Raw genomic sequence first — 144,179 nt, 5'->3', positions numbered from 1 at the left:
TCCTAACCCTACACTAACCTAAAATATAACCCTAATTTGAGCCATCACCAAAATCTTGTGTTGTAACATAAAAGTTTCTGGTATTGACATGGGCAAATTCTTCCCACAACACTTGACCCCCTACCTTTAATCCTCCTCTAGATTGGCTCCCTGGGCTCTGAAGAATCACAGAGAGCAGATCCTTAAGTGCCTAGAGACTGGTGCTCACCTCCCATCTCCTCCTCATGAATCTTCTGGCAGCAGGAGGGCCCTTTGAAGTCTGAGGGAGAACTGGGCTGGGCCTCCATCCAGAGGCTGCTGAACTCTTTTTCCTAATTAAGCTCCCAGGTTCCTTGAGGAAGAGTATGATAGCAAATTGAGGTGATTCACACATGCTTATACTTCCGAAAATATGAAAGCAGGGAAGGCAGTGGAAATGGAAATTCCCTCGTTTGTCTAATGAAACTGGAGATCATTGAAAAACCCAGTGGCTTTACATTTCAACTTGGCTTCTTCATAATTTAGATGTAGATTTAAAGTGTTTTTAATTATTCTGATTAAAAAGATATGACTAAACAAAAATTAAAATGATTGATGATGGAATAATTCTCTTTTTCTCTCATATTTTCTCTCATGTGGCACTTAAAAAAAAAAGCAAAGAAAAGAAAAACACCCAGCAACACTCAGCCAGAATTATAATAGATATTTAATGTTTTAGTGCTTCTGCTGCTTCCAAAATGTATGTTATAGATAAATTGTGGAAACATAATAAACCACTTGTCAGGAAGAATAAAAATATGATAGTCTTTTACCTAAACAATCTCAGGAGAATTTGAATTCAATTGAACTAAATTAAATCATGACACAATTTTTAAGGTGATAATAAACAGACATTAGTAAAGCATCCACCAAAATATATAGATGTTATTTTGAACAGTGGGAAAATCTTAAGGAATTGTATAAATACATTAAAAATGTACAGAGGATGAATGTGAAAAATTAAATAGCATAAAAAGCCTAGCAAAATAATTTCTCTACTCAAAAGCAGTTTTTATTTTCTAAATTTACAAAGGTTACATCTGATTGTCTGCTACACATAGGAAAAAGAATAGAGAGAATTGTGAAAGAATTTTCAGAAGGCAGATTCAAATGAGAAATTTGGTTCACTTAAACTTGCAAGGGATACATAGTGAATATTGTGTGAACTGCCCACCCATAATAGCCTCCCCAAGAATTTGAAATTCCCTGGAGTTAATTACTGAGTAAATGTCACATCATGTATTCAACACAAAAATGTTATTTAATAGACAAGTTATAACCAAAATTGGCATGTGCTTCATTCACAGAGACTCTCATTCTGGTTGAGCCCTGGGTATCATTAAGTCCAAGGACACTGAGGTCAGTTGGACTTTGTTCTTTGCTTTCAAAACTTGGAGGAAGTAAACTGGGTTCTCTGAGTCAAGAAAATGGGGTGTCTACAGCTTTTTTAATAGGTGATAGTTCTGGTCCAAGAGTTACTTCAGGGTGAAAAAGAGGATCTGGCCAGGGTTGGGGTGAGGAAAGTCAAGTCTTGTTACTGCTATGGTTTTAGCATCAACAGAGGGAAGAGAGACATAGCTTTAGGTTCCTGAATCTTGTGTTGCACTTGAATCCTGAAAATAATCTTGTTGATAATAAAAATTAGTTGAAGCCCTGGAGCTGGCTGGTAGACCAAAGTGTTGTTGCCCAGTCATCAGTGCGGATAGTTATGCTTCCAACGGTGTTGAAAACATCAGTATAAAGACCTATAAGAGATGAGGAATGTGAAAACGACACATGATCTTCACTCAGAAACACTGTCAATAACCATGCAGCTAGCTGCTAATCAGAGTTCCCTGGGGTATCAGGGTAGAACTTTCTACTCTTGGCCATCCATGAAAGGGCATGGCAAATCTTAAAATGGGATCTGTCTATGGTTGTGCTTTTCAAAGATGTACATAAGTCAGGTAAAACCAATGAGTGAAATAAACTTGTATTTTGAGACTTTAAAAACAAAAATTGAGGTGCATAACTTAGCTTGTTGTTCTGACAACACATTGTAAGAAATCATTGAAGGTTCCCACACCATAGAATTTTATTGACATAAGTTCACCATAAAAAAACCTTGTGTAGTGTTCATTTTTTGTTATAGTAATAAAAACTGTTATGTGTCCAAAGTGAATATATTCAAATATATATTGTTGGAAAAGACTCAAATGAACAAAATTCAATACCTTGTGGCATCCTACCCATCATCTAAATGTGATAAACAACAATGATAGCAACTTTCTTGCAGAGTAATGGTTAAATGATAGGATCAAAGTTGTTAGATTAACTCAATAAATACTTGCCATTCCAAAAATACTTTTATTCCTATACAGATCTTTTTACCCTAATAAATTTTAAAATCTCCTGACTAATGGTTTCCTGAATAGATGACATTTTAGAGTGATTTATTTACTAATAATGCCTCATAGTTAAATATATACAGACATATGTGAGTATCTATATACCTACCTACTTATTCAGAGTCAGATGTATTAAATATCTATATGAAGTGCAGAAAGTGTAAGTGCAGAAAGAGAAAGGGCCTTTTTCTTTGTTAAAAGTGGATAACCCATTCTTCTATATGTGCCTCTTCTTTCCTTTTCAAATAAATCATTTCTAGTTATTCATTCAGTTGATGTCCCCAACATTCTACTAGTATTCATATAAACAACTTGGAAAATACTCTCCTTCTTAATGGCCTGGAACTATAATCTCCAAGGAATATCTCTAAAATTAGAGATGGAAGTTGCCACCCTCACTCCTTGATCAAAATAAAAAAACAATATATCAGAATGTGTTTTAAGGTCAAAATACAGCTATTCTGCATGTTGTAGAACCATAATAGATGAGCACACTGATTAGACAGACAGGTGTGGTAAAGGCCAGCTCCTTTGCCCCAAGAAACAATATAGTTACTAAAGGAAAGCAGCTTTATCCATAATGGAAAATAAGATCAGTCAGGGTTTATTTACACATGAAAATTAAATATGGTAAGAAGAGAATTAACATTACATGCAATGAATGAAAGTATCATAATGCGGCCAAGCACACAGCTAGTCACAACAAAGTGGTTTATGTAATGAGTACTGATACTAAGTAATGAGACTATATTCCTAGGATCAGAGTTAAGATATGTACCAGGCCCTACAGAAATTATATTTCTGAAGAACTAATAGTATGCCATTATTTGTCTACTTAGATCCTCCGGGGAACCACTTGAATTATAACTTATTAGGACACACACAAAAAAGGAGAGGCACTTCCAGGAAGAACTGGTGACTTTCTGTTGGGAAAAAGGATACAGCTATAGAAGATGGTCCAGTCAATAATGATTCCTGAGTGTGCATGAACAAAAAGCTTTCATCTTAATTCTTAAATTAGTGTTATCACACATAAACTTTGTATTAAGCAAACGACTCCTGTGAACACAGAACAAATCAGGACAAACATTTGGTCTACAGGGAAAAATCAAGAGAACTTGGGTAATATCAGGATCTGGGTCTGATATTTGAAAGTTCCCATGTGTATGTAGAACACTGCAGGTATATTTTTCTAGTCAATTTTCTGAAACCTCTACAATTCTTATTTCTGATCATAGCAAGAAGCAGATGCCAAATCTTATGAGAAAGGCTGTTCACAGGGTATTTCTAGCCTGTCTGAAAATAGGAAGTGCTAGAAATTTCATAGGAAAGTCAGTTCTTGTTAGCTTTCAAATTCAATTTCTGCAGACCAACGTGATCTGGATAATTAAAACCTGAGAAAAACAATAATATCATAATTATTTTTAAAAATGGTAATAATCAAAGTGAGGAAGCAGTAAAATATAATGAAATGCCACTAGAAAGTAGGTCAGAAAACCAGAAATTTCTTTCTAATCCTTAAATTTACTGTGAGACCTTGGACAAATTATTTAACTTCCTTTAGTCTCAGATTTGTAATCTTTAAGATGAGAAGGTTATGCTAAATCAGTAGTTCATATATTTAACTGCCTAATAGTTTCTTCAAAATAAATATTCTGTGGATGTTAAATAGCAAAACCATAAAAATGGAGATGCTATTTTTGAAGAGGGTGGTTGTCACATAGCACATGTTCAATGAACACTTGTTGAATGATAGACTCTCAAACTCTGTAAGAGGCAGCTGAAGAACTCCACAGTGTATTTGCCTAAATTATTTTTAAAAATTTGAATAAAGAGTAAAGACCTTTTCTGACATAGAAAGATCCAAAGAGAGCTTTAGGAAAACTACAACTAAAATGAAATAGATGTATGACTCTTCCTTAGATATCTGGGAGGTTGCATTCATTAGCATGCTTTGGTTGCCAAAAGCAGAAAGCATGATGCAAGCTGGTATGAGCAAACCTGGTAATATATTGTATAATGTAATAAATCATGGTAGAGCCCTGGCCGGTGTGATTCAGTAGAGTGTTGGCCCACACACTGAAGGGTTGTGGGTTTGATTCCTGGTCAAGGGTATGTACCTGAGTTGCAGGTTCCATCCCCAGCCTCAGTCAGGGTGTGTGTGGTGGTAAACAATTGATGTGTCTCTGTCACATTGATGTTTCTCTCTCTCTCTCTCTCTCTCTCTCTCTCTCTCTCTCTCTCTCTCTTTCTCTTTCTCCCTTCCTCCCTCTCTCCCTTCCTCTCTGTAAAAAATCAATAAAATATATTTAAAAAAATAAAATAAAATAAAATAAAATCATAATAGACCTAGCTTCAGGAGAGGCTTGATCCAGAGGTACCAGGTTGCTAAACTCAGGCTTTCTTTGAAGTTCTCTCAGCATTGGCTTCCTCTCTGTGTGTTCATCATCTCCAGGCCCACGCCCCTCCTGATAGTATCGAAGCTGCAGCAGTTCAGACCTTAAACCCATAGCATGCTATGCAGAGAAAGAAACTTCTCTTTTCTGATAGCTCCCCAAAAGAAAGAGGCTGCTTCTTTTCCAGAGGCCCCTCAGTGAGCATCGCAGTCTCATTGGCCCAAATTGCAACACGTGTTCATCCATAACCAATCCTGGATGAATGGAGCATGATTGAGCCAGCCAAGGCTGACTTCTTCCCTGGGGCATGAGGGCAATCCTATTCAAATGACACAGCTGAGAATTTATGGAAAGAAGAGGAGAGGCCTCCCAACAAATGTCCAGTTCAGCTATTAACATTACTAATGTAATGCATTGCTCTATTTATCTACATAGATATAGTAAAGAATTTTTGGAGAAAAAAAAGTGTGTGCACAGATGGTTGTTACTCATCTCATCTTATTAAAAGCTACATGGATGATCAGCTTCTAGGTATAAGGACAAAGTCTTAGATAAAAAGGTTAAGTATGCGCTAGCTTGAGTTTATCAAAAATATACACAGACAACAAACTCACAGCGTGACTCTCCATTTGTTCTTTACTTACACATCAGTCTAGTAAAGTACTTAATATTGCCCAGGAATGGATTACATATTAAAGAGCTTTAAACTCTACCATGTTATTAATGTGTTGTTTTGACATTCTTCATAAATAATTATGATACCCTTATAATTCACATGAAGAATCTGGGAAATAAAATGAGAATTTACTTTAAAAAAAAGAGAAGCACACGGAGAATAAGTGCGGACAAAATAAAAGCAGATTCGCTGGTAGAGCTTCATAACAAGGAAGCGTCATACTCCATTAATCATCTGTGTGGGGGAGAAAAAAATCCAAACGTGCTTGCCTTGGGTATAGCCCAACGGATTCAAGAGGCAGTTAGCAAATATGCTCACTAATTGCAAGAATGAATCCCCACTTCACCTGAAACCCAACCATCCTGCTCATGCCCTGAAGATGAACTAAATTGCTATTTCTGGTATTCATCCTGCACACCAGGAAAAACATCATTGCCTGCTGTCCATGACTTTCTCCAAGCCACACAGGCAATAGATACCCCCTGAAAACCCGCTTTTTGCTCCCAGCTGTATTAGCTGTCATGAGAAGAGAAGGGAAAGATTTAGGATTCTTGTGGAGAAGTTTTAAATTTAATTTTATTTTATACAAATAGTTGTTTGGTCTAAAATTCTACAGCAGGCATAAATATCTGGCTCTTTGAAGATATCAGTTGGCTTGTGAATGGCAGGTACTAACTGAGGAATAATGAAAATAGCTGTTAAAAATGCAGGGAAAATATACACTTTCTTTGAAATGTAGTTCAGAATAGTGAGAAAGGAAGCTGAGGTTTGAACTGCATGGCTGCAGAATGGCCGATGTACATGCAAAAGCATTCTGCCAAGGACAGGGAAAGGGGCCCCTAGCTGGAGAATGTTAGGGTCCCTGAAGGTGCCAAAATGTGCTCACAAGGGTTGAGTACACCTCAGTGATACCTAGGGCTGAAGCAGTGGGCCTGGTGAAGTTCCCACAACAATCTCGTTCCATTCATTTTTGTAATTGATATCAAGGGGGAAGGGAGAGGGGGAGAGAGGTGGAAACATCAATGATGAGAGAGAATCATTGATTAGCTGCCTCCTGCACGTCCCTACTGGGGATCCAGCCAGTATCTTGGGCATATGTCCTGGCCAGAATTGAACCGTGGTTCATAGGTCAACTCTCAACCACAGAGCCACACTGGCTGGCTCTATTTTTATGTGAGTATGTTGGCGTTCTGACCTGCGAGGAAATTTAAAGCTTTGCTAAGGCTTGTTAAGGGTCAAGCTATTTCAGGTGACTAAAATCCTGCAGATTTCAATGTTATGGTTTGTGGGGAGCAGTAAGGGTAACATCTATGCTGACACATGAGACCCTGGCTTCTCAGTGGGCTCTGTGACTTACCAGTGAGTGAGTTCTGACAATCCATTGAATCTCTCTGAGCCTCAGTTTTCCCATCTGTGTAGTAGAGATATTTACACAGTCTCAAGGGCTTTTGTCGCTTTTCAAGAAAATGTGTATCAAGTGTCTGATGCACTATCTGGTGCAAGGGAGTTTGAAAAATGCTCAGTCCCTTCCCTTTCCTCCTGTATGTCATTCAAATACAGATTATTTTCTGATTTTGAGCAAGTTGTGCCAGGATGAGATGAAGATAAAAGCAAAGCAAAGAGCCCAGGTGTGAGATTCATTTCGTTGTTTGGATGGATTATGTGGACATTTCAGGACAAGAGAAAACCCCTGCTTTATGTTTCCTATAAATGAGCTAGTTCTTGAACTATTGGCTTTCTTCCCAGTTCATAAACCTCTTGGACGGCAGTTGAGAGAGGTAGTCAGTGAGGATTTGAGGGCCACACTGAGCAAGGAGAAGAGCTGAAGAGGAACATTTGGGGTTTGAACGGCACTTTAAGTTTTGTTCATGTAGCAAGCACTACTAGAAAAAATAAAATTACGCAACACTATTAATAAGATCCCCTTCAGTGTTGGAGTCTCAACTTATTCCCAACTCTGCCTTCTTAAGTGCCCGGTTCTTCTGAAGGTCACAATTCAGGAAGTTCACAGACACTTATCAGGCAGGCCATCTTCCTAAAGACAATCATTCTAATCTTTATATTAATTGTTTCTTATTTTATTTGGATTGGCCTGTGTTAAGGACTGAATGTTTGTGTTTTTGCAAAATTCATGTCAATATGTCCATCCCAGAGCCCCCAGTGTGACAATATTTGAAGATGGGGTTTTGGGAGGTAATTAGGGTTAGATGAGCTCATGAGGGTAGGGTCCTGGTTTAGTGCCCTTATAAGAAGAGACACCAGATCTCTCTCTCTCTCTCTCTCTCTCTCTCTCTCTCTCTCTCTCTCTCTCTCTTCTTCCCCTCTTTCCATGCACAGGGATTGAAGAAAGACCATGTGAGAACACAGTGAGAGGGCATCCATCTACAAACCTGAAGAAAGCCCTCATCTGTAATTACATCAGCTAGCCCCCAATCTTAGGCTTCCCAGCCTCCAGAACTGTGAAAAATAAATGTCTCTTGCTTAAACCAATAGTTTGTGATATTTTGTTATAGCAGCTCAAGAAGACCGATACAGCCTATATATTTTAAGATGTTAAAGTAATAGAAACTCTCACTTTCTAAAATGTGTGTTACAAATTTGAATCTTTCTGCTTCTTGGAAATTTATTACCACATGAGGTGTATTGTATCCAAAGTCCTCAGCCTGACACTAGAGGCCCTCCATGATCTTATTTCCAATGAATTTCCAGCCCCATTTCTTCCTCTTTGTCCCTGTGTTCCAGGCAAGCCAGGCTGCTCCCTCTTGCCTTCCTGTTGTGTATCCATTTGCTCACAGTATTCCCTCTACCAGCAATGCCTTTTTCTCATGCTTGGTAATCCCAAGGCTACCTTCTCTCAAATGCTCTTTCCCCATATCCCTTTCCACTCTAAAGTAAAACCATCTCAAATGCAAAATAACAAGAACACAGACAATAGTGCAGTGATAGCCTGAGGAAAGGGGGGTTAGGTGGAGGTGGACAAAGGGGGGAAAAATGGGGAAGGAAAGAGACTGCTTGGGGTGATGGGTGCGTGATGCAGTGCAGGTGATGTTTTCTTGAGTTGCACACTTGAAACCTGTATTTTGCTAACCAATGTCACCCCAATAAATTGAATAAGAAAGAATTTGTTATAAGAAAAGCAATATGTATGCCAATACCTCCTCTCCCCACTTATATCTATTGCCCCACTTCAGAGATAATATATATAAGCCTCGCATTCTCTTTTCAGCACAATATTATTTGATGAAATGAATGACTGAAAGCTATATAACATTTTTTTTTCTCTCATTTATATTCTCTGGGTTTTGCCTGTGTACGTAGGGAAGAGGATGACTAAAAATCAAAAAAAAAACTAATAAATTTTTAAAAGAGCTCAGATGACAGGTTTGTGATTTCCTCTCATAGATGTAGCTGTTGACATTTTTCAAAGCTCAGGTGTGTACTGTATGTCTCATCTATATGTCTTTTCTGTTCTCTTCAAGAGATTGTCAAGACATTCCCTAAAAGAAGATAGGAATATCAGAAAACTACGAGAATTCAAAATTTGGGTTTAGAGTAATAATTAAGAATTAAATCCTGGTGTCAATATTGAATAAAGAATGTTTTATAAGGTGAAATTGTGAGTAATAAGATCTATAAGTTAAAATTTAGGGATTTTGTATGGGAATGGGGATAAACTAAATAACAGTAAATGAAATTATCAAAATAAATTTGAATTTATAGGAATCCCTAAGAATATCATTTTCTGAAGTTTAAAAATATGAAATATTCAGAGAGAAAACTTAATTCAAGTTGCTCTTAAAATGACATTATCACTTCTCCTTTCTTAGACTTTCTAACTAATCATTGTTGTCTTTGGGCAAGAATAAATTATTTTCTTTCATCAGAAGGTGGAATAAGCTTAATCAGGTAGACTTTAGTTGTCCTCACCCAACCTTCATCCTTTTCTTTCTTTCACTCAGCTTCTCTTCTTTTTTCAAAACAAAACAAAAAAAACACAAGTTTCTCTCCTCTTTTCTCTCCAACAGGTCACAGCTTGCCAGCTATTATCACCTTCCGAGACAATCCCTGGCAAAATGTTAAAAATCTTGGTGAGCTAATGAGAATTCTCAGGGTCTCCTCAGGCCACTGTTCTTACCCATTATGCCATCTGATTAGCAAGGCCATACTGAGGCACATGCTGGGTTCTCAGAAAAATAGGTCTTATAATTAATAGAGAACAGAACCTGGACTCGAAAACCTACATCTGAATCCCATCTCTGTGACGACCAGTTGTGTCACCTGATACAATCACAATCCCATTGACCTTCATCTTCCTCGCCGGAAAACTGGGTATTGACAACCTCCACTCAGAGGGGGCTCTGAAGACTAAATGAGAAAATACAAAGCTCTGTATGAGAGAGCGTTGTGTGCTTATACAACCATGTATACACCAATGTAACATTGGGCTCTTGATTCAAGAGGCTTCCACGTTCCAAATTGCTACAGGTCATTCACAGCTTGAGAAGTGAGGTAGGAAAATAACAGCAACGAAAACAATATCCTTGATAATAATGCTGACTGCTGCTTATTAAAAGCTTACTTATCAACACTTTTATTCACATGCTTTACGGGTATCATTTCAATAAATCTTCACAGTAACCCAATGAGTAGAAACTGAGGCTCAGGAAAGTCCAGGTCACAAAGTCACTGAATTGTCAAGCTGGGATTTGAACCTTTATCTTCTCTCTCTCTCTCTCTCTCTCTATATATATATATATATGTATAATTTTATTGATTTTTTTACAGAGAGGAAGGGAGAGGGATAGAGAGTTAGAAACATCCATCAGCTGCTTTCTGCACACCCCCTACTGGGGATGTGCCCACAACCAGGGTACATGCCCTTGACCAAAATCAAACCTGGGACCCTTCAGTCCACAGGCCGACGCCCTATCCAAGGAGCCAAACCAGTTAGGGCCTTTATCTTCTCTTACACCAAAGCCTGTGCTCTAGTAACGATGTGATCTGTTTATTGATAGCCATTCTGTCTTATCCACACCCCAGAGGTCTACTTCTGTCCCTGGGCAGGAAAGCTGGACCCACCCTTACTCATGGCGGAGAGGAAGGCTCATGCAAAGGACAATGGCTACGAACACCCCTGAGGCTGCAGAAGTGGTGGTATTTTCTCAGTCATCAGGAGGACCAAATCATGCCTTTTTGAGTCATGTGTCTTGCCTTTAAATTATCCCTGCTGAAAAGCTAAAGCCAAGCATGACAAACCATCGAGGCTATCATTTTGGGCTTGACTAGCATATTCTCCCATCCCCTTTCCTTCTGTTTATAGCACCCCCTCTGTTTGCTGAACTCCTTCCCATTCCTCAAGGTTCTGATGGAGCTATCATATACTGTGTCCCAATCTCAATCTCTAGCTGAAGGGTGGGCATGTGACCCGGGCTGGGCCTACAACAGTAACCCATCTCTTAGGCAACAGTTATTAATCTTCGGTTAGGGAGCTGACTCAGGAAGGTCAATGAGAGTCCATTCCCTGGACCGGGAAGAGATGAAGTCTCTTTATTCAAATGATGCTAAGTAGAGATGTTGGAAGATTGTAAACCTAAGGTTCTGTCTTGCCTTCTACGCTGGCAAAATAGAGAAAGCACATCTTCAATAGGAAATAATCAGAAGAAATTATGAGAAAGCTGAGAGAGGGAGAGAGGGAGAAAGAGAGAAAACCTGATCATACTACTTTTATTCCTAGATCCAGCCTTGCCCAAAGCCAAATCCACCTCTAGGTTGCCTAGGAACCCAAACAAAAATATTTCCTTTTTTGAGTTTTGAGTTGAGCTCATTTTAATTGAGAGTCTATCTCTTGCAATCAAAAGAATCTTTAGCGTAGTGAAGAAAACTAGAAAGCTTAGAGGTTGAGATGGAAATATATCAATAGATGGAATATTTTATGAGCTATTTCCACTATTATAAACAATTTACAAGGTAGTTCCACTCCAAGACAAAATACAAATTTGTGTACAGACCTATTGCAAAGATGGAGCTGTGTTTTCTCCCTGAACATTCCTCTAATTTCTACTTTAAAAAAGAAAACAGTCATAAGCTATTGGGGAAAAATACTCAAGTGACAAAACATTTTGATATGCTAAACATTCAGATATAAAGATTCTCTGTGTTTTTATTCTTACTGCTGGCCTGAGGCTTGTAGAGAAACACTGCTGGGGAGGTATTTATTACTATCTCCATACCCTGCACCAAAAACCATAACATAAAGCTTTCAAGTCATTTTAGAAAGTTATTCATAGGTGATAGTGGGCATCTTGAGGACAATTCTCAAAACTCTAAAGGTGAGTTTTGATCTCAGTTAAAGCACAGTCTAAACAGCACTTTACTGAATCCCACTAAATTAACAACATGAAGCAATAGAAGACCAATTTCTACATTTTAGTTTTTGCTTCTTCTCCCAGTGTGAAATGCTATTAAAGAATGTTTCTATAACCTAATGATATAGATCTTGATGCTCTGGCTAGGTAAACAGGCAGTCATGTGAGATTTTATGTTTTTCTGAAAAAACAAAAAACCCAAAAACAAAAAACAGATTTCTGAGTAAATCAGACTTAATGAAGATAATTTACTTCATCATTTTTAGGCTTAGGACTGTATTTACTCACTGAATATATTAGAGATTTTGGAAAATACATACCAGTACCAGATTTCAATTTTGAATCCTTCGAACTAGTTATTTGAGGGCTACTTTCTGACTTAAGCCATGCAATGTGAAGGTCAGTGAACTGGGTCAAAAGCTTTGTAATCTTCACCTCTTTGAATGTTAGGTACTTTATAGATAAAATTATAAGATTGTTGTAAGTGGTCTATGCAGCCCTTCTAATCTATAACTTCCTATGAATATAAACACCAATACTAATCCCCAAAAATAGTGTTGTAGCATTTCTTTCGCTTGTACAAAATCAGCTCATTCTTATTTATTTCAGAGTTCTGGCATTTAATAAACATGAGTGTTGTTGTTTTTTGTGTGTGTTTTTTTGTCTAAGTGATCATAACAGTCTAATTGATTTATGTTCATAAAATATAAGGAACATACTTTTCTACCACCATTCCAAGGAGAAATGCTGACATGTAATTCATTAATTTGACTTATGACAAAGCACACGAAGAAAATAGTAGACTCAAGCATATTTAAAAATGCTCACGGAAATTTGATTAAAATGTATGGCTTTCTGCATGCTAGTATTTTAGTAAAGACTATTGTACTATAGAAACTAGTTCCAAAAGTTAGACAGTCTGCCTCTAATAATTTAAATAATTGGTAGAAGGGGAGGCCTAAATATTCTACATATTTTGTCCCATGACCTTTAAATTGCCAAAGAAAGATAAGGCTTTCAAATCCTTATTATGATCGCAAGAAAGAAGAGAGGATCATAAAAAACTGTCTAAACAATTCATTTGTCTACTCTCCAGTGATGGCAAGATCCTGGCCAATTAAAACATTCTATAAACTATGGATTTCATCGATTTTATAGATTTTATAAGTGATACACAAAATTGTTTATATGAATGAGAATTTCCCATAGCTTCATTAACTTACATATGTCAGTATAGTTAGCACATATAGAAAATCATTTATTTGTCATAGCAACCCTATGATGTAACTACTACTATTACCCTTAACTTACATATGTTAGTACAGTTTGCACACATAGGAAATCATTTATTTGTCATAGCAACCCTATGATGTAACTACTACTATTACCCTGATTGTACAGATAATTTAATTGAAGATGAGAGAAGGTGCATCGCTTCCACAGGACACAAGCTCACAAGGGGCAAAGCCCAGTGAGGAAGTCCAGCACCATGCCTCTCACCATGAGGAGAAGAACCAAGATTGACTTTGGAGGATCTTGTGTGTCCCCATCAGCTAGACCTTGGACAGTTTATAAACTATATAATGGTTTCTACTGAATCCTGTTTAGAGGGAAATATTAGAGAGTTCTTATTTTACCTGAGGATGTCTCTGATAGATGAGAAGAACATTGAAGCTGTATGTGAAGGTCACAGCAGGGAGCAGTTGAGCTGCCTAACTAATGGGTAATGGACTCCAATGAACAAAGCACTGTAGTGATACAGGAGGACCTGGTGGGTAGGAGTATATGGCCTTTAATGTCAATGAATGTAGGCCAGAGGCATAAATGTCTAGGGCCTGGAGGATTTTGCAAGACATTGCATTCTGTTGATCACTCATGCAATAAGGGAGAGTAACCTGATGGGAAATAGATGTTATGTGTCCGTCTACATCAGCGGTTCTCAACCTGTGGGTCGTGACCCCTTTGGCGGTCGAACGACCCTTTCACAGGGGTCGCCTAAGACCATCCTGCATATCAGATATTTACATTACGATTCATAACAGTAGCAACATTACAGTTATGAAGTAGCAACGAAAATAATTTTATGGTTGGGTCACAACATGAGGAACTGTATTTAAAGGGCCAGAGGGTTGAGAACCACTGATCTACATAAAGTCAGAGATTTCCTTCACCAATTAAGATCCCGAAGGAGTATTCAGACTGTGTTCCTGGGAGTCAAGACGTGCAATAAGCAGATGACCGACACCAATAAAGATGGTGGCCATGCGGGCGGAGGGGCTGTGATGACGTGAGGAGTTAAGCAGCAGAAGGTCTAAGTACTGACAGGTGCCGGGGTTTAAATCCCTGCGGCTGAGAGGTTTGCATCCACTTCAGACTTCACATGCATCATTTAGGGCGGCTTCACCAGTGTTGCCCAGGAGCCAATACCCATTAATAAACTGCTAGATGGGAACAAAAAAATCAAAAACAAAAATGAAGCCTTGGAATTCAGCCAGTGAACCTGCACTCCTGAAACACTGTTTGCAACTTCTTTGCTGCTGTACGTGTGATGCTAATGTGCAACTGTGGATTCCATAAGCAGCAACTGCAAAAGACTGGACTGAAAATAGGGAACAGAAAACATAGGAGTATCGGCTGAGTACAGTTCAAGCCCAGGGAAGGTGCACAGAGAGCAGCTAGACATGAGGGTTACCAGAGATGGTGTGACTTTTCCTTCTTTTTTTTTTCTTTCCTTTTTGAAGAAGCAGAATCAAAAATAGCAACAAGCTCAGCAAACAGCCTCTACAGCTGCTAGGGAAAGAACAGCCTTCATTCAAATGCACTGCAGAAAATACAGCTGGTCACATTGGTCTTTTCAGCCTTCCTCGTGCACATATTTAGCAACATAGTCAGTGGCGGTATCTTGAATATAAAAGGCACTGATAGCTATCTGGGATAACTCCAACTCAGTTAAGTTCTTCTTAAAGAGAACTTAACCAGTTCTTTTCCATTACGCCCAAATTCAGTCCTCTCTGCCTGTCCCAGATTCTTTGTTTTAAAATGGCATGTCTCCACCTTTAAAATAGAAAGGTGTGGGGTCAAAGTAGGTTTACAGTTGTGAGTACATGAAACAGAGTTCATTTTTGTATTATTATTTATTAATTATTGTATCATTTTCCATACAAACAATAGTAACCCTTTTGTCCTACTCTGTATAGAGAAGTCAGAGTATTAGAAGGTGAGATTTGGGCTGGTCCAGGTTTGTGACTGTACCAAGGAGATGAATAACAGGATGTTTCCTGCATTTGTTCAGGGTCAATATTCTCTTTTTTAAATGTACTTTTCAAGTTATCAACTGACAATTCTTAATTTTGAAGTGAAGTACATAGAAGGATGAGGTCCCCATTCTGTTACAATTTGAGAAATGGACTCAGCAGATAGGCATTTAGTGTCACCAAAGCTGAGCAGCCTACAGTAGTGGGGCCTGCTGAGGATACCAGATAATGAAGATGCCTGCCTTTCCTCTGGGAAAATGTTTACACTCAGACATAGGCAGAGCTGGTGCACAAATAATTTACAATACAAGGCAGAACAATTACATAGAAGAAAACATAGGCACTAAACTCCTGGGCCTGGTCTTAGAAAAGATTTTATGAATTTGATCCCAAAGGTAAGGGAAGTAAAGGCAAAAATAAATGAATGGGATTATATCACACTAAAAAAACTTCTGCACAGCCAACGAAACCACCAACAAAACAAAAAGGCAACCTACCGAATGGGAGATGGTATTTGCAAAGAACAGCTTTGACAAAGGGCCTGCAACTGAGGTATGTACCCTTGGCAGGAATCAAACCCAGGACCCTTCAGTCTGAGGTCTGATGCTCAATCCACTGAGCCAAACCAGCTAAGGCTAAAAATAATTTTTAAGGTAAAATGAATGAAATGCATGCACACACACAGACACACACACACACACACACACACACACACACACACACACACCTGCACATTTTCTAAGCAGATAGAAAGAGGGAGAGTTTACACCAAGGAGAAGGAATCAAGAAGTGTGTAGGGATGGACTGGACAGAGTTAACAGATGTTGACAGATGACTTTGAAATAGGTTGGTGGGAGGAGTAAACTTGAGAAACCATGAAGTCACTTAGTTCAGATATAAAAGAAAAAGCCAGAAGGGAAAGCTGAGCCATCTGGAAGGTTTTTGAGCAGGAGAGTGGCATGGTTAGGGCTGCTGTTTCAGAAACTATCCTACATACTCAGATATTTTACTTTTTATTATTGCTGCCCTCTGAGTGCAGGAAGACCAGTGAGAGAATTATACAGAATAAGTTTGGAAATGTAAGATTATTTCTCATAACCTCTTAGTAAAAAGATGGAATAAATTTCAAATTAAAATATTTATTCTAGACAGACAAGAAACATACAGACCAAAAAAAGGATTATGATTGCAAAGACTAATAATGGTCCCAATGCATTCAATGGTTCATCTAATCATTAGAATATTATTAATGCATTCTGACAAAATGGGGAAGGTTTCTATTATCGTCATTTTCAGAATGGGAAGCTCAGGATTCGCCTTCGGTGTCAGATCCTGGTCCTGTACCACCACGGTCATGATCCTCTGTGGCCTCCCACTAAGCCCCCTCATATTTCTTCCTGGCTTCCTTCTCTAGCAGTGTGTCCCTTGTGTTTTGACATTTAAAAATATCTTCAGTAAAAGCATCAAACAGCCCATCAATCCTTAGAGGGAAGGCAGGGGAGGGTTGGGGTGGGGGGTAAAAGATCAACCAAAGGACTTGTATGCATGCATATACTAGTAAGCATAGCCAATGGACACAGACACTAGGTCGGGGGGGGGGGGGGGAAGCATGTGCTGGGGTTAGGGGTAGCCAATGGGGAGGAAAGGAGCATATGTAATACTGTATGTAATACTTTAAACAATAAAGAATTAAAAATAAATTAAATAAAATATCTTCAGCTGGGTAAGAAGTCCTTCGCTACCCTTTATCTTTCTGTTTTTCTTCTTCATAAATCTATTTTGGGAGACATAGCCTGCAAATGTAGTTGTCAAGGTAAACATTTCTTGTTAGGGAAGAAAAATCTTGAAGGATTTTGGAACTGATTAGCAATATAATGTGGAAGGGAGACCAAGAAAACAGCACAGAAAACTCCCACAGATCTGTGTGACTATCAGAGCAACAGCACAGGAATTATGGACAGAACTAGGCTGGTGCAACTACAGCAGATATTAAAAGAGAGTTTAGCCCAGCCGGCATGGCTCAATGGTTGAGCCTCGACCTAAGAACCAGGAGGTCACAGTTCGATTCCCAATCAGGGCACAGGCCTGGGTTGTGGGCTGGATCCCCAGAGTGGGGCATGCAGGAGGCAGCCAATCAATGATTCTCTCTCATCATTGATGTTTCTATCTTTTTCTCCCTCTTCCTTCCTCTCTGAAATCAATAAAAATATATTCTTTTAAAGAGAGAGAGTGAGTTTAACTCTGAGGAACCCAGAAAAACACTCACCAATCAGCACAATATCCTTACCTGACAGTCAAAGCCTCGCAGTTGTTACCCAGGCTACTCCTTTGCCTACACTCACAGAGGTTAATTCAGTGGCCAATCCTCTGAGTTTTAAAATAGGAAAAATGTAGCTGACATACATATCAGGTTTTACAAAGATTTCCTTTACATCAGAAAATGTAGAGAATAATAATGGTGTCTGTGTGAGGTATGCTCATTTATTTAATAGGACAGACTTATCAAAAACTCACCTTTCCTCTTCCAAAAGGTCTGAATGGTCCTGAGATTAAGGAGTTGCAGAGTTTCAGGCGAGGTCTTTTTTTCCCAGCCTGCCATGTGGACATCTGCACTGCTTCCTGTACCCTTAGTATCATCTCTACTCATCTTAATCAGATACTCAGTCATACTGTGGCCAGGCCTTTTGCTTTCAGGAATTAAGAATAATTTCAGCCCCAGTAAGTGCTGGTATTTTTTTAAAATCAATAATGGAAGAGACATTCCTGGCCAGCACGGCTCAGTGGTTGAGCGTCAACTTATGAACCAGGAGGTTACAGTTCGATTCCGGGTCAGGGCACATGCCTGGGCTATGGTCTCAATCCCCAGTGTGGGGCTACCAGTAGCCAATCAACGATTCTTCTCATCATTGATGTTTCTATCTCTCTCTCTCCCTCTCCTTTCCTCTCTGAAAGCAATAAAAATATACTTTAAAAATAATGAAAGAGATTTTTTTCTTGAACTTCAAGCTTATCAGGGTTAATAATGAACTTCTTGCCAAGTAAATCAATATGAAAATAAGATTTGTTAGCACTTTAGTTGGAAAGCATCATAAAAAAAGATTAAACTTGGGGAATAAGCTTGGAAATTTGCCTTTTGAAGTCCCTTGTTTTTCTAGAACTAAGCACTCCCCATCAGGAGGAAGGCGAGCTCAAACCTAGGCCTAGACTGAGAGAACCAGGAGTCATCTTTACCTTATGCTGATCCAGCTTCATCTAAGAAAGGAATAGGTGCTTGTTCCTGGGTGTGAGGGGGACTCTGTGCCCAGCGGTAAAGTCCACCTTTCTTCTACCTCCTTAGGAGACACTCTCCTTTCCAAGCAGGTAGCTTGTGACCTCTTCAAGCTGAGGTCACTTGCGCCAGAGAAAATCACCTGCCAGACAGGACAATGTTAAGGTAGGAGTGAGAGAGGAAGCTTGTTCTTTTCTGGGAGATGTTGATTTTAAAAATGCCCAGTGAAGTAATGATTTCTCCAAAACCATGAATCTTTGATTGCAGAGTTCCAAGCACCTGGGTATTGGGGTAGAGTTGAGTGGGTGTGATGGAAGGGTCCCCCGGGAGCCCCAAGCTGCAGAGACAGCAGCATAACTAATTGACACGCTTTTAGTCAAGAGAGGCAAGCATTGGGAGAGAGGCTGGTTCACAGGTAGGTCCTGGCAGGTACCTCAAGCTGCAAACACAGCTACAGCTTGGTGGACCATGGCAATCTACATCCCATCTGACTAGGGGAGGGAGAGCGGCCCCTCTGGGCCAAGCGTGCTTGCCTTGGAATAAGCAGAGATCCCGAGGAGTGGCTTCGGTTGGGCCTTTTGGACACCAGTGAATGGAACATTTGCTTTTCCTTTCTCCCTCTTTTCCCAGGAAATGCAAAGCCATGGGCGTAGCTTGCAGAGCTTTCTGTTATAAAAGTTCACAGGGAGAAAGACTGTGCTAGACCAGCAGTCTTATGCAATTCAGGATTAAGGTATCAGGAGTACCTTATAGGAATGCAGACACTAAAGAGAAAGGTTTAAAAAAAGGTGTTGTTTAAATATTTATTAAGTATGCTAAAGAAAATAAGAAGGCCCTGGGAAGACCCGAGGGCTAGAGTTGCCTGCAGCTAAAGTTTCTAAAGTGAGTCAGAAAAAATAGTGTTTCTGGAGACATTCTGCTTGGAGAAGGCAGTTGCATAGTTTGGGTAATATTTTTATAGTTAACCTACTTATAGGAAACTTCCCCCAAAAGCATTTTAAATTCACTGTTGATAGAGTTTTGATAATTGGTGTGAACCTAAATTAAAATGCCTTTCCCCCTTTTTCTCCTCCCTTTTCTCTATCTATGTCTTTCTTCCTATAGGCACTATCTCTGTTCTTCTCTACAGATAATAATAGCATCCAGGTCTAGAGGGCAGCATGGTTTGGCTTCTGCTTGCTGGGGAGACAATTATTGTATAAAGTTCTTTTATGCACTGTGGTGTTAGCCTCTGGAATTTAACACTTTTAACATCTTATAGATGTGGGATGGTGGCTGTAATTCACTGCATTGTTCACTTAGCTCCTGAAATGGAAACAATGGAAATATAATAATGTTAGTGATACCATTGTAATTAGTCCTTGTCCAGAACCTTTTATAATAGAGGCCTTATCTAATCCAACACTTTTGACCATGAAATTTAACAGGTGACTGATCTGGATCTCTACTGCATGAGAAGTGAGATTTATTTGATTGAGATTTCTAAAGCTCTTGGACTCCTGATATTTCACCAGGAAATCTTGGTAAAATAGCACTAGAGTAGGAGTCAGACCTGGCTACTAAGAGCTGTATGGTCTTGGGCAAGTTATTTCCTTCCTGGGTTTCATTACCTTTAAAAAAGAAGGTTGAATTAGATGATTTGTCATGTCTAGTTATTAATAGAAAAGAAGCAAAGGGAAGGCCAGACATTATAGGCATGTCACTTGGGCAGCTTCACCAGGAAGCTGCAACTTTGCACTCCCCTGGGAACCACTGGCCTATTCCCTACAAAACACTGGGGGAAGGGACCCAACAAAGGGAAGATAGATGCATTACCTGTGAAGCTGTGGTGACATTGGGAAGGTACTTGCCTATCAGTAAAGCCTGGGGAGCCATGGACTGGCCAGAGTAGGCATGAAAGTGCGCAAAAATTGGAGAATACATAATCTTCTGAACAAAGAAATTTTCTCTCTTGTTGCTCTTGGTGTGCCTGGCTCATGACTCTTGGCTGTCTTACATTTGCCCATATGGTGCTCAGACATGTGGACCCCACAAGCAATGGACTAATAATGGGTTTCAGTGAGGACACACAAGCTAAACTAGTCTGATGCTGGACTGGACCTGGCTTCTACATGGAAAGGAAACTCTGGAACCTGCCTCTGATTTTAGCTCTACTAAAGCCCCGGCTATACTTCTTTGATGACTGGACTAAGGGAAATGGGACATTGGAAACTCAGGGATTTAAAGCCACACAAATAAAAATCACTCAATCTCCAGTGCAAGTCTCAGAAAATTCTTTTTTCTCAGGATATTGCAAGAAATCCACCCCAACTAGCTGCCAGGGGAGACAAGGCCCTCTCCCCTCTGTTAACATTAGCATTGACTTATTTCATCTTTGAAGGTATATAAGGAACTGAATTATTTCCAGTGGAAGGTGACTCAAACTTCAGCCATTGAGCTAGATACCCCAGACCACATCAGGAATTAGGGTGGGACCCATTGGCCAGAGCTGAGCAAAAGGAAAATATGAGAGGGGAAAAGCTTTGTATGTATCTTGCAAGTTTTATTTCTCTAAATTATCAGATAATAGAAAATTTAAGCAATACTAATATTATTCTAGTTTATGGAGAGTGTTCAGTTGGACTTTGTTGGTTGAAGCAATTGAACATAACTTAAGGTAATAAGATAAGGGTGATTTTCTGTCCTAGTGATTAAAGGGTATTTTTTTTCTTTTTCCTTAATTTTAGTACAATCTGCTGCACAGTGAAATATAAAGATTTCAATTTTATAGTTCCATGAGTTTTGACAAATGTATGTAATGCACATCCTGATTGAGATATAGATCATTGTGAGATTATAGAAAATACAAATATATTGATCTCTGCCCTTGTTTTTTGTTTTGTTCTGTTTTGGCACAGGACCCCTAAAACCCTTATAAATTCCTAAGTGATAAGAGACCTAGGAGCATCTTTTGTTCTAATGTAGCAACTCTGGTGGCTCCTGGATGAGGGCTGGTCAGCAGAAAGACCAAGCCATGATTAGAAGCTTTGAATTTTCAGTCCCACCCCAACCCCCATTCTCCAGAGAAGGGATGGGGGCTGGAAGTGGAGTTAATAATTGATCATGCATATGTAAGGAAGCCTCCATAAAAATCTCCAAAGTAAGAGGTTTGGAAAGCTTCCAAGTGGGTAAATAAACCCACACACAGAGGGTGGTACACCCAGCTCCACAGGGACAGATGCTCTGGGGCTTGGATGTGTGTCCCCCTGAATTCCATGAGCTGCTCTAGCAAATTAATCAAACCTGAGGCGGTGTGGGGGGAATCTTCATTCCATAGCAGGCCGGTCAGAAGCACAGGTGATTACCCGGGCTTGTGACTGGTGTCTGGAATGTGTACCTGCGTCAGCAGGTGGGGCAGTCTTGTGGGACTGAGCCCTTGGGATCTGACACTATCTCCAGGTAGGTAAATCCCTAGGTAGATAGTGTCCGAATTTAATTAAATTGTAGGACACCCAGCTGGTGTCACAGAGAATTGCTTAGTGTGGGAAAAATCTCCGCACATTTAATGATCAGAAGTGAACTATTTTATGTGAGCAGTAAAAGGCACTCGTAGGAGAAAAACACACAAGTGGAACTGGGTTTTTCCCTATGTAGAATTCCATTCATGATACAAACTTTTAACAAACTAAATAGAAGAGATTTCCTCGGTTAGATAATGGGCATGATAAAAGTCCACAGCTAACATTATACCCAATGGTAAAAATTGCAACTTGCTCTTTTTGGGTGGAGTGTTCCATATATGTCAACTAGGTTAAAATAATTGATGGTTTTGCTCAAACCTATATTCTCACAGGTGTTAGTCTAATGGTTCTATCAATTATTGAAAGAGAAGTGTTAAAATATTTAACTATAATTGAATTCAACTATATTTCTCCTTTTATTTGTCTCAACTATTAATACATTTATTTTGAAGCTCTGTTTTACTTAAAAACACAGTTAAGATAACTATGTCTTCCTAGTGAATTGACCTTTTTATCTTTATGAAATGTCTCTCTTATCTCTGATAATATTCTTTGTCTTGAATTATACTTTGTATGATTTTAATATGATCACATTAATTTCTTATGCTCAGTACTTTCTATTTTATATCATCTCCATGTTTTCACTTTCAGCTTCTCTTTATATTTAAAACTTATAAACAATATGTAGTTTGTCTGCTATGTTTTTATTTAGTCTGAAAAATCTCTGATCTTTAATGAGAGCATTTAGTTTACTTACATTTATTTTTAAAAAGGTTTTGTTTATGTCTATCTTTTCATTGTTTTCTAATTATCCACTCTACTCTTTGTTCCTTTGTTTCACTTTTCCTGACTTTAAAAAATATTATTTGAGTAATTTTAATCTACCTTGAGATAATATTTTACTACTTCTTATAAAATATGTAGTGGTATACTTTGAGCCACACTCTTTCTGTTTTTGTATTGCTATAATTATATTTTTCCACACATGTTATAAACTCACTGATACAGCATTTTTGTTTATTTTGATTTTAAAATATCAAGTCATTTAATGTAAATATAAGAAAAGAAAAGTCGTCTTGTTTTATATACACACATTACATGCATATATTTCTTCCCATAGAGTCAAGATTGTTTACGGTATCATTTATTTCCATCCAAAATACTTTCTTTAGCCTTTCTTAAAGTGCAAGTATGCTGGTGAAAAATTCTCAGAGCTTTCATTTATTTAAAAATGTTGTTATTGTACTTTAATATTTAAAGAATATTTTTCCTGAATGATAAGAATAGAATTATATTGTTAATTACTTTTTTCTTTAACACTTTAAAGATGTTGTTTTAGCCCTGGCTGGTGTTTCTCAGTGGTTAGAGCATCAGCTTGCACACGGAAGGGTTGCAGGTTCAATACCCTGCCCGGTCAGGGCACATGGGAGGCAACCAATCAATGGGTCTCTTTCACATCAATCTCTCTCTCTCTCTCTCTCTCTCTTTCTCCTCCTCCTCCTCCTCCTCCTCCTCCTCCTCCTCCTCCTTTCCTCCCTTCCACTCTCTCTAAAAAAAACCAATGGAAAAAATGTCCTCAGGTAAGGATTAACCAAAAACAATTTTTTAAAAAGATGTCATTTTATTACCCTCTGATATACATTATTTCTGATTAGAAATCTGCTATAATTTTATTGGGTTTTTTTTTCTATGTAATGTGTCATTTCTTCTTGTTACTTTAAAGTGTTGGATTTTTTTTGTCTGTATTTCAGCAAACTGTATAGATCTGTCTCTTATAATTATTCTACTTATTTATTTTAATTTCTTGGGTCTATGGGTCTAGAATTCTTATCAAAAATTGGAAAATGTCTTTTTTTTTAGTTCTGTGTGACATCTAACTGGGTTGCAGTTTTTTCTTTTATTGAGACTTAATTCACATGTAACATTAGTTTCAGGTGCACAACATAATGATTTGATATTTGTATATATTGTGAAATGATCAGGATAAGTCTATTTAACATCTATCACCATACGTACTTGCTATTATTGTTGCCACTGTGGTCTAAAGCTCAGCTAATTTTTCCTCATTTCTGAAATGCATCTCTATCTACAGTTAACCAACTTCTCTGGTCTGACTATACCTATATTTGATACCTGGCCTCATTTATGTAAGTTGCTACTGTTTCTGGATCTATAATTTCTTCCTGTGATTCAGTGCCTCAGGGTTCACTTGTATCCACCATTCCTTGCTAGCCCTGTAGAAAACATGCTCAGCATTTTATCTGGGTTTTGCTTATTGCTTTTGAGAATAGAAAGATTTCTTATCTTTTTCAAAATCCTAAATATAGCACACCTTTCAGAGGTGGACTGGGGCAATGTCAAATTGGTACAACATCAATATAAACAAAGCTAAGACAAATTTGGAAAACTGGTCTCAGAAGGATACAGAGAAGATTTTTTCTGATAATTTGGTTCCTCTTTCTTGGGTGGGACATTGGCATGATTAAGATTCTCCATGGGTATGAAGGGCAAAATCACCTTCCTCTTCCCACTTGTGTTGGGGATAATTGGTGAGAGAGATCACCAGCAATGACTAGGGGGCAGAGATGGTAGAGGTGAGGTAGAGATTTGGGACAGCTCTTGCCTTTTGTGGTACTGCTGACTCTGGATTATTTTTTTCTTTCTTGGTCTTGTTTAGACTCTGTATTACCATTTTGGAATGTTTTTGCCTCTTATAACTCCTCTTCCTTGCATTTGGTGACCTAAGATTTATCCGTGGCCTCCTCACACTTAGAAACAGATGACTCTACCTTTACATGATCAAGTGAGAATAAGGATTAGGTCAGGGAAAAGGGGTTAAGAAAAAAGACAGTAGGTTTATCTTTGGTCCACTCTTATTCACCAGATTAAGAGATCACAAGCTTTGCATAGGCTTAGAGTCTTTCTTTGCCTGGAGAGTTCTGTGAGGTCATCACCTTTAAAATATGTGGTGACTATAGACAGCTAAGCAAAAAGTCCTTGATTTGGGAGTTTAGCCAAATGCTTCTCTCTTACAATGCTTGATATTTATTCCCTAGTATTGTGAGAAGCAGATGAGCTTCTATAGAAGAGGACTTCTCAATCTATAAAGTCCTCTATGAATAATAATAACTACTTATTTTTATTATTATAACCTATATTTTTGTAAAGAGAGAGGTTGGCTGGGTCAACCCATTTGGAGATGGACTTCCAAGTCATAATAAACTATAGTTGGGCATCCAACATCTCTCTTAGGTGTGAAAAACAACAACACAGAACTGAACCTCCAGGCAGGAGATGACTTGCAGCTCCGATTCTTTTTATCACAAACAATGGTTTGCTTTGGGCTGCACTGTCTTTCCATTTCAGAGCTGGGTGATGCTGCCTGCCACTAGGTGACTCTTGCCTGGGCTGGGAGAGGGGGGTATGTCTTTTTCCTGAAGAGTGTAAACTAGGCGCTGTGGGCCCCAAATAGCAGAGTTGAGTCCCATTATGGTAATCGGCTTTCTATTCCATTGTATGCAAGTAAAACCTTATTCAGGGACTGCAGGATTTGCAGGGTCTATAATCACTAAAACGTCTGCCTATGTCCTGACAATGTGCTCTATGAGAGCAGTCACAGGGGGCGTTGAAGACAACCCATAGTTAGGAGGCTGGAGGTGAGCATTTTTATAAGTCTTACTCTTTGTTATGCCCACGTAGTGTGGGAAATAGCTGTTCGGAAACATCTGACCCCTTCATGTGATGGTGTGCTTTCCTCACATGTGGGGGAGACTTAGAAGTCTGAATCTTCGCTAAAAGTGCTTCCCCCAAGCTCCCTACACACCAGGTTGCCTGGTGAGTTTTAAGGATCAAACTTATTTACTCACTTCAAAAACATAAATGAGCTCTCTTCTATGAGTTTCTTCAGATGCAGTCCTTTAATATCTAATTTACAGCCAAGAAAAAGAAAGTAAAGTGGCATTTACTTGGAAAGGTTATCCACGTTCCTTCTCTGAATGCTGGCTTTCAGCAGATACTTAGTGTTCCCAGGCCATCTCAGTATAATGCAAGGGTCTGCTTATCCATGTTCTGACTATTTTACGCTCCCCAAAACAAACTATTATTAGTGATACCGTTGTAATAACCAGGTGATTAATAACTGGAAAGAAGCAAAGGGAAGCTGCCATTTAGATGCATGCCCAGTAAGGTCTGGGTGACGTGGGAAGATGCTTACCTGTCAGTCATACTTACGAACAAGTCAGTGGCCAGAATAGACGTGGCCACTGCAAGGGCCTGAAATCTGAGATACTTAACTCCTGAACAAAGGAAGTTCTTTCTCTTGCTACTCAGGCCTGACTCCTGGCTTGCAGGGCTCTTAGGCTCGGCACTGCTCCATGTGGCTCACAGCCACGTGGACTCCACACGGTGGACTAATGGACTTTAACTAGCTGGTGCTACATCAGACCCAGCTCCGCCATGGAACAGCAACTCTGGACACTGGCTTGGCTTCTAGCTCCACTAAAGACCCAGCCGCATCTTTCCTATGACTGGCTTAAGGGACATAGGACTTTGCAAACTGAGGGATGTAACTCTCCACAAATAAAAACCACTTGTTCTCCTGTGGGAGTCTTAGAAAATTCTTTTTCTCAAGATATCACAAGTACCCCACACTCACTAGGACTCCACCAGTGCAATTCTCTGGCAACATTGTTAGTCCTCTGAATACTATGAGAAATACACTTCATTGTCCCCATTTGATGAAGTATCGATTAAAGTGGGACAACTTCCCCAAGATTACATGACTGCTAAGCGATAGAGATGAAATTCAAAATTCAAATCATTTAACCACTATGCGTGCTGTCTCCCAGCCTCCCAGGAAGTAATTTTCCAGACATTACCCAGCACATGAGTAATGGAACCAGGATTCAAATTAAGGTCTTTCTAATTCTCCAGCCTCACTCTTTCCACTTCTGACTCACCCTTTTTCATATATATATATATTAGGAGCCCAGGGTGCAATTCGAAATCACATGACGCCGCCCACCCTCCCGACCGGCTCTGCCTCCCTCTCCGGCCCTTGAAGCAGCTTCGGCCACTGCTGATCAGGCCCTCCCCCAGCGCAGGCACACGGAGGCCCCTGCCACCCCGCCCAGGACGCTGGGTGCTCAACCTCCTATCCTATCGACCCATTATGGCGTCCCGGTTAATTAGCATATTTCTCTCTCTCTCTTTCTCTCTCTCTCTCTCTCTCTCTCTCTCTATATATATATATATATATATTTGTATTTATTTTAGAGAGGAAAGAAGAGGGAGAGAGAATCACTGATCAGCTGCCTCCTGCACGTCCCCCACTGGGAATTGAGCCTGCAACCTGGGCATGTGCCCTTGACCAGAATCGAACCCTGGACTCTTCAATCCACAGACCAACACTCTATCCACTAAGCCAAACCAGGTAGGGCTGCCTCATTCTTTTTCATGATCCACTGAGGAGATAACAGGCAGCCTTCAAGTGCTAAGAGGCAGAAAACTCTGCATAAATTAACTCCTCTCCCAGAAAGTGGAAGATAAGATAGTTAACATTTGTTTCACACTTTACATGTACAAAACACTTTAAAATGTTCAAGGCTTTCAATGCTCACAATAACCCTGAGAAATAAGAATTCTTATTTCCATTTCCATTTGAGGAAGCCATAGCCAAAGACACAGGCATTTGCTCAAAGTCATAGTATTCAACTCTAAGCCCCGCATCGGGCTTCAGACTCTTTGGTGTTCCCAGTGTACAATTTTGCATAAACATCTCACCCTTTAGGAAGTTGAATTCTTATTTTCCTTTGAAATGAATCAGAGAGTTATGGTACCTTTTGTGAATGTAAAATTTGCATGAGATAAGCAGTTTTTCAACTTCAGCATGGGCATTTGGATGTTCTTGCCAAAGTAGAACTTAGAACCTTACCTAGGGTTACCTCATTATATTCAACATAGCAGGGGCTATGTAATGATATATATGACATAGTATCTGCTAATAATAACTAGTTTCCTTCCTTTTCTTATCCGAATTCTCCTTTTGCTAGGACTGCTGTACACTCTGCTTCCCAAGGCCTTTCACTGATGGTGGAGAAATGAATCCAGCAAGTGTGTCCTTCTGTGGCCAGTAGTTAGACAGATGTGAGATAGCAAGAAGGTTAGGCCAGGTACAGGAGGTCACCAGGACAGAAAGTAAATCCCAGGTGCCTAGCAATGGGCAAAACTGGGAAAACAAGGCCCTCGCCCCCAGGGTAACCTTCCCTCCCCAGCACATCGCTGGGCAGGCGGTATAGACCCCCTGACACTTCATATCGCTGGTCGTTTAGTTCGGACCCTCCCCTGACCTTTTCTCCCCTATCCTTTCTCCCCTGGCATGTTGCTAGTCATGTGGGAAACAAACAAGGGGGCCTGAGAATAGCCCTTAAGCATTAAGCCCCCAGGACAATGAGATTCTGACCTGCCTCAGTTGTGTTTCGGTTCCAGGCCCAGTAAAGCAGCAAAACCGGACAAGTGACACCAAGGCTGTCCTCAGGACCAGCTGCATTGACTAATGACTACCTGCCCTGGTGCCTACTAATCAGTGGAGCCACAACCCTGAAAGAACACACCTGAAAAGCTGATGAATATTCTATTGAGATCCTCCTCCTGGGACCGCCCCTAAAATCCCTTAGGAAAGAGTACCCTCTATGCCTGCGCCTTTCCTCTCTCCACCCCCACCCCAGCACATTTTGCTTACCTCTCTTTCTTCTAGGCTCCAAGGGCCCTCCTTTTGCCTCTATAATTTGTTTCCTACGCCCATTTCTTTTGTGGGTCACTTCTTCTATCTCTGTGACTTTTTTGTTTTGTTTTGTTAATCTTCATCCCAGGCTATTTTTCCATTGATTTTTAGGGAGAGTGCAAGAGAGAGGGAAAGACAAAGAGAAACGTCGATTTGAGAGAAACACATTGACTGGTTGCCTCCTGCACGAGCCCGCCCAGGCTGGGGAGGAGCCTGCAACCAAGGTACATGCCCTTGATCTGAATCGAATCCCGGACCCTTTGGTCCACAGGCTGATACTCTCTCCAACAAGACAAACTGGCTTAGGCTATCTCTGTGACTTTTGAAATAAACTTTCTCTTATAGTTTGAGTCTTGGCTCTGAAGTCTTTTCTATCCAGAATTCAAGTACCGAGGTTGCTCAACTGAGGTCAGGTCAGACCCCACGGGTGTAACACCTGGTGTATTTTTCACGAGACAATGCCTCCTGCCACAGGGATGAACAGTAGTGAGGGCCTACTCCCATTGTACCCTGGGCTTTCTGGGGTGAGCAGAAGTAGAATCCTGGTATACTTCAGCCTCCTGCCTGAGTTCCGATTTTCCTGCCTGACATAATGTCTGCTCATGTCCCCAAGCGATCTGTGTTGGATACATTTGCTTTCAACTTTTCTAGCTTACTTAAAGGATACATTTGACTTGCTAATATGGAAGGTAATGTGATGCAGTTTTCTCAGTTCAACACAGGACAAAAAACCCTGGCAAGAACAGCAGCAAAAAACATCCAGGACTGTGATTAAGCCATTGAAATGAGAGTAGAGAAAACAGAAAATGAAAAGTAGAACATCTTTTTGCCTTTTTGAGGACATGCTTCTGATTAGAGAGAAGGTCTCTGTTTCTACTACTTCTGAAGATGAAAATTTTAAGGTGAACTCAATTTCCCGAGTCAGGAGCAGGAGTAGAAGTCAGTGTCACCTGCCACATGCTGCCCTGTGGTAAGAAAACAACATTCTAAAAAAGGCCATGCTCTAAATATAACCTAGAAACGTGCTTTTAAATGATGGCATCATCTTTTCATTTAAAAGGAACATACCCAAATAAAAGTTAAAACACCAGGGGGTAGGGGAGGCCGGGGGAAGGTCAATGGGGGGAAAAAAAGGAGACATATGTACTACTATCTGTAGTACTTTAAACAATAAAATAAAATTTAAAAAACAGTTAAAACAATTTTCATTAAAAACTTACATTGAGCTCCAAATTTTTACTACAACTATAATGGTTGTAATAACAATGACAAACTAAATGTTTTATTTCAAAGATCTATAACATGGCTTCATATATACCATCAGTAATGTGTGTGTATAAAAAAATCTGTATAATTAAAATCTGTATAATATATTAGATTCTATAAGTATATGGATAACTTTTTTCAGTAAAATATATATTGATTTGAAGCTTTTCCGAACAACACATTTAAGAGAAGGTAAACTCTGAGAAATAATACCAGCTAAAAGTTTGCAAACACTATTCAACAAGTCTATGGTATAGATATTATGTGTATTGCTTCAGTTATTAAGTATTTACTGACCTTAAACATTATGCCATATACTATATGTGGTGCTAAGAATACAGAGATAGTAGGTTAAACCATAATTGCTGTTTTTATAAATTAAAAACAGTTAATAGCAACTTAAACAGCAATTTAACGTGACATAAACTAAGTCAAACATGATCCTTGTCCTTTTGGGCTTAGTCTGGTAAGGAAGATAGGCTTATAAACTGATATGTGCAAGTGTAGGGTGAATAATTAGAGCAGATTTTAAAGGGTAAGTTATATTTTTTAAAAAGTAGGAGCAGAATGGGTGGTACAGCAACAGATGGACTCGGCTACAGTGCATTAGAACACTGAGGACGAGTTGAAGACTGGAGAAAGGAAATGCAATACATCATTTCTAAAAGCTTGGCTGAGAAGCTGAGCGCATCATTGTGTCAGGATATGGGTGTGGTTTGGGACATACATGTTTGCTTTTCTTTTAAGAGGGGAGAAGGATGTTTATGTGCTGAAGGGGGCAAGGGGTCAGGAGGAAGGTTGTGGAGAGTGACCCTGAAGAGGCCAGAGGAGAGAGCTTCTGGCATGGAATGTTTGAGTCCTGGGATAACATGGACTGTGTGCCCAAGATTTAGCAAGCAGGAAGCATGCAACAAATGTTTCTTGAACTAAAATAAAAGCAATGCTAGATTTTTCTATCTAATTTTTGATAGTACATTGTTCTTCTCCCAGGAAAATAGTGACTGAGAATCAATTCTGGGGAAGTCTTGAGATTTTATTTCTAATTTTTTTAAAGTAAATAATGTCATGAGGAAAGAAAAAGAAAAAAGAAGGGAAACAAATATTTATTTAAAAGATTTTTGAACAGAGCCCAAAGCTTAGTAAAAAAACAGTTTGGGGTAGAAGCAAGAAAGAGAGCAACCTCCAATGCAAAGAGGATGAGCCATGCAGTGGAAAGATGAATGAATGAAGACTGATAAGATAAAGGTGTTAAAGATGAAAAAAATCATGAAAATGATGGGTTTTTGAGGCTTAGAGTATATAGTATTCTAGAAGAGGCAGCAAGAAAACTGTTAGTCCCATTTGATAGAAAGAATGTTGTTATTAATTACTTTGTGTGATATAATGGCTGTCCCTTTGACTGAAAGCTAATCCATAGAGTGTGTGAGTCAGTGAATGGACAATTAAAAGAGGGTTACAGTGCTCTGTGATCCACTGAGGAGGCATCAGAATCAGATGACTGCTAGAGTAAAATAATCCCACTTTCTAAATTAACGGGAGGGGGAGGGGGAGCTAAACAGTTAAGGAATATAAATCTAAAATTCTGAAGTTAAAGTAAAATAAATGAGAAAATTTTCAAATATTTCAGGCCAACTCAACTCCTATTTCAGAGCTCTTGCCCCACGGAGTACTTTCTTGAAAGGACAAAGCTTATATATCACCTCCATGATATAAAGACGAACAGGGCTGCTCTGCTGGCGGCTGGTGGGGACCCAGAGCACCATCATTTCAATTCTCCCTCCTCCTCGGCCTGTCCCTTTTTCAACCTGCCCCTTTTCCCAGCCTCCTGTCTGTAAAGACATCTCCATGGATCTCAATGTGAAAACTATTCTGTAATCTATTTAGTCTTTTAAAAACGATCCTTGTTTTTGGAAATTTTATTCAAGTGACCTCAACATAACTCTCTGAATCCCAAGTCCCACCCCCACCCTCTTCCTCCCACCTCCCAGAACTCACTACTGCCAGCTTCCCTGGAGGCGGGCACTAGATCAGTGATGGCGAACCTATGACACGCGTGTCAGAGGTGACACGCGAACTCATTTTTTTGGTTGATTTTTCTTTGTTAAATGGCATTTAAATATATAAAATAAATATCAAAAATATGTCTTTGTTTTACTATGGTTGCAAATATCAAAAAATTTCTATATGTGACACGGCACCAGAGTTAAGTTAGGGTTTTTCCAAATGCTGACATGCCGACCTCAAAAGGTCCGCCATCACTGCACTAGACCATAAGTGGCCCGGAATCACCAGTTAGTGGGCTGGGTTCCAGGTGGTGCCAAGTGTGTGTCTGGATTATGTATGTTTGTTACTACTTCACAGAGGGGCTGTGCTATGTGGCACCCACTCCTCCCCCATGTCCTTCACCTTGTCACCAAGGGGAGGACAACTGATATTACTAAGAGTTGGAAGCCTCAGACTGCTAACTCTTTGTCTGATACCCCAGGGGTCAAAGAGAGAGAGAGAGAGCAGATCAAGTAAATTGGAGATATTCTTTAAGCAAAGTACCGACGTTTTTAAGAGCATGGACTTCACCTCAGATGGATCTAGCTTCGACTCCTGATAATAGGCATTACCTGCCAAGAGAGTCTAGCTGAATGACTTTACCTTTCTGAGTCTCAGTTTCACCAAATGTACAAAGAAGACAGTAGTCTCTATGAATAGTTTTGATTTTTAGAAAGGATATAGATAAAATTCCTAGCACCATTCCTGGCTCAGGGAAACCACTCAATAAGTAATAATTATTAGTATTGTTTTTTTGTTTTGTTTTTTGTTTTTTTTTAATATTTTATTGATTTTTCACAGAGAGGAAGGGAGAGAGACAGAGAGTCAGAAACATCGATGAGAGAGAAACATCCATCAGCTGCCTCCTGCACATCTCCCACTGGGGATGTGCCCGCAACCCAGGTACATGCCCCCGACCGGAATCGAACCTGAGACCTTTCGGTCCGCAGGCCGACGCTCTGGAAACCACTCAATAAGTAATAATTATTAGTATTGTTTTTATATGGTCTATTTTTTTCTCAACTTTTCTAGAACCTTATGATGAAATGGCTTCTTACATACAATGCATCAGGGTTGGGATAATGTATACACCAGAGCCGCCTGCTTAAGGTGGATCGATACTGCTAGCACCAATACTTCCCCGTCATAACATTCTACTTAAACAATCAATAGACAAATAGAAAGACCTTAATGATTTAGCATATCATTAGCATAATGCAGTGTCTGCTTGGAAGGCAACCTGAGCTACAATGGGAAATTTGAAGTAAGTGATTTTTTAAAAGGCCATTCTGCTTTTTTGGCAACTCTCCATTGACAGCATGTTACTTTTGCTTTCTTTGTCAAGCACAGAAAAACAGGAAGCACAAAATCAATTCGGACGGGGGTGGGGAGGGAGAGCTGGCAGAGACACAAGCTGTTTTGCGCAGTAGGGTCTGATCCAGATTTTGCAACAAGAGATGGCTATGAACTTGGCCAGGGTCTCCCGCTAGGCTGCTAGCACCTTTGAGCATTTTTGGACACACAGAGAAATTCTTCTGTACATGTGGGGTTTGTGATTCTCTCCCCAGGACCTGGCTTTTTATTTTATTTTTTATTTTTTATGCCTGCTGGGTGTGCAGGGCCGTGGAGTAAGTGGGGGATGAGAAGACTGAGACATGGACGTAGACAAAGCTTTGCAATGTATTAGCTATGGGACCTCGATAAAATATCTTAAAAACTTATGACATCTGTTTTTTTCTTCTATGAGAGCACTAGACAAAGAGGACGAGTTTCACACTCAAATCCCAAGTAAGGCAGGTTCTGTGGGAAAGCAGTGGAGGTGACCTGGAGAGGCTGGTCTGGGCTGTGGGCAACCAGATATCTGGTGCCCAACCTAAGGCATTAAAATTAATAAAAAATAGTTATGTTTCAAGAGAGAACACTTGTTGGCTGTCCTTTTGAGCCCTCTGGACCAGGTTATGTGTAAGGTCCTTTTCGGTTCTATGATCCGGGCTATGCTGGTACCAGAAGTAGCGCCAAAGGATCTTGAAGAATGTGAAACTAGAGCCACTTACCAAATAACACTTAGCTACTCATTGTAAGAAAAGTTTCATAATGAACAACATAAACTGATGAACAAAAACAGATCCAGAGACAGAGAAGCATCGATCAGACAGTCAAACCTCAGAGGGAAGGTGGGGGGGGGGTAAGGGAGAGAGATCATGCAACCAAAGGACTTGTATGCATGCATATAAGCCTAACCAATGAACACAGACACCAGGGGGTGAAGGCATGAGTTGGGGTGGCGGCGGGGGGCGGGGGGGGGGACACACAATGGGAGGATAAGGACACATATGTAATACCTTAATCAATAAAGAAAAAAGAAATTAATTAAAAATAAATAAATTTTAAAAATTTTAAAAAGAGAAAAGTTTCAAGTGTGTAAAAAATAAGCTTGCTCTAGTTATACTAATTCTAAAACTAAATGAATTCCAGTTTAATGAGAATGAAATCTAGGATTCATAGCTAGCTTCTCAGGAATATGTAAGCATACCAAAAATGTAGTACTTTGAGGAAGATCTACTAGATGATATTAGCTCCAGAATCAATTATCATCTTTCATGCAACTAGATACATACCTAGCAGACCGAGCTTCCCTTAATGGCCACTCAGCAGGGACTCAATCCATCTGTCTCCAGTAAAAGAAAGAGGAAGTGTTTTATTTATAGAACCACTAAAATATCCACTGTTGCTTTATTCTGCGTTTTAAAATAATGAAGAAAACTCTTCAGCCCAAATAGGACTTTATTGATCAACTCCCAAGTCCAAAGAGTAAGAACCTAGAAGGCAATGACCCAAACTATCACGTGATAGACAAGCATCTCAATTTATATAATTTAAAGAGCTCCTGGTTCTGCAACACACCACGTCTTATAGGTAGTGAGCTCCATGGAACATCAGCGCCAAATTAGGATTAAAAAACACACACATGCTTTGTTTTGAAATAATTACTCTGTAGGGCAGCGGTCCTCAAACTACAGCCCGCGGGCCACATGCAAATACAAATATTGTATTTGTTCCCGTTTTGTTTTTTTACTTCAAAATAAGATATGTGCAGTGTGCATAGAAATTTGTTCATAGTTTTTTTTTAAACTATAGTCCGGCCCTCCAATGGTCTGAGGGACAGTGAACTGGCTCCCTGTTTAAAAAGTTTGAGGACACCTGCTGTATGGGTTCATAGGAAATTGCAATGACAGCACAGAAAAGACCAGAGTACCTTCACCCAGTTTCCTTCTGCTGGTTACTCTTGAGTACACTCTCAAAACTAGGAAACTTGACATTGGGATAAAGCACATGGATGGTTCTGTCATTGCATGGGCAGATTTGTGTACCCACCACCAGAATCGAGATACACAACTATTTCATTGCCACAAAGTTCTCCATGTGGTAGCCTTTTGCAGTTGCCCTCATCTTCCTACTCCCACCATCCCTGATCCCTGGCATTAACTTGCTCTCCATTTCTATAATTGTGTCATTGTGAGAATGTTATACAATGGATCATATGGGAAATTATACAGTGACTTTTTTTATATTGGATTTTTTTCACCTGGCATAATGTCCTAGAAATGTATGCAAGTTGTCCCATTCCTTCCTATTTTTGTGCATTCTTTTTATTACAGAACTAGGGACCTGGTGCACGAATTCATGCACATTGAAAAGAACCGTGGGCCACAAGGCTGCGGTGGGCACAGGGGCGGATCTTGACCCATCCTCCGTGCCCCCACCCGGCCCCTTCCCACTGCGAACCCCGGTCCCCTGTCTGCCAGCAGTGGGTGCAAGGAGGGGGAGGTGGAGAAGCCCTGAGGGGTGATCAAGGCCCGCTGGCAGCCCCCACCCTGCTCCCTCAGCACCTGGGAGCGGCGGCCCTACCCTTGCTGCCACAACTGCCGGTCGCTGTCTTTGGGGTGATTGGGGTGCGCCAGCAGCGGGTGTGAACACCGGGTAGGACCACGGTACATGGGGCCAACACCCACCATGTTCCGCACGTGCCCCCTAGTGGTCAGCACACATCATAGCGAGCAGCCAAACTCCTAGTCAAGCATCTGCCTGACAGGACAATTTGCATATTTGGCTTTTATATAGTATATAGATAATATTCTATGCCATGGGTTTGTTTAACTGTTCACCTATTATAGGACAGTTGTTTCTAGTTTAGGGCTTCTTAAAACAAAGTTGCTATAAACAATCACATATGCTTTTTTTGTAGACATAGATTTTTTTAAAAAAATGTATTGTTGACAATATTACAGAAGTTCCCCCATTTTCACCCTGTTTGTACCCATCTACCCATCCCTTACCCTAACCCAGGTCTTTACCTCACAATTGGCTGTGTCAATGGGCTATGCATATATGCATATGTGTTCTTTGCTTACTCTCTTCCCATCCACCCAACCAACCCCCTCTGAGATCTGTGGGTCTGTTCCATGAATACATGCCTCTGGACCTATTTATTTCATCAGTTTATTTGAAAATGAATTGTATTTTAATAAACACTGCCTTTATAATTATTCAAAGTGTATGTATACATTTTGGGGGGAACTCCCTATATATGTTATGTTTTCTTATCCATTCAGCTATCCTATGTCTTTTGATTGAAGCATTTGATCCATTTACATTTAAGGTTAATGTTACATACTTATTTATTGCCCTTTTTATTTCTTTATACATATGTTTCTCTTCTTAAAGCTGTCCTTTTAATAATTTCTTGCAATGCTGGTGGTGGTAATGTACTCCTTTAGCCTTTTTTTTTTTTTTTTTTGGTCCAGGAAGCTCTATATTTTGTCTTAAATTTTAAATGATAGCTTTGCTGGATAGAGCAGTCATAGGTTCGGGTCCTTGCTTTTCATTACTTTCAATGCTTCATGCCAATCCCTTCTGGCCTGGCATGTTTCTGTTGAGAAATCAGCTGACAGCCTAATGGGAACTCCCTTGTAGGTAACTCTCTGTCTCTCTCTTGCTGCCTTTACTATTCTTTCTTTGTCTTTCAGGTTTGTCATTTTAATTATGATGTGTCTTGGTATGAGGTTCCTTGGGTTCATCTTGACTAGGACTCTGTGCTTCCTGAACTTGTGTGGCTTTTTTCTTCACCAGGTTAGGGAAGTTTTCTGTCATTATTTCTTTAAGAGGTTGCCAACCCCTGTCCTTCATTTGATGCTTTTATACCATTTACATTTAGAAGTCCAATGTGCTACCTATTGTACCAGGAAGCCACCTATTAGATTATTTACATTTAATGTGGTATTGACATCATAGGGCTTACATGCCATTTTACTTTTTGTCTTGTTTATTCTGTTATATGTTTTTCTGTTGCCTTTTCCTACCTTCTTTTAGGTTAGTTAAACATTTTATTTCAGAATTCTAGTTTTGATTTATCAGTAGCATTTTTTAGTATATTTCTTTATATAGCTTCTGATACAAAGATTTTTAGTGGTTTATTTAGGCATTCTATTATATATGCATCACTTACACAAGCCTTTTGATTCTTCTAGCTTAAGTAAAGTTTAGAAGCCTTTCCTTTTTTTACCAGACCCACTTATAATTATATGTGTATATATATTTCCTCTCCATACTTTGAGAATCACATCAGTAAATGTTATAATATTTGTTTCAACTTAGAAAATTTAGAAAATTCAAGAGAAGAAAATGGATATTTAGTCATATTTTACCCCTTTAACTTGGTCTTTCATCTGCCCTAATGTTTTGAGGATCCTTCTCTTATCATTTTCTTTCTTTTTAGACAACCTCTTTTCGTCATTCTTCTAAGGTAGGTCAGCCGACAACAAATTATCTTATTTTTTCCTCATCTCAGAATGTCTTGCTTGATTTTTCCTGTATTTCTAAAAGATATAGAATTCTGGTTGGCACTTTTAAAATTTTAGCACTTGAGAACATTGTGCCACTTCTTTCTGGCCTCTTAAGGTTTCTGATGAGAATTCCACTGTCATTCAAGTTGTTTTCATCTATGAGTAAGATTTTCTTTCTTACTGCTTTCAAGATATTTGTTTCCTTTTTGTTTTTATTTTATTTTTTGTGTGAATCCTCACCTGAGGACATTTTTTCCATTGTATTTCAGAGAGAGGGAGGAGGAGCAAGAAAGAGGACAGAAAGAAACACTGATGTGAGAGAGACACATCGATTGGTTGCCTCCTGCTTGCACCCCAACTGGGGCCAGGAATGGAGCTTGCAACCCAGGTACATGCCCTTGACTGGGAATTAAACCTTCAGTGTGCAGGCTGATGCTCTAACTACTGAGAAACACCAGCCAGGACTGTTTTGTGTTTGTTTGTTTGTTTTGTTTTTAAATAAGTTTGACAGTGATGTGTCTTTGCATGCATTTCTTTGGATTTATCCTGTTTGGAATTTAGTTTCTTGAGTCTTTAGTTTTAAATCTTTTACCAAATTTCAGGAAATTTTATCCATTATTTCTTGAAATACTTTTAGCTTCTTTATTCTAGTGACTCTAATAACATAAATATTATATCTTAATTCTTATAGTACCCCATATCCCTCAGGTTGTATTGATCCCCACCCTGTCCACCCATCTATTTTCTGTCTGTTGTTAAGATGGGCAATCTCTCCTGTTATATCTTCAGGTTCACTGATTCTTTTCTCTGCCACCTCCATTTTGTTCTTACATTTTGATCCTACCCATTGAGTTTTTACTTTGGCTACTATATTTTGTCAGTGATTTTTAAAATTGAAATCTAAACACTTTGGATATTTTTTTAATAAGACTCTGGATCCTACTTGAACCTTTTGTTTTATGTGGTTTATTCTAACACCACTCTAGCAAAAGGAGAGCTTACTATCTCATTACTGCCCAGTAGGAGGCAAAAGTACCTTTTCTCCTCTTGTCCTGCACTTACACTAGAGCTGATGTGTTCCTTGTTATAGCTGGGTGGGTGGAATATTGTACCACTTCTTCCTGGCCTCTTAAGCTTTCTGATGTGCATTCCCCCCACTAGACCTTCACTGATACCATCCTGGCTAAGAGTGGCAGGAGTGTCTTATTACTGCTCCCCAAGTGACCTCCACTCACATGATGGGGCTGGGGTGACTATGTTATTCCTGTGTGGTGGTGAAAATTCTGACTCTGTATGAATGCTCTGATATCACTTCACGGAGGAGGTGAAAGAGCAATTGGTAGCTACCAGATCAAATGGAAATTCAGGTCTTAATTGACATCTCATGAAAGCAGGGGGCTCAGTACCATCCAGCAGGGTGAAACTTTTGTACTTCCTACACAGTCTTTGATATCACCCTGTCCAGGGGGTTGGGGCACCTTATTCTAGTCCAGTGATGGCAAACCTATGACACGTGTGTCAGAGGTGACACGCGAACTCATTTTTTTGGTTGATTTTTCTTTGTTAAATGGCATTTAAATATATAAAATAAATATCAAAAATATAAATCTTTGTTTTACTATGGTTACAAATATCAAAAAATTTCTATATGTGACACAGCACCAGAGTTAAGTTAGGGTTTTTCAAAATGCTGACATGCCGAGCTCAAAACGTTCGCCATCACTGTCTAAGACTAGTCGTAAGAGGGTAAGCATCTGGGCTCTCTACTCAGTCTCTGGCGGCAGGGGTGGAAAAGCAGCCACAATTTTCTGTCGTGTTTGGCTAGAGCAGAGTGATTATTGCCTAAAAGATTTTCTGTGTTTCTAGACTGCTCCTTCCCTGGTCATTAGACTACAGAGAGAAACATTTTATTGGGGCTTTGTGGTTGGTTTGTTTTTGTGTGTGCCCATTGACATTTCCGGGTTGCAAACTTGTTTAGTATTCAGTCTGAGATATAAAAAACAAGGAGAAAACTCAGGAGATGCATCGCCATTGTGTTCTGTGGGGCCTGAGGTCCCTAGTCTGTCTTCCTTCTTCTCTCCCTTAGAGTCTCCTTATGTTTGTTATACATGTAATGTCCAGGGCTTTTAGTTGTACTGAGTGGCAACTAAATATAAGAAGGTATTTCTACTCCATTCATCCAGAAGCAGATATTCCCCCAAATCAAATGTATTTGGCCCAGATTATTTCCATTCTTGTACTGGTTTTTTATTAAACCTTTAGCTATATTTTCCATGTACTTTCTGACCCAGTTATAGAAGGATATAATAAATGTAAGATAAAATTGTTTTAATTTTAAAAAATGGGATAGCCAAAAAAAAAAACCATCAGGAAAAGGAAATGCATTTTCACTTTTTTCAACCAAGCATTCATTTATCTGAGCAGAACAGAACCCAACAATGTGTTCTTTCCGCGGCTTATATTGCTTCTACTTTAAAGCAGAAAGCAAGGCATTTAGGAGAACTGAGCTGTTTTAGAAATTGTATATGTTTCTTTGGGGGATAAATTTATACCAGACAGTAATTTAAGAACCAAAAAGAAATTGCTCTAGTAAATAAAAATGTGTATTATGACTGGATAGTATACTCTAAACATAACTCTATTTTTGAGTACCACAATGAAAATGTAAAAAGACTTTTCTGCAAAGGTAATCCTCACATAGGTATTAGCAGCTGACGTTTGACTAGATTTAAGCTGACTGGCACAATATTGGTGGCAGTGGCATATGTCTTACCTGATTTCCAATATTGGTGTCTTACTGGCAAAGGCATTACTTTTCTGCTTTCCTGGATTCCAATTGAAAAGGAAATTGAAATTCAAATTAATGTTTTGGCAAAACAGTATGTAAATGATAATGAGCATATGTATTTATTTGTGATGAGGCAGTTGAGTATCATTTAGATTAAGATTAAACTGGGAAGTCTACAATGTGATTTTCTACTTAACTTTATCCTACTAGACACTGTTCTGCATAATGAACTGGTTCTTAAACACATACAGTATTTTTATTTTTAACCCTCACCCGATTAAAAATGAGAATATGTTTTCATTGATTTTAGAGAGAGTGGAAGGGAGCGGGAAAGAAAAAGAGAAACATTGATGGGAGAAAGAAACATCAATCGGTTGCCTCCTGCATGCACCCCAACCAGGAATTGAACATGCAACCTGGGTATGTGCCCGAACCCATGACATTTTGGTGTATGGGATGATGCTCTAAACAACAGAGTCATATTGGCCAGGGTACACACACAGTATTTTGAAAAACTTTAGAACTACCAGCATACACAATTTTTCATTTTTTTAAGCTTCATTGACATACTCAGTACTTTCACTGGTTTGGATATATCTGAATTAATCAGATACTTCTAATACCAAATTAATTACTTAAAACCCAATACAATACAAAAGTAAACAATAAAATGCAACTTTTCTTCTGATTTTGTAATAAAGTCAGTGAAAGCCCTTTATATTCCTGAAATTCGCAAAATACTTTATAACAATGTTTTCAATATCTATTGTTCTTCAGAAATATTTGTTAAATTACCAGAAGTTATTCAAGATTTTTAATAGCACATTGTCTATAACTTAATTTTCTAAAAGCAGATAACAATGATTCACTTTCTTTAAAAAAGATAATAAAATTAAGGCTAGGTTATTAAAAATTAGATAACCTGTGGAAATAATGCAGAGTTAAGTAACAAAATATTTTCTTTTTTCTCTTGTAATAGAAATAAATTATAAAATACATGAAAGATAAGCATTTTGCTGTTTGCAATTGTATCACACCAGGACCTTTTGAGAACAGTATTAAATGAATCTAATACATTTCCAGACTTCACCTTGTAATTGCATTTCCTAATTTAATAACACAAGATACAAGAATGGTCAGTACTACTCATGATGTTGGGTTTTGTGATAACTTTTACATGCCCGGATCATCCAATTAAGTATCACAATCCCTCTCAGTTACTGTAATTCAGAGACTTTAAGTTTTGTTGTTGTAGGAGTGAATTTATTATTATCTTTTTCAAGTTCTACCAATAAGTGAGCTAAAAATGGGAATAAAATCAAGTTCTGCTGACTTCAGCATTGCCTATTATTCTGAATCTAATCCAAACTCTTATATTTGCCATAAAATAGAAACAGTTTTAATGCTCCCTAACAACATCAACAAAAACGCTTGGCTATATCAATTCTCTTCCAATACTATTTTAGAAAGTTATTAGCAGGATGTCCAAAGACACTTTATCAATTTGAAACATTTTTACTGTGATGATTCCTCATTTCATTAAAAAACTTCTAAACTAAGTGTGGGTCCTTGAGCAGCTACGTTTATCCCAAGGGGCTTGCCTGTGCTGAGACAGCTACCAGGTGAATCAGAGGTCTCTTCATGACAATCAAGCCTAATGGCAGTTTATCCTTGAGCACAGAAAACTAAACAGTAGATATAAGAAGTAATGGCTAAATAGAAGAGTATGCACATGTATATATTACATGTAATTATTTAGGCCTCATAAAATACAAATTAATAAATGTCTTCTATACATATTATTTTAATTGAATTTATTGGGGTGTCATTGGTGAATAAAATTATATATGTTTCAGGTGTACAATTCTATAATACATCATCTATATATTGTATTGTCTGTTCACCACCCAAGGTCAAGTGTCCTTCCATCACCATTTATTGTCCCTTTACCACCCTCTTCTACCTCCCCCAACCCCTTTTCCTCTTGTAATCACCATACTCTTGTCAGTGTCTATGTTTGTTTTTTTCCCCTTTGCTTAATCCCTCAAAGCAAGCAGGAGAGAAATAAAGAGAGTGGTCATGGTACCTGCCCAGGTTGCAGCTCCATCCCCAGTGTGGGGCGTGGAGGAGACAGCCGATCTATGATTCTCTCTCATCACTGATGTTTCTATCTCTCTCTCTCCCTCTCCCTTCCTGTCTGAAATCAATAAAAATATATTTTAAAGAGAGAGAGAGGGGGAGAGAGAGAGAGAGAGAGAGAGAGAGAGAGAGAGAGAGAGAGAGAGAGAAGAGAGAAGAGAAGAGAAGAGAAGAGAAGAGAAGAGAAGAGAAGAGAAGAGAAGAGAAAAGGGAAGAGAAAAGAGAAGAGAAAAGAGAAGAGAAAAGAGAAGAGAAAAGAGAATAGAAGAGATGGGTGCCACAGACGCAGCCCAGAGCTCACTCTGGGTCTCAGAGAGGGGAGGAATCAGGTTGCCACTGCACTCTCTGCAGCCTGGTAAAGTAAATAAATACAGGGAGCATTCCTGCCTGAGTGTTTGATATGCACTGTGGCTGAGCCCAGTGACCAGGTGGACACAGAGCACAGAGGTGTAGCTGTGACTGTCTAGCAGCTGCCATTGCCAGGCAGAAAACAAGGCATGGAGCCTGCCCCCCACTTCCCCCTCCCAGAGCTAGTAGCAGGCTCCAGAAGAAGCTGTAACAGTGAGTGCTGGGCTACAGATTACATTATCTGCAGCACTGAGAACTGAAGAGGCAGAATCATTTTCCCCTGAGTGGCATACGCACGCATGCTGCAGCTTAATCCCAGTGATAGGGGTGGAGATACAGAGGTGAGGCAGCTGTATCTCCCAGATCACCCTGACCCCACCCATTGTGGCTGAGCCCAGCCAGGGCGCCTGGCACTCCTGTGGCAGTGAGGGCAGCATCTGGTTGCAGGGGACAGAGATGGGATTTCACAGGCTCAGAAGCCGTTACCCACCACATTCCCCCATGAGGATGGTGCCCTGAAATGAAGGCGACCTGGTCACAGAGGAGATGCCCCCTACTCAGGAAATACAGGGCATTTCCCACTGACCTGAAGAGATGCTGGAAGCCAGAGCATTGCAAGAGAAACTGAAAGACTGCACTTCAGCACCACCTACTGGAAACCAAAAGAAAGACTTATCAACCTACGAAACAGAGAAGTGCTTGCTATTCTTAAATAAAAAGCAGATGTCATTCCCATAGATACCTAGACAGAGAGGAATTCATCAAACAAGGCAGCTCAGAAATAAAGATGAAAAATCTCCAGGTACTGAAATATGCGATTTAAATGATAGAGAATTCAAAATTGCACTTCTGATAAAACTCAACAAGAAAACTCAGATAGGCAGTTTAATGAACTCAGAAATAAAATTAATGAGCAAAAGGAGTACTTTACCAAAGACATTGAAACTTTAAAAATGAACCAATTGAAATTCTGGGAATGAAGAACTCCATAAAGGAAATGAAGAATGAACTAGCACATTTAGGAAATAGAGCTGATAAATGGAGGAAAGAGTTAGTAATATTGAAGATAGAAATCTAGAAATGATGCAGATGGAAGAAAAAAGAGACTTGAGGAAAGGAAGGAAGGAAGGAAGGAAGGAAGGGAGGAAGGAAGGAAGGAAGGAAGGAAGAAAGAAAGAAAGAAAGAAAGAAAGAAAGAAAGAAAGAAAGAAAGAAAGAAAGAAAGAACTCTACAAGAATTATCTGACTTCATCGGAGAGAACAATAAAGAATGATGGGTATACCGGAAAAAGGAAGGGAGAAGGGAACAGAGAACGTAATCAAACAAATAGCTGACTAGAACTTCCTAAACACATGGAAAGAAGTAGATCTTCAGATCCAAGAAGCAAACCGAACACCCAATTATCTTAATCCAAATAGGTCTATTTAAGGCACATTGTATTAAAGTTGTCAAAAATGAATAACAAAGAAAAATTCTAAAGGCAGCCAGGGAAAAGAAGACAGTAAACTACAAAGGAAATCCCATTAGATTATAATCAGATTTTTTAGCAGAAATCCACAAGCTAGGAGGAAACTATTGAAAGGGAAAAATTACCAGCTGAGAATAATATATCCAGCAAAGTTATCCTTTAGATATGAAGGAGAAATAAAGACTTTTTCAGATATACAGAAGCTGAGAGAATTTACCACCACCAGACCTCCAAAACAGAAAATACTGTAGGGGGTTATTCTACTTGAAACAAAAGACAAAATAATACAAAAGTATAAGTAAGGTGACTAACAGATAGACATAAGCAGGATATTGCAACCCTTTTCCAGAATAGGGTATTTATATACTTAGATATAACTTAAAGGTTAAAGGAGGTAAAAACATTAAAAATAGAAGAAGATCATATCCACTGCAATTTGGAAATGAACTCACAGCATAAATGGGGATAATTGTGACAACAAAAACATAAAAGGGGAGGAAGTAAAGGTCTGAATTTGCAAAGGGAAATGGAGATAAGTTGCATTCAGAAGAAAAAAGACTACTGTATATATAAAACTTTTTTTTGCATAAGCATAATAGTAACCACACCAAAAAAGAAAAATCCAAACCTGAGATATAACTTTTAAAAAGAGAAAACAGCCCTGGCCCATGTGGCTTGGTTGGTTATAGTCTTATCCTGTGCACTAAAGAGTCATGGGTTCGATTCCCAGTCAGGGCATATACCCAGGTTGCAGGTTTGATCCACAGTTGGGGCACATATGGGAGACAACCGATTGAAATTTCTCTCTCACATCGATGTTTCTCTCTCTCTCTCTCTCTCTCTCTCTCTCTCTCTCTCTCTCTCTCTCTCTCTCCCTCCCATCCTCTCTTTCTATTATCAATGAAAAACATATCCTCAAGTGAGGATTAAAAAAAAAGAGGAAACAGAGGACTAAATCATAGACTATGACCATTAAAACAACAGACAGAAACACAAGAGGAAAGAAACAATGGATACACGGAGCTACCAGAAAACAAACATAAAACACCTATAGGAGATCTTCATATAGCAATAATCACGCTAAATGTGAATTAACTGAACTCACCAATAAAAAAGGCACAGAAGAGCAGATTTGATCAAAAACAAAACCCAACCATATGCTGCCTTCAGGAGACACATCTCTTAGCAGCAAGGACAAATACAGACTAAAAATGAAAGAGGAGAAAATGATCCTCCAAGCAATGGCATCCAGAGAAAAGTGGGTGTGGCCACACTTATATCTGACAAAATAGACTTCAAGATAAAAAAGGTAACAGGGGACAAAGATGGTCATTTTATAGTGACAAAGGGGACAATGTACCTAGAAGACATAACCTTCCTCAATTTATATGCACCCAATCAGGGAGCACCAAACTATATAAAGCAACCACTAATGGAACAAAACGGAGAAACTGACAAAAACACAATTATAGTAGGGGACCTATGTACCCTATTGTACAGGCTCTGGTCTACTTCCAATTCATTCTACACACTTCAGCCAGAGTGACTTTATTCAAAACTTTGACGTACGTTTTACCAATCCTCTAAGTCCCTACACTCTCCCCAGCCTCAGCACGCGCTCTCAAACCATTCTTCTCCATGATGACTGCTCTCCAATCACAGTGGACTTCTTATATTCTCCTAAGTGCTCCAGGCAGCTTCTCTGTGTGATATGTTCCTCTGTCTGGAAGACTGTGCCCCTCTCCCCTCCTCTCTTTACCTTCTCATCTTCCTTGTCCACTGATCAGTGTTATGACATCTTGACAGACGCTCTTCCTGATACTAGGCCAGAAGCTACTGTCTAATGCTCCCCAAATACCAGAGTACTGATCTCACTTTGTAATTATACACTCATTTGTGTAATTTTTTAAAAATCAGTATTTGAGAAAATGAGCTATATTTGAGAAAATGGGCTATATTTGTATACCTATCATAATGTTTGGCACATAGTAGGCTATTATTTTTTCATGTAGGCTAGAGATGGTAGCTTGGGAATGTGGGGGCTGAAAAGGGGAAGAGAGGTCATTAATCAGAGTAGGATAGGAGGTTCAACAACATGGTGTGGAGAAGTTGGTACTTAGGGATGGTCTATAATGGACCAGGCCAATAATCTTTTGGAGCAGTGATACCTGGGCGATTTTTTGTTGTTGTTCTTTTGAAATTCCCTTATGACACAGATTTCCAGCAAGTTAGTTAAGTAGTACAGTCAAGTTTTCCTTATTTTCTGAGAAATAAAGGTAAGATTTCACATAGGGGACTAACTAGATCAGCAAGAGATAAAACAACATATTGAGACAGTAGTTAGATGGCAAGAAGTTATTAGAAAGGGAGTCCTAATAGCAGTAGTTTGAAGTGAGAGATGATAAATGACAACTTGGAGAAGAAACCCTCAGAAATCTTTGAGAAATGACAGAATGTCTTATACTCACACCTTATGGAAGCCATAAAGTATTTTATTTGGATATTAAAAGAAAATTATGATCCAAGAAGATCTTAAAAGAACAGGATAAACAGTTTACACAAAGAGAAATAATAGTTCAAGATTCAAACACTGATAGTGCTGGTTTGCTTAGGCAAAAGACTCAGGAAATTATTCCATTGGCAAAATAATCACACTATGAAGATAAATTCATCAAGCTACCTTAGTCTGATGCCATTAAATATTCAAATCACTTATTGATTTCCCCTTGATATGAATCTATGCTTACCCAGCAAACTTCTGGTTTTATCCAGCTTCTCACATAAAACTAACCAAGAGACATCGCCCTTCAGGGTTTATGACGGTTCATTTCTCACTGTGAGTTAATAAATTGATGTTCTGATTTTATTCATCGACCTCATGCATGTGTTTATCTTAAAAATGAGACCACTCTCCATTTGCTGTTGGCGTCAATTTTCAAAGTTAACAAGGCTAAGTGCTAGCCTCTGGACTGAAATTCTGCCCTCCTTCGGGGTCCTGAGGGGGATCCTTTTCCAAATGATTCCCCTCATTCTCACTTGAGCATTTTCTCTGTTCGTCTACCCTACATACAAGGATGTGTGTGAAAAAATATTCATTATGAAAATAAGTATAAATCTGATCCCTAAAAATTTTGAGAGTTTATAGCCTATTTAGGAAGAAGAAACATCTTTATAAATACCTTAATTTATTCAAATTATTTATTGATTGAATAGTACTATATGTCAATGATATAGAAAATAAGTACCAGCATAAAATTATTTTAAAGACAAATTAAAATAACTGCATTTAAGATTTTTTAAATTAAGTCAACTCCAGCTAGAGAAATTAAAGAAAAGCTACAGATAGGTGGGGAGCATTGAATTAGACTTGAAGGATGAGAGAGATTTGGGTAGGAAGAGATTTTAGGAAAGAAGAAAGAACAAAATAGTAGAGGGATTAAGGTGTGTTCAAATGTTACAAGTAAAACAATACCATTTGTTGAGTTGATTTCCCCCTTCCCACCCTCCCCCCAATTCATATGTTGAAGTTCTACCTTCAGGACCTCAAAATATAACCTTATTTGGAAATAGTGTTGTTGAAGACATAAGTACTTAAGATGATATCATTAGGATGGATTCTAATGCAATATAATTGGTTTCCTTATTTTTAAAATAAAAAAGGAGACATTTGGACATAGGGATACACATGGGAGAATGTTATGTGAATATGAGAGCAGCCTGCAACTAACCAAGGCAAGAGGACTGGAGCAGATTGTTTCCTCACAGCTCTTAGAAAGAGCCAGCAGACACCTTGACCTGGGACATTTGGCCTCCGGAACCATGGGTCCAAAAAATTTAGCTGTTTAAACTCCCCCTTCCCTGGTGTGTGATATGAGAAAATTATACCATTGTTGTAATAGGAGTTTCAGACATGAAAGTCATAGGAAATAAACTAGATAGGTGCTTGAAAGGTGTATTTCTTCAAGAGTCATAAACAATTCAATGTTTTATCTTAAAGAGGATAGAAAGAGGCAGGACAATGATTATTTACCAATCCTCTACCAGTTAACAAGTATCATTAAGCAACTTTATCTCACTTATTTCTCACAGAAAACCCTAGGGAATGTGCTATTAACAAGCTATAAACTGGACGCCAGCGATCAGAACCAATCTACTCTGGCACTCAATGTGTTGAGTGAATGAACAAATAATGGGGCTGCCTTGCTTGGGCTCAGCCACTCAAAAGTGTTCGTGCAGTGATTTCTGCTTGGTAGGATTTTCATAACATGTCTTGAGTATGTTCCCAAATGTCCTGGCTCTCTCCACAGTGCCTACTAAATGTAAGACATAATAAATTTCATCTCTATTTTAAGGGTCAGTACCTCACAGAGGAAGAGTAATTTTCTTCTTTTTAATAGCAAGATCATATGAAACAAAAAACGAATTACATTTTAACCTGAAAATGTATTTTCACAACTATAACTTCATATGTTCACTACCTACATACCATACCCTCTTTTTAAAGAAAATTTATTCTCTGGTTTCTAGTTCATGGTCATCACTAGGACATGGAGAATATGCCAGCATGACTGGTCCAGGGAAATGCTTGTCTTTGGTCGCTTCTTCCTGTTTCTATGCATCCTGCTCCTTTCTTCCTTCAAGCATTTGTGACCAGATTAAGTAAAAATTAGAAGGGTCAAAAAAGACCCTTTATTTTCCCAGTAAAATCATATTTTCTAAGACTCCTTTATGCTTCATAAGCCTGATCAACTAGAGAGAGTAATAATGTCGAACTGCCCAGATCATTATAAATTCTGCTATAATGAAACAAGAGAAAGTCCTCACACCCAGGAAATAAAAACTACTGATTTTCTTTCCCTTTTCCGAAAGCATTATATAACGCTGTGGCTCAGTCCACATGGCTCACCCAAATCATGTGCACTTCTGAATACTGTTGGTGTTCAAAATGGATTAACATGTAAATTCTCCTAAATAAAAAACAGACTCAGACCCAAGCTGAGTTCCTTCTCATACTGAGGCCTATCTGTACCTGTGAAGACTGGTAGGGAGACCACACATGGGAAACTGAGAGCCTCATGGAAAAGAAAGAAAGAATTCACCTCAAGGGACTGGAAAGTTGATGTGCTCCAAGCTAAGGATTATGGAGAATGAAGGATAATTTTAAGCCAGACATGCTGCTTATTAATCGGGTTGACTTCAGGTGTGGTCTCCAAATGTCCTAAGTCCTAGGAAAAGAAGACCACCATACAATAAAGAATAAAGAGCTTTTCTATAATCATCGTGGCAGCCCCAAAGAGACTGAGGGCAGTCTGGGTGCCTGTGGACAGGAGATAAAAGCCACATGGGAAGCAGTGGCCGTCACGGGAGGGTCTCTAAAGCCGCAATGCAATTCTCGACCAACCAGTGCTTCCCTGTTACTCAGCAGGGGACACGACTCTTGAGCTGGACATTGAAGGACATAGTGCCTCACTGGGCTTCTGCCCCAGCGCCGGTGAGCTGGAGCTCTCAAGAATGAAGGAAAACAATGTTCCTTGCTGGTAGACATGAGCTCTTCCTTTTGGCTCCCAGGAGACATGGCTTCCTGGGGTCTCCCAGACCCGTTTGAGGGTGCCTGAAGACGTGAATGCTTCCGCAAGGTGTGCAGGTGATAGATTAGACAAACACAGTTTTGATGTTGCCTGGCGCTCTTTACTCTCCCGCCACACTGGACTTCTATTTGATTCTGGAATATGGCAGGGTCATTCTCTTTGCTGTGCCCTTGCTCTGCTGACTGCTGAAAATGCTTTCTCTTCTTGGGTGGCTAGCCTTCCCTCACTGAAGTCTCAACTCAAATGTCAGCCTTTCAAAGCAGCCCTCCCTGAGTTCTCCATCCATCTTGAAACCAGCCTCAAAGTGTGAAACCTGCCTGGTTGGTAGTTTTCACATCACTTAAAAGTACAGCATTTAAAAATAAATGTCTAGCCCTAACCTGTTTGGCTCAGTGGATAGAGCGTCGGCCTGTGGACTGAAGGGTCCCAGGTTCAATTCTGGTCAAGAGCATATACCTTGGTTGTGGGCACATCCCCGGTAGGGGGTGTGCAGGAGGCGGCTGATCAATGTTTCTCTCTCATTGATGTTTCTAACTCTCTATCCCTCTTCCTTCCTCTCTGTAAAAAAATCAATAAAATATATTTTTAAAAAATGTCTACTATATATGCACTATTGTTACGTACTATTTTATTTTATTGTGTGTCTCTCCTAGTGAATTGAAGGTCTGAGAAGATAAGGACCCTACCTGGCATTTCCCTTTTCCATTTCTAGTGTCTAAAATAGTACGGGGCAAAAGGCAAGTTCTTAATAGGAACTTGTTAACTGCATGAGCCCTAACCATGCAATAAGTATGCAGGAAGAGGTTGGGATACAAAGGAATAACCTTATGTTATCCACATCTTACTATAAAGTGAGCATCTAGAATAATCTGGGACTCAAGGTGAATAGGATTTTTTTAAGGTAAAGGCATCATTATGGGGGCCCAGAGAGTGGCCTGGATTCAGGTGAGGGTCCCAAAGCTCATTTGCATGCCTCCTTCAGCCACCTCTTGGACTTCAGAGATATGGGGTGACAGTGGTGCTCAGATGGCCTGCTTCCCCTGTTGCAAGAGTGAAGAACAGCCAGGCATGCAGCCTTGGCCAGGCAGTATCTTTAATCTCGCTGGAGTGGCACTAAGTAAGTACCTCCTGAGAGCATGCATGAGCCTCTCTTGCTCACATTTCTTTGTTCAGCAGTTGCCATGGCACCGACCTGCCTGGTTGACGTCTAAATATAGTGATAAAAGATTTCATCTGCTTTCAACAACTAAAAGACAAATTTGAGGAGCAAAGAAAAATAAATGTTCTTGTACCATTTTTTGAGGGGGGGGGCAGGATACTTTTTAATCTATTATTTTTCAGATGTAAGAAAGAGAGTGATTTATAGCTTTTATTTATATTTCAGAAGTTATTTTTGCATTATCATATTGATGCTGTATTGAAGTTTGATTTTTTTAAAGATCATAAGCTTTTTTGGTGGTGGGGTGGTGAAGAACAAATAACTATGTTTTAGAATGGTCATTTTAGTAATTCTCAAGTAGGTGTTACATGCATGAAAATAACCCAGAAGAAATTCCCTGAGATCACTCAGAATAATCTAGGTTAAAAAGAGAAAATATATATTGAGAGAAAAAGGGGGGAGGGGTAGAATTTGTCTATCCAAAACCATAACCCAAAGAGAAATGAGACCCTGCATTGTTTTGTGGCCACATATTGCAGAACACTTCAGTTTAGGAACAGCCAAGCTGACAACTCATTACTATGTTCAAATTTATTAAAAGGGCAATAAAAGAATTTGTTCCTTCTCATTTCCAAAATATTGAGCAACAACTTGAACTATGATAGAACTCACAACATGTGAGGCACTGAGAAACAAAAGATAGTGTATTAAATCTCTTGAACCCTCACCTTTGCTCAATATGGGGACCACAGCACAGGTATGATGAGGTAAAGATGTACACAAATCCTGAACCCCATTAACTCCTCCTTCGAGTACTTCACTTAAGGTGTGGCACCCTCACAGGAAGTTCTCCTTGTTACTTTGAACCATTGCCTATCTATGCCATTTCCTCATCTAAACCACCTCACCCCACCAGTTTTGTTATATCTATTCAGGCTTAATTCCACCCAAAACCTTCCCCTAAAAACTCCACTTCAGATCACTCATTTTCCTTAACTGCCACAATGTTTACAACATAGTCAGAGAATGTTATATAATTGATATTTCTTCTTCTATATAATTCCCTGGTTTATGTTTATAGTTTTGTCTCTACTCCCCCCTCTGCCCCATGCCTTCCAATGTCTTTGAAGTCAGTGGTCATTTCTTCATTCAACAAGCACACACCCTAAATTGGTCATTGCCCTGATCAAGTGGGAAAAAAGGCACTGAACAAAAAATGTACATACAAATATGATAAATCATGACAAGTGAAAAGAAAAAGAACCAAATATTATGAGCAAAAAAACACTGACTGAAGCTTAGTGATAGAGGAGGAGATTGAAAGCAGATGATGTAGCACAACTTGTCAGAAGGGCAGTTATGGGGGGTCTCACAAGTCACTATGGAGGGTCCAAGATGTTAATCTGAGAAAAAAGGAGGCCAATGAAAGGATTTAAGCAAGAGAGTGACATAATATGTTATATATTCCATCACATAATTCTATCAAGCAACCAGCCTAACTTTAGGCATAAAGTTTATTATTCAGTCCATGAAGAAAAGAACAGAGAGTAATGGTAAATTAATGGACTCAGCACTGAAATACCTTTAGCTAGACATGCTCAGTAGTGACCCTGTACTATTATAAGGGAACAAACTGAGAGAGACTACAACATGCTGTATATTGTTCTTTCTTCCCTTTCTATTGGAAATTTTATCAAGTTAAATAAATCGATCAGTTTACATAGATGGCTAGAGTTACCAAATTTAGAGTTCAATCACTATTCCTAAACAAATTTTACTTTGAAGAGAAATTTTTTTTATCAAAAAGACATTTTAACATGTTTATACTCTTTATTGAGGTGAAATAACTTATTTCTCTGTCAGTTGAGAAAAAACAAACATTTAAAAAGTGTATTATCCTCTCCATGTGCTCTGAAAAGGGCAGCTTAGCTAAAATGATATGATATAGTTCATCAATATCTTGAAGTCTCTCTCCAGACCTATTCAGACATACAGATCAGCTGTGATAGTTTAGTTCATGCCTTTAACCAACAAGTAGGTATTAAACACCTATGTGATTCACAAGGACCTATTCTAAATGTTGTTGGAGCAAAATCCTGGAGATGGACAATATTATGGAAATGCATTCTTCTATTATCTCCTTGCCTTGTTTGCCTGTCCTGTTTGTGGATCTGGAATTTTATGTCCATTGTTATTATCTTTGAATAGAAAATTAAATGTGAAATTTAATTTCCATTGACCTTACAGCTGGTGTTTGGCTCACAAGGGGGAAAAGTCTATCATTTTCTAAATGAGCTTTCAGTTCATGGCAAATCCATTTCAATATTGATGTTTTCCATTCTCCTTTGCACATTGCCAACTTTAGAATGCAACAGACCTAATATTTGTGTCCTCAGTAGCTGGGTTGTTGTATAACTAATTTAATATTTTGACAGCACTTTATTTCAATGATAAAATATAGTTGCTGTTTACTAGAATCTTTGAGGCAAGATAAAGTCTTACAGATAAATCTTACAAGAAAAGAGTATTTTGTAAGAATGCCAATGCAACTAAAAATGAAAAATCCCATTTCTGGTATCCTTAGAAATGTTTTTATAGTCTAGTCCTAATGGAGCATTTTTCTACATTAAAACTATATGGAACCTAGGCATAATTGGAAACTACATCTTTTAACTACCTTCTTTAACTCACTAGCCCAAAGCCATAATATGTGACCATTCACTAAATTTATCAATCTAGTTCAGTGATTCCCAAAGTAGGCGCTACCGCCCCCTGGTGGGCGCTTCAGCGATCCAAGGGGGCGGTGATGGCCACAGGTGCATTTGTTTTAACTTTTTTTGTATTACCTTTCTATTCTGAGTTCAATAAATAGTTTCATAATTTCAAACTTCAATGTTTCTAATTTACACCTTTCTTTACTATATTTTACGAAAAAAGTAGAAACATTAATACATATATCTTTCTGTTTAATTGCTATTAAAATTTTTTAAAAATTAATTTCCAGGGGGCACTGAGTAATATTTTTTCTGGAAAGGGGGCGGTAGGCCAAATAAGTTTGGGAACCACTGATCTAGTTAATAAAATTATCTTATTTTTCACAAGATAATAATTTCTATACATTTTGTTTTATTTTGAATGATTTCATTAGTCCCCAGATAATATTGATGAACATTTAATAGTTCATCATAGCATAGTAATTAAGAGTTAGTTATAGCTAAGATTTGGAAATAGCCTAAGCACCCATCAGCAGATGAGTGGATTAAAAACCACTCATGGTACATCTACACAATGGAATACTATGCTGCGGTAAAAAAGAAGGAATCCTTACCATTTGCAACAGCATGGATGGAACTAGAGAGCATTATGCTAAGCGAAATAAGCCAGTCAGAGAAAGTTAAATATCACATGCTCTCACTCATTTGTGGAATATAATGAACAACATAAACTGATGAACAAAAACAGATCCAGAGACAGAGAAGCATGGATCAGACCGTCAAACCTCAGAGGGAAGGTAGGGGAGGGGAGGAGTAAGGGGGAGAGATCAACCAAAGGACTTGTATGGGTGCATATAAGCCTAACCAATGGACAGAGACACCAGGGGGGTGAGGGCATGAGTGGGGGGTGGAGGGGTCAATGGGAGGATAAGGACACTTATGTAATACCTTAATCAATAGAGAAAAAGAAAGAGTTAGTTTTCTGTAGACAGTAGGTTAGGATTAAGATTGTGTTTAGATTTAGGCTTAGGGTTAGAGTTAGAGTTGGGGTTATGGTTAGATTTACTGTCAGAGTTCAAACTTCGGGAATTTTACATTCTAGTCATATTTTATTATCCAGAGCAAGGTATTTAACTTGATTATACCTGAGCTTGGTCATTACCAAAGGGGATATTAATAGTGCTTGAATTATGTAATTATTTTACAGGTTTTATTTTTTAAATTTTATTTTTAAAATATTTTTATTGATTTCAGAGAGGAAGGGAGAGAGAAAGAGAGAGAGAGAGAGAGAGAGAGAGAGAGAGAGAGAGAGAGAGAACACCACAGGAATGTTGTCAAATCTTTCCTGGCTAGAGACTCCCTATTCTGACAGTGCCCTCTGGGTCCTGTAGTGTCTTTTTAATTGACCTTCTAGGGTTTGGGGGAATGATTTGCGTTTATTATCTACACCTATGGTTCTCACACAGGGGTGGGAGGGCGGGACTTCTGGGAATAAACTAAGTCACTTCCGGGAAGGGAGACAATGGTGTCTGTCAAGATAGGGAAAGGGGAAGAAAATAACGTTTATGCCCTACACAGTTTTATCTAATAAATTGGGGTAAGCTGGTCAGTCTATTATTCATTGTGCATTCCTTAGCTGTCCTTGATGCCATCTAGTTCTATTTTTGTTTGTATTTTTGTTAATCCTCACCTGAGGATATTTTTTCCATTGATTTTTTTTTTAGAGAGAGTGGAAGGAAGGGAGAGAGGGTGAGAGAGAGTGGACAGAATATCCATGTGAGAGAGACACATCAATTTGTGGATTGAACCTATAACCCTGGTATGTGCCCTTGACCAGAAATCAAACCCGGACCCTTTGATGCTTGGGCCAGTGCTCTAACCACTTAGCAACACCAGCCAGGGTGAAGTCAACTAATTCTAATCAATTATAATATACCTGGAAAGGCACTGTGCTCCAAAGTGCAAATGATCTTTTTCAGAGGCAACATATCATCTTCAGAGGGAAATTCCTTTTTGAATTTGGAAGTATCAGTGACCCTCAGGACAGGGTGATCATTTGCTTCAAGGAAGTTTCCTTTTAGGACTTGGACACGCTTCTAAGGAGCCCAAGGTCATTTTAAAATATTATCCCAGGAATCAGGGAGGAAGACAATTACCTTTTAAAGAAGTATGGTCTCACTTAAGCCAGTGAAGTTCTATTTCAATTAATGGAGCAGTGAACTATTTCTTAAAGAATGTGGCAATGTTGAAGAATTCATTCACCTTCTGAAGGTGAAGAGGATGTAAGTTGGTGCTGCTCAAGCACTCAGAATAGCTCCTGATGTAGGTAGTAATTATCGGCTTTATATTTCAAACTAGAGGCCTAGTGCATGAAAATTCATGCACTTGGAGGGTGGGGGTCCCTCAGCTTAGCCTGTGCCCTCTCACAGTCCAGGACCCCTCAGGAGATGTCCAACTGATGGCTTATGCCCGCTCCCTGGGGGACCGAGCCTAAGCTGGCAGTGAGACATCCCTCTGGCAGCCTGGGAGCCCTCTGGGATGTCCAACTAACGGCTTAGGCCCCCTCCCAAGGAAGTGGGCTAAGCCGTTAGTTGGACATCCTTAGCGCTGCCACAGAGGCGGGAGAGGCTCCTGCCACCGCCACTGCACTGGCCAGCCATGAGTTGGCTTCTGAGTGGCGCTCCCCCTGTGGAAGTGCACTGACCACCAGGGGGCAGCTCCTGCGTTGAGCGACTGCCCCCGGTGGTCAGTGCACATCATAGCGACCGGTTGTTCCTGGTCGTTCTGCTGTTAGGGTCAACTTGCATGATTCTGTGTTAGTGTTCAGGGTAGTCTCTGACTCTTACCTTGAGCACAGATGTGACTGAGAGCAGTGATCATGACAACCAGCCCTGCTAAGTGCTGGATATTGTCCTAAGTGTCTTCCAAGGTGTATTTTCACAAAAGCCCTAGGAGGTTGGTGCCATTTTCATGTTTGTTTTATAAATTAAACAAAAAAAAAAAGGTGGCACAGAGTGGTTCAGTGTGGAGGAGCTAGGACTAGAAGTAAGGCAACCTCTCCATGAAACCCGTGTTCCTAAGTGCTGCTCCTGCCCCAAACCAAGAGGCGGAACTGCAATGACTGGCCAGTAAGTGAGCAGGGAAGGAAAGGAGAGGACGAGAGAACCCTCAGCAGATGGCATATAAGAGGGAGGATCAGAGGAAGACTGATGCTTTCAACCAGGAAAGAGAAGGGTCGGTGGGGCGCACACTGAGTGTGAGTTGGAAGAGGTAAGGTCTGGAAACAGCACTGTCCTCCTAAGGCAAGATACCGGTTGACTTTACCAAGTCACAGTCATCAAAACCTATAAAGTCTGGGAAAGACAAATACCACATGTTTTCACTTATATGTGGAATATAGAGAACAAAATAAATGAACAGCCACAACATGCCCCGCTGGCATGGCTCAGTGGTTGAGCGTTGACCCATGAGCCAGGAGGTCACCTTGCAATTCCTGATCAGGGCACATGCCCGGGTTTTGGGTTCGATCCCTAGTATGGGGCATGCAGGAGGCAGCTGATCAATGATACTCTCTCACCACTGATGCTTCTATCTCTCTCTCCCTCTCCCTTCCTCTCTGAAATCAATAAAAATATATTTAAAAAACAACAACAACAGAACAGACTCATAGATACAGAGAACAAACCGATGGCTGCTAGTTAGGAGGGGGCTTGGTTAAAAAGGTGAAGAAATTAAGAAATACAAATTGGTACTTATAATGTAGTCACAGAGTTGTAAAGTACAGCATGAAAATATAGTCAATAATATTGTAATAACTATGTGTGGTACCAGGTGAGTACTAGACTTACTGAGGGGATCACTTTTTAAATTATATAAATGCCTAACAACTATGATGTATACCTAAAACTATTATAAACTAATATTGAATGTAAAAAATATATGGAGTTATGTTAAATGGCTGAAAAGAACCTAAAGTGAATGTAAAAGATATTGGAGAAGACAGAGCCCAAATAAGCAAGAATACGGTTTATAGGGGATATCTAAACATAAATAAGGTAAACATCACCAGAGCACCATTTTGAAAACGTTGAAAGAACACTCACATCAAATCAGAATTCTATACCCCCTCCCCCCCAAAAATATATACAGTCTGTGCTGAAAAAAAATATCAAAAGGAGGAAAATGATCTGATTCCTTGAAAAAATATGTTGCCTAAGATACTACATTTAAATGTCTATAAAAATGTAACCACAATTCAGAAGAAAGGAAACAGAATCAAAAGTCAGGGAATCTGAAAAGGGACCACTCACTTGCCTCTTGCTGAGTCTGAAAAGGGACCACTCACTTGCCTCTTGCTGAGCCTCGTTCCCATGTCTGTTGAGGACCCTGAAGCATCCTAACCATGGCAGGAATGGCTTCTCTCCCTGAAGCAGAGGCACTCGTTATCATAAGCTAAGAACACTCTTGATTGGTGCACACCTAAACTGAGTTTCATGCGACATCTTGACCTGGTTTATTTCCATTTTAAGTGAAAGATTGAGCTACAGCAAACGACCTTGACATCATCATCAATTTTACCATGTGATTTGATGACGAATAAAGTTCTTTGGTCCACAACTTTGGGGTTAAGTCTTACTGAAGGCTACAGCACTCACATTAGCTATAAGATTGCAAATGGGGATGATCTATGTTGTAAAGATGTCATTGTCATGTTTCCAGCTGCGTCCAGAGGTGACGCCTCCACGGGGGTCCTAACCCTGTGTGTAAGCATCCAACTGTCAGAGGTAATAAGTGTGCAGTGTTCCATAGTCTGGGAAACAAATGGTTAAAGAAAGTAAAGAACTATGGTCCTTTTGAGTAGAACAAGTGTGGTCAATAAAACCTGAGAAGGGAAATCTGGGTCATTTTCAATAAAAAGCCAACTTTTTTTCCCATCACAAAGGTAACCTTTCTGTGAGTTTTACTAAAGCAGCTTTCTGGTATTTACTTTGCACTTCTATAAAAAGAGTAAACCTGAGAGAGGTTGAGCTGAGATTATCCACTTTGCTGTAAAACAGACTTGGGTTCCCTTTCTCTCCACACCACTCACTATCTGTGTGTCTCTATGTAAGTTAAAGTCTCTCAACCTCAGTTACCTTATAGATAAGAGGTAATAGTCATGTCTCTCACAGTGTCTCTGTGAGCAGGACAAAAGAAATATAAGCAGGAAAAAAGAGAGTGCATGCAAAATGCTGACAGAACCCCAGCATCTAGTTCAGATGCTCAGAATGATCCTGTAATTATTCACACCATCTGAGATTTCTGGCTCTTGAACATTCCTCCATCATTTGTGTTCAGGGGACAAGTGTTCACTAAGTGGCCCATTTGGAGTGATCTAAAATTAGAAACAGAGCAACGAAGAGCATTGTTCAAGGTTTTCAAAGAGATAAAGCAATTTCTTAAGGGTCACCTTTTTTAATTTGAATGAAAATGTACTTAGCAAATTAAATCCTGCTTTACGGTGCACCGCATTGTAGTTGGTGGTAGACACAGCATAGCATTGGGAGTGACCTTGTGCCTGCCAACCTACTACTCAGAGAATACATCTGTAAATGATCAATAAGTAATACAACTTAAATAACTGTTATCTTCACTAGAGCAGTTTTTGGATATTGTGACATCAGTTGTAGAATTTTAGAACTGAAAAGAAGAGACCATTTGTTTAACTCATTCTTTTGACAGATGAGGAAACAGATTTAGAAAGGCCTAATGCCCCCCAATATAGACTTTGCATTTGACATTTAAGTAAAAGTACTAAAAGTACTGGCAGTACATTCCTAAGCAGCAAGAGCTCATTGGGTGGCATGTACCTATTTAAGTAATTTAAGGTATTATCAACCCCAAACATTGGTTGACTTTTCGGTATTTTGTCTCAAAAGCATGATGAGTGTGTTTGGGAGGGATAGCTGGCCTTAAACCTGCACCCTCAGCCACTGGGCCTCCTTCTGCATTGGTGACGAGCTTCAGAAAATGAAACCCTAGGCCAGTGATGGCGAACCTATGACACGCGTGTCAGAGGTGACACGCGAACTCATTTTTTTGGTTGATTTTTCTTTGTTAAATGGCATTTAAATATATAAAATAAATATCAAAAATATGTCTTTGTTTTACTATGGTTGCAAATATCAAAAAATTTCTATATGTGACACGGCACCAGATTTAAGTTAGGGTTTTTCAAAATGCTGACACGCCGAGCTCAAAAGGTTTGCCATCACTGGCCTAGGCTCACTGACTTGCCCAGCGCTGAAGTTTCACTGAGTAGACCAGATGGAAAGTAATTTCCATCACAAGTTGTTACACTGGGCCCATGCTACTCTAAGTATCAAGTAGTTACATGGTCCTCAAAACATTATATTATTTTAAGATTAAAGCCAGAATCAATTGGGGGGGAGGATGCTCTGATTGACAAGGCATCTAAGGATTTTCTCCATCACTGAAATTCTAAGAATAAGATCCTACTCCTTGGAGAAGTCATTCTGTGGCTCAAGGGGAAAAAAACACATTGTGCTCTTGGCTTAATCTGGTTTTGCAACACCACTTTTTTTTGTACTAACTCTTTCCATGGCCCGCCTTTTGCTCTGAATAACAACCCTCATAACAAATGAAAGAAATGATTATTTAAGACTCCTTGGATATCTGGGAACATAATAGGAGAATTTGTTAAATTGATAATCCTGGGTGTTGTTGTTTTTTTTCTGGGTGTTTTTTTTTCACATGAATTCTACAGGCCAAATTTTTAGAGAAGAGAGGGCCCTAACTGGAGTAGCAGGATAATGCTAAGTGCGCAAAGAAAGGAATAGTAAAACCAGTAGATCTGGTTTTAAAATGGTTCTTCTATAAATATAAATGCAAAGAATAGACTTTTAAAAAAATATTTTACACCCACCAGAAGTTACTCTCAGTCTTTGATGAGCATATCGAAGACTGTGAAATCTCTCCTGTATTTATTTTATTTTTGGTTTTATGTAGTGGTTGTCAATGCCACTATTTCTCATTTACTGTCCACATGTACATATAATATTCTTCTGGTTAAGAGGGCAGAAAACATAATGTCCTTCAACTCAAGGCACTTGTTTTTGCTTTTGCCATTAATTAATTGACTAGCATAGATGTCAAGTTTAATATAATCACCATCATCTGGCTGCTCACATACCTTGAAAACCATTTCACTGATGTGCCAAGTCTACTCATCTAATGAAGCAATTGGGTTCCTTAGTAAGAAATCTTTACCAGAATGAAGTGCCTCAGTGATGGTATCTTGACCTAATCAAACTAAATTAAAGCCTAAATCCACACAGATTTGCTTCAAAGGATGACAACCCAATTGGACCTAGACCAGGATTTTTAACAAGGATGTATGAATTTTAAAAGGCATAACCAAGTAGGTCATTCATACAGAAATGCCACTTCACTCTCCAGTAACGTCAGACTCCCTGTACGTACGACGCTCTCCTCCCTCTCCTATCTTATTCTGGCCTCCAACTCTCTAAGCCTTCCCCTTCCCATTCTTTTTAGCTGGATAAGACTTAGTTATGTTTTTTAAACCTAGCTCAATTATAATTTACTTTTAATAGCCTTCTCTGCTCACCCCCAATTTTACCTCTAAGTCCTATTGATTCTTCTTAGTGCTTCTGTAATTCCCAGCTGTCTCTGCATCCCTCTGTCAGAGATCTTCCTGCATGTATCATAGTTACAGCTTAGTATGGTTTACTCACTCACTGGAGTTATAAGTCTCAGTGTATGGTCCATAAATGAGGGCATAATAATGACCTAATTATCCTCAGGTGGGCTAGGACTGGAACTAGGTCAGAGTCTAGATATAATAAAATATATTTTATGTATATATGATCTAGCAATATTCATTTTCAAGTAAGTTTCCAAGAAGACATTTATTTGCACTAAACTCTGAGAAGGATGTAGAAGACAGCGTACTCCATGAGGGCAAAAAGTATGAGTTCTTTATCTATATTCCCAGAACCTTAGCATAGATGGAATAAATGAGTGTAAAGGTGAGTGAGACCAAACAATACAGAAGCAACAAAACCAAAAGTTTTTTCTTTGAATAGATAAACAGGATTGACACAATTTTAGCTAGTTTAAGTGGGTGGCTTAAAACCTCTTAAATATTAAGAAATATATATTTCTCACAGTTCTGGAGACTAGAAGTTCAAAATCAATAAGATCAGTGTCCTTACAAAAAGAGATATCAGAGAGCTTGCTCCCTTTCTTTGCATGCTCAGTGAGTGAGAAAAGCCCATATGAGAACACAGGTAGAAGGTGATTATCTACAAGCCAGGAGAGCTCTCACCAGGAGTCAATTCATCCTTTACCTTGATCTTAGTCTTCCAACCTTTAGAACTGTGAGAAAATAAATTTCTGCTGTTTAAGTTACCCAGCCTGTGGTATTTTGTTATGGTAGCCTGAACAGACCAATCCACCAAACAAAAATGACAGAACACTTAAATTACTAAAATTGGGAATAAAAAAGAAATTATTTTATAGAAACTAAAATGGTTTTGAAGAAGCACTAAGAACAACAACAAAAGAAGAATTACTGACAACAGCTATATGCCAACAAAGAACAGGACTAAGAGAAGAACAGGACTGGAAAAGATAATATAGTTGCTTAATAGCTAAGACATCAATTGCCACCCTAGCCAGTTTGGCTCACTGGATAGAGCATCAGCCTGTGGACCAACTGTTCCCGGGTTTGATTCCAATCAAGGGCACATACCCTGGTTGCAGGCTCCTCCCTGGCCCAGACCCTGGTCAGGGCTTGAGCAGGAGGCAACCAATCGATGTGTTTCTCTCACATTGATGTTTCTCTCTGTCTTTTCCTCTCTCTTCCCCTCTCCCTAAAAATCAATGGAAAAATATCCTCAGGTGAGAATTAACAACAACAACAAGAAGACACAAATTGCCTTTATGACTGTCCAATGGTATGCCTTGAAGCATTGGAATGCCTCTGTCAAGAACCCTGTGGCTATAGTCTCCTTCTCTGCTTGTTCCTTTGCTTTTCATAACACTAGTGTTCCCAGATGGGCATATTCTATTTTGGAGGCAATGAAATGCTGTAGCCGAAGCAACTCTGAACATATCCTCCATTCTAGAATGTCACTGGAGCAACACAAACATTAGGATATGGTCCCCAGAGAGGTGCAAGTCAATATTGGGCCAGGTCACATTGGGCTTCCTGACATTTGTGGTTTAATAGTGTCCTCTTTGTGGACACACTGATATAAACCTCAGTTTAAATGCTCTTGTTTCATTTTCTCTGTGGCCCTGTTGCAATGTGTGCTACACAGTAGATTGGGAACCAGAAAATCCCATGCAAGTCCCCTGCACAACTTCCCAGTCACGTTGAGCAAATGCCTGAGTGTCTCCAGACCCCCTCCAGATAATCATCTAGATCAGTGATTCTCAACCTTCCTAATGCTGCGACCCTTTAATACAGTTCCTCATGTTGTGGTGACCCCCAACCATAAAATTATTGTCGTTGCTACTTCACAACTGCAATTTTGCTACTGTTTTGAATCATAATGTAAATATCTGATATGCAGGATGTATTTTCATTGTTACAAATTGGACATAATTAAAGCATAGTGATTAATCACAAAAACAATATGTAATTATATATGTGTTTTCCAATGGTCTTAGGCGACCCCTGTGAAAGGGTCGTTCGACCCCCAAAGGGGTCGAGACCCACAGGTTCGCGACCCACATGTTGAGAACCGCTGATCTAAATTATCCTACTTTTTTTTAATGTCAGAGGAAGATCAAATCAGCAAGGGCATATTCACAAAACACAACTGCTAAAAATGGTGATTTTTGTTGGAAATTATAATATCAATAATGCCACTTCGAAGACAAGAGCCCCTTGTGTAAATTAGTTGAGGCGACAAAAAACAAACAAAACAAAACTGAAAAGAAATCTTTTGTTGGCGTGAGGGAATGATCATATACCTAAATACACATGCATACATCTACATTATTTGATGCCTGGTATTATTAGGCTGATATTGAATATTCCTGACATTCTATCACGTTGAAGCCTGTACTTTGAAATTCTGACTCTGAGCGTACTCGCTGCAAAGGGCTTTCCTGATAATTAGCTGTAGCTCCTGTGGGGCAGGCACAGAACCCGGAGTGTGATTATCAGTAAACTCTTCAGACCTGAATGAGCCGTGCAGGGAGGCCCTCTCTCTGTGTTTGTCATGAGAAATTCCAACATACTTAATAGCTCAGGAGACCAGCAATGCCAAATTGACACGCCAGCTGTGCGAACCTTCAGGGTTGAATTATTATTATTACTCCAGTAGCTCTCTCTTAATGTAGCTTTGAATCATCACTGAGGGTCCTGTGCCAGCAGCTAATTACAAAGTTCTAACCCTGAGTGTCTGCCTGCTATGGAGATCCACCAGCCAGTGAGTGCATTCTTTAAAATCACTTTCAAATTAATTTACTAACTGGCCCACCACTTACATCTATCACAGGAAGATGACGGTGAAATTGGCAGGCGGGCCTGCGGATTAATGTTTGCTGTTTGTTTCATGATCCTACCGCTTCAACACTTAACAAAAGATAAAGAGATTTTCTATCTGTTCTTACAAAGATAAACAACAAGATATTCTTAAGTGCGGGCTAGTAAACCTTTAAGGAGAGTTTTTCCCTTGCTTTTTTTTCTTTATTGCCAGGACAAATGAATCAGGATCTAATCTGCTTACAGCTGAGGGACTTGCACAGAGATTTTGATGTGATCAGAGGATTATCTTCAGCATCTCAGATACTTAAACTATTCTTTTCATTTTTAGCAGGTCAACCAAAGTGACAGATACTTTTGTCAAAAAGCATTTCCAGAAACTCAGTTTATTACCTTTTGGGGATTATATGTTCCGAACACATAACAGCAAATTTGGAACAATAGTAATGATCTCTTGAATGCTCACAATGGTGAAAAAATGGGTTGATATGGGATGACTTTGAAGCTTGATTTCCATAGGCAACCACCTGCTGTTCTCCTCCAATTATAAACAATTCTGCAATTTACAGATAATCTAATAAAAAACCACAAGAGGTATATTTTCCAACACATATAAAACCTTTAATGCTGTAACTTAGCAATTAAAATATTTAAAAAATAAGAACCTTGCATGGTAGCATATGTCATTAACACAATTGTAAAAGAGCAAGCCAAATCACACTAAAAGTTTTATCATTGAAAAGGATCTGGCCTTGGCTGGAGTGTTGGCCTGTGACTGAAGGGCCCCGGGTTCAATTCCAATCAAGGGCACATGCCCAGGTTGTGGGCTCAATCCCCAATGAGGCAGGGGGGGAGGAGGGTACGTGTGGGAGGCAGCTGATCAATGATTCTCTCACATTATTGTTGTTTCCCTCTCCCTCGCTCCCTTTCTCTCTCTAAAAGACCTGTCAAATTCCTGCCCGTATGGAACCTGGGCTCGGCCCTTATATATTTTCTGTCCTCCAGTAATAGATAAGGGAAAGTGAAACACAAACACAAGAGAATGCAAATGATTTGAATTTTTACTTGATGGCAGTCTCAGCTTTCTCCATCTGCAGACCCACTTTGTTTATGGCGGCTCCTTTACTCCTAGCTGTTCACACTGCTCTCTCATACACCTGTGCTCTCTGAAGAGAGGCTTTGAGGACCAACCCAGAGCACAAAGACTGATGACAGCCAACGACAAAGGTCAGCTCAAGGCTCAGGTTTTGGTAGGACCATCACTGTGATTTCCCAACTTAAAAAAAATACACTCATGACCTTTGATGCATACTGCGCTTGCTCCAGGAATTATAAAGATGAGCATAATTTCTGTTTTCAAGCATCTTTAATCATTCTTCAGAAAGAGAATAATGGTACTGAGATGCTGCTTCTGCTTCTAATACTGCTATAGAATACTTAACAATGCTTTTCTATCAAAATGGAAGGTGTGCTACGTGTGCTACATATGCAGTTTTAATTTTCTAGTAGCCTCGTTAAAAAGGTAAAAGAGCCCTGGCTGGTGGTGCACTGTAGTTAGAGTTGCAGGTTCAATCCTCTGCCCTGGTCAGGGGCATGCGGGAGGCATCCAATCCATGCGTCTCTCTCACATCAATGTTTCTCTCTCTCTCTCTCTCTCTCTCTCTCTCTCTCTCTCTCTCTCTCTCCCTCTCTCTCTCTCTCTCTCTCTCTCTCCCCCTCCCTCTTTTCCTTCCTTCCACTCTCTAAAAATCAATGGGAAAAATATCCTTGGGTGAGGAGTAACAAAAAAAAAAAAAAAGGTACAAGAAAAAAGTGAAATTAATTCTAACAATACTACTCTAAAATATCATTCAGCTTATAATCAATACAAAAATATTACTTCTTTGTACTAAGTGCTTGAAATCTGTGGTATGTGTTACAAGTAGAGCACCTCTCGATTTGCACTAGCCATGTTTGAAGAGTTTGTCACTAGTAGCTATTATACTGTACAGGGCAGGTCTAGATTGCAAAATGTAAATTGTGGACTTCTGTTGATGCAGGTGATGAATTTGATCACATGAATTTTATGTATTATTGATCTCAGTGTTACTATTTTTATTTTTTACTACATTTGTTTAAGTTTTTGCTTCCTCATGGGTGTTTTTTTGGGGGGGGGTGATAGTTGGAACTTTATCAACTGTGTTGCCTTCTTCATAAGAGGTGACATACTCTAATTGAAACAGTCCTAATTAAGTAAAAGCTGTGACTTTCCTAAAAGACACCCGAAGATGCTGTTTGCTTGGGGACATGAAGAAATCAAAAACTTAATTAAGATTTAGGTCTGAAACAAAAATATACAGTTCAGCACAAACTTCTGACTAATTCAAATCCCTCAGAATACAGTCCTAGGTCCCTTCTGTGCCTTTCATCTGCCGAACTCTGCCCTCTGTTCCAGCTTCCTTGCTTTCCAGGCCCCTGAACACACTCCATGATCTAGTCATACTGAATTATTTACCCTTCCCCTAACGTGGTCATACACAAGCCAAAAGGCAGGTATTTTTACCACTCCGTCACAGGTAAAGAACGTGAAGTTCAATGCGGGTAAATGACTTGCCCAAGCTCACGCACATACTAAGTGGTGAAGCTGGGAAACGGACCTTTTGACACTTGCAGTGATCCTGCCCGTCTCTATAGGAGGCAAGTAGTGCTGGCTCTGCACCCCTTTGAGAAGAGCATTCTTGGTTGCTCAAATGATATAATGCAAGTAGCCAGACCCAGCTTCCTGACTGTTCACTTTTAACTTGCTGCTCTGCATGAGACAAACACAATCTTTTATTGCAAGCATTTGACTTGTATTTTGCAGTGGAACCAAGCTTGTCAAACTCACAGCCCACCGGCCGCATGCCTCGTTTATTTGGCCCGTGTTAACCTTTGAGTTTGACATGCGTGCTGTACACATTTATAAAATACAAAGAGGCAAGGAATGAATGGTTTTGTTTCCGTTTCAAACCGTACTAAGTATTTAACTTCTGTTATGTCAAAGGCAGATCAGTCTAAGAGCTTGACAAGGTAATTTGAGGGAACGTTACAAATGATGCCTTTGAAATTACTGTTGTGGCTTTGGGTTTTTCTCCTGTTGTTTCTAACAACCTACTATTTTACGGGAGTGAACAAAAAGTTGTTTTTGCTTAGGAAATTGCTGGTATTACAGGAATGAGTTTGTGGGTTAGCAAATATTTTAAAGGTGAAGACACTTTTTTGGAAATGAGACTTAATACCTGGCAACTGCTATAGTGGTCCTAGAAGCCTAGAAAAGATGTCAGCCAATGCCAAGCAAAGCAGAAATGCCTGAGGTGCCTTGTCAGTGGTGGAGGAAGGAATGGAAAACCTTAGGGAGGTGGGTGAGCTGGAATGAATATTTTTTTATGCAGCCAGAAGACCCACCAGGTGACTACATTCCATGAGAGGGTCCAGAGGATACATCATTCACCAAAGGGGTCCTCAAACTATGGCCCGCAGGCCACTTGCAAATACAAATATTGTATTTGTTCCCGTTTTGTTTTTTTACTTCAAAATAAGATATGTGCAGTGTGCATAGGAATTTGTTCATAGTTTTTTTTTAAAACTATAGTCCGGCCCTCCAATGGTCTGAGGGACAGTGAACTGGCCCCCTGTTTAAAAAGTTTGAGGACCCCTGGTCCAGAGGATACATTATTCACCAAAGCCATGCTGGTGAGGGGGGCACCCACATTACTAAGTAGCTCAGTAGTGGCTCCACTGCAGCCAGGCTGACCATAGGAGAGGCAGTCCCAGACTGGGCTCATTATGCCATTATAGTCTCCAAAGTTATAAAGGCCTGGGAGTAGCACTGGACCCCCAGAAGCCAGCAGGCCACAATTACTATGACTAGGATGGTCAGAGGGGCATCCAGTGGGGCTTGGCCCACGAGGAGCTATAGACCTGCTTCATGGAGAATGATATACCTATGATCAAAAAATAGGAGAGCCACCAAGCATGCTACTTGGCATCTATAGTCAAAAAAAGTAAGAAGACTGAGGGCAGTTGTCCCCGATAAAACGTCACAATCCCCTGTGTATTTCTAAGACCTAAGCAGACTTTCAGATTTGGAATCATTGATTAAAGAAGAGTCCAGGTTCCTAGGAAGAAGGACCCCACAAGACCACAAAAGTATATACTCCAATGATTCTCCCAGTCTGTCCCAAAGAGACGCAGGGCCATTTACTTGGGTGATATATACTGAGGAAAGTATTTTGAGTACTACTTGACAAAGGGTCGTAATTGATGTTATAACTGAGACCTTACATGTCATCATGGTTCCTCTTTAAGGTGGGGATGTAGGAGTGAAATTAATAAAGTCCTGACAGTCTGCAATAAAGTTCAGCCCACAGAATCCCAGTCATCCTTTCCCCAGATCCCAAATGTATGATTAAAATTGGTGTAATTAGCAGTTTTACATTTCTTATATTTTCTTCTCAATATTAACAAGTATTTTCATATGAAGTTTTATTTAATTCTCAATTTTTCTATATATATGCTTTTTAAAGAATTTTGGATTTTATTTATATATCAGCACATCTATATGCTTTTACTTTTTTCCCCATTGTGAATTATGTATTGCATTATGGATATACTGTCTACTGTATTTTAAGTTGCTGACTTAATTTTTCAAAGAGAAATAACTGTGATTATAAGTACTTTATGTAGTTAGTAATGTTTTAAGACCTGACATTTCAGTAAAGCAACATACACTTTTTAGGTTTACTACAATGTCAGTCCAAATATTAATATTTAGGAACCCTTAACAAAGAAATGAAAAAAAGAAAAACCCTACCAATTTTTAAAATCTTCACTTAAAACATTAATGAAATACATGTAAAGACTTATTTTTTTAAAGTTACTCTTCTGTACATATTAAAATACTAGAGGCCCGGTGCATGAATTCGTACACTGGTGGGGTCCCTCGGCCTGGCCTGCATCCTCTCACAATCCTGGACCCCTTGGGGGATGTCGGATAGCCAGTTTTGGCCCAATCTCCGAAGGCCCAATTCCCACAGGCCCAATTTAGACAGGAGGGAGCCCGATCCTGTGCATTGAGCGTCTGTCCCCTGGTGGTCAGTGCTTAGGCTTTTATATAGATAGTTTCAAGTAAATTTTTAAAATGGCTTTTGTTAAATAAATTACATGCTAAGTATGCTAGGACATGAGAATTTACATTTGCAGTAACTGCCTTCTCGGATATCTACTAACCTCTCCTTTTCCAAAACGTACTTCTATGTTGCAAAACCTTGTTTTTATTTTACAGGAAGGATCCTGTTTCTTAAATAGGCAGGGAAGATGTCTTTATCTGTTCCAGATGCTCACTGCTCCCCTGTATGGCCACTGGCCAAGTAAAGCACAAATGTCACATAAGAACTTAGAGCAATAAACTGAATGAGAAACAACGTCACGGTCATTGCTAGTGTAAATACTAAGAAAGAAGCCTTATTCACAGATGTGTATTATTTCCTGGATCCAGAATTTGTACTGGGAAGTATTTTGTTAAGGTTATTTTTCCTTGAAATAGGACAAGTCAATCTTGTTTGCTTCCCCTAAATGGTGGAATCTTTATTAAGAGGATTTATGGACTAAGTTACTTTATTAAGTATTTATTTTATGACTTTACATACTGTCATTTTTTTCTGAATCTTCCCAAGACCCAAATTGGAATATTAATATGCTAATACAGCCCTGACTGGGTGGGTCAGTTGGTTGGAGTGTTGTCCCGTACACCAAAATGTTGCAGGTTGTGGGTTTGATTCCGGTCATTTTAAAATCACAGGCTATTTGCTGAATGTCAAGATTTGGAACACCATAGAAATGTTATTTTATATTAGTTATATTTTGTTCACTGTCATAAATTTTTACATTGATCAATATTTTATATTTTTCAAAACCAATGTTTTCCTATTCTCTTTCTGTTTCCACTGGTTGCATACAGATGATGCAAAACCATAGGGGTTGGTGAGTCACATGATGGAAGAAGCCTGGGCTCCTTAAATCACAGCTTGGAGGAAGGTCACCTGGTCACCTTCTGTGTGGGGAGAATGTAAGAGAAATGAAGGTCTATATTGTGAAGACTGACATTTTTTATCTATTTGAAACTTAACTAGAATGATTCTCAATAATATAGTTAGTTCAAACTTTCAACACTTATTTTTATATGATTTTGAAGTATTGGTTTTCATGTGGATTTGATACTTGGATTTTATGGCCATCGTAACTGAGAAAGATACTCCACAAAATTATATGTAAATCCAAAGGGAGGAAGTGCATCATTGTTTGCACTTCCTGGATTTTAATAATTACTCTTCAGTGCCATTTTTCTGCTGCAAAAGTTTTGTCGTTGAAATTCAGCTAGTAATTATGTCAATCAGTTGTTCTTGAAAACTAACAGGGAAGGTGTTCACTTTATATTTTAACAATAGAATTAATATTTATTGAAACTATTCATTTGGAGTCTTTTTAATGGTTAGAAAACTCTGTTTCCAAATTTTTAAGTCTATATTCACAAAGATTTTTATAGGTAGCACATACATACAGTCCCCAACTTACAATGGTTCAACTTAGGATTTTTTGACTTTACTAAAAAAAGTGCAAAAGTGATATGCATTTAGTAGAAACTCCACTTCACATTTTGAATATTGCTCTTTTCCTGGGCAAGCAATAGGCAGTACATTCTCTCTCGTGATTCTGGGACCAGCAGCAGGCGGCAGCTCCCAACCAGGCTTGTGATCATGAGGGTGAACAATGGCTACTCCACAGTGCATTGCGTTGCCGGCATTTTTTTGGATATTGTGTTCTGAGCATATTTACAGCAGGCGAGGATAAGCTGTGATGTTCTGTAAGTTAGGTGAATTAAATGCATTTTTTACTTACAGTATTTTCAACTTATGATAGTTTATCCAGGTGTAACCCCCATTGTCAGTCAAGGACTATCACTATATTGTTTTCAGTAATTAATATAATGGGGATTTATTTCCAGGTAGCCATTTTCAAAATTGTCTTTCTATGACACAGATTTATTTTTAAAAGTAATAACATTTTACACATTTTTAAAAGTCACTTTAATCTTTAGAGAGCAATTAAATGCATTAACTTTTTAAAAGTTTGTGTTGGATAGCATAATAATTTCTAATAGTAACAATAATTTATAGAAAATGTCTACAAATTTTGAATTTAATTTTTTTGTTTTGTTAATCTTCATCCGAGGATATTTTTCCATTGATTTTTAGCAAGAGTGAAAGAGAGAGGGAAAGTCAGAGAGAAACATTGATGTGAGAGAAACACACTGATCAGTTGCCTCCTGCACAAGCCCTGACCAGGCCCTGGGCCAGGAAGGAGCCTGCAACCAAGGTACGTGCCCCTGACGGGAATCGAACCCAGGACCCTTCGGTCCACAGGCCGACACTCTATCTACTGAGCCAAACCAGCTAGAGCAAAATTTCATTTTTTATAAAAGAAAAAAGTAATTCCTTAAGTTGAATAACTTTTTAGTGCTTTGCCATTAAATAAGTAAATTGTGTGTTTAAAATATTTAGTGATCACTCCATGTTTCATTACAAAATGTTATAAGTATTCTACCATGTTTTAAAGACCATATTTTGTAATTTAGCTATACACATATAGATACAGATGTTGTCTTGTAGGACTTTGTATATTCCTGGTTTCAGCTTCTTTGCTACAATGAATAATTCAGTGAATATTATGAGAGGTTCTTGCTCTGTACCTTATCCTGATATTTTTTAATCCGGTCAAAACAACTTTTTCATTAGTGGTTACACTTATACATCTTTTCCACAAAATACAATTTTTATTAACAATATATTCACTTTGTATATCTTCTCTGCTACCTCCTTCCTTCAGTGATCCACACAAAAAAGTGGTATTTCTTGCATTTCATAATTGCTTTGCTGGCTATTGAATAAAACTGCTATAACAGCCCTGACCGGTTTGGCTCAGTGGATAGAGCGTCGGCCTGCAGACTCAAGGGTCCCGGGTTCAATTCCGGTCAAGGGCATGTGCCTTGGTTGCAGGCACATACCCAGTGGGGAGTGTGCAGGAGGCAGATGATCGATGTTTCTCTCTCATCGATGTTTCTAGCTCTCTATACCTCTTCCTTCCTCTCTGTAAAGAATCAATAACATATATATTTTTAAAAAAACTGCTATAACATGTTAGAAACATTTGTATACTTTCATCTAATGATATAGTTAGCATTTGTTCAAAGCTGTGTAATTTATTCTGTTTTTTTCCATTTTAACCACTATTTTCCATGTGTATTCCAGTAATATGAGTATTTGCTCACAAAAGAATATATTTTAGTTTGTCTTCATGTTGTCCGTTTGTTGCCTTAGCCACTTTTAGTTGCTACAATAGGAAAAGCGAATGGTTCTCCAACACTCTGCGCCTTTTTGTCTTCTGCTATTAGTAAAAAACCTCAAACTTTAAACCTTTAGCATAACATTTGATGAAGTTTTATATAATATGAATCGTGCATTAAATAATTTAAACTTGGTAAAAACATGTAGGCTTTTTAAAATAAAATATTTGTTAATTTTTAAACACCTTGCACATTTTTATGCCATGGCTACATGCTACTTTTTTGTTAATATCTGAAGGTACTATATATGATTCAAGAAAAATTTTATTGTTAAGGATGGTAGTGAGTGCAAATTTATATTCTGAGAAGTCTTGATAACTTTGTGGGGGGTTGTGTGTGTGTGTGTGTTTAGTTTTGCATGACTTCTTGGCAAAGTTCCATTTGTTTTAACTATAACATGGTCAGGAAACACCAGGTGTAGAAGGACTGCCAATGCAGCTATTTCTCACTGTACCTGCTCTTCCTATCTTGAAGTCCTTGGTTTCTTGGCAGGATCTCTTTTTAGGGGCCTGTCCATTTTGTGCAAGTTCATTTAATTGAAAGTACATAATAAAATGCCTAACTTCTTCGAACCTTGTATATTTTCTGAAACACAGATACAAAATATTCCTTTCCTAATTTTTACACTAAAAACAAGAAAGAGAAATAGAGGTTCTAATATTTTCTTCTCGCAACCCATCGGATCATGTTACAAACCTTTGGTTGTGTATATCCTTCCTTGAAGCCTTACTGGTATTTCTGGCAAATACGATAACAGGACTTTCAAACATTTTTTTTACTATGACAACAATAAGAATCCATTTTATATTGCAATCCTACTCACACACACCCATCAATGAACAAAGTTTGTATCAAATAATACTATGGGTGATGCACTCTGTTATTTCATTTCATTACAGGGGCTTTGAAATGAAGTTTGGAAAAGATGGGGGGAAATTATGTAATGTAGCAGCAAAAACAAGTTGCTGCTATGTATGATACAGACAGACAACAGCATGGTGGTTACCAGATGCAAGGGAGGGGGGTGAGTTAAGGGTAAGGGGCTAAACGTGTGGTGGCAGATGATTTGACTTTGAGTGGTGGGCACACAATGCTATATATATATATATTATTTACATAGAAATGTACACCTGAAACCTATATGACCCCATAAACCAATGTCACCCCAACCATAATTACAAAGATTATTCCAATGTAAAAAATGCAATTTGCTACATTGTTTAGATTTTTAACCCCTAACCTGATCATGAGTTTCATTTACATGAAGATCTATTACACTAAGTAGAGAAATTACCTTCATTTCACTGTCCATAAGAAATATAGAAGAGCGAAATGCACAGTGTTAAAGACTTTGATCTATTAGTTAGATGCTACACGTATCATTCAAATGTAATAATTGATATGCAATACTGAGCAGTACCTTGTTTAGCTTCATTTCCCTCTTCAAACATAGGCCAGGTTACAGAAAAGGAACTTGAATCATAGCACTATGCCCTCAACATGAAACTATAAAATGACAAAAACAATTGGGGGGGAAAAGGCATTATAAACAAGAATCCTTTCATAATAGAATTCAAAGCATATTTGGTTATTGACATTTTTCTAAAGTAGGGTGGCATCTGAGCAGTTTTGCTTCCTGTCAACACTGTTGCATGTAACATCACCAAGCCCAGCCTTTGGAAAATGATGTCGAGCAGCTAGACTGAAATTTCAAGGCGTCTGCCAAGACTCTCTGGCATTTGGGATTTGGCAGAATGTTGCAAAATAAATTTTCTTAGACAATTCTGGTCTTTGCCGCATACCCAAATGTCTGAGAAGTGATTCCAAATGTTCCTCTGATCACATTTTCCTTCACATCTCTTGCTTTTGTTACTTTTTATCTGCCTGGGTTAAGATGGCAAGTCACACCAGCTTGGGATGAAATCTGAGGCCATGCTTCTTTACTCTGTTTCACGCAACCCTTCCAAATTCCCTTCAAAAAGCTACTGTGATTAAAATTAATACTTTTAAAGGTAAACATACCAAATTCGGGTCATTATTTTAAAGACTTTTTTAATAGCAGTTTTAAGGTCATAGGAAAATTGAGAGTAAGGTACAGAGATGTCCCATATACTCCCTCCCTTCACACATAAACAGTCTCTCCCAGTATCGACATCCCCCACCAGATGGTTACATGAGTTACAACTGATGAACTTACATTGACATATCATCACCCAAAGTCCATAGTTTACATTAGGGTTAACTCTTGGTGTTTTATAGGGTTAACTTTAGGATTAACTAGGGTTAACTCTTGGATGTAGACAAATATGTAATGACATAACAGAGTAATTTCATTGCCCTGAAAATCCTCTGTGTTTTGTCGATTCATCCCTTCCTCTTTCTTAACGCCTGGCAATCACTGATCTTTTCTCTGTCTTCATAGACTTGAAACCAACTTCTGTGAAATGTCATATAGTTGGAATCATATAGTATATAGCCTTTCAGATTAATAGTATGAATTGCCAATTAATAATAAGGCTTCACTTGGTAATATACATTGAAGTTTCCCCTTTGTCTTTTTATGGTTTGATAATTCATTTCTTTTTAGTGCTGAATAATATTCCACTGTCTAGATGTACCAGTTTGTTTATTAATTCACCTACTGAAGAACATCTTGGTTGCTTCCAAGTTTTGGCAATTACAAATAAAGCTGCCATAAACATCCACGTGTAGGTGTTTGTATGGATGTCAGTTTTCAACTCCTTTGGTTGACCGTCAGGGCCGCGAAGGCTGGATTGCGTGGTAAGCGTGTTTCGTTCTGTAAGAAACTGCCGACTGCCTTCCAAAGTGGCTGCACCATTTAGCATTCCCACCAGCCATGGGAGCTCACATCTCCTCCAGCATCTGGTCTTGTTAGTGTTTGTTCATTCTAATAGGTGGGTAGTGGTATCTTATTGTTGTTTTCATTTGCGTTTGCCTGATTACATAAGACTTGGAGCATCTTTTCATGTGCCTATCAGCGATCTGTATGTCTTCTCTGGTGAGATGTCTGTTAAAGTCGTTGGCCCATTTTTTAAGTGAGTGAACCTCACAAGTGTTTCTTAGTTGTCCTCTCATCCCTTTAGGTGGGACAGGATGGCAGCACTGACCACTAGGAACTTTCCTTCCTGTCAGGTCAGAGAGGTTCCAATAAAACCCAACAGGTAGGCTCTGGTTAGAGTTTCTCCTGAGGGTCGGCCTTGCTAAGAAGAACAGAGTGCTCTGGCATATTGCAAAAATGGCTCCTTTCCCTCTTCCTAGTGCAGTGAAGGGAACCCCCCACCAAAACCCTGACAATATCTACTGTGAGAACCTGGTAGAATTCCTAGAGGTAAAACTCACAGAAGTGTGGGGCTCCTAATGACCCGGTCCCCTTGAAGTTTTTAACTATAAAACTTGTCTATTCTGAGCCTCCAGCAATTCATCCGTTACAGTTTAACACAGCCTACCCTGGCCTGGGTTCCCATGAAGATTTCAGCTCCCGACTTTATGCTCTAGGACAGTGATGGCGAACCTATGACACGCGTGTCAGAGGTGACACGCGAACTCATTTTTTTGGTTGATTTTGCTTTGATAAATGGCATTTAAATATATAAAATAAACATCAAAAATATAAGTCTTTGTTTTACTATGGTTGCAAATATCAAAAAATTTCTATATGAGACACGGCACCAGAGTTAAGTTAGGGTTTTTCAAAATGCTGACACGCCGAGCTCAAAAGGTTCACCATCACTGCTCTAGGAAGTTGCAATTCTCTGTTTTTGCTTGTTGGTCTCTAATTTGGAGGGGCAGCCCTTTGTCCTATGACCTTACTTCTCTTACAGATCTAAGACATATTATTTATTGTGCAGTTTGTTCAGTAACTTTTTACTTGTTGTTATGAGAAAATGGTGACTTCCAAGCTCCTTACATGTGGAAGCAGAAACTGGAATTCCTGGGTCATTTGTCAGATTTGTAATATTCTATGCAGCAGACTTTCCTCTGGTTCCAACACAGTCTCACTGTTAGAGCAGGCAGATAGAAAGATATGAGTTGGGAGAGGCTGGAGAGGCAGCTGGGGCTTGGAGGAAGTAAGTGTGAGACGTGACAAACTGAAAATAGACAATGGAGGCATCAGGCCCTATGCAGGCTGGAAAGATTCAGAGCCTCCGGGATGTGATCTCATGGCATAATACCTAGATGAAGGAGCCTTATAAATTAAAGACACTTTTTTCCCTTAGAAATAAGGAAGGGGGAGACTTACTGAGGAGCACCCCAGTCTAGGATATAAATGTCCCAAACCCCACCCAAGTGGGGCACTCAGTTTGGCCAGCTGACTTGCGTGCTCAGATCCTATCTGAATGTATTTCTTTCCTACAAAGAAATCCTCACTTGTTTTTGCTGACATTTGTAGTCTATTGTATGAATTCATTCCTACAAGCGAGACACGAACTGTGGTCACAGAGTACTGTCTCTAGACAGAGACCCCCCTGACCACCGCTGACAACGCCATTATGGAACCCATCACTCGCAGAAGGATGTGTTGACCCCCCCCATGACTTTCTCTTTCCTCTTCTTTTATTAAAGCAAGATAACCATTTCCTCCTAATCTTTGAAATAATCATTATTCACATCTGTAAATATTGTTTATACTATATTTAGGCAATGCAGAGAGAAAATAATTTTGTGGAATAGGGTTTGATCCTTCATATTGCATTACATGGTATTCGCTAGGCTCACAGCACTTTGTAACTCACAATAAAATCCAGTGTCTCTCTCACATTGATGTTTATTTCTCTGTGTCTCCCCCTCCCTCCCTTCTACTCTTTCTAAAAATCAGTGGAAAAATATCCTCAAGTGAGGATTAACAACAACAACAAAAGTTATACATTAAAAAAAAGACTAAAAGCTTGACTTAAAAGCTATTTTTAAATATAAGATGGTATTATATCATAAATATATGCATCATTACAAATTTGAAAGAAGCCAGACAAAAGAAACACAAGTTATAAAAGTGAAAATATGTAAGAAGGCAGATTTGATGTAGCTTTACTAAGAACTCTGTGGGATTTACCATACAGTCAAATGGCAGTGAGTGTCAATCACTGTCCCCATTTGATAGAAATCCGAGTAGGGAAAATAATTCTTTACATTAGGTGGTAAACAAGTCTTTGATTTACAAACTATGCATGATCAGAGAAAGAAAAGATCTCTTCTTTTGATAGAAAATAACATTCTTTGCCAAAATCCTGACAGTGAATGCCAAGAACTAGATGAGTCAAACATTTGCTGGCAAAAATAAATGCAAAAGTTTCAAAATTTATCACATTTATGAAAAATGCTTGTGATATGTCTTTACTGTTTGTGATCCCTAGGGGCGTGACTGTATTATTGAAGCCAAGAGTCACACAGCGACCCTGAAATATAAAGCTAGATCTAAAAGCAGGGAAGCATGCTCATCTCAATAGTTCAGCCGGGATTCATGTTGCTCGCATGGGATAGCACCCCACCCCACTTGGTAACCAACATATACAGACTTACTGGCAAGAAATCGCCTTCTCAGGAGACAGACACTGACCTCCATTCTCTGATGTGAATAAGCAGTTTAAAAAGTGTACTTGGATTACAGTAGAAGGCTCATTTGCTGACCTTTACCCTCATATCACTTTCCTCTTCCACGTTCTTGGACTTTTGCATTAGTACAATACTGTCTCAAAGTCCTCCCAACTATGGAATCAATCCTTTGTCTAAACACCTTCTTACAGTAATATGCAATATGCAAACCAGAATTAAAGCAGAGGAGCTCTGTACTGAAGATACAGAGTTATAGAGGAGGCGGGGAAAACACCCCATGTCATATCCACAAAAAGTCCCAGCTGGCGTCTACTTGGCTGTTATATGTGAAGTGATGGAAAGGCAATCCGCTGGGAAAATAAGATTCTATTTCCCCTGTATTCCTCACCTTTGGATGCATATTAGCATGCATGATGAGAGAGTAGGTAAGGATTCAATCCCACAACAAGCTTCTAGAATGCTAGAATCAAGACACTATGGGGGATACAAAGTATGTTTCTCACTCATGGTGTGCTCCAATACTGTTGAATTTTTTTAAATTGTCATTTAATTATATATTGACTTTAAGATTCTAATTAATTAGATAATTCAAATGTCACATCTATGCATTTTAGAATTAAACATTTCAAAAAATAACTTGGAAAATTAACTCAATTTCTCAGTCTTCTATTTTTCCCCCTAAACATTATTTAATTCACTGTTGGATTTTGATTTTAGACAAATTGGATTTTTTTCTAAATACTATTAAGCAGGTTCACAATGTATTTTTATTCATGTTTTATAATATTCCAGCAAATTGAAGCTGGAGTATATCTTAAAGTCACACAAAATGAATGTCTTGAAGTAGCGGCATGGGTCAAGGTGATAAACCAGTTACATTTGGACTCACATCTTACCAATCTAAGCTGCCTCTAAATTGAAATAAAAACAAATACATGGAAATGATGTTTTCTTTTATATCTTGAAATTTAAAATGTGGGCAGACTCAAGTGAAAGATTCTGGACAGTATAACAAGCAGGTTGAAAACTGCAGCCATTTTCTCTCTGATTCTCCCTTCCTAATTTGTTACTAAAAATGAACTCTATGTATGTCTGTTGTCTTTTCTTCATTGAACATGGATACTTTCTGATAAGAAAGGCCATTGAGAATTGCCATGTTTGAAAATCTATCACCAACTAAGAGTATAACCCAAAACCCCTAAATTACTTGATCCCTGGAAATCTATGTACTCTTGGGACTACATTCCCTAACACTTGCTTTAAGAAACAGGAATATAGTATAATAAACTTAAATAATCTATATATATAAAAGTCTAAGCGACTGACCGACTGTTCAACCATTTAACTGTTCTACCATTTGACTGGTAGCTATGATGTGCACTGACCACCAGGGTGTAGATGCTCAATGCACAGGCATGGAAACATGGAAGAGAATGATGAATCTCAGAGGGAAGGGGGGAGGGAGAGGGTGGGAAGCAATTAACCAAAGATCTTATATGCATACTAGAGGCCTGGTGCACGGATTCGTGCACTGGTGGGGTCCCTCAGCCTGGCCTGTGAGGATCAGTCCAAAACCGACGATCCAACATCCCCTGAGGGGTCTCGGATTGTGAGAGGATGCAGGCCAGGCCGAGTGACCCCACCGGTGCACGAATCCATTCACCGGGCCTCTAGTACAACATAAAAACAGTAAACCTAGCATTTTTTATTTTTTCAAAGTGAAGGACTTTTTAAAATTTTTCAATAATAATAATGCTTAGACACTTATAGATTACATTGTAGCAATGCAGTTCTATTAAAATGTGTTGTTTTTATTTTATTATTTTAGAGAGAGAATTATATTCCACTTTGAAAATTACTGCATGTGTTACTACTTAAGAACAACATGTAATTAATCTAAAATAATGAAAGACGTTAAAATAGTAATGCTTCATTAAATGTCCCTAAGCATATTTAAAATATCACAAAGTGGTATGGTCAGCTTAGCGGTAATTATTTTAGATTCCAAACACTGTACCTTTGTAAAAACTCTTGGGATTCAACGTAACCAGCGACAGCCTGAGGAATGCTCTGCTCCACCTGTAATTAAAGAACAAGCACCTTGGGGACGCTGAAGGGAAGACGGACATTGTAGGCACCAATTGACTTAAAATATGTCTTCCCTTCTCTGTTTTGGCACCTTGTGAATATTTTTGTGTGCATTTAACTTGTGTTGATATCCTTATCTCCTTAAAAATATAACATCAACACAGTTCAAATAACCCTATTATATTCGTGGCTTTTAAGAATCTTTTCTAGGTAAAAACAAAACAAAACAAAAGACTATCTAAATTGTAGTGACTCTGAGTTGCCCACGGGAACGGAGCTGGCTAAGGCAAGCCAGAACTGGCACTCAGGCACCGTGAGGCTTGGTCAGGTACCCTGAGCTCTACTAGTATAAAAGTAATTAGGAATTTTAAGCACTGCCACTGTCAATGATATACAGTGTTTCCAGAAGCTTCCATGCCCTGTTTAAAGTTCCACTAAGCGTACCATTGCTTGTCAGCTGTTGGGACATACGTAGCTAAGATGACACATGATCGCTTGTGCAGGAAGACAGACAGTGCATCTTAAAGGAGAACCAGAAGCCCCATCAATTATTACAGCCTCTGAATACTCAGCATTCAGCCTGCAGGAGCTCATGGGCCCACAGAGAGTGGTTTAGAATCGAGTTTAAGTCTCAGGAGCTGAAAACAAGCATGCAAAGGGCACAGGAGGAAACCAACACTTGGGTCACTGCCTAATCTTACCATGAACAGGATATAGAGAAGGGGAGAAAGGTGAACTTTTCCTGGAGGTATTTTTCTTCAGAAGCAACAAATCTAAAACAATCAAACAAAAAACACACAGTGGAATATCAATAATTAGTAATCCAGCAGTTCATAGAGGATGAAGAGAAAATGTGTGAAAATCCACTAACCTTAGGGTAAGAGCTATTGAAGTACTGCCAATATTCTATAGACAGGCTGATACTTCTACATTTTTTTTCGTTCTTAAGGCCAATAGAATGCTAATTTGTCTTAATTCCGTTTTTTCATTGTATAAACTTAGAGGTCAATACAAAAGGACAAATGTGCATAAGTTCATCTGCAAAAGGCCAAGATTTATATTCATGTTTTTTTATTACTAGTGCACAGGTTTTTAGACCTATCAGCCTAATTGAACTGTTCTGGATTTTTAAAAAATGGTAATAAGCACCATTGTCTTTATCCTAAAACCCTTCTCTCATTCTAGCAATTTCAGTCTTCAATGGATCCATCTACAACCCCTTGACCTTCTCTAGCCAGCCATCTTTATTACCCTCCACTTAACCACAGTTTGGTGGCCAAACTCTGGGTTTAGTCATTATCAGAGTTCTCAATCCTTTGAAATCTTCAACAGTAAAAGTTCATTCTCTCATTACAGGCCAGACACAGCCAGCTGCTTATTTCTTCCCTCTCCATCTGCTCACTCACACCACTAATCTTCTTAACACTTTTTCTTTCAATGAACCATTAACCAGTTCTGCTGGTCTGACTTTACCCCCTAACTAACTTGAATCATAATGGCAGTGACGTGAATATTTATTTTCCATCACCTCATTTTCCTTTCTCAGTTTTCATTCGGCCCCACCTATTTTGCCAATTTCCTATTAAAACTAAAACATAACTTATTTGTACCTATACTTGGCTTTCCATTGTTGTGAATTACCTGTGTATACTCTTTAACCACTGACCTATCACAGAATTTTGTCTCTCTGATCTGGATGCTAATACTTATTTGCTATAGGAGTTGTGTAAGTTTAATCTTCACATTAATATTTTATTTGTAGAAATTGCAGGTATGTTCTCTCAGAGCTTATATTTTAGTTCAAATATGATGTATTTTATTTCACAGAAATTTTAAATTTTCAGTTATAATTGACATATAACATTGTATTCATTTTAGGTGTATAACATAGTGATTTGATCTATGAATATATTGTGATATGATTGCCACAATAAGTTTAGTTAACACCCATCTCCTCATAGAGTTACAAGTATTTTTTCTTGTGTTAAGAACTTTTAAGATCTACTTCTAATCAACATTCAAATATACAGTGAAGTATTTTTAGCTAGTCTCCATATTGTACATAACATCCTCAGAACTCTTTTCTTATAACTGGAAGTTGTTACCTCTTAAGGACCTTCACCCATTTCCCCCACCCTTACCCCTGTCTCTGTCAACCACCAATCTGTTCTATTTCTATGAATTCCATTTTAAGGATTGCACATATAAGTGAGATCATACAGTATTTGTCTTTCTCTGTCTGACTTATTTTACTTAGCATAATGCCCTCAAGGTCCATCTATTTTGTCACATGGATATATAGCCAATTTTATAGTATTTAAGTGACAATAAATATATAGTTTAAATAATCACATCATTGTAAAGGTAATTTTAAAAATTTAAAGTGGAAACTGGGCAAAATACTGTAACTTATTTCACACAAAAAGTTGATGCCTGGCCAGTGTGGCTCAGTGGTTGAGCACTGACCCATACACCAACAGGTCACTGGTTTGATTCCTGGTGAGGGCACATGCCCAGGTTTTGGGCTTGTTCCCCAGTGTGGGGCATGCAGGAGGCAGCCAATCATGTTGATGTTTCTCTCTCATTGATATTTCTATCTCTCTCGTCCTCTTGCTTCCTCTCTCTCTAATGTCAATAAAAACATATTTTTAAAAAATGTTATAACATAAACATATAGAGTATCTGAAAATAGAGTAAAAGTTGTTATTGTTAAATGGGCTGAAAAATGATTGTATCGTTTAAAATCTGAAAATGGTTCCCTATGAAAAGATTCTCAGCCTCACTTATAATAAAAAATATAGATCAAAACCACATGGAGATATTTTCATTATAAAATTACTTTTCAGAAAATGTATTATGTTAACAAAAGAGCCCATCTCTTATCTTCCAAAAGATTGGGCCAACACAGAAGACAGAGCAATGTCTTATATGTCTTATGTAACTCAATATCATCTTAATAAGTATCAAGGTAATAATTAGGAGCTAATACTGTGGATGTTACTAAGGATAATTTGTCACTCTTCAAGTTGCCAATGCCCTCAGAACTAGAAAAAGGCAATAGGTTGAGGAGTGCCAGTGGGAAAAAAATCACTGTTATTTTTCCTGCCTTAAGGTGATTCTGTTGCTCCAGAACAGTACATTCAGTAATCTTCCTGTCTGGGTACAATTTGAAAAAAGTGGCAATCACTATTGGGGAAAAAAAAAACAGTGGCAAGCCTATTTTGAGGTTTTTATTCTTTTTTTTTTGGCTTAATTTGGTACATTAAGAAAAAGCATTTTGAATCACGGGACAATGTACTTAATTCATGGCATTACATCCTCTCTTAGGTTAGTAAAGATCACAAAATAATTTTTAATCAATCCAGTAAAAACAAAGGTTTAAAACAAAACACGTTTTAAATCAGATAGATGCAACACCTGTGAGAGAATGGTGGCTGACTGGGGCACTTAGTCGGATTGAGGATGTTAGTAAATTGAGGAGGGGGAAGAGCTAAGGAAAAACAAGATGCCCTAAGTTATTTTGATTCACAGGTGATAGGAAAGATGTCTTGAAGATATTTATTTTTAAACATCTTGCAGCTCTTTTCATAAGCTTTTCACATTGGATGATATAACGAAAGGGGTCAATTCCAAATATTATGACATTTTATGCAGTCATTATTTAAAATACTTTTAAAAATGCCAAAAAGAGCATAATGCTAATGAGAAGAAGGCAATTTTGCATAGTCTTGTCAGAATTAGAATTAAAAAAATACTCCCTATTGGGAGCGGAAGCTAAATCCAGAATTAATATACTTACTTAATAAAGGTATAATACTTGGAAGGATATCTATGTATATAAAAGCCTAAGTGACTGTTATGACCAGTTGACTGAATGACCAGTCGACCAGGTTGCTATGATGCACACTGACCACCAGGGGACAGACACTCAATGCAAGAGCTGCCCCTTGGTTATCAGTGTGCTCCCACAGCCAACCTCCTGTGGTCCCTCCCCATGGCTGGCCCTGATCAACCCAGATTGGGACTGGGCAAGGTGGCCCCAATTGGCCCCGATTGGAAGCTAAATCCAGAATTAATATACTTAATAAAGGTATAATACTTGGAAGGATATAAATCCATAAGAGAAAAACAATGTTCTAACTTTTTATGAATTGTAAAGTGAACAAAACCCATAAAACGGAAAACAAAATTTTAGTGTCACTAAAAAAACTGCTTTTGGTACAAATGTTAAATATGCATTGGGTTTAAACTATGAACATAATATTAAAAAAACACACACACCAACCCATACATTTTTAGAGCTATAGTCAACAATTAGAGGTACTTAAACATATTTTTTTAGTAGAGGACTACAGTTACCCCCTCATAAATATAGCTTTAGAATTGAGTTAAATATTCCTCCCTTAGGTCATTTAGTTTTTCTGGTGTTTGTTGTTAGTTTCAATATCTTGTGTGACTAGCAATCTGACATACAGAGAAAGCAATAGCAGTCGACATGATAACCTTGGTAGGTTGAGTTCAGAACACCAGGTCCCTTTATACCAAATTTTCTACAACGGTAAACTTCACTGAAAGAATCTATCTGTGAACACCAGAAACTTTTGAGTGCCAAAGAGCAGAGTCCTTGATGTCTCATTTTTGGTTGTATTAAGAAGAAGCTTGTTCATCCCTGCTAATGGCTCAATTGGTTGGAGCTTCCTCCCACATACGAAAAGGTAGTGGTTTGATTCCCTGTCTGGGTGGATCCCAGGTGGGAGACAGCTGATCAATGTTTCTCTCTCTGATCAATGTTTCTCTCTCACATTGATATCTCTCTCTCTCTCTCTCCTCTCCTCTCCTCTCCCTCCCTCCCTCCCCCCCCTCTCAAATTATATAATCATGTCAATAGATGCAGAAAAATTATTTGACAAAATTCAGTATTGTTTCATGATACAGACTCTCAACAAATTAGTATAGAAGGAATGTAACTCAACATAATGAACTCTAGAAACCTGAGGCTTAATGATTGATCCTACAAAAGACAATATAGTAATTTCTTAATGGTTTCATTAATTCCCAATTAACAAAAATATATATTAATTGATCAGTAGAACTTTAAATTAAATTAACAATACTGAATGTGTATACACTTAATTAAAATTTAAAAAGCACTTGATGTATTACAATTTTTCTTATGTTATAAAAAAAGTTATTTCTAAAAACAAATGAACTCCTCAGATTTAAACATGAGAATTTCTGATTATTTTTGTTTTAAAATTGCCAGGTAGCACAGGAACAGAAAGTCAGAACAGACTATTAATTTAAAGTTGATATCAAAAGGCATGCCCAGTAGTTCCAAGAAAAATTGTGCAGAAGAACTGCATTTGTATAAAAAATGCAGATTCTAGGATGTAGGGACCAGTAATCTATATTTTACCAAGAACCCCTAGTAATGCTTTTGCAGTCTAGTTGATGAAAACCTGTTAAAGTAAAAAGAAAAAAAAAGTATAAACGACCATAAGTATCACCAATGGCTGTCTGCTTTTCCACAAAATTGGCAAAGAGTACATTTGTAATTCAATTGCTTAAATTATAAACCCAAACACTGTTCCATAAACAGTATGTAATAGACTTCACAATGCAGGTAATTCTGGACACATTACTTAGTGATGTAAAATAAATTCTGGTCCTCAATGTTCAGAGCACAAAGGAATTTGTTTACCTGTAAAAAAAATCAATGATCTTTGAAGAACTCTAATTGCTGGTCAATACAAGAAGAACACAACAAGATCAATATATCAGTGATTACAGACAAACGTAGGAGATATTGTGGGTTTGGTTCCAGATCACTACAATAAAGTGAACATCTTATTAAAACAAGTCACACAATTTTTTTTTTGTTTCCAAGGGCATATAAAGTTATGTTTACAGTATACTGTAAGTACAATAGCATGATGTCTAAAAAAGTCAATATACATATCTTAATTAAAAATATTTTATTGCTAAAAAGTGCTTTTAAAAAGGCTCATCATCTGAGCCTTTAGCAAGTCATCATCTTTTTGTTGATGGAGGGTCTTATCTCAGTGTTGATGGCTGCTGACTGATCAGGGTGGTGGTTGCTGAAGGTTAAGGTGGCTGTGGCAATTTCTTAAATAAGACAATAAAGTTTGCCACATCAATTGACTTTTCTTTTCATGAGCAATTTTCTGTGGCATGCAATACTGTTTAATAGCATTTTATTATTGCATGGTAAAAACTCATTTCAAAATTAGAATCAATCTCAAACCCTGCTGCTGCTTTATCAACTAAGTTTATGGGGTATTCTAAATCCTTTGCCGTCATTTCAACGGTCTTCACAGCATCTTCACCAGCAGTAGAATCCATCTCCAGAAACAACTTTATTTGCTCATCCATACAAAGCGCTTCCTCATCCATTAAAGTTTTATCATGAGATTGTAGCAGTTCAGTCACATCTTCAGGCTCTTCTTCTAATTCAAGTTCTGCTATTTCCACCACCTCTGTGGTTATTTCCTTCACTGAACTGCTGAACCTTTCAAAGTCATCAATGAGGGTGGGAATCAACTTCTTCTAAACTCCTGTGAATGTTGATATGTTGACCTTTCCCCACCTATCACAAATATTATTAATGGCACCTAGAATGATGAATCATTTCCAAAAGATTTTCAATTGACTTTGCCCAGATCATCAGAGGCATCAGTATCTATGGAAGTTACAGCCTTCTGAAATGTATTTCTTAAATAATAAGACTTGAAAGTGAATTACTCTTTGACACAACTTCCGAATGGAGGTTGAGTTAGCAGACATGAGAACAACATTAATTCTGTACATCTCTATCACAGGTCTTGGGTAACAAGGGTACATTATAAATGAGTGGTAATATTTTGAAATAAATATTTTTCTGATCAATAGTTTTCATCAGTGGGCTTTTATATGTTGTAAACAAATGTGCTATCATCTAGGCTTTGTTCTCCCACTTATAAAGCACTGGCAGAGTAAATTTAGCAAAATTCTTAAGAGTCCTAGGATTTTCAAGGCGCTCTCTACCTATGAAAGTCCTAGATGGCATCTTCATCCAACATAAGGATGTTTTAACCTATATTGAAAACCTGTTGCTGAATGTAGCACAGGAGGCAGAGGAGGAAGAGGAAGCAGAGGAGGAGGAGGAGGAGAGGGAGGAGAGAGAGGAGCAGAACAAGAAGAAGTAGAAAAAGAAGAAATAATATGTGTACTCCAGATATAGGCTGATCTTCGTCAGGTATTGACTGGTACTTCTCCCAACTATTGAAGTTTTTCAAAGCAATAATTGCGTCTAGCACAAAGTGATCCTACCCAAGGGTTTGCTCCAGCACAAGGAAAGGGAAAACATATTATTAGAGTCAGATCAATAGTTTTTTGAAGCCACAAAACAGCAACAGACCCAAGCTGGCCCTTTCACAAGGCCATAGATCCAATCTCTCCTACTGCACAGTAGCTACTTTCTGCAAGCAGTTCCCATTCAGTCTTGCCATCATCTTGGTACTCATCTAGCCATCTGCTGGGGAAAGAGGGAAGACAATTAATATGAAAGAATATTAAAAGAAGGCACATTACCTAGAACAACAAAAAAATAAATACTTAAAGGATTTAAAGGGGCCTTCAGAGAGGGGCTCAGAAATTTAAAAATCAGTTAAGATTTCAAGCCACATCCAATGATCTTTAGGAATTCAACTTCAGCAAACCTTTGTCCTACACTCAAGTTATATTGATACATCCTAAAATGTCAGTTTTTAGAAACATTCTATGATAACTTTACAAATATTCTAATATATCTTAAAATCAGTAAAAATTTCTTATTTGGACTTTCCTTAGTGGAAATCTTTATTTCTCTCCTTTCATGTAACTGGTGTTTAGTTGCTAAGGCAGGCTCTACAACAGCAATCTACCAGAGATATATAACACAAGGCACATATATTTTTTTAAAAAGTAAAAAAGAGTAAAGATTAAATTAATTTAAATATTTTTATTTTAATAAATTCAAAAGATGATATTTCAACATGTAATCAATATAAAAATTATTGAGCTATATTACTGCAATGGTCTGAATGTTTGTGTCCTCCTACCCCCAGAATTCATATGTGGAAATCCTTTGAAAGGTGCTTAAGTCATGAGAGGAGATCCTTCATGAATGGAATTAGTGGCTTTAAGAAAAAAAGATTCTGGGGCCATGGAACAGACTGACATAGCTTGATTATATTTACACCACGTTAGAATAATGCTTTAGCATTCACAGTTCATACACATAACTTTGTTTGATTTTAATTCATATGAACTAATAAAAACAGGTATTCCCATGGTACTTACACATGAGGAAACTGAACCTCAGAGAAGTTGATAACAGTACCCACATTCCAAAATTAGCAGGGAGCAGAACAAGTGTTTGAGGAACAGAATCAAGAACCTGTTTTCTAAATCCTACTCCAGTTTTCTTCCCATTTCAGCATGCTTATTGCAGAAGAGAATATTCGATAGACATGAAAATAAATTATCTATAGCATCACATAAGAAAATGAGTGAATCTTAGAAGCATAATCTTGAGTGGGAAAATAAGTGGAAGGCTTCAAATAGCATATCTTGATTTTTACAAAACACAAAAACTGTCAAAAGTATTTTCAAGGATACCTGCATAATTAGTAAAGCCTTTTTTTAAAAAGCAAGGGTAAAAAACATCAAGAAATGATAAACCAAAAATTCAGAATAGCTACTTTGGTGGAGAGGATAGGAATAGCGAATACAGGTAGAAGCACTGGTATTGGTAATTTTCTAGGCTCAAAGTGGGGGGTGGGTTATCAGACCTTATATAATACAAATTTTGAAACTCATAGCGTAGATTTTCTATTATGGTAATTTTCTTTTCTTTTAGTGAAAAATATGCAGAATGTAGGAAGGAGAGTTTAGTTAAAGACTTTTAAAACTATGCTCAAGAGCCCTGGCTGAGTAGCTCAGTTGGTTAGAGGATCATCTGCCAAGGTTGTGGGTTCAGTTTCCAGTCAGGGCATATATAAGACTCAACTGATGAATGTAAAAATAATTGGAACAACAAATCAGTGTTTCTCTCTGCCTTTCTCTCTCTGTCAAATCAATATTTTTTAAAAAAAATTAAAAAGAAAATTATGCTATCGTAATTACTTTCAACTTTTCTTAACTGAGGTCAAATTGCCTTACCCTATCAGAGAAACCCATCAAAATTCCAAACTATCCAGCCAAAATCTAGCTCTTACCTTCAGCCTGCCTATCATGTTGTTTGTGTATTGTTTTTTTAAATGCCTATCATGTTTCCATCGTTTCTTGAAGGAGAGCTTCATATTCTTCTGGACGAGGCGAAGTCCCCTTGCCATGTGGTACAATAATAACACTGTGTGTCACTTTAACACTATGTGTCATACTTTATTATACTTGCTTATTTCCTCTGTCTGCTCCCACCAGGCCCTGCCTTGTTCACATTTGAATGCCCAACCTGTGGCAAAGGGCCGGGCACAGCAGGTCCTCCACCAAGCACTCTTACATCAGAAGGCAGTGCTTTTCAACAAATGGTCTGAGGACCACATGAATCAGAATCCCCTCAGGTGCTCGAAAAAAACAAGCAAACAAACAAAAAACCAGACAGCACATTTCTGATGAGTCAATACCTATGAATCAGAATATCTGGGTGTAGGCCCAAGAGGCTATTGTGTTTGTTTTAAGATATTCAGGTATTTCCTAAATATTTTGAGGCTTTGCTAAGTTTGCTGTAAATGTGAGGCTTTACTGAGGCTGTCTCTTTATTCTATTTGAGATACAACTTTGTTCAAGTTAAAAGAATAGGGGCGTGGGAGAGGGCAATGGGGACATATGTAATAGTTTCAACAGTAAAGATTTATAAAAAAGAAGAAAAAGAATAATGTTAAGTAGCTTCTCTTTTTAACAATGGGAAGGAAAATAAAAGGTTTGCAAGATAAAAGGTTTGCAAGTTTCGCTGAAGTGTTTCCTATACCTGCACAGATTTTGTTAATCAGTGTTTCACTGAAAATGTTGCTTTTAGCTCTTTAAACATTAAAAATCATAACGTTTCTTTCCTTTTTCCTTTTATAATTTTTATTTTGTTGAATCAACCCACCTGGTAATAACACCCTACCCTACAAATGTCCAGCCTGCTCCTTCAAACAAACCCCTAACTCTTCCTCCTTTGATGTGCGGAGTCCCTGGTGATTGCCCTGTAGGTGCTGTTGCTATTGTTGCCACAGTGCCTCAACATCGTCTCTTTCAGCATTTGGGGTTAGATCTTCTGTTTCTCTCTCACAACCAAGAGGAGTCTCAAAATGATTTTTAAAAACTAGAGCCTGGTTAAGCCAAGAATTCCTATTAGCTGTTCTGTTTGATTCATGCCCAGGTCTACAGTCTTGACTCTCGTCAGCTCTTCTGCAAATCCATGCATGATTTCCAGGGAGACTTGGGATAAAAGCTAAATCTCAATAGAAGTTTCCATCCTTCATGACACCGTGCATAGAAGACAGTATATTATGTCTTTCCTTCCTCTATGTAATATCTTATTTCTGCCTCTTTCTAATAATTTCCTCTATATAAGTCCTCAACTCATTTTATCATGCATCTATTTCCTTCCTATACAATGCGGCCTTCCCTTTTCTTCTTTCTCTTTGGGTTGTACCTAGAATACCCATGCTTCTTTCTGGTAAAGGCCATTTTTAAGCTCTAAGCACTATACTTGGTACAAGGAGAATAAAGTTGAATAATATGTTATACCATACATCAAAAAACTAAAAGTCTAGCAAAAGGGAAAAAAGAAGTATAGAAATAAATGTAATAAATGGTTACTAAAATATGTGGTTGCATTTTAGCAGTGAAGAATGGAGGTTCCAGAGTCAAACAAACTTATGTTTGAATTTAATATGTCTAAGGAAAATAAGGGAGATATTTAAAAATTAGAATTGACTAGACTAGTTAATAGGTGTGGGAGGGGTAGAAGGTGAGGAGAGAAAGGGAGAATCAGGATGATTTCCAAGTTACTGGTTTGCTAAAAGAGTGTGGGGTAGGGAACCCAGCAGAAACACATCTGTAGGGAAACATGATAGATGCATTTTTAAGTATTACCTAGTAGGTCTGGGCACACACACACACACACACACACACACACACACACGGAAATTTTCTTCGTAATAAGGTACCAGTGAGCTTTTTAAGTCCTATAATAAATATAATCTAACAATACTTCATTTAACTCTAATTTCTTAAAAGAAAATTTTCTCATCTCAATTTTACATGAATTGTACATCCATGGTTTGTTTCACCTGCCTTTTATGAGACTTTTTATAAATATTCAAAACAAACTTCTTGCCAAGAAAGCAAATCTTACCAGGACCTGTGCCATCATGACCAATCAGAACTTTCTTCAATTTTCCAAGGGACACTGCCTCAATGGAAAAAATATCAACCTGTAAAAGAAATGGAGTGACTGTTAGGACATTCCCTTTATCTAGAAAAAAAAAGCATTGCAATCAGTACATTATTAGTAACTACAGTACAATATTACTATATTGCTATATATTACTACTATATCATTATTATTACCACTATAAGAATCACCATTTACTATGTTATGCACAAAGTCCTACGCTATGCCTTATGGAAAATATACAAGCATGTAATATAATTCTTCCCCTCCTCAATCATACAGTCTAATAAAAATATATTTAAAATTTAATCACAACATTTATTCTAAGTCTACTACTGCTAATTTCTTATTCATTTTCTTATTTTATTTTTTAAAAATATATTTTATTGCCCTAGCTGGTTTTGTTCAGTGGATAGAGCGTTGGCCTGCAGCCTGAAAGCTCCCAGGTTCAATTCCAGTCAAGGGCACATGCCTGGGTTGTGGGCTCACTCCCCAGTAGGGGCCGTGCAGGAGGCAGCTGATCAATGATTCTCTCTTATCATTGATGTTTCTATCTCTCTCTCCCTCTCCCTTCCTCTCTGAAATTAATAAAAATATATTTTCAAAAAACAATTCCAACCTAGGCATGTAAATATTCCTTTCTAACTTAGAGTAAATTGATTGCCAATAAGAAGGTGGAAAAAGAATAAATAAAACTTGATGCTGAGGTCCTAGAGGGACCTAGTCCCTGCTGCAAACAGCAGTGGCATCGAGAATACACATCTTGATTATATTGTCTCCAGCTCTTTCCTTCTCTCCTTCTCTGCATTTCTTCTCTGTGCTTCCTGGGTCGCCTCCTGCCCAGGATCTGCCATAGGCTCTGTTTTGGGAGAATTCACCTGAAGGTCTCACTTTTCAAGTGGGAGTTTACGACAGCCTATCTTTACTGCGGGGCCCAGACTGAATCCCAGCCTGATGAGACCTCTTAAGTCTCCACACGCCATCACAGGCCTCACTGTCATTTTCTGATTGGCTTCTTGCTGCTAAGCTTCCACTTACGAATGGTTGAAAGCGATGGTAAATACCAGCTACTCCTTTGGACGTTCTTCCTTCCAGAATCTTGGGCCCTTAAGCCTTACTTCCTTGGCAGCTCTCCAATGCCTTTAAAACATATTTAAAAGATGCCTACCACCCTAGCCAGTTTGGATCAGTGGATAGAGCATTAGCCTGTGGACTGAAGGGCCCCGGGTTTGATTCTGGTCAAGGGCATGTCCCCTGGCTTTGGTTGGGGTTTGTGTGGAAGGCGACCAATTGATGTGTCTCTCTCACATCGATCTTTCTCTCTCTCTCTCCCTCCCTACCACTCTCTCTAAAAATCAATAGAAAAATATCCTCGGGTGAGGATTAACAAAAATAAATAAATAAAAGATGTTCATCAAACATTTCTAATTCTCAGCAGGATGGCCATTTTGTTACAAGTTAGACTGCCCTAGCTGGAAGTAGAACCTTGATTGTTTTATTTTTATTTTTGTTTTATTTATTTTTCATAGGAGAAACTGGGACTTACTATGGTTGCATTGTTCTGGTTCAGCCCCACCTCAACTCCAGAGCAGTAAGATGCACACCAAGAAGTGACCTCACCTCTCTGTACTTTTTATTTGGTACCAAATGACTATTCAGGAATTTTCTGAGTGTGTGTCTTTTTAGATAAAGAAATTACAGGAAGTGTGGGAGGTAACAATTTATAAGGATCTTTCTGTTACCTGTCCCTGTTGAAACTTGACTTTGTTATTTTGGGCCTGGGGAAGACTTCGATTCCCCGAATCCCCCCTGGAGCCGATGAGGTTGATAAATACATTAGACTCTGTCCCGGCACCTGGCCTCCTGCCAGTGCATATGTAGACCTCATAAACCACCACTGAAATGTCAGGAGTCTCATATTATTTTTCTCATTTTTATTTTCTCTTTGAATTTATTAGATACCCTGGAGAAAAATCTGACTGTTCTTTAATCTAGTTGACACGACTTTCTCTATGGTACTTGGGCCCACTCCTTCTTATGTGTACCCCTATTCAAGCATACTCTCCACCACTTCATGTTTATCTCATTCATACAGATGCCCAGCCATTCCCACAACTACTGTTTCAAAATAATTATTGTTAACAATTATGCACTTTCATTAACCACTACACTTTCACAGTTATTATAAGAAGTTGTACTTAAAACACACACACACACACACACAACACACACACACACACACAAAACTCTTCTCTCTCTTAATTAGACGAAAGTGGCAATTTTTCCCCCCTGAAGTTGGCCTATTCTAATCACAGCTGGTCACTCATGCTGCTCCTTCATGGAGATTACTATTCTGTGAGGATTTTTAATAATCTTGATAGAGAAGAAATACAAAGACCCTAGAGAATTTCAAATTTAAATATAATTCTAAAGAAAGAGCTCAGTGAGGTACCAGCAAATTTTAATCTACCATATTTGACCTTAGAATTAAGGTAATTTCCAAGACACTGGTAAAAGTCAGTAAAATTAAAAAAGAGACTTTTCTAGCTGGTACTACTAATAGGAATAATATCTTGGACACAATGAGTACTTGTTATTTCAAGTTCTAGAATTCTTTATAAGTCATACTCTGTGCAATTGAAGTTGCATTTACAGAAATCCACATTAACATTTTCGAAAAAACTCAGACATAAAAATCCAACAAGAAAACAAGGTACGTGAGACACATTGCCTGTTTCCATCATGCCTGACCTTTAGAAAGACAAATGTGGTATATTGGGGAATGGTGCAAGCAGAGGAGATAAATCAGCTTCTTGTGCAGTCTCACATGTTCTAAAATACCCCAGAGTGAAAGCCAGCTGAGCTGAAGCAAAAAATTTAGAACACTTCTCATGAATTTAGGACAATGAAAGAAATCTTTTAAACTACCTATAAAGGAGATCTGGTCTCACAACATGTGCAACTACCTGAGCTGAATTGGCTGAAACTGACACTGGAATGCTTCATGAAAACAAGTATGTGGACAAGCATGATTGGAAGTCTTTCCAGGGAGACCATGATTTTGTTACTGGAATTTTTTCTTCATTTCAGGTGATAACTGAACTTGTTTACAACTAAAAATAAATAAATAAGGACATTAAAAATATTAAAACAGCCCAGCTGTGGTGGCTCAGTGGTTGAGAGTTGACCTATGACCCAGGAGGTCATGGTTCAACTCCAGTCAGAGTACATGCCCTGGTTGCAGGCTGGATCCCCAGTAGGAGGTGTGCAGGGGGCAGCCAATCAATGATTCTCTCTCATCATTCATGTTTCTATCTCTCTCCCTCTCCCTTCCCTCTCTGAAGTCAATAAAAAATATATTTAAAAAAATATTAAAACACAAAGTTAAACAAACTAATCGTTCATGGTTTAAAAAGTATACACCAAAAATTATTTAGAACAGAGACCAAATATTTGTAGCACAAAATGCAGCACTCAGCCCTCCCTCAGCCATTGTTCCTGCCCCATGATCAATTCATCCCCTTCCCTGCTACCTGCACACACCTCAAATACTTCTCAACACTGTGTTCCCAGGAACAAGTTTAATACACATAATTGGACCAGAAAAATTTCCTCCTAGATTTAGGCAGTTATTGCCAGAGAAATGTCCTAAAGGGAAGCCATCTTCACAATTTAGGATGATTTTGGATAAATTATGAAAGAATGTTAAGTAATTCTGCTCTTAATGTCACCAGAATTATCAATGATATATTAAAAAGCAATGGCCGTGTTCACAGGATTGTCTATTGTCAAAGCCATTGTCTACCCTCATGCTGAGCGTATCCTGCAGGACTGCACTTGTCCGGGTATTGAGTGTCTTGGTCTCCGTGTCCTAACCCTCATGTGCCGTTAAGTGCAGTGCTCACGTCTTTTTCCATTTCGAACCCGTACTTCCCAGCACATGTTAAATGTTCATGAATAATACTGAGTAAGTGAATGCCTAGTACTCCCTCCATCTAGGAAAAGTGTTGTGTGCTGCTCTCTGCTGGTTGCCCACAGAACTGCTCAAGCAGGAATCACCAGACTGCCCCTCAAACCCACCCCACCTTCCCAGGATCGTTCTGCTACTAACTTTGCTCTAATTGCCCAGTTTATCTCAGGGTCCAAATGGCTTCTGCCCTTTGGATTTGTCTCAGGGTCTTAGATCTATATGTGCTATCAGGAATTGACAATAGAATTTGGCTTCCTAGACTGAGCCTCTCTGAAGACTACCATCCACACAGGAGTGACTGAAGAAGGCAAGGGGTAGGCAAGGAGTTACCGTTGTCAAGTACTTCATGCCAGACATGTGCTAGAAGCTTCTCTTAAGTGAGCTTATTTAAAATGCCTCTTTAGTAGTATATGCAGTATGGCCTAGTGGTGTTATTCTATTTTGGTTCAAATCATCCAAGAATTCTCAATCTGTTACTGAAAAAAAAATTCTCCATTTTTAAAATAAGCAATAGAGTCACATAAAAAATATCATTCTTCCAGCTGTATCCCTAAAGTCTCAAGCTTTCATTCTCCTCCCAGGATACATGGTTGAAATTTTCATTAGGAAGTGACATATGGAATTTACCCTAGAGAGATGTGCCCCTGTGCAAATGGGTGTAGGTGGACACACACACACACACACACACACACACACACACACACACACACACACATTCACACACTCCCTGCCCTGAGTTGGGAGCAAACACATTAATGCTCAGTGAAACTCATGGGACCTTAAATTTTAAGTAGGGCCCAAAAGGGAAAATTCTCCACCCAGGGCCTTCCAAATATTTAGCTCCCCAATTCAGAGATGGGGGTACCATAGAGTCTCCCAACTCCTTCCAGCTGGCAAATGACCATGGGGCCACGGGGCCATGATTTCTCAGTCCCCTTCCCTCCATTCATGGAGACAGACTCTCAAAACATTTCAGGTCCTACCAACCTGCGGTGACATAAACAAATAATCACTGAGTCTAAGGTCATGAACTTTGCACTTGTGCCCCCATCCTTGTCAAAGTGCACACAATGGCTTTAGTGAATGTAAGGGTTTTTTTAAATTATTTTTTTTCTAATTAGAAAAAAGAAATGTAACTGTTTATGTTTGGGGGACTTTTCTAGTGCCATGTTTTTATCATGATATTCTAATGTTCCTAGGTAATACTCAGTGACTTTGCCCTGCCGAGCTCTTATGCCCTGTGTGATGCGGCTCCTCTCTGCACATGGGCACCTGTGATGCTGCTCCGACCACCTCAGGAGCATAAGCATCATTGCTGAAAACTGGGGAGCTCTACAGGCAGCACAACTGAACTTCCCAAGACAAACCCCTCGGCTAAATCTTTAATTTGATTTAATTAATGGACTGTTTCAGTGCTTTCTCTCAAGTCACCAAGAATGAAGCTTTCTCAGCACTCATCATGGTGAGATCATGTTGATACAAACTGCCCAAAGAAATCGGATCTCAGAAACAGATGGCAAATGGGATTCAGTGCTAAGCGTGTGCCGACACTTCAGTCTGCACTGAAGGTTTGTGGTCCAAGACTTTATATACATTGGTGTTTAGGGCTGAAGCTTCATGGGCTTCTAGGTGGTAAAATATTTATCTTGCCTTTGAGCTGTAGGAGGAAGTCCCAGGGTGGGGAGGGAAGTGGAATTTCTTGCTATTTTGTAGAAGGTCACCCACAAGGCCTAGTGAAAAGATCCCGTGGACTGGAGACCTGACCCAAAGTAAAGGAGCTGGCCCTGCAGAGGCCTGGGGAGGTACAGCACAGCAGATAAAATAGAAGATCAGGGGCCTGAGGGCTAAGGGGACAGCTTGCCTGGTGCCCTGAGGGAGCACTGAGGGTGGAGCTGTGGGGAGGGTGATAGGCCTTGCAGGAAGTTGTGATGATTTTGGCTTTTACTCTTGGTAAGTGGGGAAACCTTGGGAGGGTTGTAAGTAACGGAGTGACATCATCTGCCTGATATTTTCTGGAGACCACACTGGCTATGGGGCTGAGAACAGCCTGTCCTAAAGCCAAGGTGCTCTTTGCGTTTGCCCTCCCACCGTGATAGCAGCTCCATGCTATGAAGGAAGCAGCAAAGGAAGACAAGTCAAAGGGAGAATGCAAAGGCACTGCTGAGTGCCTGCTCCATGACAAATGCTGTATTCATACCTTTTCACATACTCCTGAGGGACACATATTTCTGGTGTGCCTGGAACGGTCCCGACTGACACCTGTTATTCTCACATACTCATTAACAGAGTCTTTCTCCTCTCTAAAGAAATGTCCTGGTTTGGATGGTGAATTATAAATACCGCGCGCTAACCAATTGCGCCACTGGAGCTCCAGGATGGTGAATTATAATGGTGATCATGACCTAATCTAATAATAAGATTAATGTGCCCCATTTCAGAGGCAAACTAACCAAGACTGAGAAAGGCGGTGCAACTTGCCCTCATTCCAAAGCCAGTGATTGAGACCAAGACTTGAATCCAGACTCTGCTTCTCTGAGCTCCAGCTGCTTCATCAATGAAAGGGTCTGTCTCTGTTCGAAGCCTGCATTTTCCCCTTGAACCTGGGTATTGTGGTAAAAGCTAAAGCATTACAAGAAACCTGCCTGTTTTTTCAAACTTATCTTAACTCGGCTATATCAGAAAGTGTTTCAGAAACACATATTTTCTCACTACTTAAAGTCTGATAAATGCACATATTTGGAAGCAGACACATTTCTATTATGATGGTACTTTCTTACAGTCAAAGGTAGTTATTTTCTATTTCAGAGCACCGCTAAGCATACCTGTGCCCTTGCAGAAACCTAGCATCCAACACTTCCTCACACACAGATGCGGTCCAAGACCCCACTTCGCATCATCATCTGTCTCTCCTAAGGAAAGCCTGGAGCCAGAACGTATGAAGCAGCTATGGTGAGTTCAGTTGACATTCTTATCATCTCTGGGCATCCCCACCATCCATTAACTAAAGATTTTTACAGACAACCAACCAAGGGCGATCGGCAGCTCCTGGTGCCTGTCCCCAGGAACAGGGCAGACGGTGAGCAAATCGGAGCTGGTGTGGAGAGTTCAGCTTGGCATACTAGCGCCTGGGAGGAGATTGCTCTGATCCCACCAGCAATCTAGCTCAGCCCCCAAAGAGTGGTGATTTATAGACAGTCTCGAAAAGCCTTTTCTTTTGAAAACATTCCAGTTACCATTTGAAAAGAAGAGGCAAAGTCACAAAATTAATTGGCTCGAGTGTTAAGTGCCAATTATAAGGAAAAGGACTCTTTTCTGTGCCACTAATTTAAAAAATAAATAAAACCCTCAAGGGTGTCACTAGAACTCTATCCAGCCTGGCAAGCCTAAGCATTAGTAGCTTCATTAAAAACAAAAACTTCCCCTACATTATTCTTTGTGTTCTTCCCTGGGCTACTTCAAGATATTTTGACAGATGGACAGACATATCCCAAAATGAAGGTCAACCCCTCCTTTCAAACCCAGAACAGAGAAGCACCAACGCAATGGTGTGAGGCTGCTCTGCCTCCCTTGATGTCACAGGAATAGTAAATGACTTTCCAAAAGCAACACTAAGCAGGACCAGACTGCCCCTCACTCATCAGTAGGTTTTGATCCCTCGTTAATTCCTGAACATTGATGTGTCGTTACCTTTTTATTTTCCTATTTTAATGATTTCCCCCTCAATGTCTGGGAAAAGGGCAGCTAAATTGATTTGCCAGAACTGGAATAAAATGAAAAGACTGGGCCAGATTAGCTTTAGGTGTCATGTATTACATGATATTACTTTATAGGAGACATTGCTGTAAGAAAGGGTTGGTGTGCTTCAGCTAAGAAATTACCCCTCTAAATGGGAGATGCTAATGGGTAAAGTTTCATTAGCTAGTTTGGGAAATGGATGAACAGAAAGATGCAGAGGAGACATGCTGAGCTTTTATTGCTGCTCAAGTTAAATGAACCCCAAAAATCAATAGTTCATTTAAAGTACAATGAGTTTCTTTTGTATCTTGAATTTTTTTAAAAACCCACACAACTGCTTTCTACGTTTTTGCATGCAATGTAGTTGTGCAATTGAGTTTAAGTAAAGTTCTTTTTTAAATAATGCAGCTTTTAAAACACAATACATTGAGACATAACTAGTATATCAGACCAATAAGATTTCTTCTGTTTATGGATTTAAAAGTTCTTCTATATATATATATATATATCACTTTTAGAAAGAATGGATTCTTGACAGATGTTAGCAACTTGGTGAATAGTATAACTAGGTCCTAGAATTCTAGACTGCTAGATATTAGCTCTAATTTTTTCCTCATATATCCTCTGTAATTTCTAACATTCCTATATTAGTTAAGAATGATTCATGTAGCAGAGCATGGATCATTTTCTGAGTCTTTAAAAAATTTTATTCAATTTATTTAAACAACATAAAAAAGACAGTTTACCCATTTCTCCCAAACCCCAACCCTCTCCACTTGTAATCACTAATCTGTTCTCTGTATCTGAGCTGGTTGTTTTTTGTCACAATTTGCAGATTATTTAGATCCTTTATAGAATTTAATTTATTAAAATTTCAAATGACATGGAGCTTTACAGGAATCCCACTTATTAACATCCTTTTATTTATTGAAATAATAAATAATAAAACATAAACTATTATATATACCCTTCTTTGCATGACTGCATTTTCTACATTTCTTATTCTCTTTTTTGAATATAATTACTAATTCATGGCTTTTCACAGTCTCTCCTTGTTTCAATTAACTGTTATGATTATTATCACTATTATGAAGATGGCACTTCCAGCTTAGCCAGTGAAAGCCCTTTATATTCACTCTTCTGTCTGTCAACACCGCCCTTGACATTTTTGAAGCTATCATTGACTCCAGAAACAGAAGGATATTCCAGACCAATTCTGTTGTTGTTGTGGTTTTTTTCCTGATCAAAGACAAAGAATGAATGTATCCTGATTCTTTTAAGCGGTATGTATTATTCGAGACAAAATATGGGCACCAGCAGACACATGTGGGTTGTGTGTGTGTGGAAATGCAGCTGCTGTTGGGACAGTGAATGGTGGCAGATTAGTAAAAGCCATTTCCCGCTTTCCCCCTTATCTTGACGCTTCTCAGGGTACTCTCTCCTTATGGATCTTCTTGTGGATTCCTGGGGACCGGGGCTCCTTTTACTCTTGGGCGGACATCAGTCTCGTTCCTAACTGTGTTCTGGGCCCTACAGTCATGCACCTCACCTCTTGTCCAGCCCACCCCTTCTCTGTCCTGTGTGGTGAGGTCAGAACTGTTCGCCTCTTGAGTTCTCTGCAGTCTCCAGCGCTTCACTCCTCGATTCTACCTCACCTCATGGCCCTCCTACCTTGGCTACTCCATCATTTCCTCCTTCTTTGGCTCCGTGGTTTCTGGGATTTGCAGTATCACTGCCTTGTTCTGAGACCCTGGCAGTCATTACCTCTGAAAGTAGTTTCAAGGGGGCGAAGAGTGGCTGGCTATTCCCAGTGGCATGCACCCTGAGCAAGGCGGGGTGCTACCACACACCTTCCACCTTTCCCCAGTCAGGGGGTCCCCTAGAGGGGATCTGGGCCTCAAGCTCTGACTCTGCTCCTCTTAGATGCCCTGCACCCCAGGTCTGTGGTTACTTTTAGTTTTCCATGTTGAGATTTCTCACTGTTACCGAATCTTAATGTGTTGGGAGATAGATGCTATTCTGAAAAGCCTCAGGCTAAATAAATCTGATGGCTTTTTATAAAATAGCATTTCTTAGAAGCAAGAGGACAGGAAATGTCCTGCCAGAACAGGCCATCATTAGCAGAAGGTTTATTTCAGCTACGGTTTGCATTTCTGCAAAGACACTGCTTATTGAATCCATTTCACAGTTGAGGAAATTGAGCTAAAGTAACTGGTCCAAGGTTGCATAAGAAGCATGCAAATTAAAAATGCAGATGCAGTGCACATTTGGTCCAAAAATGTCAGTCAAATAATTTCCTAACCAAGGCAGCTTAACATGGCATTGGCATGAGAAAATAACCTAAGCAAGTGTTGTTAACGTACTGAATCTTTGAGATGTTAAAAACGATTAAAGAGTTTTATTTGTATCTTTTTCCTTATTTTATAGAAAAATTCTGCTTGTGAGCATTTAGGTTGGTCAAACTTTCTGATAGGAAATACAAGCTCTATAAGGAATGGTCACTTTCATAGTTCTTTTCTGAAAGTAAAATGAAGTAGGCCACGTATTAATTATGACTTTCTCTGTAAGTGGAATTTTGCAATACTTTAACCCAAGTCTAATAAATTAAAATAAAGAGTGCATATTACTTTTAGGAAAACATTATATATGTCTGTATGAGCATCAATAGAATTAACAGGTGGAATAATGAGGTATTTTAAAGTCATTTAACAAAAAAAATTTCCCTACATATATAAGTGAGGAAATTATTTATAAAATTAACTGTGACCATTCCCTCTGTATTAAACATAGTTTTATTCTGCACACAGACACATATTTCACTTTCACAGAGTCACCAACTTTTCCTGCATAGTTTTCAAATGCCAAATATGAGCTATCACTCTAAGAAATATTAACATTAGCAAACAGAACTTCAAGGCAAGCATCTATTTTTTAAAAAATAAAGGGTGGGGTAAAAGTAGCTTTACAGTTGTTTGCATGGAAAATAATACAATAATTAATAAGTTATAATACAAGAATAAATTTTGTTTTGAATTTTGAATGCTTACAAGTATAAATCCCCTTTTGCCCTACCCTGTATTAAAATTGGTATTCATCATTTCTCTCTCTCCTCTCTCCCTCTCTCTCTCTCTCTCTCTCTCTCTCTCTCTCTCTCTCCTCTCCCTCCTCTCTCTCTCACACACATTTTTGTTGCTGTAAAAATGCTTTAAGAATTAAAGGGCTGGAATGCAGCTTTCAATGCTATCTAGCCCATTTGTCTGCTGTTAAGGGGAGTCTACAAATGACCATCCAAGACTATAAAGAAAATTTCAGATTTCCTTTGTAATCTTCTTCAAATGTTAGGGATACTGTTATCAAACTACATTGTCTGCAGTATGATAAATCAATATTGGACATGCTCATACATTAGAATATTAAAAGTGAACACTGTCCTTGAATTGGTGCAAATATTAAATAATGATTATTAATAGGTCATTTATTTCATCTAATAAAATTACAAGAAGAGAGTTTCTAATTAATTTATTTTGATGGCTTTATTGCAGTATATGTGATATACAAAAAGCTGTATGTATTTAATGTACGTAATTTGATGAGTGGACACATGCATTCAACTACCAAAATCGAAGTAATAAACATGTTTCTCACCTCAAAAAGTTTCTCTTTTTTGAGGTGAGAAGAGAGTTTTGAAGCTTGATTCTGACTTGAGAACTAGACAACAAGCCTTTTTCAGCTTAGAGCCATTCGACAAACATTTCGTAAAGTATTTTGAAAATAGTTCTTCCATATGCCACCTGACTTACAAAAGTATGATTCAGTCGCGGGGGATAGAATTCTGTGGTGTGTGGAGTCAGTGCAGGAGAGAGCTGTGTGAGCCTCTCAAATGACCCAAGCCACAAAAGAAATGCCAGACCATGTGCTGAGGTTCTTTTTTAGGCAGAATTTCCACTATTTTCAATGGGCTCATAGGCACTACCACTTTGTGACCAACAGGTGGAATAGCAAACCTCTCCAAAGAAAGGAACGAAATAGCTGATGAAATTTGAGCAGCATCAAATGTCAGCTTAACAAAGTTAAAATTCTTCCAACTGGAAGAGTGGTAAGTAACCAGCACACCCAGAGTGCTTTGAAAACACAATAACCAGGGCCCTTACATCAAGGGGCAAATTGGGAAACTAAATTCCATGCCTAATGCCTCCCGTCACATGCAGAGTCCCATTACAGGGCCTGTTCCCTGCAGAATTTACTTCGTCAGCTCTGAGAAAATACACCAGGTTTTACATGTTCTCATGATCATCCATCAAGCACCTTGTTCTCCGCAGACAAATAAACCACCGCTACCTGGTATAAAGTCTGAAATACTTCCACAGGGACAGTGCGGTCATTCTGAGTTCTTTTGAGCTTTGTTTGTTTGGGTTTGTTTGGGTTTTGTTTATTTTGTTTTTAACTTTTGAGTTATTTTGAGTGTTGGTTTGTTTGGGTTTTGTTTCTTTTTTTAACTTTTGAGTTATTCTGAGTGCTCATTCATTCTTTAAGGCTCTCTTCAGTCCCAGCATTCTGTGAGCTTCTTGAAGCTTTTCATAAGTCTGTCCATTTTTCAGAATTACAATAAGAAGAGCGTGGGGATTTTCACTTAAAAGTAACCTAGTCTTACATCAAAATCAGGTCAAGATTCAAGCTGTGTATGTGCTGTAATAATAGTGATGAGATCACAGACTACTTTTGCTGAGGTTAGGAAAGTCTCTGCCAAACACTTTTTTATTTTTAATCCTCACCCGAGGATATTTTTTCCATTGATTTTTAGAGTGAAAGGGAGGGGAGAGGTGGGGAGAGAGAGAAACATCAACGTGAGAGAGACACATCCACTGGTTGCCTCCCTACAGGCGCCCTGACAGACTGACTGGGGTGGGGTGCAAACCTGCAGCCGAGGTACATGTCCTTGACCTGAATCAAACCTGAAAACCTATGCTTTCACCACTGAGCAAAACTGGACAGGGCTCTGCCGAACACTTTACATGTGGTTTCAAATCCTTACGGAAATCCTATGAGATACCATTCTTTCCATTTTGCAAAAGAGGAAACAGCTGAGCTTCAGAGAGGTTATGTCATTTGCCCAAAGCCCTGTGTCCCCTAAGCTTCAGAGCGGGGAATTTAACTCAAGACAACTGGATTTCTCAGGGCACGCGGCCCTTTCCACCACCTCAGCACACTGAAACGCCTGGACAATTCTATCCCTAGAGGTGAACATGGTCCACGTAGAAAAACAAAACAAAACGCAACAGAACCGGCAAACATAACTGGTGTGTTAAAATGTAAATCAAATAGTTGCTCATTTCCTCCTTTCCACCCCTTCACTTCCCACATAATCACCCCCTGTGCTTACCAAATGAATGTGTGCGCATGTTGTGTGCATGAGTGTATATGCATGACCACACCCATGAGGGATCAGCTCTCACATATTCTACAGGATTTTCCAGGGAATTAAGTAATATTTTGTCTGCAAGAGCAAATGATTACATGAGAGTAAAAGTGAATAATGTAATGCATCCTCTGCATCATCTGAATGGGAAAGTTCTTCCCATTTTGCCCACTTATGAGTGGGTGGACAGCATCCCTTCAACTACTCCTGTGCCCTCCAGGCAGTGGCCTGGCTTTATAGAGGCACTGTACTTCTATTTGCATGTGGGGCAAAGGTTAATCATTTGTAAATGCTAACACTACACTATGGCACACTTAAAACAGCAAAGCACAGGTGTGTTGCACAAGAAGACTAAATGAGTGAAGTAGAAGCCATTCTATCTTGGGCCAGAGACTGAGCTTGTGGAGGAGCTGAAGGCAGAGATGACTATAGAGGAAAGCGCGAAGTGAAGCACTGAGCGATGCATCAAGGGGTACCCAGGAAGGCTGTTCATGAAATTCAGACCTCCAGACAGCATGACAACCTGAGGTCTGGAGTTCCTCACGTAGCATGCTAGGTTGCTAATTAACTCAGTCTCTGAATCCAGCTAAAGGAGAGTGAAAATATTCCATGGGAACCCAGTAGATACTGATTTCATTGCCTACTGTTACTAGACTTGGAAAACTGCTAGAACATGATCTCACTCATATGTGGAATCTAATGAACAAAATAAACGGATGAACAAAATAGATCCAGAGACATAGAAACATGAAACAGACTGATGAATCTCAAAGGGCGGTGAGTGGGTGGGAGAAATTAACTAGGGAACTGATATGCATATATGCATAGCCCATGGACACAGACAATAGTGTGGTGAAGGCCTGGGGCTGGAGAGGGTCAATGTGGGGGGGGGGGGCGAGGAGGAGGGGATATCTGTAGTACTTTCAACAATACAGGTAAATTTAAAATAAATAAATAAATAAATAAATAGAAATGTCCAAAAAAAAAAAAAACACAACAAAAAAAAAAAACACCTGCTAGAGATAATTTAGGTGTAATTAGAGTTCAATGCCTAAGGCTTCTCTGTCCTGCTTGAACTGTGACTAATTTTCCTGGCCTGCAAGCTATAAAAGTTGGACTGGGTTTCCCTTTAACGCCTCCTCACCATTACCCACAATAAGATTCTCACAGAAAATGAGAGCTAAAACTAAATTTTGACTTGTGGCATAGAAGTGTTGATCCCAATAAAATCTGTTGGGCAGATGGATTATCAAGAATGAGTTAACCATAGTCATTTAAGAAACTGAAATAAGTATAGCTTGAATCTTTGGAGGATTGTTGATAATATAATTCCTAAATCCTTTACTTTCTAATTTAATAGATATATGATGATAAATAGACAATATATTTAGATAGCTAGATGATGGATGATAGATAGATAGAGATACATAGATAGGTGATAAAGATAGATGATAGATAGATGATAGATGATAGATACATCAGATAGGTAGATAGATAGATAGATAGATAGATAGATAGATAGATAGATAGATAGATAGATGTAAAACAGAGATGGAAGGGGGGGAGAGGGAGAGTACCTAGACTCATGTAAAAAATAATCAACTTATACCTGAAAAATAAAATTAAAGTGTACTTATGAACAAAAGAAAATGAATAGAAATGGAGGCTTAAAATAAAATTAAATAAACTGATAGATGTTTCTAAGGTTGATTATTTTGAATCCATTTACGAGGCTGAGATATTTGAACAATAATCTGTATGTTATCATATAATTGGAGCCAATATAGCTGGCAGAAAATATGTGCATTTTTAAGGGAACAAAAATATGGGAAATGTACACATTTCTCATGGTTATTGATGAATCTGTAAGTTTTTCTCTTGGTCTTGATACAACATAGTTGTTCCCACTCTGTAATTTACAGACGAGTTTCAAAGAATTGGATACAAACTGTTCTTGAAACTGACCTTACAAGTACTGTGTTTTTTTAATAAAATGTTTTTACTCAGTTATAACTGAGCTCCCTCCCCAAGGCTCCCAATGCGGGTTTTTAGTGAGGATCAACCAGAAGCTGAGCCTTGCTGACTACTGTGAAGAGAGGAATGTGCTGTAAGCTTTTATGCGAACCTGAGTGCAATGAAAGATTGCAAGATCAAGCCATAAACTTCAATTGATTAAAATCTGTAAACTTTAGAGATTCTTCCTCACCCCCAACTTTTTGAATTCCTGAATCTTACCAATAAAAAATGGCTGAAGATACTTAAACTTTGAAATATGTGTTTAGAATTCACAGTCACTCTCAAGTTTACCCACTACACAGATACTTGAGGGCCTGTGTCTGAGTATTAAGGAAGCAACAATACATATGACATATGACCCCCTCCCTCAGGGAGCATACAAGTCAGACATGCACTCAGTTACAGATGCAATGAGTACTGCAAGATGGGGCTGTGGAGAAATGGAAACTGTTGATTTAACCAGTCTAGGGTGTCAAGGAATCCCATTTTAGCATTAAAATTATAAGTAGTGTTGATGACAATATTCTGAAGGTGGATTTGGGACAGTCGGTTAGAGAGAAGAGTCTGACAGGAGTGCCATATAATAAAGACGCTGCAGAAGTGAAGACATGAGAATACAAAGTCTGGCTGAGGTTGGAAGAGGTAACTACTGGCAATGAAATCTGCACATCACAACAAAGCAAGACGGACAGAACCTTATGCTTATCAAGGAGATTTGAAAGTTCCTGGGAACAACACTTTGACAATCAAACTCAACAACAACAATAATAATAATAATAATAATAATAGCAAAATTCAACAGATAGAATAGTGAAACTTTAGAAAATCTTTTTAACAAACAATTAGCTATATGCAAGAAAACAATTGCCCATGGAATAGGACTAAGATTATAAATGTTCAGAAAATGCCTTTTCTAAAAATCTTTTTTAATTCTCACCTGAGGATATTTTTCCATTGATTTTAGAGAGAGTGGAAGAGAGAGGGAAAGATACAGAGAAACATCGATGTATTTTTGGTTGCCTCCTGCATATGCCCTGACCAGGGCCTGGGCTGAGGAGGAGTCTGCAACCGATGTACGCACCCCTGACCAGAATCGAATTTAGGTCCCTTCAGCCCACAGGCCAACGCTCTTCCTACTGAGCCAATCCAGCTAGGGCTCTAAATTCTTTATGCCAAGATCAAAACAACCAGCTTAGCTCCCATCCCTCTTACTGAATGCCTTTTGAGAAGCAGGGAACTCCAGCATACAAGTCATTTTAAAATATTGCTTTGTATCATTTTTATCCCAAGATAATTACAAGTTCATGTTGGTGCCAAATGCAAATTATGTTTATTTTGTTCTGAAAACCATGGCAGGGATTTTAATGGCATTCACTAGAACATATGGTCAGATGTGAGAAATTCTTTTGAAAGGTTACTCATGTATGTGCTCAAACACGTATGTAACACTGTTTAGAATGGGGCTAGTGCTCACTGGTCTAAGCTCTCCTCAGTTGATTGCATTTTCAGGTGAGCGTTTACACTGAACGCTCAGCAGTATTGACTGATGAAAATCATACTGTTTGCCAACTGGAATACTGTCAAACATTTTCAGCTTTCTTTTTCACACTGCATTTGGAAGAAAATGCTCTCACTATCACACTGCATCACAAATAACTTTCTTAGTCCCACCTTAAGCTGAAGTTGCTACTTAATTTTCAGCATTCACCTAACAACTGCAAATGTCATGCATGCAGTTCTCTGTATCAAGGTATGTTGTACAATTAGCTCCAGGAGACAGTGCTATTTTTCCTAGGAAAGCCATCAAGCAAAATAGATTTTTATTTCCTTTACGGCACAATGGCTGTGAAAGAAACAGTCATCTTTATGTACAGCATGTCTTTCTGGAACAAGGTTGAAGTAAATACAGAGAATATGTTTGAATTTAAGGGTTTTATGAACAACTCAGTCCCTTACTACTTGCCTCCTGCATGAATCTTTTTTCATAATTCAATGTCAGCAGCAGATCCCATCTCTTCCATTGAACTCCCTTCGCTGACACTGTCTCCCCAGGCTATTTAGATGTCCTGGGAGAATTGGACCTCCTCTGGGAGCATCTGCATAACTCCCACTGATCCTGATTCAAATGTTGCAGCACGGAATGAAGAAAAAGAATGGAGGAGTAAGAATATGAGTCGCTTATTTGTGATAGCATAAGGTGTTAACAAGCTGTATGTGCTCCTACACTTCAGAAAGATCTGCAACTTCATAAAAGCAAATGCAGTCTTGCATGGACCCACATTCCTTTCTAGGTAAAGGCAATAAAGGAAGCAAATGCCCAGGAAGAGTAGGTAAACTGTTATGCAATGAAGGTCAGAGTGCCAAGTGAAATCATTTGGATAATTTAAAACTATTCAAGTATTTTCTGGAACTAGAACTTTTAGCTTTATAAATAGCTCATCTTCTTCATTCGCCTTGTAAAATATGCATTAATTATTTATGCTGTAGGACATAATATTGGCAGATAGAAAGAACTTACACATTTTAGTGGACTCTATGCAGTGGATCTTGGTTGAACTGGATGTGGCCATCAAGGACTGTTTAATCACACAACAGAATTTTCAGATAGAAAAGAAGGACAAATATGTAAGCAAGTGTATATATCAATGTCTGTGCATCAGACCCACCCAAGTTCTAGAAAGTTATTATACCCATGCAGGAGTAAGTTTTTTAAGAAACAAATGGTAAAGAATGAATCTAAGTGAAAAATAAAAAAGAAAAAGAAAGGAAAGCTTTGCTCACATCTTGATTGATTAAGAATCTCAATGACAGAAACATTATCGGTAATGGCCAACTAGGTATTCTTAACCCATGATATAACCATACAGTCTCGGAATAATATCAGGATGATGACCCTCCCACGAGTTAAGAACCTCAACATTAAATCAAAACCATTCAAAGCTTTGGCTAATGTGTGGAGGAAGTGAGAGGATGCAAATATGTCCACATTTATACTCTCGGCAGCTGAGGACTCCTTACACAATAGTCTAAGGCAGCCGTGGGCAAACTACGGCCCGCGGGCTGGATCCAGCCTGTTTGAAATGAATAAAACTAAAAAAAAAAAAAAAAGACCGTACCCTTTTATGTAATGATGTTTACTTTGAATTTATATTAGTTCACACAAACTCCATCCATGCTTTTGTTCCGGCCCTCCGGTCCAGTTTAAGAACCCATTGTGGCCCTCGAGTCAAAAAGTTTGCCCACCCCTGGAAGGAGTTAAAGCAATGACATCTATTCACACTAGGCTTCCTAAGAGAACCTTGCAGAGAGCTGTGGGGAAGTCAGGCTAGTCAGTGGAATGGAATAACCCTCCATGCAGTCGACCCCAGTTTACTAAGGTCAGGGGCTTCTTGAAGGATCAAGTGGCCAATGTTTTGCTAGTCCTGATTCTGGGAGGAAAAAGAGCTTTTTTTGTACCTCAGTGAACTCCACAGATCCTACAAGCTACTTTTCATTTGGTTGTTAAAGAAGTTTCATGGCTTAATTTTATGTGTAAACACAGTGGGCCATGGTACCCAGATACTTAGCCAAACATTATTCTGGTTGTATCTGTGAAGATGTGTTTTTTTAAATGGGATTAAATTTAAATCAGTGGACTTTGAGTAAAGCAGATAGTCCTTTATAATATGGGTGGGTCTCACCCAATCAGTTGAAGGCTTGGACAGAACAAAAAGCTGACATCCAAAGAGTAGGAAGAAGTCTGCTGGCAGGCTGCCTTTGGACTTGACCTGCAACACTGGCTTGTTCCGGGATCTCTAGCTTGCTTACTTGGCAGATTTTGGACTTGCCCTTCTACAACTGCATGAGATACTTTCTTAAAATCTCTCTCTCTCCCTCTCTTTCTCTCTCTCTCTCGTCCCTCTCTCTCTCATATACATACCATTGGTTTCTCTGGAAAACCCTCATGCAAATGCACTACACCTAATAGCTCTCTAGGTTAAGGGATAAACTCAAATCTAAATGAATGAACAGACAAGTATCAGAAATACACGAAATACACATACAATACATCATACATTTATGCTCATGCAGTCAAAGGAGTAAATGGATACAGTGAGATGATGGCCTAGCTTACGGCACATTTTAGCAAGGTAAGTCTCTAGCTATGTACTACCATGATTATTTCTCACTAAAAGGAAGAAAACATTATTCCCACTTCAAAAGAGTTTGCTCTTTAAAAGACAGGGGATACCCTCCTGCACGGTTCTTTGAGATGTGTACCTCAGGCTCTAACCTAGTAGGCAACATGATATAATGAAAGACTGACAGAGTTTGATATACCTGAGCCCCAAAAAAGGTTGTGTGCCCACTGTTCTTTTTTTTAAATATATCTTTTTATTGATTTCAGAGAGGAAAGGAGATGGAGAGATAGAAACATCCAAGATGAGAGAGATTCATTGATCAGCTGCCTCCTGCATGCTCCACAATGGAGATCAAGCCCACAACCCAGGTATGTGCCCTGATTAGGAATCAAACCACAATCGTTGAGGCATGTCGGCCGGGCTGCCCATTGTTCTTAAAAAGTTACCCGTTCTTTTGCAGCCTACATTGTAGCAGGTGGAGAAAATTTAATTGGATGAGATATGCAGAATACTTCAAACAAACAGGGCCCTTTTCAGACAATCAATAAATATCATTTTAACACTCTACCATATAAATAAGAATGAGACACCTCTGCCACCAGGAACCTGCTTATTCTATTCCTTTTTCGCTCAGAAACCTAATTCGCTGGCAAATCAGACTTTAAAGACAACAGTAGCTTAAATTCATGCACTTAGCTTATTTAGGGCACCACAGAGTCCACATTTGGTAACCTTAACAGCTGTTCTGTCTCAGGGCGAGGAGGCCCATCCATTTCCTGTGGAGGTACTAAATGTTCTTCCTTATCCATTCCTAGCAACGATTTTTTTAAAGCAAAGAATATTTTTATTAAGAATACAGGGAAAGAAATGGAGGGGAAATACAAGCCATTTCTGTGACAGGTAATATTCCATTTTCAAAGTTATCACCAAATAAATGTAAGCCTGAGTATATAAGTTATGAGCTCTTAAGGCACATATGTTCGCATACAGCAAGGTGTAAAAGTTTAGGAATTGTGTTTCTGAAACAAATGTGTGGGGGTGAAAACATGAGAACTCTATTTGAAATTTTAATCCAGTGCCATTACTGCTTGCCAAAAACTAGTTACACTTCTTTGCTAAATGTAGCCAGGGAACCTTGTAAAGAGAGGTAAATTTCTGTATTTTTTAACCACATATACTTACAATAGATGTCTATGATTTTACATTGAGAGAATGCCCATCTTTAAGCTCTACAATTGACACTAGGTTAAGAAAAAACAAAATAAAGGCTACATTCATTACCTTCTTTCATTTATTATACTAGACACACCCATTCTGCACAAGAGCAGTATGTCTCCACTCAGAGAAATTAATGTCTTTCAGCAAGTAACATATATACTGGAGGTGCTGGTACCCATATGGACCCATCATTCACAACGTTTCAGATGCCTTATGTAATGGCAAGATTCTCTAACAGTCTGAAAACCATCGACAACATTCATTTGCCCTCTGTGGTACCTACAGATACAAGCAGGTGTACGGACCCCTGACCAGCGATGTCACAACTAATGTCCTGACAAAACACTAAGAGTCTGACTGGGTTGCTTGTATTTTCTAGTTGTATAAACTCAGTCACTGTTTTGAACAAAGTTTGATTATCCTGGCACAGTTTCACAGGGTGTCATACATGACAGGTAAAGCCATTAACATTAGAAGATTCAAGTAATGAGTGTGAAAGATGTTATTGGGGTTTCTTTTTCCTTTCTTTTTCTCTTTTTTCTATTAAGACTTGTTTTGTCAGAGAAGTTCAAGGTTCACACCAAAATTAAGATTTCCCCTATGCCCTCTGTCCCCACACGTGCAGAGCCTCCCCATTACCAGTATTCCCCACCAGAATTACAAATTTGTTACAATCAATTAGCCTACATTGACTCATATTCACCCAAAATTCATAGTATACATTACAGTTCACTCCTGATATCTTATATTCTCCTAGAGGCCGGTTACATGAAATTCATGCATGGGTAGGGGCCCTAGGCCTGGCCAGCGATCAGGGCTAATCTGCGGGGCAACCGGTGGACGCCCACCTTGGCTGGCCTGGCCCCCTGCCGCTACCGGTCGGGGCCTGCGGGCTGGGGGAAACTCCTGCAGTGAGCATATGCCCCCTGGTGGTCAGTGCGCATCATAGCAACTGGTTGTTCTGCTGGTCGGTCTGTGGTTTGGTCAATTTGCATATTAGGCTTTTATTATATAGGCTAGCTTTGGACAAATGTCTAATGCCATTATGATCTCATACAGTGTATTTTCAATGCCTTAAAACCCTCTGTGCCTTGCCTATTCCTCTCTCCCACCACCTAATCCCTGGCAATCCTTTTACTGTCTGCATAGTTTTGCCTTTTCCAGAATGTCAGATAATTGAATTCATACAAGCTGGGGATCAAACCTGAAACCCAGATACGAGCCCTTGATCAGGAATAGAACCCAAGATCCTTCAGTGCATGGGCCCACGCTCCAACCCCTGAACCACACAGGCCAGGGTGCTTTGTTAATATTTTGTTGAGAATTTTTGTATCTATGTTCACCAGAGATATTAGTCTGTAGTTTCTTTTCTTGTGATGCCTTTGTCTGATTTTGGTACTATAGTAATGTTGATCTCATAAAATGAGTCTGGAAGGGTTCCTTCTGCTTCCATATTCTCAAAGAAATAATAGAAAATTGGTATCATTTCTTCCTTAAATGTTTGATAAAACTTATCAGTGAACCCACCTTGGCCTATTGCTTTCAGTTTTGAAGGTTATTCATTATGATTTCATTTCTTTATTAGATAAAAGTTATTTCTTTTTGTATGAGTGTTACAAATTGTGTCTTTCACAAAATTGGTCCATGTTATCTTGACCCATTATTTGTTTTATTTCAAATTTATACCTCTAGTTTAGTGGAAAAGTCACAAACACCATTCTTATTTACTCTGATGCTAGAGCCCAATATTCAAACTTAGTGAAGAATGTCAAGGACAATAATACTGCTGTAATATGATATTTCACCTGAAAGTCAGCTTAGCATTAGAAATAAATAACCAGTGAGGCATAATGAATTCATAAAAATGCATAAATACATTCACAAGAATAAAGCATGAATTTATTGAAACACCATTCAGAAGATGCTTAAAAGGTCTGAGCAGAAAAAAAAAATCAAAGATGTTGATAAAAACTCTGGATCCAGGATGATCTAAAACATTCTCAGTAACAAATATTTTGTATTTTCTCAAATTCTAGACACTGACAGTGTACCTTATGGAATCTGTCTCCTTTGTCAGGGCTCTTCAGATGTTGATAAAAATCAGAATAATGTGAGCAGCTTTTCAGACCTCATTAGCAGCTTTTCAGACTCCAGTAGCATCTTTCATACTCATGGAGAATCATATGCTCCAAGGTGAAACTTGAGCAACTCTATATGAAAACTCCACAAATGTTTCTACTGGCACCCAAATTTAGTTAGCAATTCCATGTGCACTTGGAATGAGGAAATATTCTTTATTAGTAGGGTGTAGCACTTGATATATAAACAAAACATCAACCTTATTAATTATGTTGTTTACTTTTTTTATATAATTGATTAATTTGAGTCAACTTCACCTGTCTTGAAACAAGAGGGACATATGAAAGCCCCCTAATATTAGTGGGTTTCTATTTAAATTCTTGCATCCCTTGTAGTTTTTGTTTAGTATGGGTATTTCTTGTGTTATTTTATGCATTGGTATTCATAACAGTTTTATCTTCCTTGTGGAATGTAGCTTTTAACATTACAAAGTGTCCTTTTTATCTCATTTAATGTTTTTTGGCTTTAATGCTTTTAGTTGTTAGTTTTGCAGCCCTTGTTTTCTTTCTTTTAAAAAAAAATATATATATATATATATATATATATTTCTTTTGATTCCAGAGAGGAAAGGTGAGGGAGAGAGAGAGAGGAACATCAATGATGAGAGAGAATCATGGATCGGCTGCCTCCTGCACGCCCCACACTGGGGATGGAGCCTGCAACCCAGGCATGTGCCCCAACCGGGAATCGAACCAGGACCTCCTGGGTCATAGGTCGACGCCCAACCACTGAGCACGCCAGCCGGGCAGCTCTTGTTTTCTTACTATTCCTTTTTGCTTGGTAAATCTTTGTCCACATTTTTTTATATTAGCCTTTTTGAACCAGTAAATTTTAAGTGGTTCTCCATGATACTAACATTCGTGTGTTTTATCCCACAGTAGATATAGTACAGTCTCAGATTTAGTATCAAAACTACTTCCAACTAAATTATTACTATATATCCTACTAGGGTTGTGTAGTCAAATTTCTAAGTTTTAATGTAACTTGAAATAATTTGCTGTGTCCTTACATCATCCAGATACACAGGTTGTTTCATTTTCCTTTCACTTTTAGGGGTTACTTTTTTAAAAAAATTACATAAAATATTTATATGTTTCCAAATCAAAACTGAAATATGAGTGTGTTTTTTGTGTGTTTTTAAAAATATATTTTATTGATTTTTTTACAGAGAGGAGGGGATAAGGATGGAGAGTTACAAACATCGATGAGAGAGAAACATTGATCAGTTGTCTCCTGCACACTCCCTACTGGGGATGTGCCCGCAACCAAGGTACATGCCCTTAACCGGAATTGAGCCCGGGACCCTTCAGTCCGCAGGCCAACACTCTATCCACTGAGCCAAACCGGTCAGGGCTGAAATATGAGGTTTATTCAAAGAAGTTTAGTTTCCTTTCCTGACCCCTCTGACCTAGCCCCTCCTTCCACAAATGTAATCATTTATTAGTTTATAGTTAATCTTTCAAATGTCTATTTTTTAAATTTAAGAATATATATGTGTAAATATGTGGATATATATGGATATATTCACATAATATCCCTTTTCTTAAATAAATGGTAGCATATATGTTTTCTCTAACCTTTTAACTATTTAATATATCCTGGAAACTTAATAATAGTATATGAAAATAAACCTTACTCCTTGATACAATAAGGAATTATATTAGTGAACTTATTCAACAGCACTTTTTTCTGAATAACATTTGGGAGATGATACTTTGTAATTCCATTCTTTTTCATACATTTTTCTGGACCCTTAATTTTCTTAGGTGAATACTTATGACTAAAGAATAAGCCAAAGTTTATAGTGATATTTTTTAAATATAAAATTTTGTAGTCTTGGTTGCCTGGCAAGTTTAAGAAGATGTAGGGAATACTCAGCAAAGGGATAACTACTGCTGTATTTGGGGCTGATAGTTTTATATTTGGGAAACACAAAGAAGACCGGAGGAAAAATGAGCCAGGAATCCAAACAGAGGCCAATGTCCTTGCTCCCTTGAGCTAAGTAAGCTACCTGGCTTTTATAGAATGACATCTCCAGCTCACCTTGATCCCAGCTGAAAGGCCCACCAGTCAACAGCTATAAAGGGTTTAGCTTTGGCTGGTCCCAAGAGAGAATGTAGATCCTTTCTCTAAGCCCCTAAAGTATGTTCATCTATATTGCTTAATGGGCACCAACTCATAAAATTTCTGGAATCCTATCTGCCTCATGTGTATATGTCCTTTTTCTTCAATGTGATTGCTTTGTATTTTATAGTTCTATACCTACCAGAGGTCTTAACACAGTGTTGGAAATATCGTGTGCTCTATAAACACTTGATGAATTACATTACAATAAATAATATCCTTTGAACACCCTATCTTTAGAAAGAAGAAAAAATTTGGTCTTCTTAAAATTATTTTTGAGAAACTGGATCAAACCATTTGTTTATATTTTATTCTATTCCACCTAACAACTGCAATAGGGGTTATCTAGTCTTCCTATTTCAACTTGAAGATATTTCTTATTTTTCTCTTTAAAAAGCCTATGTTCTTAAATATCTAATGCATGTGCAATATCAGAGATCATGATTAGAGGGAAAATTTTTAATTTAAAAAGTAAATTTTCTTACCTATAGGCTGTTTTCATCTAAATTAGGGTATATTAAAAAATTACGCAGTTGTTTAATATTATTGGAGAAGAAGAAAACATAATAAATATTATTCCAAGACTATTTTACCTTTATTTATAGTTGGTTCTTGATTATGACTTTAATTTCTCTTGCTACAGTCTAGGGCATTTATTCTCTTCTTAGGGAAAATGGAGCATTGTAGATTTATGTTTCTAAATAATATCTTATAATATCAACTGGTTACTGATTAACAACTTCAGTTAATAACAACTGATGAGATAATTAAGACTTCACTGCTGATCCTAGAAAACATGGATTATATGGGGTGACAGGAGAAAATCCCGAACTGCAAGCGATTTAGGAGAAAATGGGAAGAGAAAGAAGTGAAGCAACAGGGTAAGTTCATATTTCAAAAGGTTTGTAAAGAAGGGAAGGACAATGGTTAGTAATTTAAGAGCAGAGTAAGGGTCATTTTTAGAATAGGGAAGACATAAGCATGTTGGTAGTTTGAAGGCAAGGGTTAAATAGAATCATCAACTTTACTCAATATCTAACATTTAGTTCAGAGTAGACATCAGCAAATGCCATTATTTTCTTCCCACAAAAGTTTTGGCTTCTTTAGGAGTGGGCATGCCAAACTCTTTTGGTAACCCTCCAATAAACAAACAAAAATGACTGCTATCTGAGGCCAAAACCTTTGTGTTTTAATATTTAGCTGTTCTGAGAAAATTCAGTTATTAAAAAAATGATAAACTGCTTTTTGTAATTTATTCTGTATTGGGGTTTTGGTTTCGGTAGTTTATTCTATATTTAAGTAGAGAAGCTCCACTGGCTTCTTTTGATAAGAATTCATATGTGAAAATTTGGTGGTCCAAATATATATGCTTTTAGAAAATACCTCAACTTTGGTAACTGAAGAAAAGATTAAGTTAAATTGTCCCTGGGATCTGCCACCCACAGGAAAGTTGGCTGTGTTGGCAGGACACTGCTTAGTGCTTCCAAATAGAGTCAAAGTCCATTACTGAACTCCAAATTTCAAGTCCACCAGGAAAAGGAAAGGAAGGGAGAAGATGGGAGGGATGTGGAGGGGAAAAAATAAAGAAAGAGGATGGATAGGAGGAGGAGAGGGGAAAAGAAAAATATAAAAAAGAAAGCCATACAGAGTTGTGCCAAAATCAAAATGACACACTGGCATCAATGTAGTTAATGGCTAGGAATTTTTAGATCCACGTAGTCATCTAACCTTTAAACACTGAAAAGGCCCAAGATAAACGTTCTTTCTATTACTTATGCATTTACTGCTTTACTCTGGTTCAGCCAACCTAGTCTTGGCTCCCTCTATTCCTTCCTCCTACTCCAGCCTCCTGACATGTTTCTACATAGAACTCCCATGCCAGCAATAGCCACCTACCAGCCATCTGCCAAGCTGCCTTCCTGCCTTCATTCATCTGAAAATTTATTTTAAATTTCACCCCATCAAGAAGCCTACCCCAATTTGTGGGCAGGAGTTAGCTGCGGGAGTATAAAGACAAAAATATTTTATACTTTATACAAAGTACTTTGATTTTTAACTCTTTTAATATGTACAATAATATTATAAGGTATTATTGTACCCATTTTACAAAGGAGGAAATTAAAGCTTAGAAATGTTAAATGATTTATCCGTATTTCCTTAGCTAGTAAAGGTCAGAGGTGGAACTCAAATATAGGTCCTCTATTTCCTGCTGATCTAAACTGCATTTTAAAAGGCAAAAAAATGTATTTTACCTTTTATTCTAGGAACATAAGGGATATTCAAATAATTGTGAAAGTGCCCTATGAGCTCATAATATTAAACCTATCTATCTACAAAATTAATTGACTTTATATAGTAGTGAACCAGAAACAGGAAACTATTTTCTAAGAGTGAATGGCTTAGCCATTAACTTTTCCCAAGCAACAGAGAATACTATTTAATGTTTTGATTTACAAAAATGCAATAAAAAGCTCAGCTAAATCTCTGGAAAGATTTATAAGTAAATAATAACCATACAAGATACATGGGATGCCTTTATTATGCCCTCAAGGTGAGAATGATCACAGGAAAATTCAACAATGAATGCCTCAGGTGAAAGTAACAAATATTAAACACATTCCAGCAAAGTCACTTCCATTAAACTTTCATGCTTTCAACAGATATTCATGAGTATCTAGTCTATGCTAGTCAATGGATAAGATTAACAAAGGTGAACAGAATAGCCAAAGAGCATATGTGCATATCCCATGGACACAAGACAAAAATGTGGTTAGGGCCAGAGGGAGGGGCGGGAGGGCCTGCGTAGAGGGGGTAAAAGGGAGGGAAATAGGGGACATCTGTAATCATGTCAACATAAAGAAAAAAAGAATTCAAGATTTAGCGAATGAATGAGATCTGGCCCCTGCAGTCTAGGAAATCCCCGCTGACTATCTTCAAATTTTCTGCTATGATGGACTCTTTGTTCTGATTTTTGGGTTGGTCATTTTTCTGAGGATGTCTCATTTCCTTCCATCTAAATCTAAGTGACACTTCAGGTGCTCCTATAGGGCTGACCCTATAGTCTATGGAGGGTAGCTACCAAAATTAATATAAGGTCTTCCATCACTTTGCAATTCCTTTTTTGAAACTAGATTCCTCCTATAGCATGCTACACTCAAGTTCTCCTTCAAAACTTATGACTGGGTTAGGGAAACATTAGAGTTGCCTCACATTGCCACATGTAACATGAACCAGTTATGCAAAAGGAAATTTTTCACTGTTCTGACAGTAATGGGATAGTCAATGTTTCAACTCCACTTGCCTGGTGGCTCTTAAATTCCATGGATTTGGTCACATGATATATTGTAGGCCCAAAGTCACATTTACATTGGGCCAGTTCTTACTTGTCTTCAGAAAATTATAGAAATCACAGCTAGAATGAGAAGATTTTATAGAGTAATAGAAAATTCAGTAAAATAGAACAAAATAAAGATAAAAACAGGTAGAGAAAGACTGCTAGAATGGCATATTGAGGCCTTTCATAGATCCAATCCTCCACAGAACAATGGCAAATCTTTCAAAATCAAATTTTCAAAAATTCTGGAAGTTAATCAAAGGGTCGCAACAATCTGAGGAGCATTTATTCAATGAAAGCTATGAACCTTAGTAAGAACAGAAGGGTTAGTGCATTATAACTTGGTCTATTTCCATTTCTCTCTCTCAAGCTCCACAATATCCTAAAAAAACAACAACACTGCAACTATGGCAGCTGAGAAAAACAGCAGGAAGACAGTCTACATAGTCTAACTATTGAAAGCCAAAAACAAGAAGAGAATTTTAAAAGTGGCAAAAGAAAACAATTAATTCATCACATATAAGGGATTTTCAAAAATATTAACAGCTGACTTCTCATCAGAAATCATGAAAGCCATCAATAGCAAATGAAATGGTAAACTTCATATACGCAACATTTATTTAGTATAATGTATAATTAGGTAGACTATGTATCTCCTTTTGTAAATAAAGGAATAAAAAATGTTTACATACTATAATAATCATAGCAATCACTCACTGAGCATTTTAGGCACTACACTAAACACTTTACATGGATTAATTCATTTAGTCCTCATGATAACCCTCTGAGGTAAGAGTTACTGAGGCACATAGCAATTAAGTAACTTGTACAAGTAGCCATGCTGGTAAGTGCTAAATCTTGGCCATTCAAATGTTGGCCATCTGACTCCTTCGACCCTGTCTTGGCCATGAGGCTCACCACCTTTCCATCACAGCATCATATTCCATGGACATGAAAAGGATGAGAAAAGATAGTCAAAACGGAAATATTTGACCTGATGGTGGACTAGAAATACATTTTTCCATAATAAGTTTTAAATTTTCTAAAGTTCATATACTGTGTTGCCTTTATGCAAATAAAAAGTGGGGAACAAACAAAACCTTCCATTTCTATTATTACTCCTGTTTTCCAACTCCATTAGGATAAAAAAATCATGTTTTCCAAAAAAATGTCATGTAAATACAAAACATACACAATTCTCTATTTCATCTTAGGGACTGTAGATCAGAAGATATCTTCACAAGCAGGTGATAGTATATCAATTTTACCTTGAACATATCTGCACTGTTGGGGTTAAACAGCTGGTATTTCCCAGAGCCTAAAATAATTGGACCTGAACATCTTGCTTCTCCATAAACATAAAGGGATACTGTTGCCGTGGTGCCCGCATTTTCAAGATCCTCAGTGACAACAGTCACCTTCCAATCTCCTTCTGCAAAGGAAAAAGAAAATCAATAAGAAATTGTGGAGGAAAACCATATTAATATTAGGAAATGAAGAATTCTACATAATCTACTTAGTTGTGAAATGAATACTTTGTGAAATCAAGAAGTATTAAGATAATTGTTAATCATGGACTCCTTTTGAAACTAACATGTGGAAAAATTGTAGAAATATTATAGCATTTTAATTGCAAAGCAAATAAGCAGTGAGCTTTTCAGGAAAGCATATATTTAGGGCAGAAATGCTGTGTTGGAGGCATTTAATATTGTTTGGCTGGAAAAAACAGAAGTTTATTTAGGCATCACTGTCAAATCTTTGAGTGGGAAGAATGACAGACATACTATTAACTGGACACTATAAGTTGTTATCTGTACTAGGAGAATGCCATGTCAGGTTGAGGTTAGTAATACAGTCCTAGCAGAATCACAGTGAGAACACAGAAGACCAAAAATGAAGCAAAAAGAGCTAAAAAAAGTTTTCAAGAAAGATTGCTGGAGTCCCCTAAGGGTTGGAATGAACCAATAAATAAGGAGCAACATGTTGAAAGCAGGACTTACAAAAGGAGTTAGGTTTGGGAGAGGGAGGGTGTAAAAAAGATGTATTTGAAATAAAGACAAAGGTATATTATAAGCAGACTGGATCTCCGTGGTGATGCTGGAGGCACAGGAAGGCTGAGGCAAGCAGGGCCTGACAGAAAACATCTTTTAAAAGATCTACAACTTGTACTATGACTGGTTGAGTTGGAAAAATAAATTGAGATAGGATTTCTTTTATCGTTCTGTGCACTTTGGAAAATTATACCATCAACCCCACAGCAGTAAAACCTGCTCATGCTGAGCCCACACCATGTAGTCAAGTGTAACAGAGGGTAGAGTCTTTTCCACTAGAAAATGTAGGGCGTGCAACTCTAGCCACCCAGGTTATCCCTGGATTGAAGGGACAACTTAAAGATGTTTTTATTGTTATTTTCAAAGGCTCCACAGATGCATACTGCTTTGTGAGTATTTTTAACATTTACAAATATGAGTAAGACCTACCACCATTCTGGACACCCAAGTTCTCAGTAACTCCTCCACTAAGATGTTATCTTTCTTTTTAATACATAATGTTATTCCCTCTCCCCAATACATTCACAAAGATCATTTGATTATCTCTAAGCTGTTTAATAAAACTTGCAACAAGTAAATTTTGCATGATGTTACAGTTGATAAAAAAAAATTAGAACTTAAGCCTCAGTTCCCAAAAGCCAAAGGAGGAGAACTCAAAGTGGTTCACTCTACACTCCACCTTGTGGCAAGTTTGCTCTGAGGAATTTCAGTTCAGCTGGGAAAATAGGAAGCATTTCTAACTACAGTCCCATGGAGAATTCTATCGTGGTATTAGTTCTTACAGAAAGTCTTTTTTTCACCTGTGCTTGGATGCATAGTTCAAAAAGTTACAGAATTTCTTTCCTTTTTATAGATCTTCTTTCCTACCTCAACCTTATCTCCTTCCGTTGCCCTCTGAGCCTACCCTGGGATTTTCATGTCATGCTATCACAGAGAGAAGGATAGGAATAACTTTGTACATGGGCTTACGTATCTTGTTCAATAAAATAGAGACAAGCAGCAGGGAGCCATTGAATTATATAATGCTCCTGTGATCGTCCCATCTGGAATTAACACGTCACCATGACAGGAGCTTTAAAGGTGGGGGAACTGATGACATGTCTTCCGTGGTGATTTTTGTTGATTCTCAAGTTTTCCTGGGCATGATTTTCTTTTCTACTGCCAGAATAAAATAAAGATTTTCTCCTATTTTGTCTAGTTTACTTTTTTAAAATATGATCACTTAACTCTTCTAAGAATGTCTATCTAAAATACAAAATAGTTATGATGAGAGATTTAAACAATGCATGCAAAGCTATTAACCCCCATTGATTTCCCAGTTTAAGTAACTGTTTCCAGTCACGCTTCCACCAACCCATAAATACCAGGTTTATTCACAATATGCAACCTGGACAAAGCAGCCATCTCCTGCTATGTCAGAGAGCATATTTAAAGAAGGCCTGACTGATGTCTACTTACCCACTTGCTCTTTTGCAGTGACCATTTTATTGCTCTATTAAGAGGTGGAGTCTGTTTCCCTTCCTTTGAGTTTGGGTTGCCCTTGTCCAACAGAATGCATCACAAGTGACATTCTGAGACTCCAGGGTCTAGACAGGCCTGGGTCTGTTAGAACACTCCCCCTTAGACCCCAAGAGTCTCCAAGCAAAAATCACCTACCTGAGCCACATCAACCCACTGAAAAGTACAAGATAATAATAAATTATTGTTTAGAGTCACTCAATTTGGGGGTGGTTACTCGTGCAGCAACAGAAAACTGGAACGGCTGCTGAAAGCATGTCACAGATAAGAGCTCTCTACTATCTTTTTACTTAAAAATACCATTAGTGTTTTTACCAGGAGGTCTGATTATTAGCATGTACGCCAGGGGATTTGACAGAGGCATTGCTTTCATTTCCCAGGTAAAGAGGGAAAACAGATTGCAGGCCTGTTGTTAACCTTTTCCTGTCCAAAGTTTTCCTTATTAATTGGAGATTTATTTTCAGGAAGGCACAGATGGTTTCTGTTGGTGAACTAAGTCCCTATAGCTAGTGATGTTGAATAGCCCCTTCCTTAGATCTTAACATTTTATCTTTCTTATTCTGTGCATAATTCTGTCACAGAGCTGGCATGCATTTAACTCTGTAGCTCAGAAAATGGACCCTGTGGTTGAATATAGAAACATCTGTGTCTAGACACATTTTCAGTTACTTGGCAACTACCCACTGAATACAGTACTCAAAGAAATGCAGGGAAGATGCATGGAAATTAAGCTCTTCCCATGTAATTGTTAGTTCAACAGACAGGGGAAAAACTCAAAGCTTAAGTCACCTCGATGCCCAGGGAAAACTATGGTACAGGCATGCTTTGCCTGTGGCACACCAGACAGCAAGCTCAGTCACTTACCGTAAGAGCAGGGCGCAGTCCGATGTAGTGAGAGTGACAAAACCCACTGTTCCTCTGCAGACTGCAAGCTCCCTGAGTACTTGGTGTCTTTGACTCTGACTTGGTGGAGAGGGTGAGCAGTGTGGCAGAGGAAGATGGAGGAGAATGGGGACAGCAGGTGACTTAGGGAGCAAAGGCTCTAACATTAACCAGATTCACCCCCTTCCCCAAAGCCCCGTGAGGGTCCTCCAGACTCCAGGGGGTGAATCCAAGAATTTCTTCCACCCACATCCCCTTTGTTTCCAGAGGGAGGTCAGAATAAATAAAATGACCTCCATCTTTACATCCTTAGTGATATTTTAACATGGCTCATAGATTAGCATGCCTGTCAAATGCTGAATTCAACTCTGTTCATGATACTGATGCCCACAGCACCCCATCAAGCAGCCTCTGCCCCCTATGAACTCATTCCCCCTGTAGCCACTTTCCCTTGCACCATCCTTTATCTATCCTAAAGGGCTCCTTCCCACCTCCAGGACTTTGTCTGAAATACCTCTGCCAGAATGTTTGTCCTCTAACTCTATTCTCCTCCTCCCATCTGGTGAACACCTTTGATTCCAGGCTCAGCTCACAAGTTACCTCCTCTAAGAAGCCCCTCCAGACATCCCTCACAATAATTGGAATGAACCCATCTCTCCTTGCTTCTGTTGGACCCTGTGCACACTTCAATTCTTAGATATGTGAATAAATGCCATCTGTCTGTGCGCTCCTACCCCCGTCTACCCACCGAGATTGTAAGCCACTTGAAGGCCAACTTTTGGTCTTAAATGTCTCCATATTCCCACTGCCTCATTACTAGTACACTTCACACATAGTAGTCTCTCAAAAAGTGAATGAGTGAATGATTTATAAAACCTTTTGGGATCCATTAAGGAGTATTTTTTAAAAGACTGCATGTGTGAGAAAGAATATTCAAGGTATTATTACAAATGTTTCAGAACAATATTTAACTATTTCATAATTTAAAAAGAACAAGTCCTTCTGATGAGGTTCCATTAGTGTCATTTTTGGTACAAAGGACAAGAACATTGTTATTTGCCTCATAATTCATCTTGTTATTAGTACAATAATAATAAAAACAATATTGACCTTGTATCATACAAATTTTGAAGGGCATATAAATATATCTAAATGAGATTTGGCAAAGATACTATAAACAAATTATTACTTTATTCTAACTTTGATAATTTTATCTCCAAACAAATCTATGTAAATAAATTCACAAGTCCTTCAAACATAGCTTCATAAGATAATGATATTTTTTGAATTTTTTAAGTACTTCAGAAGAACTTTTATTTTTCCAAGGGACAAATAATATTAATCCTAGTATACATGTAAAGCAATCGAGAAATTATGTGCTGAATAGCACAGGAGTTGGGACATTTGATACAGAATTAGAAACAGCTATGCTGCTTAGAATAAAAGGGTTTCAAATAATGCTCAATTTTCTTCACTTCAAGTTCAGAAAACAACCATAAAACACTATCAGAAATGAATCTGTTATATATTTTATGTCATGGGTATAGAGTAAATCTTTTGTCATTTCAATTATTCTGATTATTATTTATTATTGTGGGACATAGTAAAAGACACCCCAATTTACAGGGCTGAATGGAGATAAACAGGAGTATAAATAGTTGACAATAGTCGGGTGTGCTGCCTGCTCCAGCCCAAATGCTTGTTCAGGGGACTGTTGCCAGGTGCTCCGGACCCATGATGCATTTCAACACAAGGAAAAATGTAGTCTAAAAATTAACATTTATCGGGTACACAAGATGTACCAGGCTCTATTTAAGTGTTTTATAGATATTATTTTACCTAATCCTCACAGCAACCCTGAGATTTTCTATTATTGTCTCTATTTTATAAGAAAGTAGGAGGCATGGAGAAACACAGTGATTGCTCCATGCCATGCAGTGAGCAAGGGATGTAGTGAAGATTTAGAATCTGCACTATCACCCAGGATGCTCAGGAGCCTCTCTGCTTGTTGGTAGCTGGTTGTATCTCACTATTAAGTAAGGATTAACTATTCTTCAGTGCAGTTTACCATGAAGCCCCTGCCTCTCTGTTTAGTACCTTCAACTCCATTTCAAACCCTGATCCTTGTCAGGGAGAATGGCATGATAGCTAAATGTCATGTTCTTTCCAGGTGCCCCCGAGTCCCTGTGGCCATCCTCAATCTGGATTCTAGCTTCTCCTCAATGGCATTTCCATCTTGCCTTTACCCCAAATTCCCCTCAAGCTTATCCTTCATACTTGCTGCTAAAATTCCCGCATATCCGTCTTTATTGATCATCCACCTTACCTTAGCGAACACAGAAACCTATTTCTTGCTTCTCTTTGAGTATTTACTAACAGTTCTCAAGTGCTTCATTTTCCAACCTCCAAACAATTTACTAGATCCAAACCTACCTTCAGATACACCTCACGGTATGCCACTCATTAGGATAGCAACTCATAGTCCTCAATATATCCAGAATTCAAATCTTGACCTACATATATACGCAGGTCTACATGAACTACCCTCTACCAATTCTATGGCTGTAAATATCTATTGCTTTGTAACAAACCATTCTAAGCTTAATGGATTAAAACAATGATAATTATTTATTTTGCCAGTGACTCTGCAATTTGGGTCAGACTTGGCAGAGAAGGACCATCCCTGCTTCACACAGTGTCAACTGGGAAGGCTCAACTGCAACAGGAGGATCTGTCTCCAAGATGGCCCTCTCAGATGCCTGGCAAGTGGTGCAGGCTGCTGGCTGGAAGGTCATCTAGGGATCAGGGAAATACCTTTGTACCTCTCCATGTAGAGCTCTCCATGTGGTCTGTGCTCCCTTACGGTCGTGGTATGTGGCTGGGTTCTAAGGACAAACATCTCCAGAGAGAGATAAAGAGAGGAACAACCCGGCAGAGCAGTGTTGATTTTGCTGACCAGCTAGTGTACAGCAGAAATGTCGCATAGCATGACACCTGCTGCACACTCACAGTGGAGGCAGTCTCAAAGGTCTGCCCAGGTTGATTCTGCCTTTTGATGGGAGACTGAGAAGGTCTGGAAGAGCACATGGGACAGGAAGTGTTATAGACATTTTCAGCAAATACGGTCTGCCACATCTACCTTTCCAGTTCTGCCATTCAACCTTTCTCAGCCTCTCTTCCATCAGGACCACTAGTCTCTAGGTCAGTAGTTCTCAACTGGGGGTGATTTTGCCCCAGAGGACATTTGGTGATGCCTGAAGATATATTCTGTGGTCACAATTTAGGGAATGGGGTAGGTGTTATTAGCATCCAGGGATGATGATATACTTGACAGTCTCCCACCAGAAAAAAAATTCAGCCCAAAGAATAGTTGTAAGGTTGAGAATCACTTCACTAAGTATATTTTACCCCAAACTTTACTATGCTTTCTGTGAATTATCTCTAAACTGGTTGAGAATAAACTCTTTTGGCAATGTTTCTTCATAGCTGTTAGACATTCTGAAGATGCTAAAATCATAGTATTACTGTTTCAATGTCAAATCCATTCCATTCCATTTCTATGTTGAAATATGGATATTTTGTCTGTCAGGGAAAGGTGTAAAACAAGGTTCTAGAATCAAGGAAGGATGAATGACTATCTAAACACTGGTATTTAACTTGTTTTGCATATTGGTTATCTGCATTTATCCATCACATTCAGATTAGCTTTAAAATGTAAACATACTAATAATACAATTGTGGTTGATTTAAAGAGGACCTATTGAAAAAGCTAACCTCAGAAGACTTAAAAAGAAAACTAGAAATCAATATGCAAATTTAATAAAGAAAAAGTACAATGAATAGAGATTAATCATTTGAAAATGATTATTTCTCTTATATTTAAATTATTGAAAGGAAAAAGCATTTGAAGCTAAGGTCATTTATGTTACTTTCTTTATAAACCAAGCAATAATTTAATGCCTGTGCCTATATTTATTTTAAATATTTTTCTATCAATAGTTTAATAATATACAATAAGAATATACAAAAACTGGTCAGGATAGGTCATCTTGAAAAAGAAACCAGTTATTTCAGATGATTAAAAGATGAAAAGTGGCAACAACATTTACCATTTGCCTCCTCTTGTATTTTAGGTTGATGATTTATTTGCATTTCTGCAAAAAAATAAAAGTGAAGTGCAGTTAATAATAGATCTGTCTGATGACATAAGTGGAAGAAAAAGAAGTGTGAGTTTAACTCTTTAACTGTATAGCAAATCCTTAGACTAATTTGTAACTTACAGTAGGGTATATAACATTGCAAGACACATCTCTATATATGCTTTTATTTTCACTGTGAAAAATAATTATAAATTTGATGCAAAGGGTAAACTATCAAAGGGGACATTCTGGGAACATCTGGGGATTATTTTATGACATCCAGTTTATCAAAATCATCTTGTATTTTCTTGTACTGAAGATTTTGTTAATCCTCACCTTGAAGATAAAGTTCGATTTCTGAATGAATTATGCCCTGATACATAAAGGGAAGCCATCTGAAGAAAAGAAAAAAGAAGAAAAAAAGAGAGAAAATTAATTTTTGTTTTTCTTAATTTTTACAATAAGCCTTATTCTTCATTGATTTTGAATATTAAAAGGTAACTATTAAAATAGCTTTAAATCAAACATGATCCAATATACTATGGACTCATCACTGGTAAGAATGATGTCACAACTGTGGCTTGCAGAATAAAATACATAAATTACTAACCCTGCTAACCATCTACCTCTTCAGGTTTACCAGTCCTCAATCAGGAACACTTGTAAATACAACTGAGGCCCCTGGGGAGCACACTCCACATACCAAGCTGTAACAAAGGCAAGCCAGGTCTAAGACTGAACCTGATACGTGGGCTAGGTTCAAAAGTGTGGCCTGAGGATAACTTGGCACAGAAAAATAAGCTCCACCATTTTAATACATCCTCAATCTTTAATACAACCTGTATCTCTAACATCCTCTGTCTTGCTTTCTCATAGCTTTCTTTAATATCTTTCCTTCGTTGTCTTCAAAAAGAATATTACCCTAAAATTTGGTGAAAATATTACCACTTTGGAATGATAGCTAATCATACCAGCTTCCCTCTCAACCAAGCAAAGTCCTGTGTTAGAAGTTCCTTTTGGCAGAAAAAGCCAAGGCTGAACTCCGAAAGTCAACCTTCCCACTTGCTGGCTTTGTGATACTACTCTCTTTACTAAGTCGCCTGCCCCACAGAGCTGTTGTGAAGCTGAAATGAATAGTCACGTAAAAATACTTTATGTACTATTAAAGTAGGTACATAAATGTTACTACTTTACCACAATAACCACAGTTATTGTTATTCAAATGATTGCCCATTCAAACACACTTCCATTCCTTCCATCTATTCAATAAATATTTAGAAAGCACCTTTTGTGTGGCAGGCACTTTGCTAAGTGCTGCGGAATACAAGACCGAGAGAGACAAGGAAACTGTGCTGAAGAAAAGTTCAGTGTGAAAGAAGAAAACAGATGTGTAAAGGTATCAATTCACCAAGTGTTGTAGGTGATGTAAGAAATAATTGCAGATATTATAGGAGAAGAGGAGACTGACCACTTATTAATGGCAAGAATGGGGAAGTAAAGGAATAAAGAACAAACAAATTTCAATAAAGATATGATACTTGAGCGACAGGTTGGACAGAAAGTAGATGTTTGACAGGCAAACAAGAGGTCAGGAAGGCACCGTAGGGAGAGAAAATAGCACTGGCAATGGTACAGAGATGAGACTCCATGTGGCTGGAGCACGGGAGCTGCTGGAAAAGACATGAGAGGTGGGGGGTAGGAAAATGTAGTGGTTACTGGACCCCAAAATGCCAAGGTATTCCAAGGCTGAGCTGTGGGACTTACTCCACAACACTGGCCTTGGAGTCACCAGATGGTGTGGGAGTTGGGGTATAAAGGTGAACTGTGAGTTCAGACAGTTCTACTGAGCTGTTAGCACTGCTCATCTTTCCACTTTTCAAAAGCTAGGGTCTTGCTTGTCCAAGAACATCATACATTTTATACAGCCACCAGCAAAAAGCATGCTTGAACAGCCCAGATCACCCAAGAGTTATGGGCTAAGTAGAAAACACAAATACAGAAACAAAAAAATCTAGAAAAAAATTTTTTTCTAGACTCTTAAGATGAAAGTAGACAACCATGGAATGTGTTTGAGTGATCTTGCCCTAAAAAATATGAGTTGTTTCCGTGGGAAAAGAGCATAAAAAGTTGACATAGCATAGATCTTGTCTGTGATACATTTTACATATGGCAATCCCTGACTCACATTGAATATGGCAGAAGAAATACTAAATGCATGTAAGAAGGTTCTATGTCTCCAGCCCCATACCGAAAAAACGAGCAAGACTCATCCCTGCGCCTCATTCTGTCAGTTTCCCACCATCACTACTTGTCACTTTTGTACCAAGGATTGGCTCAAACTGACAAAGAAGAGACCAGAAATCTGCAGCAGCACAAATACACTCTCAGAATAGCAAGAAATTATGAAGAGTGGCCTCTTTTAGGGAAAAGAAAATCTGTAAAGACTGTTGGACAGTTCCCAACATTAAAGATTCAAAATGCCAAAAAAAAAAAAAAAAAAAACCCAAAGTTTCTTATTCCATGTCCACAATAGACAGGGTTTTCACATGGAAACCTATTTTTATTCAACCGCATTCATGGGTCTGGGGCCCATCCTCTTTCCGGTGACTGAGAGACCAAGTGACAATAAACTCGGTGCCTCCGTGCCAGCGGGGAGTTTTCCTGAGAGACTCGGTAAGAATCTAGAGAGCAAGGCTTAAAGGCAGTAGGGCCAGGTCAGAAGTGGAGGGAGTTGCTTCCTGGACTTGTCATCATGGGGCTCAAGGGAAAGCCCAAATTATCCTGATTTTAATCGTTGTCTTTTGTCTTTCTTATGTGCTGTTCTGAGAGTTCTCTCTAAAATTTTCCTCACTTAATTCCCTTATGAAATTGTTATATCGTGACGATTTTAGTAATGTAAAGAGGCCAATATTTAAACAAATATTCTCACAATGTATGTGATACTTTTCACTGTTCATCTTCTGGTCCTTTTGTGACATATAGCACACTGAAATACCGAGAAATTGCAAGATAATTTTTATTGACTTCAGAAAAGAAGAGAGAGGGAGAGAGATAGAAACATCAATGATGAGAGAGAACCATTGATTGGCTGCCTCCTACATGCCCCCTACTGGGGATCCAGCCTGCAATCTGGGCATGTGCCCTTGACCAGAAATGAACCTTTCTGTCTACAGACCAACGCTCTATCCACTGAGCCAAACTGGCTAGGGTGCAAGATAATTTTTACTTGCAATACTTACCAATAGATTATTTACTTAAACAACAGTGATACATGCTGTGGAATACTGAGTCAATGACACAAATCCATGCACCGAAAACACACACATACACACACACACACACACACAGGATTGTCCACATTGCAGCACACTCTCTTGAAGTACCATGGAGACCAGCACTACCTTTCACAGGTGAAGATGGACTGGGATGCGGTGCCAGGTTCTCTGACGATGACCTTCTCACAATACCAGTACTGAGATTTGTCACTGGCCTCACAGCGCAACAGCACCTTCTGCAGCTTGCCAAGTGACACTGCTTCTATTTGAAACGTGTCCGTCTGGTGCAGGAGACAGAGGAAAACCCCACAGAAATAACTTGAGTCCAGCACGTGACAAATGCTGGTAATAATAATAACCCAAGGACGGCCAGAGGTGGCATAATACTTTAAAAGAGATAATGTTACTACAGCCAGCATCAAAAGGGGTAATAAGGAAAGAAAAATAAGCAAATTACTTTTTTATCTATTAGAAATCTATTTCTGGCTGTGCTTCTTCCTCTCTTGCAGTTTTATTTTCTCCATTTGCGGTAGTATCCAGTGTAACAAATAAATAAGCCCTAATACAAAGGCTTCCAGTCTGTGGCTTTTCTCTGGCTTGGATTCCTGCCCCTGTATGCAGTTTATTAGGTGGTCAGGTTGCAGCACGTGGCCCCATGTGTAGCACATTTCGTTTTCATGAATGCTGATCTACTTTGAGGCAGGTAGGCACACATTTCTCCTCTCTCCCTACCCCCCTTTCTTCCTTCCATTCTCTAAAATTTCTCTCCTGTACCTCTCTCCATAAATTAGATAGAGCACATTCTTGGGTTTGTTGTGAAAGAGCATCCTGGCGTCTCCATTTCTAAATAGGGTTGCTTTATCATGTCAAAAAGTTACTGAATTTCCAGAGATGTAGGACCTAAAGTAAATGCTACATTGATTAAAAGAAAAAGAACTCCTTCACACATTACTTCCTCATAGATTGTTGCTGGGAATAACCAGCCTAAAATTATCTGAGAAAAGGGTCATGAATTTGATTATGTCTGAGACATTCCCAGACATGCCATCTGACTATCAGCCACTTTTTTCTACTTTGTGGTAGAAATGCTGATTCAGGGCTGCTTATTTGCTTACAGTGCCACCAGGTTAAATTTCAATTTGGTATTCATGATATATTACTGGGTGTCGACTGTTGGGTCCACATATTTTTATGGAAATCTCTTGTTTAGACCAAACAGAAACCATTACTAGTCCTATGACATTTCTTTAAATCAGATAATGATTGTGCATGTTCTCTGGGATGCCTTTAAAGGGACATTTCTTGATATGCATCACCTGCTGTAGCAGATATAATTGATACCCCCTGCCATCTGAGTCCATTTCTGGGGTCATCGGCTGCTTTGCTAGCTGGCTTAGGCATGCTGGCAGCTTTCCTTCTCAGTCCCTACACCTCACTGCTTCTTTGCCTAAGGACTTCCCGGGGTGGGACAATTTTGAGGGATGTCCTGCAGAGTTTCTCTAAAGATACCTAACAAGAAAAAGTTCTAGTAGTAATTAACTCATTAATGTCCCTATATTGGCTTTTCCCCATTTCCTGCCTCACTTTCCCTACTCTTCGCCTCAAAGGTGCTCACTGGGATCACCTCCCAGATAAATTACTGTACCCCAGTCTTTGTGTTATGGCCTGCCTTAGAGCAAATACCTCAAGGTCCAGAAAGATTTCCTGAATCAGCTTTCTGGTTTCTTCTTGTCTCTTAAAGTAACTTAACTTTTGAAGATAAAATTAAACTCAGTCTATTATGGATGTTGCTGCCTTTTGATTACATCGCTGGACACTTTGTAGAGAAAATGACAACAACCAGCCCAATCAGTGGCTGACGATGTGAGTTGTGGCTGGTGTGAAATTGCTCTGGGGATAAACCAAAAGATTGTTGCCACAGTTTCTCGAATACAAAATTCTTGCAATCATTCAGCATTTCCATTACATTCTAAGCAGTGAGGAAAATAACAGAAAAATGTGAGATCCATAATGAATCAGGGAAGAAAACACTTTTCTACCTCTAGTTTTAAATTTTAAAATCATGCCACTTATTTATGTACTGATTGCAACTTTAATTTCAACCTATAATACATCTTCTCCACTCTGTGGTAAATGATGAGCTGTCAAATCTGAGCATGGAACTTCACACAACACTGCATGCTGGCGACCAACTAGCAGGTACTGAAGCTTCACAACTGATCACGAAGTGGGAGGGTGAGCATCTGGGACTGATGGGAAGCTGGGAAGATTCTCCAGTGGATAGCCTCACTAATCACTTGGCGTAATAGTAACAAGAATATCATGGTATATAAGATTGTGTTTTTGCTCAAAATTTATAACTCAGTTTCACAGCAAAAATTAGGCATAATTTTGTGTTTCCCCTCATCCATACCAGTTCTAGTTTTCCTCTTCATTCTGATGAAAGCTTCTGTATAATGTGCCATGATAAATAAAAACTCAGGTGAGCTTTAACACCTCTGATGTTTCAAAATATCTCATGAACTATAACTACAAAAAAAGTATGAGAAACAGCATTCTCAAACTGGTTTGGGAACCTTTATTTTTAAAAATATACCCTTGGTTACATAATCTCTACTCTTAATTTCAGACCCCCTAAATAGCTCTGTATTTCTATATATATAGCAAAATAACTTTAAAAAGTAACTGGATTGCCTGGCTGGGTGGCTCAATTGGTTGGATCATGGACCCTTATACCAAAAGGTTAGGGGTTCAATTCCTGGTTAGGGCACATACCTAGGTTGTGTGTTCAATTCCCGTTCGGGGGGTATACAGGAGGCAATCTGTCAATGTTTCTTTCTTACATTGACATTTTTATCACTCTCTCTCTCTCTATTCCTTTATCTAAAATCAATTTTAAAAAACCCATATCCTCAGGTGAGGATAAAAAAATCTAAATGGATTGATTATGTATCTCAGCACAACTCCTCAGACACCTAATACACAGAAAGATTCTCATATATGACAAAATAAATAATAAAGGACTTTAATGTGTGAAAATGATATAGTTGGCACCAGGCAAGATGTTTAAGGAAAGGCTATTGTGTTATTATGTGAAATGTACTATAATGGCTTTTCTATAACCTCACCGTTTAGCACAAACTTTGTAACTTTCAGTCTCAACAGAGCATGTTCATGTATATTTTTCTCTGATATCATCTCAACTTATCTTTTTCTTATTCTAAGACTATCACTAATTTTGAGTGTCTTTATCTTTGTTCTGTTATTCAAACCTAGTATAGGGTGTCCCATTTTTCTTTTGAGAACAACTTCTAAAATGAAGCACATTAGGAAGCTGGGTCAGGACACTTTGCTAAAGACGTCCTAAAATGGAAACGTGAAGCATTGTGAGCACCTTTCACTTTCAATCATATCCGGGCACCTTCAGAGAGATTGCGAAGAACAGGGGGAGTTATTTGTGCAGACTCACCTGTCCTCTTTGAAATTTGACTGGCATGTTGGAGTTGCACAGCAGTCTAAGGCCAGCCTCCCCTCTCCCCATAGAGACACAGGGAAACTTCCGACTCTGTTTCTGCTCGCTTCAGTTGCCCAGTGTGGATGTCAACATGGTATCTCACTACTGGCAAAGCAAAGGGGAGAGAAACAAGAGGAAATCCATCACACGGGAGTCCATGCAAACAGGACCCAGACCCATGGGCTGCTAGGCTATAGTAAAAACAAAGAAACAAAAAAAACACATGAGAATTCCCTTAATCTGGGCTTTCTGTATCTGAGACTTTTTTATCTTTCAATTATTAATTTTAATTTTAAATGGCATTTTCACATCATGAACAATTGCCCAGGAGGCTTATAGCTTTTTAAGAAAGAGAAATAAAAGATTTTTAAAAGGCTGTTATTGTTTTTTATGTATGGCATAGGAAAAGATTTCATGCTTAGTATTTTAACAGCAAAGGTGACAATGTAATTGTGCATGATGCTTAAAGTTTAAAATTATGTAGGGTTTGATGAGGAAATAGATCATTAGTGAGGTAATGACATTAGGTGGCCACTGGCCCAGGCAAAGCCAGAGGAAACACAGATGTGACATTTTTCTTTGTCATAGCCTCAGCCCCTGAGACTGTAGCTGGACAGTAAGAACCTTTTTGAGATTACGTTTAATCCCAGATCCACCAGTGACTCGTGCTGTGATGCTGAAAAAGTCACTTCTCAATGGGTAAAACAACTCTCTTGGAAATAGGAAAAAGTATTCTGTAACTAAATAGTTCAGAAATAAATTTAAGCAACTGTAAAACAATTTGTATATGCAAGATATGTTACTGCAGATCATAACACACATGGAAACATAGCTTGTCCTCCTTTTATGGCAGGAAGCTCACAGACAACATCCCCATCGGCTTGGATTTGAGATAACCACACATTTGCTGCAAAATCTAGGGTCTTCTTGCTCTTCATATGCTGCATGGTCACCTGAGATTAGAAGAAACAAGAACCAAATTGTGTGATTTCCAATGTCTCATAGACTCAGAGTTCAAAATGCAGCCCAGGGATTGCCAAATGCACCGCACACTCTGGTGGTGGTTATTATGATTATTCGTTGTAGCAGTGGCTGTTGCTTATTAGGTAATATTTTTTGCCAGATAAATGACTTAGGCTGAGTGACTTATTTTAATGATCTCCTTTAACCATTGCCAATTAGAATTTTTAAATCCTTATAATTTTATAAATAAGAAAATGGAGGCTTGAAGATTTGAAATAGACTGATTCAAAGCTCTCAATTTCACCTATAGCAACTGGTAAACAAGAAACCTATAGGAGAAACTCCAAAAGAGATCTCTGTGTTCAGATTAGTCACCAAAGCAGGCATACGGCAGAATTCCACAACCTAGCCACATTCCTGCTCACCTCAGAGTTTTCACACACACACTTGTATATCTGCCTAGAACAGCTTTCATCTGATTCATTACCATGTTGAATCTACCCATCTTTCATTACCTAGCTTAGACATAATGTCTTCTAAGAAGCCTTTTGTGAGACCCTGATCTGGGTTAGGTGACCTTATTTTGTGACCCATGGGAACCTACTTATTCATGACTATGACTTAATACCTAATATTTGACTAATGTGATGGACAAAACATGTTCTACTCAACATGGTGCTTCTACCAGCTTTCACAAGGAAGTCCTTAAATTGTTTGTTTAATAAATGATTAAATAAATGAAATGGATATTTGTCAACACAGGTAATTAAACTAAATCAATACACCTCATTGGATACAATATCTGATTGTATCCTTACTTGCTCCAACCAAAGGGACATGAAAAGAACATTGAGTATGAAGTCATTGCTTGGTCTCCTTGCAGTGACAATTTTTACAGTGGATTTTCACAGCACTGCACTGGGCATGGTTGGGAGTTTAACAAAAAGAAACTGTCTCTACCACTAAGAAGATTTTATAGATTATCTGTGAAGTATAGACACAAAATATATTAACTACATAAGAATATATTATAGCATGCATATAAATAAACACGTATTAATACACACTAAGTGCTATGTGGATTTTGCATAATGCAAAGGTTAGGATATAATAAAAATAATATCAGATGGAACCCAGTAGATGTTTCAGATAAACGAGAGTCATTATAAGCAGGTGAATGGAAGTCTTCTAGATTCTGGACTTAAAGCCTTCCCCGGGAAGTACACAGTTTTTACAAGGTCATTCTAGCTAGCTGAAACTCTAGACCAAACTACCTATGAAAATTGGCAAGAAGCCTCTGGTTTATGAGGTGCCACTATTCCTTCATCTTTAGAAGTACCCACTGATGAGTCTTAGTCATTTTTCGTAAACAACAAAACCCTACTAACTCCACTAAAAAGCCTTTGGGATGAGGACTCTAAATGAGTTCCATTTACCTTCTCAGTCATGATGCCTCAAATAAAAAATGAATCTAAGTTAATCTGTTTATTTGGTTAAGCAATTAAGAGTTGCAGCAGTTGTTCTCCACTGAATGAGATCTTTGCCCCCAATCCCCAGGAGACATATGGCAATGTCTGAGACATTTTTAGTAGTCACAATTGGGGAAGCTGGGGAGGGTGCTACTGGTATCTAATGATGGAGACCAGGGAAGTTGCTAAACATTCTACAATGTACAGTACATACACCCACACACAACAAAGAATTATCCAGCCCCAAGTGTCAATAGTAGTGCTAAGGTTGAAAAATCCTAGGATAGAAAGATACATAGTTGGTTAGTAGATAACTCAATAATTCAATAGAGCGATGTAGATAGATAAAGAAAGATACATTTATTGACCTTATTGTTGGTTGTGTTTGTTGTTGTTTTTACAAAAATGTCAATTATTAAAGTGTTAAAGGGGGTCACAATTCCTGGAAGACCAAAATGCATTAGCCCAGGACTAAAATGAAGGCCAACTGGAATAAACTTAGAGTTTGGATCAAAAGACTTTGATTTATGTCCTGGCCCTACTACTTACCAGGTGTATGTCCTTAGGTGAAAGTTTTACATGATGACCTGTGATCCTCAGGTCCTCATTTGCAAAATTGGTATCATACCTACCTGCCCCGCCAGGTTGAAGACTGAATGTTTTAGAGCAAGAATGAAATTAAATTAAATGGAAAACACATTATGAAAAAGACAAATAGGAAATTATTTCCCAAAGCAGAGCAATCTCAAGTGTGAGTTGCAATACCAAGGGATATTGAACGGGAGATTCATTTTAGAACATCTGATTTCCCTGGTTGGCCGCAAAAGGGTGGTATGTGTACCTAAGAGCCAGACCACTTTTTTCAAATCCATGTGACAGTTATGTGATATTGAGAACTGCTTATCATCAATTCAAAACCCAACTACAATATCCTCAGTCAGGACAATAATATTACCTACCTTGTTGTGGCATAAACATTATAAGTGATGATCTGTACCCTGAGTGTTCAATAAATGATTGGTGGTGGTGATGGTAATAGTAGTAGTATCACACTTAATCACAGAAATTAGAGATCAGAATTCTTAACTGTTATTTGGGATTGCTTGTGGTTCCTCACTCTCCAATATCCCCCTAGAGACAGCACAAAGAAAACTTCAGCCAAATGCTCAGTTCTTTAATAACAGAAAGGGAAATTCTATTTTAAATCCCTGAGTTCTAGGTAGAATGACCTGGACAATTTAGGAAGACCGAGAAAGGCCTCCTTCGCCTCTCCTCCCATAGTCAATCTAAAGGAGCTGCTCCTGCTACCTCTCCTAAGGTCCCTACCCTGAATTCTCTACACCAGTCAAGAGCTTCATAAACAAAAGGCAAAACCCTTAACTTCAAAAGAAAGAGACCTTCCAAGTCTTTGGGAATGGAAAGCTATCCTTTAACTCCTCTCTTTCACTTATCGCACCCCCAGCCTCCCATCCCCATAGAGCTCCCTGACACATCTAGTCTCCTACATTCCTAGTTGAATAATCTTTGCATGCTTTTTCTGAGGTGGTCCCCATTCTGATTTGCAATATCAGGCAGGAACACATTAGAGAAAAGATGTCCATTTCTCTAAACCCCAGGGACTGGCATTGTCTCTATTCTCCATAGAGAATATGGTTGCCTATGGTTGCCTCTTCTGCTAATGTCCTCCCTATTTAGCCCTTCAGAGATGGCCCTGTAGCCTTTCCCTACCTGTCCTTAGTGCCTATCTTTCATGTCAACCAGGACTCCCAATGGAGTAAGGATCAGGTCCAGGAAGCCCAGAGAACACACAGGCCGGATCACGAGGGCAGAGTGAGCCAACTGCCCTTCTCCTTGGCCCAAGCTCCATATCTTCCTTTCCTGCCTGTTATGGCCAAGACTAAATGCAATTAAGAACCAAAAATCATTACTACCACCACCTACATTTATATTCTACTTTGATTTATGAAATACTCTTCACATATATTATTTAATTCTAAATTTAATCTTATCTTTTCTTGGAGGAGAAATAATATAAAGCCAAATCAAACAACACTTTCTGAGAACTAAATTTTTGTGGCTAGTTGTCTGCTGGACACTGGCTATAAAAACAAAGAGTGTACTAGGATGAGAAAAGTTGAGAAAAATACTTTTAGAAATCCTACTCTGAAATGCCATAAAGCTTTGTTCTACAAAACAAAAAAATATGTAACATTTCTATTCTTATTATATACTCAATTTATCCAATGCTTCTTTTAAAAATAATAAAGGCAAATAGCCACCAACACATTTGTTGGGCCCTTAAAGTATTTAAAACATTATACTAGACTAGAGGCCTGGTGCACAAAATTCGTGCACTCAGAGAGGGGGTCCCTCAGCCCAGCCTGCACTCTCTTGCAGTCTAGGAGCCTTCAGGGGATGTCCGACTGCCATGGAGGTGGGAGAGACTCCTGCCACCGCCACTGCGCTGTGAAACTGGCTTTTGGCTGAGTGGCACTCCCCCTGTGGGAGCACACTGACCACCAGGAGCAGCTCCTGCATTGAGCATCTGGTGGTCAGTGCATGTCATAGCAACTGGTCGTTCTGCTGTTCGGTCAATTTGCATATTAGCCTTTCATTATATATAATAAAGTAATAAAGTTTTATGGGGGTAGAGGAATCTGGTACTTGGGTCAGGTTAGCAAGTACTAATGTCAGTCATTAGTATTTTCTTTTTGGAGTTGGAAATATGAAAATAAAATAAGGTCTAAATGTGTTCTCAGAGAACACACTAAGTGTTCTTACAAATAAGATACAAAGTTAAAGCTTGACTCCAAGTCCCCTTATTTCTGGTACTATTCCTTGTGATGACACCCTATTTGTTACAAGGAGGATCAATTATGGTATCTACAATGGACTGAAGGACTATCAAATGCAAGAATTTATCTTTAAGCTGGCACAACTTTTAGAATATTTCTATAAACTGCTGGAGTCTTTTGAGATTAAACATTTGACTGGGGATTTGGGGAGAATAAGAAGCAGGTGCTTCCTGCTGTTCAATGAACTAGAAAATCCTCAAAAACAAACTATTTTCCTCACTGCATTTCAGAACTTGCTCTTTCTTTTCCATGGTTCTTTCTAAAACCCTGAAGTGAAGAAGTAACTGAAAATGAACAGGAACTGGAAATATTTACAAGATGCTTTAAAACTTCAAAAGTAAACAAATAATTTCCTACCTAGTTTAGCTAATCTCAAGACTGCTGGGAGTTCATATCAAGTAGCTTACTATATCACATCAAGAAGTAGTAGTTTAAAAAAAATGTCCCCTGCTGAAAATCTACATGTTAAGCAAAACAAACAAAAACATGTTTTCACCTATTTTAACTTGGGACACCAGGAATAATTTCAACAAATACTTGTTAGAAGAACTGGCTTCCCCCAAACAATAACATACCATAAGTACTCTCCTTGTTCATCATGAGAAACTATTTGGCTATAAACAATACATCATGATTATGGGGGGGAAATCCTCCTGGTGTACATGCTAATAATGGTAGACTTTCTTTTAGATTTTCTTAGTCTACAGAAGGAAGCCTTTGATCATTACAGAACTGACCATTATCTTTTTGAAAATGGCATTTCCATTTCGCTTTCAGATTGGGACATCATCAGGTATACTCCAGGTAAACAACCTGAAGCCCTGACTTTTGCTTTAGCTCTGACACAGAGCTACCAAATACGAGCAATATTAAAATGTCAGTATGGCTGAGGAAAAAAAATGCAGTCAAATTAAACTTCAAAGCCAAACCTTATGTTGGGGTAGATGTAGAAAAAGTGTTGAGTTTCCAAAAATACATTTCATTGAAACAAATACTCATTTTTCTTCTAAAACAAACAAATAAATAAAATATTTAAAGAATGGCAGTGTCTTTTTCATATAAAATCTTCAGCATTTGTTTTAATTTCCTAAATGAATAGAAACCATTTTAGGACCGGCCTCGATAGAAACTAAAGTTTATTTGTTGAGCTCCCCCTGCTGATTTAGAGCAGCAAATATTAGTTATTTCACACTAAACATTACCATAAAAACTTGCTCTTGGTTTCTTAGAAGCCTCAAATTTCTGGGTTATTTTAAGAAACTTCAACCAAGTAGTTAAATACACCTCCTAAAAATAGCTGACTGCAACAGAGTAGAGTGGTATTTACAATGTCTGAATGAACACACTGAGTTATAATACCTCAGTCAGGTTACCCAACCTTTCTGCTTAGAACCTGAGAGAATGGGAGAAATCAATTTACCTCCTTCAGTAAATCTTTTGAAGGACAGATGTAGTAAGAGAGGCATTTTCATTGAGATATGACGATTAAAATTAAAATTCCAAGGAGAACTAATCCATAATCTGGTTTCTAGTTGGGTTAATTATAGAATGAACTCTTTGAGGAAAAGAACTACATCTTAGTCATGTTGGCATGCTCAAACTCCTAGCAGAACCTCTTCCACATAATGGGTGCGCTAGCAATACTTGATGAAGTACTTTGACAATGAGTATAATTATGTATGCCTTTATGCATCTGTGCTCTTCTATATTTTAACACCAAAGTCCACAAAGGAGAGAACTGTTGCTCTCTTCCTCCCACCCAGGCACACTGAAACATAAAAGGGAAATTATCTTGGTCCTGACCTGTCTCAAAATATAGAGTTAATTAGAATAGAACCATACTAGTCCTAGTAAGAAAAAGGGAAAAGTCCTTTAAGAAAAGGGAAATATTGATTAAAAGGAATATATAAAAGATATAAAGATTACTGAATTGTTTCACTAGGCCATACATATAGATGAATTGAACTTTATTTTGCAGAGAGAGAAACTTCAGGTGAAATTGTAAAATACTGGAAAAAGAAATAATAACTGAAGTTTAATTATCAGACAGGGGGAGGGAGGGGACATATGTAATACTTTCAACAATAAAGAATTATTAAATAAAAATTAAAAAATATATCAGACAGAATATGGTAATCATGTACACAGAATGTACACCTGAGAAGACATGATGTTGATACCTGTAAGTCAGTGTGTTTATCAACTGACTCCACCCAAACAAGGTTACACAATTTGTATCTAATAAATTTCAGGCTATTGGAAGACCATTCAAATACAAGGAATCTACTTTACCTTTGCAAACAGACATTTTCCCTCTCATTAGGAAACAAATCATTTTTCATACATAGTTATTTCATGATAATCTATGTGCAGCACTGAAAACAGAAAAATTCAATCTTCAAATTACTTTCCATTCACCCTCCCTCCCTACTCTGCCCTTACTCATACCTCTCTGCTCTTTAAAATCCTCCTTGTCCACAAAGCCTTCCCAGTTCCTCCAGGGCAGTGATTTTCTGCAAGAATTTTTAAAACATAAATACCTGGCTATTTAGTCAGGGCACTGACATCTTTTCCCTTACATTGTCAAATTTAAAAATGACAATAGCCAACACAATAGCCATCTGGTGTGAGTGAATCAAAATTATACCTATTTTTTTGGTCAGATTGGCAAAAAATATAATTTTCGGTGTGCCACAGAATTTTAGTAATTGGTTTATGTGTGTCATGAGATGAAAAAGGTTGAAAATCTCTACTCTAGAGCCCACATGTATTTTTCTTATTAGAAATCTACTGTGATTAGGGTCTGAACATGCAGCTTAGCCTTTAACTGCTCTCTAATTATTGTATTTGCTAATTGATTTTGTTTCTTCACCCAGATTGAAAGCAGAATCTATGGTTGATTCTAAGTTTATATCCTTGCAAAAGCTAAGGCCAGACTTATGGCAAGTTCATTTTCTCTTAGATATAACATCATAACCCAGTAATTGATCTAGCTTTTTTAGGCTAAAATGGTTTCTTGGAATCTCGTGTTAATAGCTTCTCCCAGAAATCTCCATAGCTCTGGATAGCTCAAAAGAATAGATTAGTACATAGGCTAGTCATTTTCTAAACCATATAAATTATAAGTGATAACTATTATTGGATTCATACAAACATTAGTCATATTTCCAGATGTGGAACTATTATATAAATGAGTCAAAGATGGCCTCTGTATATTGTCCCCTACATTGATTATTTCTTCCCTGAAGACTGAAACCCATTAGCTTAAAAGCCCACTGGCAGCAAACTCAAATTTTAAAATTTCTAAAATAGCCCCTATGACAGATATATGAAAAAATGCTCAACTTCACCAGGTACAAGGGAAATGGAAATCAAAACCACAATGAGATACCACTTCACACCTGTTATAATGTCTA

The sequence above is a fragment of the Myotis lucifugus genome, unplaced genomic scaffold (genome assembly GCF_000147115.1).
Source record: "Myotis lucifugus unplaced genomic scaffold, Myoluc2.0 scaffold_17, whole genome shotgun sequence".
Classification (NCBI taxonomy): domain Eukaryota; kingdom Metazoa; phylum Chordata; class Mammalia; order Chiroptera; family Vespertilionidae; genus Myotis; species Myotis lucifugus.
The sequence above is the reverse complement of the archived record's forward strand: the minus strand, read 5'-3'. Positions refer to the sequence as shown.